This window comes from Hyaloscypha bicolor, assembly GCF_002865645.1.
Source record: "Hyaloscypha bicolor E unplaced genomic scaffold K444scaffold_206, whole genome shotgun sequence".
Lineage (NCBI taxonomy): Eukaryota > Fungi > Ascomycota > Leotiomycetes > Helotiales > Hyaloscyphaceae > Hyaloscypha > Hyaloscypha bicolor.
In genome coordinates this window covers 183,042-315,825 of record NW_020194708.1, presented here as the reverse complement: position 1 = coordinate 315,825, position 132,784 = coordinate 183,042, and the positions used below count along the sequence as shown (strand labels likewise).

Genomic DNA, 132,784 nt, shown 5'->3' with positions numbered 1-132,784 from the left:
ATAATAATAATAATAATAATAATAATAATAATAATAATAATAATAATAATAATAATAATAATAATAATAATAATAATAATAATAATAATAATAATTCTAGTAATAATTCTAGTAATAATTAAGATATTATAATTAAGATATTATAATTAATACTCAAATTATTATTATTTAAATTATAAAATAAAGCTTATATACTAAGATTAAAGCCTTTTAATAAAAGCAAGAATTAGTAAATATAATTAATTAATATATTTTATAATTAAAGTAATATAAAAATATTTTCCGAGATATTTTAAAGTTTATTATATTTTATAAAAACTTTATTTATAAATTTTCTTAAATTTTTTTAATAATTTCTATAAAAGAACTTTTTAAAATAAAATTAAAACTTACTTTTCTTTCTAATATAATAAGCTTTATAAATAATCTTAATTTTATTTATTAGAAGCTATTTTATAATATTTTGAAAATATATTTAAATTAAAAAAAAGAATTTAAAATTTAAATACTTGATTTATATTATAAATAATTTTATAAAAAATAAAGAAATTTTATTATAAATATCTTTAGAAATAAATCTTTTAATATTTAGAAAGTTATAATAAAATAATATCTATTAATATATAAGATTTATTTAGCTAATATATTTTGAATACTTTTAATATTTAGAAAGTTATAATAAAATAATAATAAAATAATTACTAGCTTATATATTTAAATAATTAGTTTCGAAATTAATAAAAATTTAGACTTTTAATAATACTTTATTTAACTTTAAAACTTAATAAATACTTATATATTTTCTTTTAGAAAGTAAATTAATATTTGTTTTTAAATAATTTAAGAAAGCTTAGAATGCGGAATATATTACTTATTATAAATTAAGAAAAATAAAATAAAAAAGTTTAATAAAAGTAACTTTATTTCTCAAAATATTAAATTAATAAATTCTAATTTATAAGGCTATTAAAAAAAGAAGAATAAGTTCCGAAAAATATATAAGAATCTTTTAGATAATTATTTAGTCTTTATAATATTAGTTCTAATTTAAATATAGTTTATTTAATTTATAATTAGAAGAAATATTTCTTGAGAAATATAAAGTATTTTGAATATAATAAATAGATTTACTAGAATTCTAATAAGGCCAAAATTATAAAAGAATTAAAGTATTTATAAAAGTAAATTAATATTAATATTATAAAGAAGTACTTTTAAAAAGCTTTTTTTAAGAAATAAAAAAATAAAAAAAACTAAATTTTAAATATTAATAATTTTAGCTATAATAAAAAAGATATATGATTTTAAATATTTATTTAAATAAGATTAATATAGCTAGAAATAAATGCCTTAAAATATATATTAGATTTAGTAATATTAAATTAAATTATAACTTCCTTAATAATAATTAGATTTAAAGCTAAGGATTTATTATTCTAACTAAATACAATTAAAAATCTATAATCTTTTATAAAAATAAATTTCAAATAAATTAAATTTATAACCTTAAAATATTTATTATAAATAATTATAATAAAATACATTTTTTTAATTTTTAGTTTTATAAATATAAGAATATTAGCTTTTGTAATACTTTTATTATTTAGTATTCTAATATGCCTTTTAGGGCCTATAAATTCAGAATTGTAAATTAGTTTTCTTTTGCTTTTTTCCGGCATTTTTTATTAATTATTTACTAACTAAAGGCTCTTTTTATAATTAAATTCATAGAAATAGCTCTTATTATAAAAATATATTATATATTATATATTAGCTTTATTTTCTTTATATTAAATTATATTAGGTTATTTATATTTATTTATATAAAGCCCTTTTCTAGTCTTATAATAAATAAAGCCGAGTCTAAAAAGCTATAAATAAGCTATATTATAAGTAATAGGTTTTTCTATTATTAATAATAAGTAAAGTAAAATCTCCTAATTAATAGTATTTAGGAAATCCTTTAGTAATATTATTTCAAGTTATTAATTAATTAATTAAGTATAATAAGCTAAAAAACATTTTTATTATTTAGGTAAAAGATATTATTTCTTTTATTATTTCTAGTTTCTTATAAAATATTATATTATTATTAATAATAATTAAATAGTTTCCTAATTTACTAAACTAGTATCTTTTTATTATTAAAGTAATAATTACTAAAAGTTACTAAAAATAATATATTAACTTTTTTAAATTAATATTATTCTAATTTTAAAAGCTATTAAATATATTATTAAAATAAATATAAATTAGTAATTATATATAAAGTATATAGCTCTTTAGTTTAAACTAGTTTAATATTAATATTTTTAAGAACTTTTTAGTAAATTATTTATATATTTAAAGCTTTACTAATTTATTTATTAATTTAAAGTTATATAAATCTTTAGAAGCTAAAAATAATCTTAATATATTTATATTATAATATAAAAATAAAAAAATAAAATAAAACTTACTAGTTTATTTTATAAGTTTCTAATCTTATTATATAATTATAAGCTTCTCTAAAATAATTGTTTTATTACTATTAATAAAAAGCTTTTACTAAACTTAAAAGAATATTAAATCTTTAAGCTTTATTTTATTACTTAATTTAATATCTAAATTATTAGAATTATTCTTTATATTAAAGAGTTTCTTATATTATTTATTAATAATTATTTGAATTATAGCTTTTTTAACTAGAATAAGAACTATAATTAAATTAAAAGTTAAATTAGCTTACTTGTATTTCTAAAGGCTTATAAAAGTAGCTATTAAAAGTATTTAAAAAGAGTACTTAATTAGATTTATAATTATTAAAATATTAATATAATTATAGAGAAGTAATTAACTTAAAAGAGTAGTTATATAATAACTAAAATAAAAAAATTATTATATAAAACGCGAATATATTTACTTATTTAATTATATATATTATAATTTCCATAATAATAAAAACATTATAATTTTAAAAACATAGAATTAATTTCTAAAATATATAATATAATTTATATTAATTAGTATTATAATAGTTTTTCTTTCTTTTAAATCGAATTAATTATATAAATATACGGAATTAATTAGTTTATTCTTTTATAAAACTAGTTTTTTATATATTATTTCTATTTATAAAAGTACTTTCCTAGTTAAAGAATTATATAAGGAATTATATTAAAATCTTATTCTAATTATTAGAGCTTAAAAGTTTGCCTTAATTATTAAGGCTTAAAATCCGCTTTAATTTTTAATAAAATATTTATTAATTTACTTTTTTATTTAAGGATTTCTTTATTTAATTCTAGTAAAATATTTCTTAGCTTATAATTTTTTAAGAACTTATTTACCAAATTCTAATATAAATAATTATTAGCTTATTTTTTTAAAGAATTTCTTTACTAGATTTGAGTAAAAAAGAATTAAAAATTTCTTATAAAGTTCTTATTATTAGCTTAATTCTTATAAGGCCAGGTTTATATATAAGAATCTAGCTTTTTAAAGCTATTTATTAATAAAGTATATATATTAATAACAATTAAAAATAATAGTAAGCTTATATATATAACTTATCTAATTTAGGAATTACTAAATCTAAGAAAGCTAATATTATATTACAAATTATAATTCTTTAAATATAAAAGGCTTTAATATATTTTTAATTAGAGTAATTTTAATATTATAAGAAAATATATATTTAATAATTTTCTTTTTATAAATCTTAATTATATTAATTTTATATAAAGTTATTTATTTAATTACTTAATAAGAGAACTAAAATAAAAAATTATTATATTATTATATTTATTAAAGATTTAAAACTAGTATTTAAATATTTAAATATAATTTTAAAAAGCTATTATTTATAACTTCTAGTTTTTTATTAGTTTTATTTTATTTTAATTATATAAAACAAATTCCTTATATATTTAATTATTATTTTATAATAATAATTTCTTTTATTAAAATTAATAAATTAGTAATATAAAAATACTTAAATATTAAAATAATATAATTAAAAAAAAATTTATATTATAATTAAATATTAATTATTAATTTATTAATTTTTAAATAAATTATAATTATTATTAGTAATTACTTATATTTAATATTTTTAAAGCTTTTCTTTTAATATATTATAATATAATATAATATTAAAAATTTATTAGTTTTTTTAAGTAATAATAGCTTTATTTTTTAAGACTTATTATTATATAAAAGTAAAAAAAAAAATCTTATTTTAAATCTTTATATATTTTATTAATTAATTGAAATTTCGAAATATTTATTTTTAAATATTTACTTTTAAATATTTACTTTTAAATATTTACTTTTAAATATTTATTTTTAAATATTTACTTTTAAATATTTACTTTTAAATATTTACTTTTAAATATTTACTTTTAAATATTTACTTTTAAATATTTCTTTTTAAATATATATTTTATTATTATTATTATTTACTTGTTTTCCTTTATTATATATACTATTAAAACTTTGTTTTTTCTTTTACTTAAAAAATTAATATAACTTAAATTATTATATAAATTAATAGTCTTAATTACAAATATATTAATAAGCTTTCTCGCTTTTATAAGCAAGTAAATAATTAATTAAAATGCAATAAAATAATTAATTATTATATAAAGAAGTTAAAGGCTATATATAAGGTGTATTCTATTATATTATACTTATATTCTAGTTAGTGATTTTGAGAAGGGTAGCATTCTACTATCACGCGCTCTGTTGAAATGGCTGGTTTGCACGTAATGGCGCTAAGGATAAAACTCTGATTTTTGGGCACGAGTAAACCTTACGATTTATATCAATTATATGCTCTTTGCAGGACCTCAAAATTACCCTCTCAACATGCTCAGCGAATTGAGCTCCCTTGTTTCGATCCCATTGTGTTTCATGCCTCAAATCATATCAGAGTTGAGAATTTGAAGCTACTATCGCCTCTAGAAATTGTTGGTTTGATAAATTATGGGCGGAAACCCAATATTTGGTGAAGGGTTTGCTTGGATCTCTCGAACCCTTCGGCTTTTGCTTCTACCTGCCAAACACTTAAGAATTCTCATATTAGGTATTTATGTTACAGTTACACTGGCTCTGGGGTAGAGAGTCAAGCTAGGCAGACTATCCTTCGCTTTAGGTGTCGAATCCTGGTTTGTTTATCAGTAGGTTTCTGTCGGCACTCTGGGCTAAAAATATCACAACTCCAAAATATAAGGAATTCTCGATTTTCTAATAACTTAATACCTACTTATATAAAAATAATAAGACTTATAACATAGACTAACTAGAGTGTGCGCTTTCGCTTTATAATGACAAATATATATGTGGACGCGTGTTTATTTAATAAATAAAGGAAGTAAGGAGAGTGAAGCATGCGGGCAGGATTTGATGTGAACGGCGCTAAATTAGCGTTTTAAAGCGGGTTTTCACGGCACTGTGGGCTCGCGTCAAGCATCCCCACATCCCCGCTTTTGTCCCCCGCGTCTTCCCAACGTCACTTCTTCAGCATGTTCGCTGTATGCACCGTCGCTGCCTGGTAAACACCTTACATGCACAGCTCTGTACTATAGGTCTCAAAATGAGAGTGTCTACTGCCTGCCAAGCATGCAGGTAAGCAATCCTTCCGTTCCCCCAGCTTTCGGCGCTTTGCAGAATCATTGAGCTTTCTGTCCATACCTTTCATGCCGTTGATTGCTTGTAGGCACTTCCTTTTGTTTGCATAGCATAGTTACTGACAGTGTCCGATTAGAGATAGACGCCGAAAGTGCGACGCCTCTCAGTTTGGCGTGTCGTGCACTTATTGCTCAGAACGTGGTATCCAGTGCACACGAGACAGCTCCTCCAACTTGCAAGCCGCAGAACCTGCATCTAATGCCTCCGTCTCAAATATTCTACTGCCTCGAGTGATGTCGCCTCAGGCAGCGGCACCGTCTTCAGATACGTTACCTCCTCCATCAATTTGCCTTGAGCTCGTGAATTTATATTTCGATTTCATCCACGACCAGTTTCATTCTCTTTTCCATAAACCAACTGTACTTGAAGATGTCAAACAAAGACGTGCTTCACCCGTTCTTCTTTTGGCTATGATGGCCCTGTCGGCGAGGTTGGTCTTCCCCCTTCTATCACACAAAAGGCGCTGTTGCTAACGTGGCCCAGATTTTCAAGCAACCCATTCTTCGCAGATATAAATCCCAGAGAAAGGGGGGATCGTTATGCAGAAGAGAGCAGTCGACTTCTCAATCTCAGAGACGTATCCTTGACCACTGCGCAGGCCTGCGTCTTGCTTGGTGCGTTTAGCATTACTCATGGGGAGGCACAGGCAGAGGCAGTCTATTACTCCGTTGCGTGCCGTATCGCAAATCTTCTAAATCTTGCAAGCAAACCCACCTCGGACCCAGTAGAGCGTGAAGTGAACATACGAGGTGAGTCGCAAGATTACGTAGTCCTTGAGATCGCATGGTAACAGACAAAGTTTGGTGGTCGCTCTGCATGATCGATGTCTGGTCTTCAACAGGCGTTGGGCTTGCAAGACAGATGCCGGTCCTCGATACCTTACCCCTCCCAATGGACGACGTTGGATTTCTTGCTCCCAGGCAAGCAGAAGCTATTCCCTGGACCGTAGATCATGGCTCCTCGTTACTGGCCCACATGATCAAGCTCAACCGTATCCTCCTTGAAATAAACTTGCTGAATGAACGAACTGTCTCAGGGGCTACCTCGGGTGTTGTACTTGAGAATGAAGTAATGGGTTTGTCAAACGCACTTGACGAATGGCATAACAGTCTCCCACCCTCCATGCACAATACGCCTACCAACCTGCAACGTTACGCTTCGCGAGGGCTTGGAAGGATGTTTGTTGCGGTATATCTTGGATATTATCATTTTGGGCAACTCCTCTTTTATCAATTCCTCCACGGTGATTGCACCGGTACGGTGTTGAGTGCGCGATTCTACGCGGATCGCTGCAAATCATACGCCGAATCACTTTGCGAGATCATATATGCCGCAAATTCGATACCGAGCTGTGATGTGCGGTATACAATGGTCGGTCATATTATGGTGATTGCATCCACTGTACAAATCCACACCTTATTATTCAGCGACAATGCAGCGCAGATTATGACAGCGAGGAGAAGGCTTGAGCGAAATTTTGAAATCCTGAGTCAGTTGAGGGCGTATTGGCCAACTCTCGATATCTGCTTTACAAGATTGCAGGCATTTCACAAGGCTTGTAGGAGCTCGATGGATGACTCTTTCAGACTTGATCAGTGGATGCTGAGATTCTTGTCCGAATTTGCGGAGCCTGTGGATGATCGGATAATGGACCGATCTGCTACGGAAGTTTGGTCGTTGGAGAACATTGGATGCAGTCCCGAGACTTAATTACTTCCTTCTTGGTCAGATAGTTCTTGGCTGTGCTGGCTCTCAACTGGCAACATTTGATGTTCATCCAGGCAATAGTCGATTCGGTCTTCCACTTCGCAGTCGATCACAACCAGCGAGACCCACCCTTCCCCCCTACCCACTCGGACTTGGTAGTTTATTCGCCGAAAATTTAAAGGTTCGGACAACATCATCTTCTACATCTTCATGACGAATACTGGAGTTGCACAACGTCTCTTCCACGGCTCCGCGCTTCCGTGATGTCTCACGTGGTGGTACAATAGTCACCAATGACGTTAATTGTTTGCTCAAGCTTCGTCTATCGTTGAAGCAAACATATCGCGAAATCATGACTATTCATTCATTTGTCGCCCTTCAATTACCAATTGATCGCTGAAAACAATGGCCAACAACGGAAGAACACTCCCCAAAGGCGAGGTGAGTGATTTCTCAGACACATCCACAGCAAATACCTCTCCAGTCTTTGCTCAGCCTCGCCATGGCTCTCGCAGAATGTACTCGCAGGTCCCCATCGACGATTCAGATCCTACGCCGCGATTCTCGTCTTCAATTCCATTAATAGCGGCATCCGAAACCCCTGATAGTGAACTGCAAGGCCTTGGAATCGGCCGGGCCGGCACATCGGGTTCAATCGCTCCTCCCAACAGTCAAGGGCCTCCTTTTCATCGGCTATCTCTGAATCAAAATTTCACCCCCTCCAGTATACCAAGTTCCCCCCCACACACCAGGATCATCGAGGCCTTTCTTGTTGCCAGATTTCGTGAGATCCATCTCTGGGCGCAACAAATATGATGGAAGCGACCGGGGACGTCTGAGAGAGGAAACCGAGGGCGGGCAAGAAACTTCGAAAACTGGGCACATATCTGAAGACGGGTTGAGTTTTGCATTAGGGCAAATGGGCGGCAGTGGAAGAGCAGTCGGAAACGATGTGGATATTATCAGTATGTAACTTTCCTGTCCTCTGGTGGAGGTGCTGACTAGGAGGCCTCTGACAGAGCTTTTGGATTCCTGCCCGCCAACTCGAGACCTACACGTCGAGCGAACAAATTGGCTCTCGATTTCTATATTACTTCTATCAGTATACTCAACAGTGTTCTCCGGCATATGGCTTGCGATTGCAATGACGCAGCCTAGATGGGGACGAACCATCCGATCTGGCGGCTCTCTCACTCCTGCAACAGCGTCCATCATCTTCACACTCCTTGCAAAGACAATTGAACTGTCCTTTGTCACCGTCTTCGTCGCCTTCCTAGGTCAAGTACTGAGCCGGCGATCTCTTGTTAAGGCATCTCGCGGAGTTACGATTGCAGAACGTACTCTACGAACTTGGGTCATCCCGCCAGGATTTATGATCACGCATTTTCAATACCTTCGCCATGTTGCGCTTTCTTTTCTAGGAGTCGCTACTCTTATTGCGGCCCTGATATCGATGTTCTATACTACAACATCCGATGCTCTCGTATCTCCACACCTACGTTTCGGTTATTGGGATAATATTCTCATGGAAGGTGTAGTGAAGACCATTTACGCCAACCCATTATATATGAAAAAGAACTGCCAAACTCCCATCACTGCCGATGTCGATTCCGACTTTTCGGAGATTACTTGTTTAGACATAGAGAACGCTGGCTAATGTAAGCTCGATCCTTGCTTGAGTGAAGGATGCCTAACAGTATTACAGCGTATCACAATGCTGCAAGCTCCCTTGGGACCTGGGCCCACGTTCACGAAGGAGGTGAAGGTGCCTCTTCTGATCTTGCATTTCGCCCCAATGCTACGGGCATGCTATTCGACAACACCACGGCGATCGGTAGCTGGATTGCGACAAACTCGAGCAACATGACGGCATCATACGAACAATACAACAGAATTGTAAATAATGTGACCCTCGCAATGCCTCACGCTGGCATTACTGCTGCCGCCAAAGACCCAAAGAATGGGATCGTTCAACCTGCTGAGTTGGGAGGCGTGGGAGAATATTCGCTGAAGGCTTCAGTAGTTAGTTCAGCGGTCAATGTTCTCTGTGCGAATGTCAATGAGACCGAGATTGCTCCTCTGATCTGTGTCACATGGCCAAATGCGACTATTCTGACATCGAAGGACAACCCAACTCAAAAGCTTGCATCAGCAGATTATGCGAATGATGTCCAACTGTTACCCGGAGAATCGTACTTGAACAGCACAGTGGTCGACGATATCTTTGAGTGGGGCTCAAAGTACCACCGTCAACCTCCAGTGTTTCCAATGGTCAGTCATATCCTCTTGTCCAGTGTTCCATCTAAAACTTGTCAGTTACCGATCGAATACAACTCTATCGCAAATGTTACGATGTCGAACAGCGATGCAATATACCTACTTATCAAAACTTCGGATGCTCTCACCTCTGATTATACTCTCTGCGAATTAAAGTCTTTTCTATACCCCGCTTGCAGCACCTCCTTCAACATATCTGGTCTTAGTGGAGCAACTCTTCAATCGCTCTGCGACGACCCAAACGATAAGATGAGGCATGATAGCTCTGTTCCTGATCCGCCAATATCCAGAAACTTTGATTGGAAGAACATCGGCTGGGACTGGATGATCTCGCTATCTTTGAACACTGGGATCACTAACGCCAACTCGTCTACGTCCAGAATGCTGGCCAACTTAATTTCTGTCGACACCGGTCCTGGCAGCTCCGCTTTGAACCCCTTGATGCCGAGTATTTCAGAGGCACTCACAGTCATGGCTGGTGATACCTTGCTTCTGAGCACAGTCGACGCAGGGTTCTATCATTTCTGGCCTTTCCAAAACACCTCACTCGAGCCTGGTTCATACCAGCGGTTCAACGCCTCCATCACCTCACAACAATACACTTCAGGCATAATTCCAAACCAGCGATGGCAAGGTATATTCTACCTCGTCCTGTTCTTGGTCTTCGTTACCAATGTTTTCTGCCTAGTCTATCTATTTCTTCGCGCTGGGCTTGTTACAGATTACAGCGAGCCGCAGAATCTGTTTGCATTGGCTGTTAACAGCCCTCCTTCGGGCAGCATGAGCGGTAGTTGTGGTGCTGGACCTGAGGACGGACAGTTGAATGTTGATTGGCATGTGAAGCAAGACGTTTCGGGCCATTTTTACATTCAGGAGGGACGAGGAGCGGAGTTGCAAATGCAAGGGGAGCGATTTGAGATGAGAAACAGGTCTCGGACCTTGAATTCTAAGTCTAGCTATAGTGTACTGAGCAGCAAACGGAGCAGTGTTGTAGAAAGATAGAAAATATATGCGTTGGGCCGAGAGGTTCTGCGTACTCTTTGTCCAACTCTGTTGCCAAAGGTACATAATTTTATGCCCCGCCAGCCAGGCGAGACGCCCCTGTTTAGTGCCAGGCACCCCCTGCCCACGCTAGTAATGTCTCACCGGACGAAGGGATGTTGTGGTATGGCAAGTCGTACTCCATAAAAATCATGCTGTTTTGGCAGTTTTGGTGTTGTGATCACATGACAAAGGCCAGGGCCGTCGTTATGTGACTTGAGGGAATCATATAAGAAAGCTGGCCTTTTCCGTACGTCTAGATAAACAACCTTCTTTCATATCAATCAATTAACGTCTTTACTATTGTGCACTGTTTTTTGCTTTACTGCATATGTCCCTGTTCTTGTTGTTTTGCTATTTAGTCACGTTTTGCACTCCGGTATCCTCTATATAATTTTTTGTCTTATTGCAGTTTCCCTCTCACAATAGTAATATTAAGGGTAAGGTCGTTAATTCTATTAAAGTTAGGGGCTCAAGAGAGGGTAATTATAAAAGAGAATAATAAGCTATTAAATTCTCGGAAATTTATATAAAGGTATTTAATAAATATAATTAATAGCAAATTAAGAATATTACTAAAGAACTAAGATTTATAAAGCTAGTAAAGAATTCCTTATATTTAATTATTTTTACGAATGCTTTATTTATAAATAATAAAGATTTCTTTTCTTAAATCGAATATATTCTAGATTTAGTTAATAAAACTAAATATACTAATATTATTTACTAGTTTTTTATTAAATATAAAAGAGTTACTAGAAGTATTATAGTTTTAGAATTATATAATATAGCTTATAGCTTTATATAAATACTTTAGTTAAATTTATAATTAATAAAGTATTAGAAATAGAACTATTATTAGTTATTTATATAAATTTGAAGTTATTATATAAATACTTTATTAAATTAAATACTTAATAATTAATATAATACACTTTTATTAAATATATAAATAACGAGGGATTATAGAAATCAAATGAATTAAAAGAGAATTAAATCTTATTAACTTTATAATAAAATTAAAGCTATTAAGTACTTTTAAATATCTAATTAATATAAATATAAAATAAAATAAAATATATAAATATATAAATATATAAAGTATTTAGGAAGCTTAGTATTAGGCCGAATTAGAAAATTAGTATATAATTAAAGAAAAATATTCTAGTATTAGTATAATTATAATTATTAATAATTATATAATATAATTATATAACTTAAAAGTAATAAGAAATAATAATTATATAAATAATTTAATTAGTAGCTAGTTCTTATTAGGCTTAATAGATTTAGAAATTATATATTAATATTATAATATTATAATTCTCATTTTAAAATTAAACTACTATTAGTTTACTAATAATATATATAAAATACTAGTATATTAAAGTTAGTAAAGTAATTAATATTTAGAAATAAGAATTATAAATTATAGTATTAATATATAATTCCTAAATCTACTAAATCTAATAGAAACTAGTCTATTAGTCGAGTTATATATATAATACAAGCTTATATAACTAGTTATATAACTAGAATATTTATAATATAGCTATTTTAATAATTTCTTTAATAACTTATATATTATATTATATATTATATTATATATTTATAATAAACTAATACTTATATTATTTAAAGCCCTTAATTAATATTATAAATATTTTATTAATTTTTTTTAAATAAATTTATAAAAGAATTTTCTTTTTTATAATATTATTTTTTAAAATTAATAAAATTAAGTTTTTATATATAATTTAAGAAATTTAAAATTATATAAAAATAATAATTAAAAGAATTTCTTAAATAAAAACTATTATAATTAAGAGAAATAATATTTTTAATTAATTATTAATATTATAAATAATAAGAGAAAAGTTGATCTTTTTTAAGTAATTGGCTAGTTTAGGCGATTGGCCCGTAAACCCTTCTAGCTAACCCAATGCTACCGGCTAAGCGAGCCCCTAATTCTGTAACCTCTATCTTGTTTTACCCTAAATTATACTATATTCACTTTATTTTAAGTTGCCGTTTATGATATAATTTCACGTGTTATCCTTATTTTATTATATATCTATATTTCGAATATTGCCGAACTGAGGCCAGATCTGACCTCAATTCCTTAAATCGATTTGAAAGAATTAATTAAATAATTTCACTCAACTGCCGCCCTTAATTCCATTACAGAATCCCGATTTCTGATATATCTCACTTAATAATATATAATCTCACTTATTCTTGATCTTGTGCTATATACTGCAATTCAAAGCTGTACGGAATTTTGAGAGCATCCTCCTTGCCTAGGTGTGGAGTGAAGCGAGTTGGCTGCAACTTGATATTTTGAACTCACCTTAATATGAATCACAGCTATTGACTGGCCGCGTTACATAATTTCACGTGCTATCACTCTTCTGTTGCACATCTATTTTTCAACAAGTGCCGAACTTCAGGATCTGAAGGCTTGAGCCCGATTTTTAAAGAACCGACCCAACAACGTTCCTTAATAAAATAACTCAATACTCATGCCCAGTTCTGTACAAATTTCAGCTTCTAACTTACTACTCATTACCTCATCTCACGTGTTCTAATAGTTTTGTTACAGATCGTTTTTCTCGCTCGAAGAAATTCCTTCGAATTTGAAGTAATCGAGTTCAACAGATTGGACAATACTCGATTTAAGTCCCTACAACTCACCCTCCAGAATTCTAACTATTGAATAACTGTTTGTTACCTAATCTCACGTGTTTTGATAGTTTTGTTGCACATCGAGTTTCTCTACCAAAGAAAGCCTTTCGAATTTGAGGCAATTGAGTTGACCAAGTCGATCAATCGGACAGGATTTTGTTTTATGAGAATACTTGTTTCTTAAAGGGACGTCCTCTGAGAGTCGTAATGATGGATTCTTGTTGTCTGGAAATCAGAGTTGGTGGCAGTGTGCGAATAAATAAATAATAGGAGAGCATTTGTTCCTCAGCCTCCCTATTTGATTTGTTCTGCTCACGCTTCGGTTATACAACCCCTCACTTTTCTGAGAACTACCTCGGCAACGAGTGCAAGCCACATGACTACAACAATTCATATTTTTATAGGGGTCGTATTTTGGCCTTTTCATCATCACCTTGAATTCGACTCAATCTGTTATCGCCGCCATGGCTACTCTGACAAGGTAGCTTCCTTGAGCACTGTTGAAGAAGTGTCAGACGACTTCTCATGAGGCACAAATGTTGGAACAATTCCACAAAGTTGATGCTGTGAAACGCGGGATGTATAGCAAGGAATTTAGCTTCTTACTTATGCGATGTGGGGAGATATTTTCTTTCGCCATGACTCCCCAGGCTGATCCGTCCAGGAAATAGGTAGCCAGAGTTTTCAGGAGCTTTGCAAAAGGTACAAGCTCTGCGGCGCAGATCTGACTATGATGGGGCTAGGAGGCTGTTGTGACGTCAGCGTCACATGACCTGGCCCTAGCGTGGCACCCTGTACTTAGCTTGAGCTCCCTGCTCCTCTCTTCTCTCTTTAGACGTTTTACATACACACCCAATACAGCTGATTCTGCTTCCAGAACACCAGCCACGGGTCGTGATAGAGGCTCTAAAATTCGCTGCCGGTTGCTAAAATAGAGTTTGATATTCTCTCATTTGCTCACTCACGCCAATTAAAATAGGTGACACTCCATCTTCTTTTTCTCAACCTTAGCCTTCTCCTATACCTTTTTTTCATTTAAGGCTAAAAATAATCTCATTGCCAACTACGCGCGTCACCACTCCTTTATATATAATGGCTTTCCTCGCTTCTATGCCTTTACTTTCTTATATTTAGTTATTATATACTTTAAAGAGAAAATAAGTAAGCTATGGTTTACTTTTAATATAAATTATAAACTTATAACCTTTCTTAAAGGAAATTTTTATTTCTATGTTTTCCTTCTTTTAATATAAAAGGTCATTACTAACTATCACTATCACTATCACTATCGTTACCGTCCCCTTCAGCAGAAGAAGATGTCTCACTCGGGCTATATATAGGCGCGAGCTCCGGGCCGATTCCCTCAAACGAGTGCCTTTCAACATGGAGTTTACGCCGCGAGTTATAGCACTTATAGCAGAAGTTGGTATCGGCACAATCTCTGCACTGGTACCTGACGCCCCTGATCTCCTGGTGCGCACTGTTAGCTGCAGATCACAGAGACGGGGTGCACTTACTGCGAGACAAAACATGCAATAAGAGTTGATGTGGAGGAACGCCTTTGTGGCACTCGTCACGACTTTCTGTCTTGCTTCTTCGTGGTCAGCGTCCCCTGCCTGCTTCTCCTTCACAGTCGCCGAGTCGAGGAGTGTGAGGACATCATCTGGGGAGCAGCTATACCGCGCAATCTTTGGCGGTATCCAGTACTCTCTCTGAGAGAAGCGGGCTTGTACGCCTGGATCCGCACCCCGGTCTAGCAGCAGTTTGACGACTTCGAATTGCGCGCCCGGCGTGGCGCCTCTGAACTCGGAACCACAGCCGCGAGCAGCCCAGCACAAAGCTGTCCATCCATCATTGTCTCTATCATCGACGTCGAACTCTTCATTGTCACCAAGCAGCTGCAGGACGTAGTCTACCAGCTCCGCAGACCCGCCCTGCGCCGCCCAATGGAGCACGCTGCGGCCAGTCTTATCTCGAGCGCCGAGGTCGGCCCCGGCATCGTGGATCAACTTGAAATGCTCAAGCCCATGCAGCATAGCCATGTGTAGCGGCACTCGACCCATTCCATCCGCAAGTCCTGGGGCGGCATTCTTTTCCAACAAGAACGACACGAGCGTTGGCGAGCCTTGCAGTGTGGCGGCTGCGAGTACGGTCCCGTAAGTGCCTCCTCTGCGATTGACAACTGCTCCAGCCTCGTCGATTAGGTACTGGATGAGAGCCTTCGATCCTTCCTCGAAGTAGCCGCGCCGGAGCACGGCCGCCTGCAGAGGTGTACCCAGGGTGCCTGGGAGTGCCTGGTCGACATCAGCGCCAGCTTTCACGAGCTGCCGTACCATGGTGACCGTGGAGTCCCGACACGCTAGGTGCAGGGGGGCGCCGTACAGGTGGGAAGCCAGATTGACGTTCGCTTGCCGCTCGATCAGATACGAAGCTGCGGCGTCGTTGGAGTAGAGCAAAGCGATGCTCAAGGGGGTGTAGCCATCCTTATTTTGCGCATCCAGCAAGGCCCCGGCACGCACCAGAAGCTTTATATGATCAAGTGGCGTCCCGGTGCGAATACGGTGTAGCGGCGTGTTTTGGTCGTTATCCTGAACAGAGACGTCAGGTCTAAATTCCATCAAAGTACGCATCGCGCCGCCGCCAGTGGCAAGGTGTAGCACCGTGGACCCGTCATCTACCCTGTGGTTGACATTGGCGCCCGCTTCTGCAAGGAGAAGCACGACTTCGCTATTTCCTCTTTCTGCTGCAAAGGCAAGAGCTGTCCATCCACTCTTCGCACCGCCATTTGAGTGCCACAACTCCAGGTCTACAGTTGCTTCGCGCTCAAGCAGGACCTTGACCGTCGGGACATGGTTGTCATCCGCAGCAAGCATTAGAGGGGTGAATCCGTCTGGAGATCGAGCATCTGGGTCAAATTCACGATCCAGCAAGAGCCGCACCATCTCTAGCTTCTTCACCGCATTAAATAGTGGTGATTGTTCTTGGTGTGCGGCAGCGTGCATATCTCCGTCTTTGTCTAGTAACAGGCGAACCACTTCAACGTAGTCGCGCTCTACGGCGCTATCGAACGCTGTCCGACCTTTAGCGTCTGCGAGTTTGGCATCCGCCCCATGGTCCAGCAGGTATTTGACACAAGGCACGTCGCCGAGTAAAGCAGCATGCAAGAGCGCTGACATTCCAGAGGCGTCGATTTCGTCAACGTGTGCACCCTTTTGATGGAGTAGTTTCAGCAGTTTGAATCTCAAGTCAGCATCCGTCACATTACTAAAGATCTGGGTAATTATTGGCGGGTCCAGCTTAGGGTGATTTGGATCTGCGCCATGTTCGAGCAGAAGGTCGCATAGATCTATGTGCCCCTCGCTAACAGCGTAATGAAGAGGTGTGCCATGGGGCCCAGGAAGATTCGCGTCGGCTCCGGCTTCGAGTAGGATTCTCAGACATCGTACGTATCCTTCCTCGGAAGAGACGATCAAAGGCGTCCAACCTGAGGAGTCCTGCTCGACCGATGTTCCAAGACTTGTGTCCGAGCCGTGGGTAACTAGCACTTTGACCGACATGTAGTTACCCCAGAGGGACGCTTCATAGAGGGGTGTAAAATTGTTTTCATCCCTGGCATCCAGATCCGCGCCAGCTTCTTCTGCTAGAATACGTGCTGCTTCTGCATGACCGTTGGCGCAGGCTATGTGCAGCACTGTTTGTCCATAGGGCCCACGGTAGTTGACGTCTGCCCCACCCTTGAGCAACACTTTCAGAACCTCGACATGACCATTGCGGGCTGCAATGTGGAGAGGTGTGGATTGCCGTGTTGGGTCATTTGGGCGCACGGGGATTCCTAGGTCTAGAAGAGCTGACACAACTTGATCCATACCCAGCCACGCAGCCCGGTATAGGAGAGAGACTGGCCAGTTGAAGTTCTTGTAATCCTTTTCAATGTGTCTGATCAAATACATTAGGGTGTCTTCATCGCCATTCGAGCCCGCAGTGACAAGAGTTTCCTGCAAAGCTGCCTCAGAATGCTTCATTTGTGATAGAAGCTTTCGGACCTCAGCAGGAAAGCCGTTCATTGCTGCCTCGGCAAGCGCAAGTGAGAGATCGGTGTCCCCGTTACGCCATGGTTCAGCATCCTCAGCCAGACCCAAAGCAGTGAAGAGAGGGTATAAGGATTGGAAGCGAGCACTTCTCAATATAGGTTGTGCTAGGACCCAGTGGCCCTGCGACCAGCAGTACACCGACTTGGATTCGACAAACTGGCGGAGTAGATTTCGAGGTCTAAGGCGAGGAGGAATGAGCGCAAAATGATCTGTCCAATACTTGATGGCATACGAATAGAGACTGGTGCGGTCTGGGAAAGTGGGGGCATCCATTGAAGACGGGTCAACATCTGTCGGGATAAATGGTTGTATATACTTCGTCTCAATAATCTCCTTGACGCTATCCCGCTGTAGGTACTGGAGACAAGTCTCGACAATGGTTTGGTGCACACCTGGGACTTCGTCTTTCGTCAGCTCCAGGAGTGCTTGTCGTATTTGCACATTTACCACCATAATTTCGTTTTCCGTAATCTTGAGAATGCCTGCGAACCAGATGTGGATTTTATCCACGATGTCTGCAATGAAATCCGCACTTGCCGTGTGTTCGGTTTCGCGACCTTTCGAGAAGCTAATGAAGATGGCAGTTCCCAGCTCCCATATTGTCAGTGGCAGGACGGAATATATAGCCCAAATGAGAATACGGCGCGCCAGAAGAGGGTCAGGTACACCTCCAAGAATAAGTTTCAGAATCGAATTGAGCGTTGGATCTTCAGCTGAGCCGAGTTGAAACTGAAGCGAGGTGGTGTACGCTGACCATTCATCGCGTACACGCGCTTGCTGCAGAATCACTTGCCGCACCACGGGGTCCACTTTATCAAGTTTCGACATCTTCTTATCGATAGAGTCTGTCTCTGACCCGATTCGCGGTGTGAGCTGAAGTAAGCGTAATGAGTCCGGATGCGTAGTCGCGGCTGCATCAACCAAAAGACTGTCGAGATCTAGAGTTTGGCAGCCAGAAAGCTCATCCAACAAGGCACCTGGCTCGCGAGAGGTCACAACAATCTTCCACGGGCGTTCTTGACGTTCTGAAATGTATGCGAATCGACGAATGAATCGTTTCCGTGAAGCGTCGTCACAATCGTCGAAGTGGTTGATGACACAAGTCACGCCATCAATCTGGCCTCTGATGCGAAAATACTCAAACCAGCAGAGGAGGTCAACCTTATTCATGCTACGATCGAGTCTGAGATTGTTGAATTGGAGGAGAACAAACTCTGCAAGACTTGGGTGGTGATTAATTATCTGAGCTAAAAATGTGCTTAGCATATCGTTGGTGGATCTGTAGCGGACATCATATGCGTCGAAAGTGAAAAGAACAACGACTTCGTTCTTCTCACTCGCTTGGCGAGTCTCGTCAAGGCTATAAAAGATGTACTCTGAAGCTTCCTGTGCTCCTTTCCCGTATATGTAGAGCAGTTGCGGATCTGGCCAGTTTAGCCATGTTTGATATGTCTTATCCGAAGTGATCCAACTAAACGGGTGGTCAGGATTGTGGGCAGTGAGGAGAGCAAAGAATGGGGATGCCAAGTTCAATAGCGTGCGCTCGTGGCTTAATGTTCTAGAATCCGGGGCGAGTTCTATGATGTCTTGTCAGTTACAAGGCCTAGACCATTCAGACTCTAGCGAGTTTCCGTACGTAATTGCATCTTCTGTGGGTTTTGGAAGATTTCATCGTGGTCTGCGCTGCTGGACTTTATTTGTCTCTCGAACGGGGCGCCAAGGGTACCGCAAAATATGTCAAATACCTAGACCAGTTAGTCATGTGGTCTCATGAGCAGAACCTATGGAACAAGGGGAGGGGAAGCTCGACTCCTACTACCTACCGGATCGATATCAATGTCTTTTTCATCTCCGCCCGCGTAGATGCTGACGGCGTGGGTTCGCAAAATGCTCTTGGACTGCAGGAAAAGACCATTGATCTCCACTGCGGCGGTCGCAAGGCTCCCTGTTGATTTCATGGTGACCGCGTCACCAAACTTGCTGTTCACAGAACGTCCGAAAAGGAACCGAGCTATCCTATTCTCCATATCGGAGATGCCATCGCTTCTATGTGGACATCCGTAGAAGATCTTCCGCGGTCAGAGAAAAAGGCAATTGCATGGTGAAGAGAGCAGTAGCAACACGTACGAGAAGGCGAGTGTAGTCAAAAATGTCACCGTAGATGTTGGCATGGAGGCTCGCAGCCACCAGCACCTAGATAGTCAATCATTGCTTAGCTAATTGAGGCTCAAGATCGTCGAACTCTTTACAACATACGTCCTTCACGATGATTCCTCCAATATCATGCGCAAGAAAGGCGATTGGACGTCGCTACCGACATATCGTCAGCCATCCCTCCCACTCAGGGAGATTTCAATCTGCTTCATACCTTGATATCATTCTTTCTCTCCAACATGAGATCGTCTAAGAGCTGCAAAGCCTGCTTGCGGATGACCTCGCGCGTCTGGCGTCCTGCTAGAATTCGGCGCACGTCGTAGCCGAATGACATAACACGCTTGCCTTCCCAATTGCGGTAACGCATCCAGGAACTATCACCGGACCCTTGGTTTGTCCATGGCATGTCTCGTTCTCCATGGATTCCGTGGACAGCGACAATGCTGCGATGGGTGACATGAATCAGTAGACCCCCAGCCGGTGAGTAATACAAGACTTACTCATAGTCACTCAAGACACTCACGACATCGCCGGAATCTTCATGCCACAGCAGAACCAGACCGTCAGGACGCGTTGGTGCCATGACGATGGGGTCACAATCGACCTCTCCACTGGGAACTCTGTGCTGGTCCTCTGTTGGGGAAGCATTGCTGCTGCGGGCAGACGCCTCAGACATCGTTTCGTCAGCGAGGAATCTCGTATCTTAGAGGCTCTAGCCTCCAAGCCAACTTGCAAACTCTGAAGATAGATGGAAATGGGCGAAAGCGGATTTATAAAATTGCCATCGGGAAGGGATCAGGACGTCCTCCTGCTGCTGCTGCTGCTGCTGCTGCTGCTGCTGCTTCTTCTTCCCTTCGAATTGAGGTACCATCCACACAGCTCTGCCGTGCCACACACGATCAGGGCGAGTGGCCTCGGTTTCATAATGGCCCCCAACAAGCCCAACAGGCCGCTTTACGACAGCCGTGTGACAGGCTGACAGGAGGCTTGCAGAGAGTTGTTCGCAAGCGCCACGGCCTCCAGGATCTACCGCCATCTCACGTCATCTGTCCTTCTAGGCGTCCTGTTTTGGAAAGAGCTGGAAGATTGCCACGATCTGGTTGGCTCCGTCAACTCACGAATCCCATCAACTATTACTAACATACGCAGATGTTACACTGCGTTTCAAATACTGCATGAGGAATGCAGGAATACGTGGCAGCTCAAGAAACACTTACAACAGGACGGGGGCAGAAATCTTGCAAGCGACAGGTCTGGCGGAGCCTCAGAATAGCTCTCTAGCTCCTTGGTGCCAATCATCGATTCGTCGGAAGTCAGGAAATCAGATAGGAGAGCGGCTTGAAAGACGGGACGGCCAGCCTTCCTCGGATCCTGCAGCAAGCCCCTCCAGTTCTGGGGCAATCCAGGCCCTTGCAGACCTCCAAACGCGTTTGACCCTTGACTCGTTCGGCATCCATCGTTTTCGTTCGTTCTATTTCTTCTTGGCTCTTCAGGCTCGATCCTCAATTGCAGACCAGCACCGACATCCGCAAAATCGAACACAGCCATTCATGGCTGAGAACAGCAATCTCGTTGACGATGCCACTGCGATCGAGATCGAACTAGGTTCCGGCGACGAGGGCGACGAAGCAAGCACCTACCGGACGCAGAATGACCCCTCACAGCCATACCAGCGAAGCAACGTGATTGAGCGCAAGGGCTCAGTGAGCATCCACTGCGTGGCAGTCGACGTGGTCCACGGAACCCTGGAGCCGGAGGGCGAGCTCGCCACGCTGCTGGTCTTTGATTTCCAGTTCGACCCCAACAAGCGCGCTCGCCGCATCGTCGAGGCAAAAATGAGCTTCGTCTTCGCCAGCACTGGCGGCGACCCAGCCCCTGCGGTACTAAAGATAGCACCCCGGGGTCGCATGACGGTCGTGCCGACGCCGCAGACCGAGAGCACGACGCGGGGCGCGAAGGCGGAGGCGGGGGGTGGGGCGCTGGGCATTTCCCTGGGCGCGGGCCTGACGTGGGAGAAGAGCGTGAGCCGCGAGACCAGCGATGCCACCACCGTGGTGGGCTCCATCGATCTGGTGGGCCGCAACTACGGGGCCTCGAACGGCGTCAGTTGGGCCCTGATCGAGAACCGCAGCGTGGAGACGGGCGTGCCTGCACATGTGCGGACGGCGGTCCTGCTGCAGCGGGCAGCCCCTGCGTCGTCGTCGTCGTCGTCGTCCGCGTTCCAGGCCATCGTCACGATCCGTGCCCAGGCAGATCTGCGCAGCTCGGTGTCCTGGCTGTTTGGGAAGACGCCCAAGGACGACCCGATCCTCTATGACCCATCGCTGCCGCCCACGCATAAACTGCAGCACTATGAAGTCGACCAGCTGGGCAAGGTCGATCTCCAGGCCCTCAGCGCCATTGCATTCACCAACGACGGCGCCAGCGGGTGACGAAGATGAGGGTGGGTCGGGCTGGGGCTGGGGTTGTGCTCGTGCTTGTGCTTGTGCTTGTGGTTGTGGTTGTGCTTGAAGTTGGATTGAGGCTGGGGTTGAGCTTTGGGGGCGGATCGAGCCGTGTTTAATGGGGCTCGACAGAGCTACAACGTATCTAGGGAAAATAATGTAGCGAGACAGGGGTGTTCCGCACTGGCACGGACCAGAAAGCAAACAATACGAACTTTTAATTGGCTTTTAGCCCTTGTCTGTGGCTCTCTCGCTACATTATTTTCCCTAGATACGTTGTACTGTACTGTAGGAACGGGCGCTAGCACTAGCACTAGCACCAACGATCACTAAGACGACCTTAACCACCTTGCTGTGCCGTGCTTCCTTTGTACTTCCTTCGTACTTACATCGTACTTACACTTCTGGTGTTTGTGCAGGCGCAACCTGCATCTCTCTCTGAACTTGGAGCAATCCAGCTGATTTGCATTTTCGCTCTCCCGAGGCTTGAGCGTCCACCTTTCATTCCCTCCCCCGTGAAACCCGTGAGGCCCGTGATAGATAAGGTAAGATACCGCAACGATTGTGCAATGCCAGGAGCGAGCGAAGCTTTTTTGCGGACCACGCGTGACACAACGGCATCATGGCACCGCATGCGGATCTAGATGATGAGCCAGAATCCATCGATGTGGAGAACGACGAAGAACTAGCCAGTGAAGGAAGTGATGAGGATAACGATGAGGACTACGGAGAGGACTACGGAGAGGAGGAGGAGATCGACGTGAAGAAGCGATTAGACGAAATCATTCTTGACCTCAAGTCTGGCGCGTTGGACCTGACAAACTCCTCACAGCGCGATTCCTTCATCGCGCGGAACAACGATGTTTTTAGAGCGAAGACCCTCGACGAGGACCAGTCTAACATGCTACACCTGTTGGCGCTGGGCGACAAGGAAACCTTGCCCCCAATAGAACAGCTCGACTCGCTCGTGAAGATTCTAGTGCGACTGCCCGAGAATCTGCTTGCTGAGAAGGATGGAGACCGCAAGACACCTCTCTATATCGCAGCCACGCGTGCGAAGAAGGTCCAACGGTTGCTTCGCACCATGTGTGAAGCCCACGAGACCATCGACGACGTTCTCGCCATCCAATGCTCGGAGAAACAGACCTGCCTCCACAGCGTGATTTGCAAGAGGATCCCGCAGGTCCATATCTTGTTCCTCATCGGCTTGGCTGGAAAGAAGACATTATGTGTTCAGGATAATCAGGGTAACACCCCACTTCATTATGCCGTCAAGTACGAGTTCTGTTCCGAGGAGCAGATCAAAATCGTCAAAGCTCTTGTGGCAAAGTCCGACGCGGGAATGGATATTGTGAACAGCAAGGGCTTGTCGCCATACCGCTTCCACGAAGAGACCCACACAGAGGCAATCAACCAGGCTAAGAAGGCCCAAGATATCGCCCTTCAGAGAGAAGGTGGAGGAAAAGAGCCTGACCGAGGTGGTGGTAGTAGCCAAGGTAAACCAGAGGGTTCAGTGATGGATGGCTTGGGGAAGCAAGACCGGCCGGATCATAGACAATACAGGCCGCATCGTCCACCGTCAACCCACAGCTTCCGAATGGTGCAAAGAGTAAACACTATGTCAAACGCGCCCCCCGGGAAGTATGGTGTTGGCGCTTCAAGAGCGGCGGCAGCACAGGTGGTGGATTTGCCAAAGAACAAGTCGACTATAGGGATAAATGAAGACCCTGGCGCGGATGGTAGTGTAGTTGGGAAGGATCGTGCGAAGAGACCAAGCGCCGGTCTCAAGAACAGAAAGCCATCAAAAGGGCAGACGAAGTCCAAAAAGGACTCGAAAGAGTGCACCAAGCCGTCACTTGACGCCGCCAATGCAATCAAGAGCTTCCTCAAACTGCATTATCTGAGGACAAGGAAGCACGATGAGGCTGTCGAGTTCCTGTATGGCCCTTCACAAGGTATGTCTCCTATTTAATCCGCGCCTGCTTTTTTCCGTATCTCAAAACACGTCTGACTTATCGTCGCTGCCGCCCAGAACGCCAGATCTATTTTGATCTGTACGGTTGCGGCCCGACCATCAGCCAGAGCTGGATTAAGAGCGGCGTCGAGTATCTCAAGTTTGAGGATGTTCTCCAATATGTAGCGGTACCACAAGTTCGAGTTGAAGGCCCGCAGGGTCCACAAAGTTCTAACAAGGGACATTCCAGGGCTGATGGTCCGGGCCGCACCGATCTGGACTTCCTTTTCAGGTGGCTCAAGGAGCAGAGGAACGTCAAGACCATTCTCAGGGTTATTGTAGACGATCTTAAGGAGCCAGCGCACAGCGACGACGCCATTGAGAAGGCGCTCAAAGGGATGAGTGTGGAGGACTGGGATTGGCGCAAGATTGATTTGTGCAGCGAGGTCATTCACACGGTAGCGCCAATGGTGCGGACTGTGCATCTCTATTGGGGCGGCAACAATACGATTCTGAGAGGGTGGAGTGAGCCAGAGGGCCTGGCAAAGCTGGAGAAACTGGAAAAGGTGCATTTGCATGAGCGACAGGTGAGTTTGGCTATTAAATAATCGCACCCTACAGCACCACTACCACCACCACCATTTCCTCCCTGGCATCGAAGTAGACCACGAGCAACAGAAATATCTGACACGTTAGCCAGGGACTTGAAACCTTGGAGCGTTCAAAGCAATACGTGCAGGCATTCAAAGACCGCATGAAGAAGCACTGCCCCAAAGTCGTGGTAGAATCGATCTCTAAGCAGCACTCTACCGTCGAAGGGAGTGCAGCAGCACAGGTAGACGCTCAGCAGGCAGAGCAAGAGGTGCAGCATCGATGGTTAGCGACCATGGACGCTTACGCCGACGTGCTGCAGAACATGGCACAAAACATCGAACCACCGCTAGTGCTCGAGGAGCCTATCACAGTAGCATTGATTGACGACGGCATCGACATCAAAGACATCTCACTGCAGAGCAGAATTGTGGGAGGCCGAAGCTTCTGTCACCGAAGCATGGAGCAGAACCTCAACCAGCCGTATTATGTGTCGAGCGGCGGTCATGGAACCGCAATGGCGGGCTTGATCTGTCGAGTGTGCCCTGGCGTGAGGCTTTATGTGCTGAAACTAGATGAATATGTGATCGAGGCTGGGAAGAGGCAGATCACCGCCGAGAGTGCAGCAAAGGTATGTAGCCTCATCATCTAAAAGGGGACCTTTCGGTCTGCACCAACACCCAAAATTGCACCGACTAACCGTGAACTCATTTCCTTCCTAGGCTATTCAAGCCGCCGTGGACAAAGGTGTGCAAATAATCTCCATGTCATGGACCATCGAACGGACAGAAATGAACACCAAAGGCATCGGCCGGCTCGAGAAGGCCATCGAGCTTGCAGCCAACGAAGGCATCCTGATGTTCTGCGCGGCGACCGACCAAGGCGTGTACCGGGACCGCAGCTTCCCAGCCGCGTCATCCACCAAGAGACTCTTCAAGATCGGCGCGGCCGAGGCATCCGGCACCGCGTCCAAGTGGATCGGCGACCAGAGCGCCATCGACTTCATCTTCCCCGGGCAGAACGTCGAGCCGCGGACCGGCGATGGGCCCCTCGACAAGCACACCTCCTTGACCGGGTCGTCGGTGGCGACGGCGCTGGCTGCCGGCCTGGCAGCCGTCATCCTGTACTCTGTGCAGGTTGGTGCCCTTAATCCGACGGAGAGAGCGAAGCATAAAGGCCTTACGATGGAAGACTTCCGCACCCTAAGGAAGCATGAGCGCATGAAAGAGGCGTTTCTGGAGATCGGCACTACGGGCGAAAGCGATAAGAAGTACATCGCGGTCTGGGAACGGTTCGACGAGGTGGTGAAGAAGGCGAAAAGCCAGGAGCCGGACACGGTCATCGACGTTGTGTCTGGGTTGGCTAATTTGCTGAAGAAGAGACAGTTATAATATTCTCGCGATTACTTTTCAGGGCGGGGGTCTTCAACGATCACAAATATTCACTTTGTTTCTTGGGTGCGTGAATCTGCTTTCTACTCGAAGGGAATATAACAATTTCCACGACTTCGCACTCCAAAGTCTCGTCACACCTTCTACAAACAAATCGAGTATACCATATTCCAATTCCTCACTTGCGGAGCGTGACCACCTTAGTATCGTCTCTACCTTTATTGCAAATTTCGGGAGTGTTTTTTCAGGACATTTCCCAATACCACCCTACTCTGCAACCCGAAGGATAAGGTGAGACAGAGATACGCTGAAAGTATCCTTGTATCTTACCTTGCTGCTATGTAACCTCACGTGCATAGGCTACTAGCTCGCATTATGACTTGCTTGCTTCGTCAAGGATGTCTAGAAGTGGCGCCAAAAAAATAATAAGATTCGAACGTTCGAGCTAAATATGCAAACCCACAGGCAACATCGCAGTTTCCGCTTATCTCGAATTCTTTTATGGCGTGGGAGTCTGGGTCGCTAAAAATGTGCCGGCTCGCTTAATAATAGGGGGCGAATCACTAAAGCTAGGGAAACAACTAGTTTAATATAGGAATGTTTTCAAGACATTCTCTATTTCTGTCTTTGGGCTTGAGCTGCTATTGCTTTAGCCTAAGCTGCGGGTAAGCAAACTTAATCCGCGAATAAATATTCTTAAATATTATTTAAATATTATTTAAATATATATTAAATAAATATAAATATTTATTAAAAATTAATTAAATATTTATAAAGGCTTATTTTAATATTCTTAAAACTTAATTATATTATTTTTATTTTTATTAATAAAAATAAATCTTATTTTAATTTTAATAAAACTAAATAAAAAATATAATATAATATATAAATTAAGCTTATTATTATTATATTATTAGCTAAGCTAAAAGATTATAATATTTATAAAATTAGCTAAAATATAATATATTTAAAAGTAGTTATAAAAGAAAATAAAGAAAAAGGTTTAAACTAAATAAAAGAAATTATTATTATTATATAAATTAATAATATAATTAAAGCTTAAAAATAATTTTATATTATAAGAAAAGTATATAAGAATAAAGTTTTAAAATATAATCTTTTCTAGATTATTAATATAATAAAAATATAAAACAAGTAATAATATATAAAGAAAAATAGGCTCTTATAATATAAAATTATAATATATAAGTGAGATATAAAATTAGAGAATAAAGGTTAATTAATTTCTAAGAACTAAGAAAAGCGAGAAATATATATATAAAGCCAGATATATAAATATTTAGAGGTTATTTAATTATATTATATAATTAATAAGAATAAAATTTCTATTATAATATTAAATTATATTTTAAAAAATCTTTTTATTATAAATTAAGAAATATATAATTATAATATAAAAGTTATAATATATTAGCTTATACTTATATTAAAATATTATAACTTAAGATTTTTAAAGAGCTCAAAAAGCTAATTACAAGTTATTAATACCCTTGCCTTAATTAATACCCCAAATCAATATCAGGGGAGGGAAGAGGGGTCGTTTTACTTTTTCTCATATAATTGAATTAAATCAAAGAAAAAAGCCAGATTTTCGGTGTTCCTGTCCGAGCGCCTCTACTTTGGGTTGGTGGCTGGTCTGGTCCCCCAATCGACACCCGGGGGCGGCAGGGAGGGGGTCGTTTTACATTTTCGCCTTATTTTATTACAGAAAAACGTAACATGGCGCATTTCTCAGCTATTTTGATTAGATCCATGACTTACGTGAGATGCACAGCTTACGTGAGATTGCAGCTCCATTAAGCAAGTGCCTCTCTTCACATTGTTCCATCTTCACCGCCGTCAATCTTTAAATTTCGGCGACGATTAATTCTAGGCGCTCGGCATTCAAAACCAAAACTGGGGTAAGAATGGCTTCATTGGTAGACGTACCAATTACTTTTGGGCTGGTCGCGAGGACAATCGGCATTCTCGTCCTCTTCGCGGTCTTAAAGTTCTTCCACCGTCTCTATCAAGTTCGCTCATTGGTTCGGAAGGCTGCAAAGGAGGATGGAGTTGTGAGTCCATTCTCTTCTCGTTCCATATACGCAAGCTTACGCGGGCGCATTCAGAAATTCTTGCCCCATTCATTCCTCCTTGGGCATCTGCCAGTCGTAGCTCGGCTTATGGCCAAGTATCCGCTCGACACAAGTGGCCAATATGTTCCGCTCCTGCTGGCCAAAGAGTACCCGGAAATCTGCAATTGCGGGCTTGTCTACGTTGATACCTGGCCTTTTGCTCCACCAATGCTGGCCGTATTCCACCCAGACATGATGTCCCAGTTCACGCAGGAGACGTCCTTACCAAAGCACGACATGATGCGCAAGGAATTTATGCCGTTCACCCAGTGTAAGGACCTGGTGAACCTGGAGGGCCAAGAGTGGAAGGCCTGGAGAAGCATTTTCAATCCTGGATTCTCGGCTAAGAACCTCCTTTCGTTTGTCCCAGCTATTCTCGAGGAGGTTCACGTATTCAGAGCCTGGCTGAAGAGTGTCGCTAAATCGGGAGAGGTGGTGAAATTGGAAGAACAGGCAATGAAGGTGACGATAGATGTTATCGGCCGAGCTGTACTGTAAGTTCAATCCCCTACGGCAAGCGTGTCGTTCTCTCTGGACCAAATCAACTGAGCCGAGCGCACATAGGGACACACGACTCCATTGCCAAACCCGGACAAACCGATTCTACAACGTGATGAAGAATCAAATCAGCTGGCTCCTTGTCGACAACTCACCTTCTACCCTCCGTAAAGCAATGAATCCTTCCCGACCGCTGATGACATGGAACAACAACCGCATCATAAAGAACTTTCTCCAGCCGCACATCGAGCGTAGCATCGCCCGACACGGCACACCCATCAAAGGCCCGCAGACTATCACGGACCTCGCCATCAAATCATATGTGACTGAAGTCCAACCCGTCTCCCAATCTAGCAATGCAAACGCTCGCTTCATCAACCAGACCATCGAGAACCTGAAAATCTTCATCTTTGCAGGCCACGACACGACCGCTAGCACACTTAGCTTTGCCTTCCACCTCCTGCACACCAACCCCGCCACCCTCGCAACCCTGCGTGCCGAGCACGACGCTGTCTTCGGTACAAACCCCAGTACCGCATCTGCCACTATCACCGCGTCGCCCCAGCTCCTGAACCAGCTCCCATACACGTCAGCCGTCATCAAAGAGACTCTGCGCCTGTTCCCACCCGTCGGCACTGTGCGTCGCGGCAGCGCAAGCTTCTACCTCACTCATCCGGAGACTGGTACCCGTTATGCCACGGACGGCTTAATGTTGTACGGCTGTTCGATGGCTGAGCACCGCCTTAATGCCTTCTGGCCACGGGCCGCTGAGTTCGTGCCGGAGCGCTGGTTGGCCCGCGAGGGCGACCCGCTGCATGTGCGCAAGAACGCTTTTCGTCCGTTTGAGCTTGGCCCACGGAATTGCATCGGCCAGGAGCTAGCGCAGCTGGAGCTAAGAGTCATTTTGGCCATGACGATCCGTGAGGTGGACGTGCGTAGTGTTTATCCTGCAGACGGCACGATGGTACTGGGCGAGCTAGCATATCAGTGTATGTTGCCTGGTGCGTTGACAGGGCATCCAAAGGGGATGATGCCAGTGACGGTTCAGCTTAGGGAGTAGCGGGGCCGAGACTGATCAGATCTGAGGTCCGCCTTGTTTGCTGTTGTGTCTCGTAATGCCGCTAGAGTGTTAATTTTATCAAAGTAATTTTATTTTAATAAGATTTATATAAATCTTTTAATCTTATATATAATGTAAGAATATTAATAATTTAAAGAGTCTTTATAATGGAAGCTAGCTAGCTTATACCTTCTTATACTATATAGCAAATAAAGTATGGGATAATATATTATATTAGCTCTAGGAATTACATCCGTCGGGGTTCAAATCTCTGTTATAAATGTACCCCCTTCGAGTGCCGAAGTTAACCCTGTGAAGTGAAGGGCGCGACCCACCTTTGATCGCGCCACTGACCGCCCATACAAACACTATCCCGCCACTATCTCCGTCCCTTTAACTTTTCTTGTAAAGTTTCAAGGTCGATATATCGCTCTCTACACCAACTCCAAAGTCTCTTAGCGTTGGAGAGCATCGACAATGGCCCAAGTCGACGCCTCTCTCACAGCAGTGGAATCCCATACGGCTCCACATCCCGGCACGGAGGAGGGGGCAAATTCAGGACGACGACCAGAGTGCTTCAATTCAACATTGCAAGAGTGTCTCTTCGTGCTAACAGCAACGATGTCTATCGGCATGAGCTCATTTCTATATGGTATCACCACGGTAATTACGGCGCCCATTGGAAGGGATTTGCATATGACCAGCGCGCAGCTCACGTGGATCAATGCCTCCGGGGCGTGAGTTCTGCTTTTCGCTCCATATCCCACCCTCGAAGTTGCTAACAATGTCTAGACTGAGCTCGGGTTCTTTCCTGCTTTTCTTTGCCAAGGTAGCTGATACATTTGGTCGGCGCTCTCTCCTTATCTTCGCCATGGCCGCCTTTGCCATATCAAGTCTTATTGCTGGATTCGCTACCAACGCGATGTATCTGGATGTTTTTGGAGGTCTTCTCGGTCTCTGGCCTGCCGCTGCTGTTCCTCCTGCTGTTGGCATTCTTGGCGCAGCATACGGTGTCCCTTCGAAGAGAAAGAACAAAGCATTCGCCTGCTTCAGTGCAGGAAATCCTGTTGGGTTCGTGATGGGGTCAATATTTTCAGGGGTGGCAGCGAATTTGTTTAATTGGAGAGCATCCCTGTGGCTGCTGGCCATCATCTACGTATGCTTCTTCGTGGCTGCCATTTGGACTGTGCCGAAAACTCAGGCTGAGACAGAGAGGTTGAGCTGGGATGTTTTGAAGAGGCTTGATTTGTTTGGAATCTTGTTGAGTATTGCGGGTATTGCGTTATTCTGCTCCTCGTTGACGTAAGTTGCTTCTCATCAATGTTCAACCGTGGTGACTAACACCTAGAATAGCATTGCAGGTGGAGCTGCTCATGGTTGGCGAACAAGCTATGTGTTGGTGCTACTTGTGCTTGGTATTGCTCTCATGGTGAGCTTTATCGGATGGGAAGGGTATTGTAAATACCCATTAATGCCTCTTCAAATCTGGCGGGACAGAAACTTCTCTCTCGTTTGTCATCCCACTCCACTCTCTCCAACAATCATTGACTCGTGTAGATCAGCGTCGTCGTTTTACTGGGCTTCATGTCGTTCACTACATCGGCATTCTGGCTGTCTCTATACATGCAAAATGTTCTGAAATTTTCAGCCCTCAAAGTTGCCATTCATCTGCTACCACAAGCCATCGGTGGTATTTTGGTCAATGTTTTCGCTGGACTGGTCTTGCATCGTGTCAACAACAAACTTTTGACCGGAATTGGCGCTCTGGCTTATCTCGGCTCTGCCATCTTGCTTGCAACAATGAAAGAAGAGAGCTCATACTGGGCGTTTATTTTCCCTTCCCTACTGCTATCGGTCATCGGTGCCGACCTGCAGTTTAATGTCGCCAACGTGAGTCTGCCGGGTTCCCGACCTCCGTCCCAGAACTGACCAAAGCAGATGTACGTCATGTCCTCACTCCCACCAAACCAACAATCCCTTGCCGGCGGGATCTTCAACACCGTGACCAAGATCTGCTCTGCAATCGGTCTCGGCATCTCAGCTAGCCTATACAACGCGGAGTCCTCTGGAACTGCAGCTCTTCAAACGGCGACCAAGCCGTACCATGGTGTATTTTGGTTTTGTGTTGCGAGTGCGGCGTTGGGTTTGTGCTTTGTCCCGTTTCTGACGATTGGGACCCAGGGCCAGGAGAGTAAGGCATCGAGTGTGACGAACTATGTTGATGAAAAGAGTGTAAGTAATGAGAACGGGAAGAAGCCCTAAGATCTTGCGGTTCAGGATGTTCGGGCTGGGGAGAAGCAGCAGTAACAAAATCTGGGTCGCCTGGTGAAAGGATTAGGATTAAGTTATAGCCAGTAAATAACTCGTATACACACAGGTATACCAAGAGTAAATAGTACTATACTGAAACTTGGCAGTTTAACGAGAAAGTGGTCCAACCGAGGAAGCGAGGGACGGCAAAAGGAGGCCTGACAAGGATTGCGGTGACCACTTTTGGATCAGTGATTCCAAAGGGTGGCGAGTGGGAGTAAAGGGTGGAGAGTGGGAGTAAGTTGCGAGCTGAGCTTCACGGTATCCCGTGGCAGTGAGGGCCATGAGCGCCCGGGACAGTTGGTGTTATATGATTGGCTATGCCGAGCAACCATCCAGCACCAATCATATGCAGTAAGTTCATACCGAAAACTCCCCGTTAGGCTCTGTGGAGCCAACGTCTCGTTGCGAAGAAAGCCTTAAGCTGCTGAGTTCATCCTCGTGCATATAAGACTAGGCAGTACAGGGTGGGATTAAATTGTCATTGGCAAGGACTTTTTGCTTTTTGTCGCCCAACTGGCAGTCAGCCTCCAACAAGGCTCCGCGTTACCCCCAACGGAGCTGAACGAGCCAGCTGGGATAAAAAAAACAGACTACCTCAGCTTCTTGCGGAAGACGAGGAACGAGAAACGTCGACAGCTTTGCCACATCACAGTTATATAATCGAATAAATTCTCAATCAATCTAATCGTACATCTGTATTACTCCGTCAAGATGTTTTGGAAGGTTTTTACATGCTTATTTTTGCTCCTCGAGCTTATCGCCGCGAAATCGAAATTCACAATGTCACCTGGGTTCTTTGTCAGCCCGTATGCAGCTGGCCATGACACTATGAACCTCACTTGGGTCAATGCTTCTGGCCCAATAACGCTATGGTTAGAAAATGGCCCGGTTGAGAACCTTGTGCAAGTGGAGAGAATTGCTGAACTTCCGCCATCGACAACTTCCTACCTCTACACCCCACCCGTAAGCCTTGCGAATGGAAACTACACTTTCCAAATCCAGGACGCAGATGGTTCAAACTGGTCAAAGTGGTTTACCCTCACTAACGGAATTGGGGCAACTTCGAGCTCCCTGTCCCAATCCGCTTCAAATGCGCCTGTTGTATGCTACCCCCGCTTATTTCCAAAGTTTCTTACTGACCTTAAATGGAGCCAACATCCACATTGAGCCCTAGTGCATCAAACTCACCCACCTCACAACCATCCACGTTGAGCCCTAGTGCATCAAACTCATCCACCTCACAACCTCTACAAAAGCTTTCAACAGGTGACAAAGTAGCAATAGGCGAGGGGGCTGTACTAGGGGTTGTCTTAGTCGCAGTTGCTATCTGGTTCACCTGGGGGCATAGGAGACCCTCCGCCACGAATCTCCAAATTCTCCGTTCAGAGGCGTCATTCCCCCTTTCTTATTTACCGAATGCCGCTAAGTAAAGGGATTTCTAGCTAGGGGCAGGAGAGGCTAGACGAGAGGGAGATCTTCAGACGATTGCGAGTACGGTTACGATTAGGGTTGGCACTTTATTGTAAAAGAAAAGTGTTTTACTATTACTACCGTAATTTATTGAGTAAAGCATTTTACACCTTATATTACAGTCATGTGACGTACTAGCCTAATCGAGCGAGCGGTAAGCAAGCGGCAGGGAAAAATCTCCCTCCTGAATGCTCCATTATTCCTAATTATTAATTATTAATACTATAAGAATTAATAAAATAGGAGGCAATAACGTTTAGCATGCTCTTAAACATAATTGGGTTTACGATACCTTTAATAAGAAGCCCTCAAAACCTGGATAATCTAGCTATTTGCCCATTGCCGCTACTATAAAGACAGTAAAGACCCTCTACTATTTGCCCGGATATGGAATACTATAATTATGGAAAATCACCTTAAAACATATACTTTATATCTCCAAATAGAAAAGTATTAAAAAGAATAACAGGTAAATGGTCTTCCTAATAATAAGAAGCAAAAGAAGCTTACTTTCCATTCTTACGGTATTCCAGCCTCCTCAAAACACAAGCTTAATACCTTATTTAATATAGCTATCTTTATATCCTATTCGTCTTTCTATTAATTTGAGACTCCCAAATAGCAAGAGTTTTTTAAAGCTTTAGGCTATACCTCTTCTAATTACTATACTCTTGGTTCTATAATTCTCGATTAGTACTATAATTCTATAAAGATATAAGTTACCGAAATTATTAATACCTCAAGTAATATCGGTATTGTTATAGATAAATCTATAAATATTAGTACTATATAAATCGAAAATATATTAGTAATTATAAAGGAAATATTATACTTTTGAAGTAATAAGAGCTTAGAAAACAAGAATATAACTACAAATATAACTATTTAGTCTATAAAGCAGAAGGCTCTGAATATTATATAAGAAGATCTCAAGAGGCTAGGGTCTTTATTAATAGATACCTGTTCTATATAGCAAGCTAGTTAGGCGAAGCTTAAATTAGATCCTGATTTAGTATATGTCTTTAGTATTAGATATAATTCTTATAAAATTCAATTAATTATTAAGGATATTATAGAACCTGGGAAGGAGGCTAAGGTATAGATATTATCTAAACTTTATAACTTCTGGCTTAATTTCTAATTAATTATTTCATACTTTGAATATAAATTAATACTCTAATTAGCTATCTTATAATAAAAGCAAATAGTAATACTTAATAAAATAATTACTTTAATTATTACCGGGAATACTAAATAGGATATATAGTGTAATGGGCACACGTGATGGCGCATGGACAGGTGTCAGATGTCGTGGATCTAGTTTCCTATTTTAGGTAAAGCTTGCGATCGGAATCGTACGGATCGCATGGGATCGTGTTTCCTAGTTAAGTAAAGTGCTTCGCAGGCTTGGCTAAGCACTAGGGAACATATAGGGAGACGCTCCTAGCTTTGGAAAGGGGCATCAATTAGTCTTTTGTTGGAATCAACTCTTGGAATCAGTTACACTTGCAAGCGTCACTCCGCAGCTTACTTACCTTGACTACTTGTGCATCACCCTGCTATTACGTGCCTCACATATAGATAGGTTTAGAGAATCGGCCCTAATTAAATAATATCCCTAACTAATTAGCTATAGTTTTATTTAATTTAGTCTATCTTATAAAATAAGAGAGCTTTAAAGCTTTATATAAATAATTCATAAGTTAATAAATTAAAGGCTACTATAAAGAAAGTTATAGCCTTAATATAAAGCGAGAACTTCTGGTTCAAATTAAGGCAAATAAGAGACCTTTTTGAGGTTATTTATAAAAAGTAAAAGATATCTAAATTAACCTATAGTATAATTAGTATAGTATATCCTTATTAGATAGAAATTTGAGTATATTTTGAAAAATTTGCTAATCTTATATACTTTGCCTTTATATATAATATTCGAAAGTATCTCGATTATAAGACCTATAATTAGAATAGTCGATTTAAGAGGCAAGTACAAGTTTACTATTTCCTGGTATACTTACTTAGTCCCAAAAATCATACTAGATTTAATTAGTTTCTATAATTAAGCTAGTAAAAGGTTTCCGAGTTTCTAGACAAATATAGTAGTTTAGAAATAGTAAATGCCTTTATTAATTATATCTATCAAGATAGCGATTTTTACCCTGTAAATTATTATTAGAAGTATATAGAAAATAAGAAGATATTCTAGTACCTTTATATAAGTAATATATTTTTTAATTCTCAGGCTTTACTAAAATTTACTAGTAATTCATTAATAAAAGCCTAGCCACAATTGCCCTTTAATTCCTTAATACTACTGCGAATTCTATAGCCTCCGAATAAGCCTTCTTAGTTATGAACCTCCTTTATACGAAATCACAAAATCAATTATTAATTAAAGTACTTAATAAGCTCTCCTTTATATATATTAATATTCGGGTATTATAAAAGAATATGAGAATTATACTTGATAAAGATACTATATAAGATATTATGCTTAATTTAGAGGATAATTTAATAATAGCAGAGTACTTTCAAGGCTTATTTCAATCTATAATTCCTATATTGGTATTAGGGAAGAGAAGACAGGAGGAAATTAATATTACTAAAGCCCAGCAAGTAATTAATAAGGATATAATTACAAGGCAGGAGCAGGAGGGCCCTGTATAGGTAAACGATTTCCTGAATAGCTTCGATTTTGACGCCCTGGAATGGGCTAATTAAACCTTCTAATCTATATATATATAGATGTACGTGCTATAATAATAAAAGCTTCTTACATACCGTAAAGGTAAAGCTTTTTACATTATTACGGGTAATAATACAACCAGCCAACCCTAGTTACGATGGAACAGGCTTGGCAAAAATTCCTTAATTTCCGGTATCAATGCCAGAATGGTCAGGTATCGATAGTATCAATACCAGTATCGATTCCCGGAACCCAATTCCCCCCTTTGATTACAATTAATTTTAGAACCACTTCTCTTATAAGAAAACTTTTAGTAGCGCAAATATTCTACATAATTTAGGCTTTCTATTTAGCTACTTATCTTATATTTTAGACTAAAACTCATCTCAATGCGGCTATTTTAAGTAAAAATGAGCTTTTGAGATTTTCGTGAGGCTTGCTTATATATTTAGCGTCTTGATAAGAAATACGAATACGGGACTTAATTCTCCAAATACGAGGGCTATTTTAAATTTAAGATTTTATTAACTTTTATTAATAATAGTAAGTAATTATTTTCATAGAAAGACTAGAAATGAATGGAGTTATATACAAATAATAAAAGAAAGAGTTAATTTTTGGGGTAAGAATCGATTCTGGTCTCGATACTATCGATTCCTTGCGATACCTGACTAATACCATCCAGTATCGATACCGGTATAGATGCCTCAGGTATTTTTGACAAGCCTGCGATGGAAGGGTAGTTGAATGGCGACGAGAAAATGGACGTGCAGAGGCGGAGGAGAGCGGCTGAGCTGGAGGGGAGTATGCGTACGGTTGTCCCTGCGGTTGCGAGTGAGAGGGCTGAGCTGGAAGCTAGGAGGAAGGGACGAATTCGGAGACAAGTGTGCTTAGTTTGTGACTTTCTGTTGGCACCATCGCCTTTCGTAACCCTTACGCAGCGCCATATGCCCGTGTCCATGTCACTCCTCTCCTGCTCAGCTTCCTCTAAGTAGACTCACAGAAGTAAAGGAAGAATCCATGTTGCCGTAAAGAATGGACGCCGAAGAATAGAGTGGAAGCTAAGCGAAGCTGGCCCCCTGATCCCGCTTTCCGAGGCAGTCTCACTTACAGGGATGATAACACTTGACAACCTTGAACCCGCAACTTTTCGGATTCATGAAGTGAACTGAAGAGCCGAAGTCGGATATGTAAAATACTGAAATAGTTTAATTCTTTCATGGATTTTCCTTGCGTAAACAATGAAAACTTGAAGTGTTCAGCTCCTTGGCGCATCATCTTCGCGTCACTCGCCCAAAAGTTAGAACCCAGCCTCCGATACTTTCCTCGCAACCTCACTGACATCTGCACCCTCAATACCACTAACATCGTAGTCCGCAAACTTCCTAGCTGGCACCCTCTTGGCAAACAGAATATCCAGCTCCCCAAATGTGCGTCCTCTCGTCTCCGGCAAGCGGAAGTATGCCCACACGAAGGTCAAGAATGCAGTCGCGCCCCAGATGAACCCCGTATAACCCTTCAAATTCCACTCTGTCGGGTTCATAAAGTACGGTTCAAGGACTCCCGAGATGACGGAGATGACGTAGTACGCGTTTCGAGCCAGACAGACGGTCTTTTGTCTCAAGCGGGTGGAGCCCATTTCAGCGGGAAGAGCCCAGCCTAGTTGCCCGACGGAAAGTTGGAAAGTGAATGTCCAGCCAAGCGTGAGTACTGCCTGCGTCATGCCAATGCCATGCTCTTGTGTCTTGACGTTCAGGATACCGATCACGAAGAGGATCGTGGCCATGGTGAACATGCCCCAGAGGTAGATCGTTCGTCGACCGAGATACGGCATGAGCGCGAACCAAGCGACAAGGGTTCCGAAGAGCGCCATTCCGGTTCCACCAGTGTTGAGCTTGTAGGTCAAGTCTGAGGAGAGCCCGACTTGCTGGAAGAAGTAGGTGGAGTTGTAGGCGAAGGTGCTGCCGGAAAGGACCTGGCCAGCGAAGGTAACGCAGGCAATTTCTGTGCGACGGAGCTCGGGGCCTTTGAAGCAGTCCATATAGGATGTGCCGGTTGAGAGCTCTTGTTCGAGGTTGTTGGTGTGCACGATTATGGCGAGAGTCTCTTTGGTGTCGATGCCGGCGGAGGAGCGGACGAGACGTTTCAGAGAATGTTCCGCTTCTTCGAGGCGGCCTTTGCGGACAAGATGCCATGGCGGCTCGGGAGCGAAGAGGAGGATGGGGAAGAGGAACGCTGGCCATGTCCATTGAATTGCTCGGATGAAGTCAGCTTGTGAGAATAAAAAAGAGAAATGTAGGCGAAACTTACCGAATGGAATTCTGTAGGCCCACTGACTTGTGATCTTAAGGCAGCCATCGAGAACACCAGCCGCGATGAGCTGACCAATGATGAAACACTGTGGGATTGTTAGAACCATGGCTTGGACGGGAGAATGTTCTCAGACATACCATATTTGTGTAGGAAGTCAGGTAAACCCTCAGAGAAAGCGGCAAGACCTCCGAAGCATAGGCAGGAGCAATGGTAGCGAAGACACCCCAAGGCAGACCGCAAAGGACTTCGCCTGCTGTCAAAACCTGGATGTTCGGGGCGAAGAATGTCAAAAATATAAATGCCGACAGGACGATGAGAGAGCCGAGGAGCACACGCTTCTGTCCGAAGATGCCAACCAAGTAACCATTCAGGAGAACACCGAAAAAGGCACCAACCCCAGAAGCGTTTCCAAGACCAGCTTGCCACGCAGCAGTCAACTGGTATCCATCATTCGTGGTAACATTCGGGAAGTACGTCCCATACTTCTTGGCGAAGGAGGGGTATGCGAAGAAGTTGCCGATGAGAATTGTGTCGTAGCCTTCCATGACGACGCACATGGATACAAGAACGGCCCAGAAGATTGCCATTGGGTATGCCTTCATTGCCTGCCAAGGCGAGAGGTGATGCTCAAGCTCAGCACCCTCCCTGGCGGCATTGTTGAGGTTGGATCCGCGCATCTTGAGGTCGAGATTGACATCTTCGAGTTCGAGGCGATTGGGAGTCACCTCCTTGGATAAGTTGTTGAAGTTTTTCTCCTCCATTGTGCAGGCTTTGAAGCGAAGTGAAGAGCCGATGCTCGAAGAATGGCGGTGGAGAAAAGATCTTGACTCAGTATCAAGATGATGATGCTGCGATGGGGAGTTAGAGTCATGGAATGGGGGACGAGCAGCATAGTTATATAGTCAGTCGTCCATCGTTGCTCTATATAGCTTCACGTTGAAGTTGGCTTGGCTGGAGGCGCGGGACACAAACTCTAAGTGGCACCGGCCACATTCTCGCCCTCACTTCCCCGCCTCTTCCCTTGCTAAAAAAATAAATAAAAAAGTCCGGGGGATTCAGGGGCAGGGTTGAGCCGGCTCGAGTGGAATGACAAGCTTCCTCAACGCCGGGAATTGCCCCAGAATCTGGGGAGCTTTCCTATCGAGGCATGGCGGCATGGCAAGCATCCGAGAGATTGCACTTGGATGTTCAGGATTTCAGGATTTCAGGCTTGGGTGAGTTGCGATGAAAGTAGTGGCGCTGCCCGTGTGAAGCGAGGAGCCAATAATAGGGGCTCAATTCCGCTTCAAACCCGCCACTAACCTTACTTAATCCCGTCAATTGCCGCTCGGAACGAACCTTCTCCTCCCAGCCATTTCTAGAAGACGCGAGCAAGAGGCGGTTATGACGACGAATGAAAAATCGTCAATTCCACCACAAGGGTGGGGACCGCATGCATCAATTCATCGGCACGTAGGACCTGGTGGACCGAACCTACGCAGCAGCCTCTGATGCATCTGGGAAGGCTTTTGTGATAGTTCTATACTGTACCGAAGCATGCCAAGTGGCACAACTCTTCGGTGCCTCCCGCGATGCTGCCAGTGTCGGGATTGAGGTCCAATGAGAGATGCTCAAGTCCGCTGCCCTTCAGTGGGAACCTGCTGCTATCTCCTCTTGGGGTTAAGAAACGCGGGGTGGGTGGACTTGCGAGACGCGAGACCCCACCAAAGCTCTGCTCATCTCCATTTTTCTCGCTGTTTCTGCACGCCTTCCAACCTCGAATGTGATCGACGATCGCCTCGAGCATACAATCAAGAGTACTTCAACTCTATTCCCCTCACCCATAGCTGCAGCCACTTCTCTCACCATCCTTTTCCTCGTTGCTAGCCGCTGAATTTTCAAATCCTCGAAGTTCACAAGCTCAAACCCCTCGCTTCTCGTTGTCGCCATGGCAGCTCTGCACCTTGCATTTGCACTTGCCCTTTTCACCGGTCATGCAGCGGGCGTAAATAATGGTTTAGCAAGAACCCCTCAGATGGGATGGGTAAGTCGATCATGCTCTCCCACTTTTCCATCTTCATATCTAATATCACTAGAATAACTGGAACGCCCTGGGCTGTGACGTCTCTGAATCCCTCCTCCTCGACACATCAAAGAAGCTCGTCGACTCAGGTCTACGAGATGTCGGGTATAACTACGTTGTGCTAGATGACTGCTGGTCTCGTGGGCGAGACGAAGAAGGCTTCCTCGAGGAGGATCTAGAGAAATTTCCCAGTGGGATGTCTGCTGTGGCTGAAGAGCTACATCGACAAGGACTTCTTTTTGGCATGTATTCTAGCGCCGGGGAGATGACATGTGCGAGATATGGCAGGTCCCCTAGCTCATTCAAAGCAAGGATATGTTGACTAATATATAATTCAGCTGGATCCCTGGACTGGGAAGAAAATGACGCGAAGAGCTTTGCGGGCTGGGGTGTTGACTATCTGAAATATGACAATTGCTACCATATGGGGCGATTTGGTACTCCCAAACTGTCATTCGATAGGTACAAAGTCATGTGGGACGCGTTAAATTCCACTGGACGACCAATACTGTACAGTCTTTGCAACTGGGGCGAGGATTACAGCCATACCGTGCGTTGAACCGCTTTTTATAGATTGCCTGAGTCTGTCTGTTAACTTTTCCAAGTGGGGGATGTCGATCGCCAACTCCTGGAGAATGTCAGGCGATATCTATGACTCCTTTTCCCGCCCAGACGATCTGTGCTCTTGCATCGATGCATCAAGCCCTTTTTGTATCGCACCAGGCACGCACTGCTCCGTCTTGAACATCATCAACAAAGTAGCCCCATACGTTGACCGCGGACAGCCAGGCGGATGGAACGACCTGGATATGCTAGAAGTAGGAAATGGAGGGATGACCGACGAAGAGGTATTTCCCCCAAAACTTGCCTTTGATTCCTTCTGAAAAACTCGGTTTATAGTACAAAGCCCACTTCTCCCTCTGGGCAGCCCTCAAGTCGCCCCTGCTCATGGGCAATGACCTCCGATCTTTGTCTGCGGCATCCCTCACCATCCTCAACAACCCCGCAGTGATAGCCATCTCACAAGATCCAGTCGGCCACTCGGTGTACCGCGTCCGCCGTGAGTTGAACGTCGCAAAAGATAAATACGGTGTTGGAGAGATCCAAGTCTGGAGTGGAGGACTTTCTGGAGGAGACCAAGTTGTCCTCCTTCTAAATGCCGCTGGCGAAGACGCCCGCATTAGTGCCAGTCTCGAGGAAATCTTCCTACATGATGGACCGGAAGGGTCGGCACCCCAGATCAACGAGGAATGGGAAGTCTTTGATTTGTGGGGGAACCGTATGGATAATGCTCTTGCGCAGAAGATTTTGGATGCGGATGAGAAGGATGTGGAGAAGTTGTGGAAGCAGGCGAACTGGTACAATTCGACAGAGATAAGTTACAAGGAGGGATTGAAAAAGAGGGACGAGCGACTGATGGGAAAGAAAGTTGGCAAGATCAATGCAGGGGGTAGTCTGACGGCCAAGGTTAAGAGGCATTCGGTGGAGATGTTTAGGTTGAGGAGTGTCGGGCATGGAGGGAAGAGGAAGGTTCACGCGAAAGAGGAGTTGTGATTGGCTCAAGTGGCATTCTCTGTTCCCGAGACAACTCCCAGGGCAACACCCTCCAACTGTCACACCAAAATGGTTACATGAATGCACCCCTCAAGTTCCTGCCAAATCCTAGACCAAAGTCTGCCTCACCATCCCCATTGTCCGCATTCTTGTTTCCGTCTTCGGCCCGAGAGCCTAGTTTGCTGTCAGAACAGTCAGATCAAGGGAGTCGACGACGCGGGTAGTTAGGGTGATTGAGGAGGCGAAGTTTTTTGCCACACGAGCCCACCGGGCGTAACTAAAACTTTGCTTTGACAGGTCAAAATCTTACTTTTAGTTATAACTCATCTTAGATTCAACCCATGGTTCCGAACAAAATCAGGGAAGTGATATTTTCTCCAAGAAACCCAATTTGTAAATAATTAAACACTATTGAGAAGACCCAAGGAAGAGGCCTTAAATTGTCAACGAAGTGAACCCAAGGAAATGGCGAGAACATACCCAACGAAGAGAAGAAACTCCACACCGCAGTCATTTTCCAAATAGCGGGCGGGCAATACCTTGAGCACTCAGGTCAGTTAAGTCAATTTACTTACAGGAATGAATTGACTTCAATGTACAAAGGGACTCACCAATCCGCATAAAACTTAACAAATCCTGCCCAGAAAAGCCACTGCCCTATCCAGGGTAGAAACAGGAAGGCAAAAGATCCAGAAATGAGGGTTAGAATATCAGGTTTAAGGCCCATGTTCTCCAAAGCCTCTATCCAATCCATATCACCTGCTCTTGAAACACCATCGGGCTCAACAAGTGTCGTTCCCCCTATCTCCACGAGTCAGTTCTTAGATTCTACTTGCTCGTCTTCTTGCACAAGAGAGGTAGCTTTCCGGCGTCGCTTCAAGGCTAGAGTGACCCTTTTCGTAGCTGAAATGAAAGTCTTGTGTACTCTCTCAAGTTTTGCGAAGAGCCATTTCAAGCTTCTCTTCAAGGCCGAAACTAAAACATTTCCCACCCCCAAAACAAGTAAGACATAAACATAAAATATACCCACACTTGCCATCCATAAAACAGCACCCCCATAAAACAATCTGGCAGCACCTTTATATGACGTCTCGTCAAGAGTCTGAGAACGTATCTTGTACATACCATTGACGGAGCCAAAATACACAGCCTGACCAATATACGCAGCGCCAATTGTTTGGAGTATAATTTCTGTCAGGAAAGCCGAAGCAGCAGCCGAGAAATACATGCCCTTCTCTCTCTCGAAATTCGCCAAGCATGTAGCCAACCAAGCCAGACGAGGCCGAGAAACCCAGAAGATGATCAAGGAAGTGATTGGGACGTTCGAGAATCCCGGTACACGGCGTAGAAGAAGCGCGTTGACAACGTTGGCGATCAGATTTAGGGTCACAATCAGGATGGACATGAAAACCCAGTGTGGCGACCCCAGCTTGCCAAGGAAGCCGAATGTGAATTTTTGCACGATGGTCCGTCGGCCAAGCACCAAGCTTGAACATCCTACTAATATGTTGATCAGAGCAAAGGAGCCGAGCTTCGCAGTAGTGGAAGGACATATCATTTCTGACGATCGGGTTGAGTCCGGGACAACCTGCCAACTCCACGGAACCAAGTACGCACGTAACGGAGGCCAGGACTTCTTAAAGCGTGCAGTGTTGCAAAGTTCCAAGATGAGATTTCGGTAGGAGTTGCTATCGCCAGCTGCTCTGCAAACGTCGGAGCAAGAGTTAGTGATCATTTCAGAACGGAAACATTCAACAGGTCCAGGTAGAAAGGGATGAGACCAGCAATATGCGGCGGCTGAATTGACTTCGGGACAGGCTGAAGTCAAGGAATTAACACACCCCGGAGCATCAACAGTCTTTGGCCAGAGCATCAAAGCCATGTGGGCGTTGAAATCGCTGCTGTACCCATATGGAGGGAGCTTCGAGCTATACACTGTAGGCCCGCCATCGAGATCTATAGTAGACCCCGAGTATTCGCTTTTGAGGTCATTGAAGTCTTTGAGAATGCTGCCGGTCGTCGTGAATATTGTTCCACCACCCCATGCAAGTCCTGGCGTGGGTCCACTCGAAGGCAGAAGTGTACAATGGTATGCCGTGATGCTTGAATGGAGATAGAAGGTCATGCAACCACCACCAGGAGCCTCGCTGCATATAGTCAGCGAAAGTAAACTGAAAAGCCTTCAGCTTGATTTGGTTTGCAGTTACCAGGTCAGTATGTTCGGATCAGGAGATGAGGTATCGAGAGAAGTCCATGGAACAACTTCAGTAGTGGTGTAGAGGATATTAAAGTCGTAATCCCAGCTGTCGGTTGCCAATACAGTTCTCGTACTCGAATATACAGTAACCTCTTTACAACCAGTGAAAACCACTGGGCAAGTTGCGGCACTCGCACAACAAAGATAGAAGCCCTGACTCGTACAGCTGTTACCAGGGGTTCGGGGGTAACCGTCAGCAGTGAATGGGTAGTTGTTGGCATCAGGAACCCAAGTGCTCTGGCACTGAAGAATTTCTAGCCACAGCATAGAGGATCAGCCCTGTTTGGCAAATGTTAACAATGATCTGCCTGCATTTATTTCTCACCATATACATTCGTGGGCCAACTCGTGCCCGGAACAGAAATTTCAAAGAATCCACAAACTTGTGAATCAAATGTACTGATTATACTTGAGCTTAGGATAAAGGTTGCTGTTTTCATTGTCTGCTGTGAGGTTGTGGGTACTGGGCTTGGCGCATTTGTTCGAGGAGCAACCTTGGTACGTGTGAGGGAAGCGAAGCTAACTTGATATCTGGTCGCAGCTGCCTTGGTGTTCCATTTTGGACGGATCAACAAAGCTGATTGAGTCAATATAGCTGGACTAGCAAAAACCAACGCGCCAACTGTCGAGAATACTGAAATTATCAAGTGAAAAGGAAATGGCGAATGTAACATGATGGTTGATAATCAGCAATTTACAGTGTTGTGATAACGAGAGCTTGAAAGGATTTGTTTTGCGGAGTTCATCAGCCCTGCATTTTCCTCCGGGGACTTTCGTTGTTAAGTCGAGAAAAGCAAGAAGCAAGGCTTCCTCGTTGGAGACAGGCGCCCGAGTGGCTTCCGCCACTTCAAGCACAGCCGCACAGCCCACCGAGCACGCCGTTCATATTTTGGTGTCTCCAGTTGTAAAAAATCTCAGAAGTACCTCAATCCTCCGGTTTCTCACTCTCTACGATCACAGTCAATGGCATAGCTGCAATATCCACCTTAGATGCCTACATGTCCAGGCTACAACGCCTCTGCAATCTCTCTTAGCGAGATGCACCTGAATCAGGAGGCCCGCACGGCCGCGAACCACGGTATTCATGGAATACGTAGTCAACGGTGCTTCGTCCAGCGCCTCTCTCGACTCCAATGAATACAAGGTTCCTGGATTGTCTCACATGTATAACCAAGTTACGTATCAGTTAATTCCTGATTTGAAGTGGGTTGAAATGGAAAGATTTCTGAGCGACTTGTGATGCTCTAATTCTAAGCATCGAGAAATCTTCAAACGAATGATAACAAACACCTTTGATCTGGGAAAAGTAGAGATCAACTCCCTAAGACTTACCACTTAATTGGATTTACCCACTGGTCCCGTTCACGAATCTAATCACAGGCCCCAACCAAGTATCATAATCCTCCTGTCTCCCACTCGTCCCGCCCCACCTCAATACTGCAGCAAACCACCTATAATCCCCATTTCCCACCTTCCAACGCACCCCATTACCCCCCTTAACACTCGTATCCGAGTCAAACGGGGCATTATTCTCTGGCCACATCAACCCCGTGTCATTAATCAGCGTCCCAAAATTCGGATGCCTGAACACTGTCGAATTCGGTGCAAAGGCTGAAGGAATATACGGATACTGGATTGACTGGTTAAATCCATAGTGATCAGGCTTTATATTGGTGTTGGCGGGCAGGATGGAGATAGAAAATTCCGTCGTCCATTGAAGTGTTGGGACTGCGCCGCCGAAGCCGTAGGAAACGACGACTTCGAGGAGACCTATGTCGTATGTAATGTTACTTTGATCAGCGTTGTAGCCATATAAGCTGGGCAACTGGACGCCGAAACTTGTGGGTGAGGTGTAGATATAAGGTGTGTTGAACAACGAGTAGGGTGGGCCCACATAAGGGATCGAGAAGGCTGACTGGTCGGAGTCCGTGACGGTGATGAACCCGTCAAAAACGGGAAGGCTAGATGGTCTTACGCCTGAGGGTGGAGAGATAGAGAAAGACACTTTAGTTGATTGCCCGGCTCTAATTTTTACTGTCGGTGTTGGGAAGGTGGCGGTTCCGTAGAGGGGCTGTTGACTTGGCTCGGCATATTGAAGATAGTAGTCTGAGTAGCCTGCACCGATGTGAGAGAGTGTATATGTCTTTGACTTTGTTGATTTGTTTTCGATAGTGATGCTCGCAGCCCCGTAACTTGTTTTGCTGTTGTCAGAAATCTTCAACTGTCCCGGAGATACAAAAGCGCGCGGCATTGAAATCCGTCCAACTCGATAAGCGAGGACGGGCGCAATTTTAACGCTCGCATTTCAAAAATTCTCATAATTCCGCATTATATTCTATTATTATAAAAATTTCGCCAAAGTTAGATCTGCTTCTTTTCTATTACATAAAGCACTTTTGAAGAGTGTCGGGCGTTCCATTGAGATTTGGTGTAATTTTCTGAACGTAGCGATTTTGGTGTTCCTCGCATTTTGGCAGATGGACGGTTTTCAACGCCGCGCGCTTTTGTATTGTACTGTCTGAGTAAATTGCGTTGAAAACATCCACCAATCCAGCTCCTTGTTGATACGTGGCCGAGAGCATGTTGCTATTCCAGATCCACGGAAGAGGTTTGGCATTAATCTGTAATCGAGTAGTGATTTCCGCTATGCTGGCTTTAGGAAACTGAGTCTTGACGAGTGCGTATGAAGCGGCAAGATAAGGCGTTGCCATGGATATTCCAGAGAGAATTGCATATCCACCAAGTGGACCCAGAGGCCAGGTTGAGAGAATATGGCCTTCTGGTGCAGAGACCTGGGGCTTCAAGTTGTAGTCATGCCATGTCGGCCCAAAGCTCGAGTAGTAATCCATCAATCCACCACCTGGCTGTTGGCTACTACTGAAGCTGGAGCTGCTGAACTTTAATTTGTAGTGTGAATATCCACCGCCGGCTCCATAGTTCTCTGAGAAGATTTGCAGTTGTCGTAAACTTGGAAAGCAATGATCGTTTCGCTGATGTTTGTGATCACTTGAAGGGCGTCGTTCCACGATTCCGAATCGCACCCATCGCTAATAAGCAGAACATCTGCACCATTGGAGAAATCGAGAGGATACACACTGGCGTATCGCAGAGTTGCGCCAGATAAATCAACTGCTGGGTACACAACCGGAAAATATGTGTTTGAAATCGCACCAACAGCAAGCGCCGTAGATTCCGTACTTGGCCACTCTTCCGTGTACAGATCATTCTTGGCCCTTCCAATCTCGTTGGCAGCATTTGACTGCGCGACGATGACAGCAATAACGGCGTTTGTTAGAGTTTTGGTGATGGCAGCCAAAGGATCCACCGCTCCACTGAAAGAAGCTGGACCGATTCCAAGTGACATGCTGACAATGTCCACGCCGTCTTCCTGAGCTTTTGACATAGCGGCCACGATTGTATCGCTTCCAGCGCGACCATTACAATCAAAGGCCCTGTACATGTAGATAGATGCTTCAGGGGCAACTCCAGTAATATCAAAGCTGCTAGGAACGCTGTCCATTCCAATGATTCCTGAAAGATCAGTCGAATTCTGAGAAAAGGAGAAAACCACAAACTGGCTACATGAGTGCCATGACCTCCTCCGTAGCAAGATATAAATGTATCAGGCCCTTCGCCAAGCGTTCCATTGTCGTAGACAAAAGAATGGCCTCCAGCAATTTTATGACCTGGTCCAAAGCCTGCCCCAAGATCAGGATGTCGGTAGTCAGCGCCCGTATCGATAATCCCTATCTTGATGCCTTTGCCTTTGATACCACGTCGGTGGAGTTTATCCACACCGCCCATCTCAAGAGCAGATTCGAGTTTCGCTTTGCTGCTGTCAGCCACAGACGGTAGTGATGGCGGATATGAGTGTGAAAGATAGGGTCGACTTTGGAAGATGCTTGTTGAGCGGGGATTCGGACTGCTGATACGCTCGACACTCCAACAACGCCTCCAATACCATGGAGCAGTCGATAGACCTCTCCCTGCGTTTGATTTCCATTCATCTGAATCGACAGGCCCAGGAATATGTCTGAATTATGAAACTCATGTCGGATGAAATAGTCTATTGAGGTTGCACGTTTCTGAAAAGTTGCCACATGATTTCTCGCATCTCGTGGCAAGTCCTTCAATTCTGGTGCAGATTCAAGCTGGATAAGGAACGCATTTTCAAACGTTGACCTTGTCTGGCCAGGAACTACAGCTGATACGACCGTAGCCAATGTGAAAGAAAGCAAGATCAACATGGTTCGCAAAACAGAAATTGTGAACAACAGTAACGATTTCAGGCGACCGAAAAGCACGGACATGATCCGTGGCCTACTAGGTAGTCTTGTGTATAAGCCTGAACTGCCTCAATGGATCGAGGGCGACTCTCTTCTGTGAAGCGTTTGCTCTTATAACTCGCAGCTAAATTCCCTGACTGTAGTCGTTTTGAATGGCCGCTGTCAGTAATCCGATAACCTTCTGCCTTCCCGTCCAAGAGACGAGGAAAGTAAACGATGACACTGCTGCATATACTTGGCATGGAATAGCATCCAGAGCGCACCGTAAAGAGGGTTGACTGAGAGGACCTGAGTGGCGATGTTTGTGGAAATTGTGGAAAGGCCCCAAATAGGACGGCGACTTTGTGCGACGACTATCCATTGTCATTCAATAGCTGAGAGACAATAAGGAAGACCGTTGATGCGTTGTTAGTCGCTGAGATGCATGGGATTCCCAGACAGGAAGGTAGTGATACGAGATGGGGGCAGACTTGTGCAGAAGCGAGATTCACGACGCAAATACTCACAGACGGAGAGCACGATTCAAGGCCTAGCAATATGCATTATTTATTATGCATGGAAATTCCATATGTCCTCATGTGAAGATGCAAGATGGAAGTATAAAGCAGAAGACTTGATGCGCATATGGGTGCTCCCGCTTGGAAACCCTGATGTCAAAACCGAACCCCTGCCGTCTGAGAAACTGGCAATATACGAAGAAGGGATATTATGTACACCTACTTATACGAGTACCCTGGCATCTATCCCTTGATAGTATTTCGGCCGCCGAGTAGCGTTAACTCATACATTGTTCTGTCCACATCGGCGCCGTGGGGGAGGCGCCAGGTGGTTTTTTAAGGTTGTCGGCATTACTATTGCGGCATTACTACAGGGGTATAAGGCGAAACTTCGCCCTTTCGGGACGCTGGATAATGGAAGGAGCTAGATATGATTTACTGGCAATTTGGAGAAGCCTGAGTGGCTGCAGGCTTAAAGTATAAATCAGGCAATCTGACTACAAACTCTCGTGTTGGAAGAACAGTCCTGTCCTTTGCGAAGGTCGAGAAGAATGGCGCATGCATCCAGCTCACGATACATACAAGTCACACCGCATGTGTAACTATGATAAGCATGGGACTTCTGCATTGGTGTTCAACTTGGTAAGTGAAAGTGGTGGGAAAAGTTGGGGGCAGATATCGAGAAATCTCACTGTTGCCACCATCCCACTTCGGAATCGCTGGCAGGGTTCTGTACCATCCCTGCTGGATGTGTGGACCATCGCTTCAGGGACTCCTCCCCAACTTCACCGATTTCAGCCTCTTACTCTCCTTCTTGCAATTCCAGGATTGATGTGCATTGGGTTGCTTAAATGTCTCCGGTTTCTTGACTCTAATCGTAAGACCGTCGCCCCATGACCTGTTCTATCACTCATAGCTTCCTGAATAAATGCACTTGGAACTTGATATTCTCAAGACCGATGGAATACTTGAGTTGCCCCGCTACCCTGAACAACCTGCTCTGGTCTTCAAGCAGCTTTTCCCAAGCCGGCTTGTTATCCATTAAACTTAGAAGCTGCTTCTCCAGTAAGACCATGTCTAGCAGGTAATGCATCGGATATGCCTTCCTCTCTTTGCCTTGATCATCCTTCTCCAGTGTAATTTCTGCAGATGAATCGAGCCCATCTATTATCAAGAGCAAGGAGTCCTTTGGGGTTGCAAGTGTCAATTTGAGGAGGAACGCCGTGAATTTCACAACAGATAAGGCCCAAAGGTCGCTGATTGAGAAGAAGACTGTGATGAGCACCGCTTTTCCACCGACCATACAGTCAAGATCTTCCTGGCTTGCTTCAAGGAGGCTGCACCGTTGCAAGGAAATATTGAGAACGTCAGGGGAGAGGAAGGGCGCGTTGTTTGCTTGAGCGCTCGCACTTGCGTATTTGGAGAGTGTAGGTGGTGTCGTGAGTCCGGACCGTAACGAGTTTATTATGGGTGTCCAATTTGCTGAATTGACGACTTGGAGCTGTAGTACCGGGCGGTGAAACTCCGATCTCGAGAGAGAATTCGTACCGTTTGAGCCTGAGGCTGATTCCGTGGTCAAGATATGTCGTAGGATAGCCCCGAAAGCCATAATTTCAGCAGCTCCGCCTCCAAAGCAAACAGCTTTCAAGGGACGTGGAGTCGGCCCAGGAGATTTGGAAGGCCTTTGAATGTCGCTTTCTGGACCTTGAAACATACTCTGGACCCACAGTTCTTCCCCGAACTCTTCAAACACCCCCAAAAGAACAGCCGCATAACACAGCGCCCGACTCGGACTCCATCTCACGACGTACGCTTCCATCCAGTCCAGACGTCCCAATGCTCGCTCAAAGTCTCTTTCAAAGAGCGCTTCCTTAATTTCCCGCAATGTCGGTTTCAACGCGCTGTAGTCTTGACAAATTGGAAATGCTGTCCGGAATATGTTTAGAAGCAATTGTTGGAGCTCGATTGGGAGGTCATTGTGCTGAAAATTTAGAACTGTGGATGTTGACGGGGTTGGGGCAGGAGGAGGTTGTTTCCGTGCCTTCTTGGTGAAGCCAGGTCCCTTCCATCCTGGACGCTCCTTTGGAGCTGTCGGAACCACAGGGGCTTTTATGATGGAGGTGGAGCTTGAGATGATAGGGTGCTTTCGCTGAGATTTCTCTTGCCGGACGTATTTGCTCATGGTGGAGCTAAGTCAAAAAAACGTTGTATCGCTAATGGCTTTTCTGGCTTCTTGTGACTTCGGCTTCTGTTGTTGGATGCAGGTGTTTTCAATACTTTCTGTTGGTATATTTGGGAGGAGGAGAAAATCTAGGATGTCCACCACCGCGCTAGCCCGTAACAGGCCTAGCAGCGGCCGCTTACAGCCCCTGTGTCAGGCTCCACCTCACTCCCTCTCGATTGATTCCTTCATTGATTAAACACTTTTCCAAGATCATAGATTCAGTCCTAAACCCAAAACTTAAAACAAACTGCTCTCACGTATTTCTTCCAGGCCGTCACGAAGCAATCTTGTGTGAGTCTCCTGACTCTTAATTCTCCGAGAATGACGGAAGAGGACGGGGACGAAAACAAAGTGACAGTTCATGTAACTGGCTTTGGGGTCAGTATCTTGTACTTTTCATCTTACCAAAGGTTGCGAGGTTAATGAACGTAAGGCATTTCAAGACATCAAAATCAACCCATCGTGGGAGATTGTCTCCCACTTGCCCTCTACCCTTAACCACAATTGGCTGAATATCCAAATCATTACGCCACCAGAAGCGCCAAAAGCGTCGTATCACTACTTGTATGACGTCGCTCCAAAGCTTCTCGAGGAACATAAACCAGATGTCGTGGTCCACATCGGCCTTGCAGTTGAGAGAACATATTTCGCAATCGAGAAAGGAGCTGAGAGAGATGGATATAATCAATATCCAGACAACGATCGAAAGGTGTTCAACAAAAGCGAGACTAAGAAAGCGTGGGGAATGAGTCCTCCACATTTAGAATCATCGTTTGATCTTGAAGATGTTTTAGTGAAGTGGCGTGCCCAGGTTGGAAAGGATGTAAACTTGAGGACTTCCGATGATGTTGGGAATTATGTGTGTGGCTTTGTGTACTATACCAGCTTAGAGTACTCTTGGAAGAGGAGGATAGACGCGCCTGTGGTGTTCATGCATGTCCCGCCGTTGCCAGAAAAAGGCGATATTGAGGAAGGAGTAAAGGCTACACTGGGACTCATTCAGGTGCTAGCTGAGAGTTTGCTCAGGTGAAAAAGACGTGTCGGTTTGTGAGAGTTTGAGGGGTGGTTCTCGTATGAATAAGTATTGCTGGCCCACTCTGACTGAGACGTTGACGAGTTGCTCCGACCAATGTCAAGCTCGCTTTTCCTCGAAGACAATAGAAGTGGAGGACGCTCTCCGCACAATTGATTTAAAAGTAGATATGCTCTGCTTGGGTCCGGAGCTTAAACCTCTTGTTTCGAGGGTGAGGCAGAACTGCATCCTCAGATCTTTATTGATCAATCAACGCCGGACAAGGTCGACTAATGGTACGCAAACTCGAACACCCTCACATTTCCACCCAGGTGAATTCACAATTTCTAGTACGCGCCCGTTTCGGCCCGTTCCCTCAAACCCAAGACTCCACTTGACTTTCGCTTCTCTTCCTTTCAACAACAATTTCAAAACTATAACTACTCAACTAAAACGAGCCCCCTGCTCTCATCGGTTATTCTAGCGTAAGTTTCATCAAAGCCCTCTTTCTATTCCGAATATTTCTCTGCTACATCTATCTGACGTTAACTCAGAATCAATGCAGGCTGCCAGCATGGCATTCGAAAAGAACAAGTACCTCGAGGGGTTGCGAGATTCGATGTTGACCGGTATCCACAAGCTCTCGTACAAGGACGGTGCTTTCAAAGAGAAGATTTCCCAGAACACTCCCTTCGTCGAAGCACTTGATATCTTGATCGGCTCAACTTTACCAACCGACGACGAGAAGTGCAAATTGTCCACCCTCCGAAAATACTACGTTGAATCGGAGGAACCAGGACTGAAGGAATCAAGCGGCGAGAACTTTCTGTATTTTCTACAAAGCGGCATGAAGTTCGAGGAGGTCTTTGCCAAAGATGCAAATGCTCGTGGCCAATACGTCCCTCCGCTCCTCGTCGAGACAGTCAAGACAGACGGTACAGTCTGGTACACCGAAAACCTCGATGACGGCGATGATATGGGCACTTGGAAGGCGGAATATTACCTCAGGCCCCAGGCAAGACTGACACAGAGATTCACCCACGCGGCGAAAAACGGCGACACGAAGTACATTGTTGGCCAATTCTCGCTCTCTCCCGACAGCTCTGAGCTTCCAAAGTACACGGCAATGATGACCAACAACGGTTCGAGCTTCTTCTAGCATTTGTCACGAAGAATAACTGACGTGGGATTTGCAGCTTCCACAGTCAAGACCAAGAAGCCGACGCAGAACAATAAGGGCGCTGGAGATGGCTCGAGCAAAGCTATGGGAGGTGGCTTGATGTGAAAAAGTCTCGAAGGAAAGGCACGGGCAATTTCCTTTGGCAACAGATGTGGGTTTAAGAATTTTCGAGTTCCGGCTGGGTAGGGTGCCCCGGGGATTGAGAACAAGTGGATTTTGTATCAGGCACTTGCTGGTAATAGAATCAAGGTAACAACTCTTACTATGCAAAATGCTTCCTTTATATTGAAGTGAATCTGCGGGATCTTGAGACGTTCCCAACCGCATGTTTAAACCAGTCCTTTTAAATCTCAGTCCTTTTAAATCTCAGTCCTTTTAAATCTCAGTCCTTTTAAATCTCAGTCCTTTTAAATCTCAGTCCTTTTAAATCTCAGTCCTAAATTTCAATCCCTCACTCTGGCCAAACGGTTTGTATTTTCAGCCAGAGGGACCCAGCCCAACCCCTTCTACAACTTACAACATTCCATCAAAGCACAACTCTGCTCCTATTTCAAGATAACCATTCGACTTCATCTCAAGGCCGAAGCTTCGTGAATCCCAACACCCCACAAGATGTCAACCCCAACTCACAAACCATCCCCTTACAAAGCCTCCTCCATCTTCTCCTCCCTCCAAAACGCCATCGCAAAAGGCATCCACGACCAGAACTTCAAGAACGGAGCCTTCAGGACCTCGATCCCACACAACACCATCTCCAATACTAAAACTTCTGTCGTGGATGCCTTCAATATCCTGCTCGCTTCTCCTGAGCTGTCAACCGAGGAGAAAGAGACTGTAAAGTACTGCCGCATCCAGTTCATCCACCTCCGCAACTGCTTCCCAGGAGCCACCCAGCCAAAGGCAGGAGAGGCTGGTGCTCTCGAGGAGAAATTGAAGGGGTTGAAGGAGATGTTTGAGGAAGATGCTGCGAGAAGGGAGCCGGAGAACGCAGCGCTGGATTTTGAGGGTAAGTTCTCCTTACGGATGTAGAGATAGCGATACATGAGCTGATTTCTGTTACAGCAACTCCGGCGAAGACAAAGAAGAGGAGCGCGAGTGCGGTGGATGATAACGCTGTCTCTGGCAAGAGATTGCGGAAGACGTTGAGTTCTGTACCTCAGTAGACTGTTGACGAGCTTTGGCAAGTGGAATTTCAGTGCGGTCGGAGCAGAATAATCCTGGTTGGGATTTTGGAAACTGGGAGCTTTCTTCTTATGTGCCGGCGGACAGGGTAAAGCATGCGTGAACATAGAATTTGGGCAGAATAGGGATTCACACACACCAGGAGACTTCGCCCCCTTGAAGTGAACACAAAGATATTGAATCAATCTTGCTCCTCGTTGCTCTACTAGCATTACTGGGAATATGACACTGAAAATATCAAACTTACAGTGCGGAACAGTCCATAAAATTTAAAATAATTCAGAGTACCAATTCTTTATTCCTGTATTATCCCAACAATACTTACTATACCCTGTAAACTTTTCTCCTACCCTGATTCCAAGAGCCCCAGCGCCGAACCTATTCCCATTTCTTCCACTCCTCCGCGATCCGCCTCATCTCATTCTCAATAATCGGACCCCCCCTACTCCTCCTCAACTCCGCAACGTTCGCCTTGTAAGCCAACTCAAGTGTTTTTCGCTCCCTCGCCTTCGCCGCCAACAACTTGTAATCATCACTATCAACTGCCAACCTAAAGATCCCCCTCATCTTCGTACTATACAATTGACAGCTCGCCTTCGGGATCCGCTGTAACGTCTGCTTGAACAAGAGAGGAATTGCTTTCCGCTCTTCCAGTTCCGGCTCCACGACATCGTCGAAACATTCTTCGCAGACGGTGAACTCAGGTAGCTGGGTGATGATATGCCATTTGCGGTCGATGAGCTCTTTGTCGTGTTGGCATTCGGGCATGCTTGCCATTCTGCGAGCGAGGCTTGCAACGTCTCGCATATCGGGATCGCGGTCGTCGTAGTCTGCTCTGTCTGCTGTCGTTTCGAGAGCGTCGAAATACTCGATGAAGCGCTTGCTGTCGAATCTCAAGCTGCAGACGCGAGGGCCTGTTGTCGATCTGTGGGAATCTACTTGGACGAAAATTTTTCGAAGTGCTGGAAGAAGTGTCTCGACGCTCTTGACGCAGCTGTAGCAGACACTGAAGCCCGGAACAGGTGCCCGTGTCTTAGGATCAATGATGGAATGCCATTGCCGGACTGCTTCGTGTTTACCAAGACAGGGCTGGACTTTCGTAGCGATGTCAGCGAGTCCGTAGAATAGCTTCAGATCTCTACGTTTCTCCTTTAGTGTCAGCAGCCACGCGATTCGATACCACGGCGAGCTCCCAAAGTCGCAGAGGACTTCGGTATCTGGAGAGCGACGAGGTGATGGGATAAAGAGATGCCGGAATTCTGTCGGAGCTATGATTGAGTTGAAGCAAGAAGGACAGATGTCGAAGCGTGGACAGTGAGGCAAGGTAAGCCAGTCAGTTCGTCCTTGACTGGGGGCTATTCTAGGACAAGAAGGCAATGGTGCAACGCTGCCTCTCTCAATATCTTCTGAGAATCGGCGATAAGAGCCAACCGGCTTTTCAAGGTTGCCTGGTTGGAATGGTGGCGGCTGCCAGTACGGCGCTGTCGGCGGAGGCATAGACGCAGCAGGTGTCTTATCGTCAAAAGATGCATATGTGGGTGTCTTTCTCGTATCACCAGGTGATTGAAGACCGATATTGGAAGGTATTGGAATCGGAACTAAGTGCGGAGGCGGCGCCGGTGCCTTTGTAGAAGGGCCTGCACTTGGCTGGCGAGACTTGGAAGGTCGAGGATCAATGGGGTTCAGTCGGTCTGCACGTGGAGCATCCTCTGCAGGAGAGAAGGGAGACACATCTCGCGAATCGTTCTGATCTTTCCTTCTGTTTCGTGGATCCCTTGGAAATATTTCACTCCTCTCAAATGGGTCTCCTCTTTGTATCTGGCTTGGTGAGACTTTCGGTGAAGGTAGTAGTGGGGATGTCACAGACAGAGGTTTGACCTCAATTGACGACCTATTAGATCTGGACGGAGATCGACGGCGTCTGTCATGCCCATTGCCGGTGTCCCCACGCCGTCTGCGTTCTCTGTCCGAGCCACTATCAGCGATATCATCTTCACTACTGCTGTAGTACCGCCTCGCGGACTGGTTTGAAGACCTTGATGAGCGAGCCGAATTCGGCGAATGTTGTCTCTCCGATCTTTTGTCACTAAACTCTGCCGACAACTGCTGGGGCCTCGTCATCTTTTCCCCTGTATTTCTCCTTGATCGAGTGCCAGACTCGCCATGGGGGCGTTTCTCGGATGTGGGTGTTACGGGACGGGCCGAGTAACTCCCCCCGCTGGCCCGCTTGTCTGCAACATGAGTGGGAGTTCGCGCACCATGGCTGTCATGGCGCGAGAGAGGTTGTCCGAAATAATCCTTGCTCCCCCTGGCAATCTCTGGTGACAGCAGTAGAGATTCTGACTTCCGAAAGGGGCTAGGTTGGGGAATCCGATCATTATCTCTGGGACTCGAAGCGTAAGCAGAGGTGCTTCGGCGGTATTGTGGCGGTATTTCTCTGGGGATTTTTGTCTCGAGAGATGGCAGGTCTTGCCGGCTTCTTCGTCTCTCGATAGGTGGGCGTCCTGTATCCCTTCTTTCCTCCTGCCTTGGAGGCTCTGGGCGTAAATGACTGATCGGATTGCCTTTTGTCACACTCTCCCTTTCCCTCCGCATCGGTTCATCTTCTTCTGCTTCGTTCGGAGAGTATGTATCGGACTTGGGGATCAATACGAATCGTCTTTCCGGGTTTGTGTCCTTCTCCACAGGGCAGGGTTGTGTTTGTAATCTGGCAGCCTCGTCCTTGGTGACACCAGCCTCGAGTATAATCGGATTTTGCTCGATGATACCCCGCAGCGGGGGGTCGTACGAGGGAATTATAGAAGCAGAGGACTCTCTGGCCAGAGATTTCAGCTCGTCTTCTACGAAAGGCTGAGGAGGCGGAGGCAGTCGTCTGCGAGGGCTTCGGTTTCGACTTTGACTGCGCTGGCGGGGGGCATCGTGAGAGGCTGCGAGGAATGAGTGCGCGTTGCTCGAGGTAGGAGCTCTGCAAAGGAAATATTAGCCAAGCGCGATAAAGAAGAAGCAAGCACAAACCCCGACGGGCTCTTGCCCCTCGTTGTCTTGAAGTATCCCGTGGTCAGGAGCTCATTGATGTCCCGTTTCTGGGAAGGAGCCTCCATGGTCGATCCTGAGGGCTAGTGAGGCTGGCAGAGCTCGAGCAGCTCGCGGTCCATGGATGGGTAGGAGGATAGAGAAGTACAAATGTAGAGATCAAGTCGTCAAAGTTGTCAAAGTTGTCAAACACATTATCGTAGTCGATCGTTCGGTGGCCTTTCTGGTGGGATGTTGGCGTTTGAAGATGCAGCCTTGACTGTTGGAGCGGGCTTGGGCTGTGCGAGAAACGAGGCGTCTAGCATGTCGCAAAGGTGCATCGAGCCCCCCACTACTAAGCTTAGAGCACGATGTCACTTTTCTTCACCAAAACACTACGACTGGGACCATGTACCACAGCAGCATCGAATCGATCGAGGCCGCGGAAGATCCGCAAAAAGGCGGTGGGAACATCTTTGGAATCTCAGCTCACATCATTCGCGGCATGCTCAGATGCTTTGCATGCAATCATCCGCAGCTGCTGGATTCCCATTTGTTGCTCGTGCGGTTGCAGCGCCCATTCGCCCCCGCATTCCAGCGAATTGAGGCCCGGAGGTCCCTGAAAAACTCTGATGATCTGCACCGCCTTCAACGTTTTCGGGCTTCTATCTTCGCCCCACTACCAAGAGAGAGGCTATTCGGCAATGTTGCAGGTGAGGGGGGTGAGGGGCAAGAGAGTGGGAGCCAGTTGGGAGAAAATGTATCATTCTCGTATTGTGGAACTCGGGTTGAGCTTCAAACGCGCCTCCCAATGATAACCAAGACCGCTGTTGCCGCCCGGGATGCTAAGCAGCAAGAGAACTCTTCTCTGGCTGCCTTGGTCTGGCCAAACTCCACGAGCATCCCCCCTCTCTGCCATGAGAAGGCCATCTCCATGTCAAAGCGACTCTCTGGAGATTCCGTCGGTTCTCAGGGCCGCCCCGAAGCTTCCGTATGCCTCCATAATCGTAGCGGATGCTAAAGGAAACCTTGTCTCCCAATTCCCATCCCATTTGTACAATACACGCCTCCCAATATACACACAACCCTCCACCCTTCAGGTCCCTACCACCCATCCTCGCCAGGCGTATAATCCACAAGATACTCCTGGATATCCTTATCCTCATCATCCTCCTGCAACTGCCTCCTCACCTCCTCCTCATCCGCCAAAATCTTCTTAACCACAGCCCTCTGCCTCTTCCTCGCTTTCTTCCCCCACTTAACATCTGCCGCCGTGCCCTCCCCCTCCTCCTCACTATCGCTCACCTCCAACTCGACCACTTTGCCTCCTGCTCCTCTCAACTGATTCGGACTAATTTTCCCCTTCCCATCCTTACCATCCGCAGTAGCCATCTCGTATGGATCGAGTTCTTTCTCGTGCTCTTTAGCTTGTAGTTTTTCGCCCCATTTCATGAGATAGGGACGCAACAGAGCATAGGCACCCACGATGGCGACGAGTCGGATGTATTTTAGTAGCGTCATGTCGTCCCACATGTGGATTGCGTTGCGGGTGAAGTTGTTGTACCAAGTGTTCAGTTGGGCGACGATCATTTGGGCAAGCTCTATGATTTGATCCATGATGGGCTATCGGAAACGTAATTGCGCTGCGTAGATGCGGAAGAGGTCGGTTTCGAGGTCGAGGTTGTTCGGACGGCTCGGGGTTCTCCTTCGCGGAGCGTCGATCGGAGTGCGGATGACGAAGAAATTGGTGGGAGAATGGAGAGGACAAAAGAATGGGAGACGTGGATTTAAATGCGAGCCCTGAAAATGGTGAGCCAGAAAGGTTGCGGGAATTCCCTCTTCTGCCTCATAAAAAGAAATATTTCGGTCCCGGGAACTGGCACTCTCGGCTCGGCAAAACATCGGCAAGCGCGTCTCCCCGACGCGACTTCCTCCACTCCCACTTCCATCTCCGATCCTACTTTCAACGTCAACCCAACACCTCTGTTCACAAATACTGGTTTGAGCAGAGCAGGAAAGATGTCACAAGACGAAGCCCTAATGGAGCGCCTAAAGGCCTCCCTCTGGTTCAGCATCGGAAAGATCGTCGACGAGGAGACCGCGAGACTCAATACAACAGCAACTCCGCAGTTCATCGGTGCAATGACTGAGATGGCTTGGGCGCAGATTGGTATTCCCTCTCCTCCCTCCTCCCTTGCGAGCCTGCGAGCATCTTCTCTTCAATCCAGCTTCCCCTCCCTGTTCCCCCGTCGGATTCTGGCTAACAGCGGTCATAGAGAACGTAGCACAAGACCTCGAGTCCTTTTCTCGCCATGCAGGCCGCACAACAGTGACGACAGATGATGTGATGCTTATCACACGGAGGAATGAGGCTCTTGGAGAGATCATGAGGGATTTTGTGGACAGGGAGAAGGCGGAGAAGGAGGTCGACAAGGGAGCTAAGGCGAAGGTGAAAAGGACGGCTGTGAAGGGGAGAGGGAAGTAGGATATGGGTCTGGTGGAAAGCACTGGCATGGGATTTGAGAGGAGGAAGGGAGGGATGATACCCGGGTTGCTGGCGTTTTGGAGTTTGGCTGTATGCTTTGAGGAATTGCAGAGGTGATTGACGGGTAGGGACGGAAGGCCACCCACCCAAGTCTTCTACCTCGGGTAAGAGATACGGCGAAGATCCGAGGAAGTACTACTGTATCAATGGATGATTGTAACGAGCATTAAATGTATTGCAGCTTTTTACAGAACGAATTGGACGTCGCTCTTATCCCCAATGGGTATACGCAGGACCCAGAAGCCAAATCTTATCTATGCCATATTCATCCATCATTACGCCATATCCTACAACCGACCGAAACCAATCTAGGCAATCCCTTCCACCTCTACCGACTGCGCAAACAGATCTCTCTCAGGACTATTCAACCTACTCCACCCCGGCGCCTGATCCATCCAATTCAAGTCCAAGAACCCCCCACTCTCACCGTGCGCCCCCTCCTCTAATGGAACATTCCACATCTCATTCCCATTATCGAAATTCAAGAAATCATTCAAATCGACAATTTCTGTGTTATAGACGGTATTCAGATCCAAAGGTTGGTTCAACTGATGATAGTCATTCATCCCTTCGTGCGTCGACATCGTAGTGTCGCTGTCAGGAGGAGTGTGAGCCGAGATAGCGTTGTGGTGAGGGTCAATGGGCCGTCCGATCGGGATCCCGATGTCCATCATACCGCTTCCATGCAAGTCAGGTCTGAAGTCCTGTTCACTGCTCAGAGGAGGTGTCCTTCTCATAGCAGCCATCTTAGCATGTTCTCTCAGCTCTCTCACTTTATCACTCGACAGCGCGGCCTGGATATCCTCTTGCCGGAAGAGATTCTTCGAAGTCGACATCACGACATCGATATCCGCCTTCCGGATTGCAGCTTCCAAAAACTGCGTCGCGAAGTCCGCAGATGCGTAGTTATCGCGCAGCTTCTCGAGGACGAGCATGCATTGGCAGAAGCCGTCCATGGCTGCCTGCCGTGCTTCGTCGTTGCAGGACTTGATGTCGAGCAGGTGGATGATGATTGCGGGGAGCAGGACGGTGACGCCTGTGGTTGGGAGATACTTTTCCAGAGCTCGGGTGTGCAGATCTTGGGATATGCGGGTTATCTCGCGGGAGGCTTCGCGTACCTTCTTGCGTGACAGGTCTTGCAGCTCTCGAGATGAGTCGGGCTGCGAGGTTGCTGCTGAGGGGAGAACTTGGGGTCTGTGTAGTGCAGAGAGAGTCGTGAAGTACACCATGTGAAGCAGTGATCTCTGCACAAAGAGCGGAGCTCCACTGTTTCCATCTTGAAGGTCGTTGGAATAGGCGCAAGAAGAAGGGAGTTCGGAAATCCAATCACTCAGCTCAACATCACAGCGCTGAACCTCGTCTGTCTGATCCAATTTCTTGGGAAACAACATGACGCTCGATCTCGTGCTGCCTTCCTGGCCTTGCATCCCCTGACACTTCACCAGGACCGAGTATTGCGCGCTCAGCACGTGGCTGATGCAGAGACAGAGCTTCGCTTTCGCGATGCACATCTGCGCCAGCTGCCGCTGAGCCTCCGCGTCTCGGACTAAGGTGCAGTCCATGGGGATGATGGCGATGTCTTCAGAGAGTGGCTGGATCTCGAAATCGTCTTCGGTGAGCATGGGGACGTCGTAGTCTTCGTCCTTGACGCGGGTTGGGCGGCGCATTCCAAGCGCTACAAGGCGGTCGCGCATGAAGCAGGACCACCATATTCTCTTCCATAGCTTCTTCTTGTGAGGCTCCATGTTCGATTTCTCAGGGTTTCGGTGCAGGCCGATTGTGTGTGCTAGGGAAATTGCCACGCCCATCCAGTGCCATGTGTCTTTTTGGTCATCGGGAGTTTCGTACCAATAGGTCATAAGGAGGAGAGATTGCACGAGAGAAACGCGGTCTATTTCGTAGTCGAAATCGTACAAAACCTACAAATGTTAGCACAAACCTCAATCTCAAACCATAAAATGCTTACCCTAGCTTTCTGGAAGAATGCCTTTCTCGCTGCCTTCCGATTTGAGTACCCCGCTGCCCTCAAATATTCCATATCTACAAATGCAGTCCCAGCGAACATAATTGCCTGGAAAAGCAACAAGCTGATCCGTCCAGTTTCTCCTGTTCCATCGTTTATGATCTGCAGGAGTTCGTGGACCTCAATCAATGGCATATAAGGATGTACGTATTCCAAATAGCTTCGTAAGAGTGCATTTCGTACGGAATCTTCGGGGAGCGACAATGCGCCTTTCGCGAACAGGTAGTCGATGTCAACAGAGGTCATACGCTGAGGGAGTGGTTTTAAGTATTCCGGAAGCTTGTGTTTGAGCATTGGTGCAGGAAGTAGTGGCGGCGTACCCAGTCGGGTGGCCATTCTGTCTCCATGGATGGAGGCGGATGTCAGGAGTGCGTAGGTGGGGTCGGCGTCGAAAGGAGCGGGAATATAGCTTTGTTTCCTCAAGATCTCACGGCTATTGATCTGGTTCGTTACGTTTTGGTCTTTCTCGTCATGTTAGCTCTACAAGCAATGCCAGCTCTCCCAAACTTACATATTGGATGAGGAACATGGGAATCGGTAAACTGGTCGCCTCCTAAATCGTTTGACATGGCAGTTGATCCGCTCCACCTTCTAGCTTCTGGATTGGTGATGTCTGAAGGGTTTACAATCCCATTTCCCCAATTGCGAAGGGCTCCATTGTTTGGGAGCGTTGTTGGGACCGGAGTCGCGCTTTCGCCGTTCAAATGCTTCCTATTTCCAATCAGCCCCACCTCTCTCCAGACTCTTCAAAATACATACTTCCGGCGTTTGCTTTCCTCGATCACACACTTAATGCCATCCATCGTGCAATTAGAGCACGTGACTTCTCCGTCTGCTGTGATGTGGTATCTCTGCATCACATCGCATCGAACCTTTCTTGCCCTGCACGCAGCGCAAGCTTTCGCCGCCCTCCTCTTGACCGGCTTTGGGTTTCCATTGCTGTCAACGCCCGCAGTCGCCTGCCCGCGCTTTTTCGAGCCAGAATCGGTCGAGCTTGGCGAATGCGAGGCATTGGAGCCGTTGGGCTCTATTGAGGTTGCCTCTGCAGGACTCATGATGTCGACGGCGCTTTGGTGAGGCGAGAGCAAGGTCAAGCATGTGATTCGGTCGAGGCACACGCGCAACAAATATATTCAACTTCGAAGAACAGAGTTATGGAGGAAAGCCACACAATGCAGAAACTGACATCGAGGAGCCAAAATTTAGGATCGGCCGCAAAACCGGAGGGTGACCTCATGTTTAAGTAGAAAGGCGGGCGGAGAGCAAGCAGGTCAGGTAGCTCGGAAAGTATGGAGAAAACCGCCATCGAGTCACAGAAAGGTTAGTCACAGTGTGGAGAAAAAGGACTAAGGGACTAGTCGACTAAGAACTAAGAACAGCTCAATTCCAAACAAGTTAACAACAGCGGCAACGTTCTGGGGCATGTGGATTATGGAAGCTGCATGGTGCCACCTACGGTGCAAGGCTAGTTTGCATGAGGCTCGAAGGAATAAATGGCGGCCGGGCAGGGGGGGCAGGATGGGGAGGGAGTTACGAGCGTAGGACGGTAGGACGGATGAGGGCAAGACCGGGATCCCTTCTCAGCTTTGAGTTTTTGTTTCTCTAATTTTTTTCTGTGCTCAGTGCTCACTGCTCACTGCTCAGCGCTCAGCAGACGCAGGCATGTGCCGCGGCCACTGCAGTACCGCCGCCAGGATGACGAGCGCTTGTCTGCCCTGACGGCCCTAGGGTGTCAGATTCGATTCTGACAACAATTCATCCGCGCATGTGAGAGAGCGTGCATGTGGATACGGCCGTCACTCGAAGTCCCGGCGTTCAAATACTGTAAGTCTGTAGAGTTGCAGACCTGCAGTCCTTTCATGAAAATGGCCCGAGTCTTTTTAAAATATTAATACAAACCACTTTGGGAACCACTTTGGGAACCAATTTGGCTCGACGGTCCCATACCCGCTAGTTCGCCTTCTCCGCACTCTCCGGCGTTGGAGTGCCAATGATATATGTTGCTTCGAATTCCAAGCCCCGCGATGGCATCGATGGCTTCGACGGTTTGTAACATTCCACCCCTAGACCCCCTCCAAGGCGCGCCTCGTTGCGCGGAGAGGGCCTGGAGCAACGGATGCAGCCCACTTCTCCAGAGGGCGGGCCTCAGATGAAATCCCGCTGGTGTTGCGAGAGGGGCATGGCCGATATTTCGAAACGCCCCGCCGGGAGAAACCGTAACAAAGACGGCTGTTTGCTAATTTCCGTGCTCGCGTAAGAGCACGAGTACGCAGTGTACAGGCAAAGTAGGCCAACTTACTATCAGAGATCGGCTGCAAACGGAATAAATTGCACTTCCAGGCTCCAGTGCAGAATTATTCCCGTCCTAGTTTTCCGATACGCGACTGACGAGGGGGTGCGGATGAGGGACAGTTGGGGTTGGGGCCTTGGGGGGGGGGGGGGGGGGGGGGGGGGGGGGGGGGGGGGGGGGGGGGGGGGGGGGGGGGGGGTGCGGGCAATGCGGGTCAGAATTTTGCCCCTCCAGATTGGCGATATTTTGGGGTGGTACAGAAACGTCGTCATGCCTGCACGCATTTCGAGCGTCCAGAGTCGAGAGTCGAGATTCGAGATTCGAGAATCGTGTCAGCAGCTGCGAGTCAGCTTCAAACAGCATCCCCTGCTTCACTCTTCCATAAGAATTACACCTGACCACGGCTTGTATTCTTCACGTGAAGTGCGTCTCCTTTACTCCCCCCACCCCCAAAAACTCGGCATTTCTCCACCCCTCTCACTCCCACAACCCACACAGCTCATCGCCTCCAGATCTCCTCCTTCTCAACCCCCCATCGGACCCGACAATGCCCTCGCGATCCTGCACGCGAGTCGTGCACTTGCAGTGCAGCGCTGCAGGGGCCTCTCGGCGCAGTGGGGCCAGCGTAGCTCGGCTTGGACGACGGCATTCCAATTACGGAGGAGAGGGAGTGCAATATCCGAACATAGCCGGACAAAAGGGACGTGCGTCGCTGATTCATGAGAGGGCACGTGAAGAGGACGACATGTGATTGCGGCCGTTACGAAGTAAGGTATTTGAAGACTGCGGCGTCGCCGATGAGACAGTTGACATTTGAAGATGGAGAGCACGGCGGTGTAGGAGACCGATCTCCCGTCCACGGCCAGCCACCACGGGGGGTTATGGTTCCGCCGGCGACAGAAAGACGGACACGGGGTCGTCCCGGGGTGTCAACCCCCAACCCTGTCACGGGAGTTATCACGGGAGACGTGGGTGAGGTGAGCCCCTCCGGGCGCGCCATCAAGGTCCTCACGAGCCGAGAAGTATATACAACTAACTAACTCACTCGCCTCCTCTCTAGATCACCCCTACGTTCTCAACCTCCCATCAGCCGACCAGACCATCGGTAGCTTTCTTTTTTTCACAATCCACTTGGTGGCGTTGATAGCTTGAATGGAATAAGAATCATGTCAGGACCTGGCGTGATCTCCTTTGCTACAATAAGGAATAAACGATCGACGGAAAGTACCATGTTTCAATAAGAAGATGGTATGGTCTACGAAACCTGGGGAGTTTCAACGGAAGCTGCACTTTCCCCGCTGCCCCGCACTTATTAGGCTGAGGTAGACTGCGGTTCTCTCAGACTACAAGAGGTCACCTGATTTATTCGAATCGAGGCCCCTTTCCACGTTATCTCGTTGTTTCAACATCACGTGTTTTTATTTTTATTTTATTCTTTTTTTCCCCCTAGCTTAGGTTTCATTTTCATCTCGTACAGTACAGCATCGTCTCATGCACTCCCACATCGTTGATTCTATATTGCTTAGCGAGGCATCTTTTGACGTCACTCTTCAACGCATCAACGCACATGTGTTGTTGATGTCATGAGTCTGAAGTCCAGACGGATATTTGCCCCTTTGAAAATCCCATCGGCGTTTATTCCGACCCCTCCATGGTCACAATTTCGGGGTTAAGACGCGTCTCCACTGTTTGTTGGAAGGGTTTGGAGGGATTTGGAGGGGCACTCGCCTCGAAAATGGCAGGTGCATGTGAGAAGAACACTGAGGTCACCAAATATACGAAGACTCGTCTAGACCTTCCGTTCGAAAGTGCAACGGACTTTCTGACATCAAGAAATGCTATTAATGGCCTCCCACTGCAAAACAAAACCCCATCCCATCCAACATGACCAGCGAACGCTCTCCTACCAAGAAACAGAAAACTGAACAATCAACCACAATGGCATCAGCACCAGAGCAATTCGAGGGTTTCGTGATCCACTCCAAGGACAAATGGAGCGACTTCACCAAGGAGAAGGTACGACGAATTCCCGATCATTGCATGTCTATCCATTCAGCAATCATCCCGGAACTTTCGCGCTCAATGTCTTAGGGGACAAGAAGAGTTCTTCAAAGTTCCAACTACTGCTGAGACTACGAATCTCTATGTCCCAATTCAATGTTGTCAATCGACGAATAACTGACAATCCTGTAGTTCACCCCCAAGGTATTCGAAGATAATGATGTCGATATCGAAAGTGAATGTTGTGGCGTTTGCGGCTCTGATGTTCACACAATTACAGGAGGCTGGGGGGATTTGGCCGTCTCTCCCATCTGCGTGGGTCACGAGATCATCGGCAAGGTTCTGCGTGTTGGGCCAAAGGTCAAGGGAATCAAGCCTGGAGACCGTGTTGGCGTCGGTGCTCAGGTACAATCTTGCATGAAATGTCCCCAATGCAAGTCGGACAATGAGAACTACTGCCCTCACATGGTTGGTGAGTGTACTATGGTCCCGTGGTCGAATCATTGTTAACTTTGCAGATACCTATGGCGCGCCATACAATATCGGCGGAGCGGACAGCGGCAAGGCGATGAAGGATAAGGATGGCAACCAAATTTGGTCTCAAGGAGGATACTCTTCGCACGCTCGAGTTCACCAACAATTCGTCTTTCCAATCCCCGACAATATGCCCTCTCACGAGGCTGGCCCCATGATGTGTGCTGGCCTCACCACGTACTCTCCACTTAAACGTGCCGGCACACGCCCAGGCAAGAAGGTTGCAATCGTTGGCATTGGTGGTCTTGGGCATTTTGCTCTCTTATGGGCCAAGGGTTTGGGTGCGGAAGTCTGGGCTCTATCCCACACTCCTGGCAAGAAGGAAGAAGCTCTCAAACTTGGTGCGGACCACTTTGTGTCCACCAAAGACAAGGACTGGGCCAAGCCTCTCGCTTTCACGTTCAACTTCATCCTCAATTGCGCCGATATGACCAACGAATTCGACCTGAAAACCTACATGAGCACGCTTGCCGTCAACGGTGCCTTCCACAATGTTGGTCTCCCAGACAAACCGTTGCCCGAGATGATGGCCCAGGATTTCACTTCCAATGGCAGCTCCATCGGTGGTTCCCACATCGGAAGCAAGAAGGAGGCTTTGGAGATGTTGAAGCTTGCCAGCGAGAAGAATCTCCACCCGATGATCGAGCAGATTGATATCTCGGAGGCTGGTTGCAAAAAGGCTGTTGAGAAGGTTAAGGTCAATGATGTTCGGTATCGTGTTACGTTGGTTGGCTTCAAGAAGGCTTTCCATACGAAGTAGAGGACGCCATTTTGGAGGAAGAGGACCAAAGGAGGCATGCACTGCGTCGACGGCAAGAGGTGGGGGGGCATTATAACTGTACGATTAATGATAAAGACATCAGTTTTGTCACCTAGATCCATAGATTCAGAGTTGTTCGATACAATGTAGTACGGATAGACGATCAAGCCTCGAGCGCCTGCTCGTCCGTTCCTTGACCATCGACGATGTGGAGAAAGGTGTTGAGCTGGAAGTCCTGTCTCAAATGCCATCTAAAGCAGAACCTGATTTTTCACAGGTTTCTGAAAGCTTGTAACACTATTTAAACCAAAAGGCCAATCTAGAACTCCCTTCATCGTGAAGTTATCGCTACCCTGCAGCCCCCAACTGCCGTTGCACGTGTCGGTGGCTGATCCAGGCCACAGCCACACCGTTGATCTCTTCGCAACCCCTGCATCCATGACGTATTTCCACGGAACGAGATCGTTCCCCGCCGACCCAGCTTCAAAACTTCAACGACCAGTCCCTGCTAAGAGCTGCTAACTCTCGAAACAGCGAATAATCATTTAAGCAAAACATCTCAAGAGCCAAAGAACTCGGGAATGGCATCTTTCTAGACTGCCAGGCACCTCCGTAGTTCCACGCCGTCGTTTTTCAGTTCAGGGTTTTCGCCATGCCGCGCCACGAGTCCACGACCGCGATCAGATCGGGATCGAGGCGTTGACCCTGAATCCAAGCCCCAATCGAACCGAACGTTCCAATGAGGTACCAATACGTTGTAAAGTACCGAGAACGGGCACCTGACGCAAACTAGGCAACTCCGCGAGAGGCATCTGCAGCTAAATTCCCTGCTCTGAGTGGTTGGTATGTGATGTGATGCCATGCCCTGGCCCGCTTGCTGCTCTGCGCTGTGTGATCACTGCCGAGCTCGTATCTCAACCTGCTTCATAAACCCTTACTGTCTCCCCTCGCTTCTCGCCATCTACGGTAAGCTCTCTGTCAAGCGTCAGCGAAGACAATCAACACCACTCTCCACACCAAATAAACATAACGACAGCCAAAATGGCATTTGGAGGCGTCGCCCTGAAGTCTCTCTCCCTCGTCCTCCGCTTCATCCAATTCGGCTGTGCCGCTGTAATCCTTGCGATCTTCTCTTACTTCCTCGCAACACTGCATAACCACGACCTGCACATCGACACATACATCCGTGCCGTTGAAGGTATCTCCGGTGCCGCCGTCCTTTACACAATCTTCGCCCTGCTCCTGGTGTGCTGTCTCGGCGGCATCGCATTCTTCAGCCTTCTGGGAATGCTCCTTGACTTGTCCTTCTGCGGAGCGTTCATCTATGTGGCGTATGCGACACGCGGTGGTGATGGAAGCTGCAGGGGATTTGTCAACACTCCGTTCGGAAGTGGAAACACCAACGACAACACGGTTCCTCAAGGAAACGGCGGATTCACAAGACTTCCGAGCTTGCACACAGCCTGTCGACTGGAGACTGCTTGCTTTGCGGTGGCTATCGTTGCTGTGTAAGTTCTCGCCGCTCCTCGTAGAAAGACGACTCGAGCAAATGCTGATATCATACAGAGTTTTCTTCCTGCTCTCTATCCCAGTCGAACTCGGCCTCATCAAGCACCGCCGCAAGGAGAAGGCCTTCGGCCCCTCCCCCAACAACGGGTACACAGCTGGCTCTCCCAAGCGCAAGTTCTGGCAACGCAAGCAGAAGCGCAACAGCATGTACGAAAAGAATGCCGATGCCCTGCCCACCCACGCTACACCTGCGGATTTCAGAACTTCATATACTACGGATACCACGGCCGTGGGTGCGGGTGAAGCTCCATTAAACAAGTATGGCAATGTCACTTCGTATGGAAACCAGGCTGGTGGCGTGCCGGCTCATGGGTACCAGATCACGGCTACTACTCACACTCCAGGGGCGGCAAATGATGGATATGTGAGGACTCATCAGCCTTACAATAACAATCCTACTGGGACATTTTAAGTTTTCACTAAATGGAAGATGATAGTGGCTTGGTCTACGATGTGAAAATAGGAACGCGTTGATTTGACAGAGGCAAAATGGAAAGCGGATTTGTATATATAATGATACCACGATGATTTTGGAAGTACTCAATAATTAATACACTTGTACATTATGTCAGCCAAATATTCCTTGCTCCTCTGCTCCTCTTCCCCTCCTCTGCCATGAAGTGGAGAAGCAAGTCGACAAAATCCCAGCCAAGATTCGAAGACCCGCTCCCCAAACCCACATGCACGACGTCAAAAAAATTGGAAAAAAGAGAAATTGGAAGTTTGATACTTGGTCACTACGAGGGTCGAACTCGCGACCTTGGCGTTATTAGCACCCTATTTATCTATTAGTGGTGCGTCGGACTTGCAGTGTGAAGTCAAACATACACGCTCTAACCAACTGAGCTAACTGTTTGATGTTAGAATCTGCTTTTGATGCGGTGGTTGAGGGAACTTACGCGACCGTTGAATCGATTGGATGGCAGGAAATAGGCTTATTCAAACATATGTATTGGCGAGTGGTACGGAATGGGAGGCGAGATAAAAATGTGAAAGCGGTGTGGGGAGAGGTGGGTTTCGTCCGGTGCCAATCAGAAGCCATGTCAAAAGGAGACCTCGCTTCCTGTCCCTCCGCGAATAGAAGATGACTCACAGATGCGGAGTTGACTTCCAAGTCCGAGCAAAGAAGGAGGGCCTTTGACGTCTATTTTCGAAAGGAGAATCTGGGTATAGTTACACTTGTGTTTTACACAACAAAATTTACGGTCTTCCCACCCTTTACAACAATCACCTTGGTCGCTTTCCTGATATCAGACATCGACTGCCCACCCTGCAGCCTCTCCTTCCCCTCTTTCGTGTCCAAGATCTCCTTCACGATCCACTCCTCCAGCTCCTTACCCGTCAAATTCGCTGGGAGGGCAGGAATTTCAACCACAAGCCGCAACCGCCCATTGACTTGCACAGCACACGACTGTGTTCCAGGAGCTAGCATTTCGAAAGTGCCATCCGTGGTAGGGAACGGCTCGTCAAAGATCGACTTTCCGGACCCATCTGATTTGGGGTATATAATTGTGCGTGGTCTGAGGCGATTCGCAAGTTTTGCAAGCGTGATTACCCAAGCAGAGGGCAGGCGTTCGTGAAGGATGGCCCAGCATTCCTCCGCAAAGGCAGGGGTGATAGGAGCCATCATCTTGAGCAGCTCTAGGGTTGCGTGATAAGTGATAAACTTGTCGGTGCCCCAGTCCTTGACCTCCTCGTCCTTGATGGCAAAGTTCCCATGGTCTATGATGGTGTTGGTGAGCGCCATCAGGTCGGAAACAACCGTGTTTAGAGAATGTGTTTTCTCGTACGACTCAGTCACGTTGCTGATTGTCAATTGGACTGCTCGCCACAGCTTCTTGTCTTCGTTGAAAAGCTTGGGGCTATTGGTCTTCAACCTCTCCGTGACATCGACCAGCTTCCTGCGATTGTGGCGGCTGAAACTCATGCTCCTTGCGTTTGGATTCTTCAGCATCGCTCCCACTGTCTCCTGCATCTCGTGCCGTTTCATAAAGTAACTTTTGGGTAGATCTTCTTCCAAAGCTGCAACTACCATCGCCCAATCCACCGAATTCTGGCTGATGAATTCATAGAGTCGACGCAGCCATCGAGTTATCCCGGATATTTTCTCCTCGTCCCACTCCAGGACCTCGCTAACAGGAGCTTGGAAAAGAATATGAGCCCTGGTTGCATCAGCTCCATATTTTGCCATGCATGTACCGGGATCCACTCCATTGTACTTCGATTTCGACATCTTCTCAAACGTGACATTGGGTTTTTCTCCGGAGGCAATAATTAAAGGACTGGAAGCATCTGTCAGGTCAACTTCATCCGGCTTGAGGAACCGTCCAGTTTTGGGGTCAGTGTACGTCTTTCCGTGAACCATACCCTGGGTCAAGACCTCCTTAAACGGTTCTCCCGCAAACTTCCAACCGTCGGGCCAGAGTGGTGTCGTAGCCACAAATTTGGAGATGAAGCGCGCATAAAGCAGATGCAGGATGGCATGTTCCACGCCGCCGATGTAAAGATCAACGGGGAGGTTGGCATTTGCAGCTTCGGGCGAAAAGGGTGCTTCCTGATTTTTTGGGTTTGGAAATCTCATGAAGTACCAACTCGAATCAACAAAAGTATCCATCGTGTCAGTGTCTCGCTTCGCAGCTCCTCCACATGACGGACAGGTAGTGTTGGCCCAGTCATGAGCATGGTCCAAGGGATTGCCAGCTCTCCCCTCGCCCCAATGCCCCTTTACAGGAGGGAGTTCCACTGGAAGCTGGTCTTTAGGAACAGGCACAGTGCCACACGCGTCACAATGTATCATAGGAATCGGAGTCCCCCAGTAGCGCTGACGGCTGATCAGCCAGTCTCGAAGACGCCAGGTTTCTGCTTTGGAGCCAAGGCCTTTAGACTCCAGCAGAGCGATGATATTCTTGGTGGCATCCGAAGTGGTCTGCCCAGCGTACGGGCCGTTGTGTTTTGTGAGGTACCCATGATGCACAAAGGGCTCATTGTTCAGCGCGATGGTTGCCTCATCTGGTGATTGAGATATGACCATCCTGACAGGGTCGTCGTAACGATTATGCTTCCAGAAGGTATGGTCTCTGGTATCATGTCCTGGAACTCCCATAACGGCTCCGTCTCCATAGTCACCCAGAACGTATGGCGCCACGTAAATTGGTAACGAAGCTTTAGCAGCATCTGGTGTTGATTCCTCGTACGCCAAGGGGTTCAGTGCTCGGACGTGGGGTAGAAGATACCCAATTTTTGAATCTAAGGGCAGTGCAGGAATTGTATCCAAGAAAGCTTGCAGCTCAACATCTGTCTTTGCCAAACTATGAACAATAGGATGAGTTGATGCAAGAGCAACATATTGAACACCGAATATTGTGTCCGGCCGAGTTGTGAATACCTCAATGTCCGAATGGGTCTGCTGGCCGTATGCCACAACAGGGAATTTTATTCGAGCTCCTGTCGATTTTCCAATCCAGTTCTTCTGCATTGCCAGAACTCTCTCGGGCCAGCCCCCCTTTTTTGCCAGGTTCTCCAGGCCGTCCAACAACTCCTGTCTAAACTCCGATATATCGAAGAACCACTGCTTCAGCATCCGTTGCTCGACTTTGGCTCCAGATCTCCATGAGAATCCATTAGCGTCCACTTGCTCGTTTGCTAACACTGTCTTGTCTACGGGGTCGTAGTTGACGAGTGACTCCGCTTGATATGCAAAGCCAGCTTCGTGTAGGAGGTGGAAGAGATGTTGAGTATGCTTGTAGAATCTGGGATCGCAGGTCGCAAACTCCTGCTTCCAAGTCAGAGGTATACTATCCAGAGTGGTAGCATACGCACTCTATCCCAGTCCCAGTGGCCATTCATGGCCTGCAGTTGTGATTTCATCCTCTTGATATTCTGTTTGGTCCAGGAGGCTGGTTCAATGCCCCGTTCAATGGCAGCATTCTCTGCCGGAAGTCCAAATGCGTCCCAACCAATTGGATGCATAACATCGTAGCCTTGCATACGCCGAAATCGTGCCAGAACATCAGATATTGTGTAGACTCGTAGATGGCCAAGGTGAAGGTCCCCTGATGGGTAAGGAAACATTGGTAAGATGTACATCTTCCTCTTGCTCTCCTCTGGCTCTACCTCTTTTGCGCCAGGAAAGAGGGTCCACTTCCCCCAGCGCTTCTGCGTCCTTCGGCTCTGCCATTCCAGCTGCCATTTTCGATCGAGAGCCGGGAGGTTGAGGTTGGGGTTGGATTTATACCATCTACCGACGAACATCGAAAAAAGGCGTTGACTACAGCCGAGAGTTCTTCCGCACCCAGGCCGAGCCCACGCCTGACCTGCATGCGTGCCAATTGTCCTCTTCATGATCTCGTTGCAACATTGTGTGCTATGGGAGTAGCTTCATTGTCGACGTTGATGTTGGTGTTTGCTGTCACGCGAGGCTGTTGAAGGTGCAAATTCCTTGACCAATCAGACGAATTTCCACGCCAACACAACTAAAGGAAAAGAAGCCAACCCAAGACACGACAACAACCTGCCCTGTCTGTGAGCATCTTTCTACCGTTTCATTTTTCGCTACGCCGAGTCTTCAAGTACACAGTTTGGCCCATTCCATTCCGCGCCCACGACCGTATAATTGTATATTTTCTTACGACCGCCATGCTGATACCACAATAGCTACGTCAGCCTCACGAATCGCTCCTCTCCCCTGCCAAAGAGAATGCACATGCAATAGCAAGAAAAAAAAGAATACCATGTCGCGGCCCTACTCAAACCTTCAACCGCATGCGCGCGACTCTCTTGAACTGGCCAGCCTGGCTTCCAGCTCTCCCGGTCCAAGGACATCCTCCTCCTCAACCTCCTCTCGACCCGGCATATCTTCATCCCGAAAGCTGTCCCTAGAAGAAGACGACCCCCTCGATGATCGAAATCCTGCTGCGGGTGGAAGACCAGGACCTCACAATCGATCCTTCTCCGTTTCCTCCACATTCGACTTTGCCTCGAATCTCTTCCCCCTATCCTCCACCACCGGAAATGGCTATGCTCCAATAGGGCCCCCCATATCTGCATCGAATGACCAGACCGCGTTGGGAGGTGTTTCGCTAGAGAAGCACAAGACATTGACATACTTGAACGGGTTGTCGCTCATCGTTGGGTTGATAATTGGGTCCGGAATCTTCTCTTCGCCGAGCCAGGTCAACGTCAATGCTGGATCGCCAGGGGCATCATTGATTGTATGGGCAATTGCTGGACTGCTGGCATGGACGGGGGCGTCTAGTTTTGCGGAGCTGGGAGGGGCAATACCGCTGAATGGAGGCGCGCAGGTCTACCTGTCCAAGATATTCGGGGAGCTCTTTGGTTTTCTCTTCACGTGGTGTGCGGTGATGGTCTTGAAGCCTGGATCTTCAGCCATCATATCCATCATCATGGGGGAATACCTCGTCCGAGCAGCGATCGGTGCAGAAGCAGAGAGTGTCAGCTCTTGGATCAACAAGTCAGTGGCGTTGGTTGGGCTATTTGCGGTCACATTGTTGAATTGTATATCTACGAAATTGGGAACTAGGATGGGAGACATGTTTATGTTCTTCAAGTTTGTTGCACTGCTCGGCGTTACGGTCATTGGCATTGTGGTTGCGGTTACAGGGTTTTCAGCATCGGGTCAGGCGAATCAAGACTGGAAGACAATTGGTTGGTTTGAAGGGACGTCAACAAATGCATCTTCTTGGGCAGTGGCCCTTTATGCTGGGCTCTGGGCCTTTGATGGCTGGGATAATGTGAGTACGAGACCACTAGTTCTTCTCCTTAACTAATAGCTGCAGACAAATTATGTGGTGGGAGAGTTCCGGAACCCATCGCGAGACCTTCCGCGAGTTATCCATACAGCCATGCCCCTCGTAATTCTCTCATACATCCTCGCGAATGTGGCCTACTTCTTCGTCTTGCCGATCAAGGCAATCAATGGTTCCAATACCGTTGCGGTCATGTTCGGCAGCAAAGTCTTTGGCCCAATCGGTTCCCTGATATTGGCTCTCATCGTGTCAGCATCCTGCTTTGGTGCTTTGAATGCTACAACCTTCACTTCCGGACGATTGGTCTACGTTGCAGGCAAGGAGGGCTATCTCCCCGAGATATTTGGAAAGATCGGCGCCTGGAGGAGTGAGGAAAGGGGATTAAATACAATACGGACTCGCAACTGGGCCTCGAAGAAACTTGCCAAGATGTTTGGCGATGAGGAAACCGGCCTCTTCTTCACACCCATAAACGCCATGGTTCTCAACGCTGTATTGACAACATGCTACATTTTTGTCGGTGAATTCGGAACCCTGCTCACCTTTTACGGAGTCGCTGGCTACACCTTCTACTTCCTTACTGTTCTTGGACTCATCGTGTTGAGAGTCAGAGAGCCGAATTTGGAAAGGCCGTACAGAGCTTGGATCACAACGCCAATAATCTTCTGCTGCGTGAGCTTGTTCCTGCTCAGCAGAGCTGTATTCGCGGAACCATTACAGACAGTTGTGGTCGTCGCCTTCATTGGAATCGGTGTCCCGATATATTACTGGAGGGTACGTGGTCGAGACAAGAGCACAAAAAGAGAAAGAAGTGATAGCGTTGGGGAGGGGCATGGGTGGCAATTCTGGAAACGATTCCAGAGGTAATGTTGTATTGAATAATAGATGTTGTATCTTCATGCTCGGCGGGCTTTTGCGTACCCTTCAATGTTTCCCGCTTCAAACCTGCAATGTTCCTAGGGGTTCAGTAAGCCTAGTATCTTGCTGTGCGTTCTGGGTCCAGAAGGAGCCTTAAGCAAGCGGGGAACTTTTTTTTCATCGAGCATAAAACTTCCCAAAATAGGGGGGCCTAGACGGCCCCTGCATTACTGCGTATCGCGTATCCAACAGTTGATATCGAGGGGATTTCACAAAATTCGAGGTACCCCCTGAGCTTTACTTGGGTTGATGTACCCCTTCGGGTCGTGGCTGAAATCACTTCTCCCCATTGGTCATGGCCGTTACTGCACCCCAGCTGAGCTGAACATGGCCAACCTCGGCGCCAAAAAGCAGTTCAGGCTCTTGAATACATATCCTTTTCGAGATTCCCTTCGCTAGGAGAATGTCAACGACCGTTCTCCTACTGTATCAAGATGCAAACATGAGAGGTTCCCGCGACATATCGCCGCCAAGGGCGCGCACAGAAGTCGTGCACTGAATGCAGAAAGCGGAAACGGAAGGCGTGTGATCACTCCCAGTTGGTCTGAGCGGTTGCTGATTGCACCCAAAGTGCTGCCCAAGGGAAGAGGGGCCATGTAAACGTTGCTTCAAGCGGTATCCGCCGGTACCATGTATATTTCTGCCAAAGCCAACCCGAAAAGACTGCGAGCAACGTGGCCAAAACCTTCAGGATGCTCGAAGTAGCACCAGTCGAGCTTCAAGCTCAAGCCTTTCAGGCCCCACAGGCGACTCAACACCGTCGAGCCCTGTGCGAGATTCCTCCTCAGCCCTTGATCAAGATCTACTGGATCCAGCCCTAGGACTAGATCTTGGCATCGGTGTCAGGCGTACTGTCACTCCATGTCCACGTCCAGACTGCAATTCTGGTTTGACGGAGCATGAGGTGATCAAAGTGTGTGACAAACTGGACCCAGCACTGCAACGACGGGACGTCACTCTGGCAGTGCAATTTCAATGACTACTAGTACTGATCAGCAAGTTTCTACTCGCATGAGACCAGTCCGGTGTTTCGGGTCTTTTGTAGAGGTTGCCTGCGGAGGAAATTGCATCAATTCTCCTGCCCGGAACGCTGAGCGCTTAAACTTCTGTACGTCACTCACTCTGCCTACACGCTCTTGCACGATGCTGACCAACACCCAAGTTCATCATGTCGTGGTGCCTAACATGTGTTCACTGGATGGGAGTACGACCCCTCCTTCATTTGTGGAGAACATCGTACCATGGATTCTATCAAACATGGCTATCTTCATGGCTTGTTGCACCCAATCCGCGGAGTCAGGCCTCCAACCACACGTCTCCTCTGAGACCCTTAGTATCAAAGCCAGTGTTCTCCCACACATGAACAAACGCCTAGAGGACGAGTTCAGCGTAGTAGCCGTAGAAATACTACCAGCTGTAATGCATCTCGTCCTCGTTGAAGTAAGTTCTTTCAGTATATTTTCCTACATTTGAATCGCATCTAACACGGATGCTCAGTGGTGGCGGGGAAACACAAACAGCCTCTGGGCCCACCTGCAAGGAGCACAGCAAATGCTCACATTGTCTGGTGGGCTCGACGCCCTGAAAGACACTACGCTGCAGCAAATTTTAATCTTGTAACATCATCGCCCTCCCCCACTCTTCAAAGACTGACCTCGCGAAGCACAGATTTTGAAATAGCCTGCTGTTTCGACCGCGATTTGTGCTTTCAGGATTCAGATGTCGCCAAAGACATGGATATCCCGCTACCTCTCGAATACGAAGTTTGTTTGAGAAGCTCACTCCTAGAGTACACCACCACGTTCTGGGATGACCGAGAAACCTGGAGATATTAGATGCTGCAGCCCGGATTTTGGATGATGTGCGTTGTTTGGTTATCTCAGTAACTCCCTCATCGGCAGGATCTAACACTTCCACGATATAAACTTCAGCGGCCTGTAAGTATTCTCTTTCCCTGCGCCTCAAAAGTTTCGTGCTCCGAATATGCCCGTCCGTGTTTAGGTGCAATAGATTTCGTAGCCAGCTGACAAATGTTCAGGGCTTCATAAGCAAACTGTAACCACTTTTCTTGACGCAATAGCTTTTACCAACCCCTCCGCTGATCCGGTAACTTCCATGATCCGTCGTGCAGCGCACTTATATGCCCAGGCCATCGCAACTCACACCCAACTCTCTGAACTCTGGGCTCTACCTCTCCTATATGAATTCTATTTCCTAATGTCAGTCGTGCCTCTGCAGAAATGGAAGCAGATGCCCGGTATCTTTCTCTGGATCCTGTTGGTGGCTTGTCCGGGATGTGGTAAGGATTGATGGGGAAAGTGGGTCAAGAGGAAGATGGCTGTTTGTGGGGCAGGCTTGGGGTTGATAGACCCGGGCTTGGCGGTTGGTTGTTTGAGGGAGTTTTGGAGAATTGGGAGGTGGGTGAGGATGGAGGGCATGAAGGTGGGCAATTTCGAGCGTTGTGGCGACAGCGTTGAAAATTATATCGATTATGGTATGCAAAGTGCTGTATGAGTTTCCATGTCAGGACAACACAATTGTTAGAAAGCCAAGGCCAACAGTAAGAGATTGTTCCTGCTGCTGTTTTTGAAGTGTCTTCCAATAATCTATATGACTACACCTACATCTATTCCTTGGCCGCGGAAAATTCCATCTCCCTTCATTTAGCTTCGTACCTGATGTTGCTGGTAAGCCCGCTTCCTTCGGGAGTGAACATGGGGCGCCATTACTATTCCGGGCGCTGAGGCGCTTTCTACCACACCCGACAGCCTTCAATATCACCGGATCCTCTCAAATCTGCGTTTTTATTAACTTCAAACAACCTGAACATTTACCACACGCCCAGAAATAGCAATAACTTCCCGCATGGTGTCAAGTTCGAGCACCACAAGGCCACCCACTCAATCCTGATCATGGAGCAACTTCAAGCAACAGCTCAGTATGCCCAACGGATTTTCATTCGACCACCTAGACCCAGGTCTGCGAACGATCCTACAGCGCCTCTCTTATTTTCTCCCGCCCAACGTGAAGATGCCACAGGAGCGCAGCAGAAGGCTCAGGGAACGTCGCTAGCGATGGCCCATGTGAAACCCTCAATCGTCATGGCTCCGTTATGCACGGCCTTCTTCTCATGGGCTATTCTCCTTAGTGCGGGCCTCGACCCTTTGGCGTTTGGGATGCTGTCATTCCATTGGGTGTTGGCTTTGCTATGTTTCTCCTGGCGGTATGGCAAACCCCAAATTCCTTTCTCGTCACTTTTATCTACCCCTTCAAAGCCTGCAACTAGACAAACACTAAGTCTCCTTATCTAGGTTGCACACATTCAAATTTGGTTGGGAAGCAGTCAGAGTACTAATATTAGCAAGACCGGCACTACCAACGAAAGCAGGTTTTAACCTCGGGTTGCAAAAGGCTGAAAACATATCCTGTACTTTACACTCGGGATTCTTGGCACCCTCTTTCTTTTTTATGGAATAATTTGGATTCGGGCAACCGTAACAGACGACGGCAACGATTGTGGGCTCCCTTCAGAATAGCATATCTTTATCGTCTCGCGTGATCTGCAGACGAAGATTGGTGAACCTTCTGCGATAGAGAAATTGGGCACTTGCATATAGAAGGGTATTCTTCATCGCAATGCTACCATCGAGGATGGTTTACAGTGCTTGAGGAGTATAGAGACGAATGAATCTTGCATAGAGTAGGCCTAATGAGAATGTTGCTTGTATATTTACAGATTGACTTGAGAGTACCTAGTCCTGTCAGAAAATTCAAATCTCTCCCAAAGGCTTTGAATCTATAGAGTCTCCGGCGGCTGAGTGATCTTTATTAGGTGGTCTCCATTCAATGTCTAGAACACCTTTCCCAGCCCCTCGTGGCTGCAATCTTTCTCATTCCACATATCTTTGTGATAAACCACTTGTTCCTCCCCGCCCACCTTTTCCAGTGCCGAGCTCACCAGGCTGTTGGCTATTTTTTCAGTTGGAATGAGTTTGGGTCTTTGTCCTTGCCGTAACTTGAAAATGATCTCTTTGTTTGTGGGGGACACAACTTCGGTGGCAAGTGTTCGGGACGCGGCTATGATTTTGGGGATTCCTCTTATATCAATATCTCTAATAACTCCCATTTTCCAGCTCCGAGGGGAACAATCCAAACTTACAATACCACTGCCCAGCAATTTTATATCTCGTATCGCAGTAACTCCGCGGATCATCATAAATCGCCTTCTCGGCATAGACCTGCATATCCTCATCACTGACGCTCCCAGAACAAAGTCTGCACGTGAATCCATGATCTTCTGTCTTGGTGGTGAGCGAAGTTTTGACCAAGAGGGATGTGGCTTGCGGATCTGGGTGTGGTTGACTCGTTTCGAGCAAAGTCATGTTTTAACGGGCTGAACCTAAAAAAACAAACAGGTGTTTGACAGTTGCCTTGAAAGAAAGATGTAATTCAGGTTTGATCTAGAGTTGTTTGATTTGGAAAGGTATACTCCGACCGACTCGTGGAACTCGTAATGTCATTATATAATGAAAAGCAATCAATTAGCGAAGTTCCAATTTGTTCAAGTGAATGTCACCTTTTTGTAGCTGTGGAAGGGTGAAGATGGCCGCTGAGATCGTTGTTAATCTAGCTCACTATGAAACAGAATACAGATAGGTTGCTAAAGGTTAGAGAATGAAGAAAAGGGGGGGGGTATCACGTGAACGAGGCTTGAGCATTCGAGAATGAATCAAACAATTATGAAGACCTCTAAAATATGCCAGTTTCTCACTAGAAGCTCTCGATATTATCTTGGCGGTATATGCCCAGATCTGGAATCAAAACGCCCTCGCTATGCAAATTCCTGTCCACCAACTCCGAAATGACAACATTCGCACGATCCTCTTCATCATCTAACGGGAATTTCCCACGCTGCTCCATCATCATCTTCGTCATCACTATCCAACTGATCTTCCTCATCATTCAATGCCATCCGTACGAACATCTGCACCCAAGCTTGCTGTGCTGCTTCTTGATTTGCTGCAGCTCTTTGTCTTCCCAAATCCTCTCGGTCTCGTTGCCGGTTGTGTGGACGACCCGCTCGACGTCCCCCGATCGGTATACCTGGCTGTCTGCGGACGTTTTGTGCTGCTTGGCGTTGGGGGCCGCGATTTTGCTGGTTGGCCGCTGGGGGATCTCGAATCGCTGGGGCGACGGGAACAGGTTGGGGAACTTGGTTGATTCTGAGGACGAGAGGACCTTCGCGTTCGAGTTCGTCTCGGGGGGCTGGCGGAGGCTCTTGCACAACAATTTCAGGAAACTCGACAGCAGGGGCAGCTGCTGCTTCGTTGACGACCTCGACTGGAGCCTCCTCAAGTTCCTCCTCTTCGTCAGGGATTTCGACAGGCCGACCGCCACCTGGAACAACATCATCTCCATCACCTTCCTCAAGCTCCCACAGACGCATGTAGCACCAGGTTTTCTCTTCGTTGTAATGTTGGTAAGGATTTGTCTGGGAAAGCCATGCCGAGCATAAGTAGCAAAAGTGTGAACGACACTTGAAGCAAATCATGTGATTGCAACCATGAGTCTTTTGGCAAGGAGCCGCACAGGTGGGGCAGGGTGTCGAGTGGGCCTTCAGATATTCAAGAGACTTCTTGTCCTCTTCGGTGAGTTCTCCAGTATTGGTTTTCGGTGTGCAAGTTGTGAATTCACCGTGCCAGCCCTGGTAACATCTGCTGCAAAATGCGAATGAGCAGTCTTCGCACACAGCGAGAAGATCCTTTCCGGCCGCAAACTTCCCGGGGCCGCTTGTCTCATCGTCTGATTCATCGCTCGAGCTCTCTGTATCTTCAAAGCCGTCGGGCTTGCGGTGTTTCTTCGACCTAGCAGCTCCTTGGCACCACTTTCTCGGACAGTAAATGGTGTTCTTGTCCGACTCCAACTCCGCCTTGTACTTCAACTTCACGTACCGGGAGACAACATCGTGCTCGAGGGGTATTTGGAGCAATTCGCTAGGGCTGAGCTGTATCTTGAGTCTTCGATTTTTCATCGTGGATGTCTGTGCCTCTGCACGCTTCTTCGCACAATCTGGCGCCAAGCAACGAACTGGAGCAAGATCGCCCTCCTTGATCGCATTGTTGTAGAAGTCTTGTAGACATTCAACACAGAACACATGGCCACAATCGATCATCCGGTGGCAAACAGAACCTTTCTTGGGATCTGATAGAAGTTAGTAGATTCCAACGGCCCCGAGAAGAGGAGTACTACCAAGACAGACCCCGCAGTCAAAAGTCTCCTTGGAGAAGGCAGCCTGGGTGGCCTTGATGTCGTAGTCCAGCAAAGAGATCTTGAAATCTTGAGAAATTTCCAGTATCTTGCCACTCTCCGCAAACCCAAAGGCGTTCTCGGCTTCTTGTTGCAGAAAGTCGATATATCCATAGATAACAGAACTGCGTCCACTATCTTCCCACATGCTCTCCCCATTCTCCTGTAGCTTGTCAAGATATGAACGGCTGAGCCATGCTGGCGTTGTCGAAAGTTCGAATTTGGCAGGTTGTTCCTCCGGATAACCCTCTGGTAGAGTAACACGCAGCTGAAGTGGTGGTAAATATGCTAGATTATGCGATTCGACATTGTTTGCTGGCGCAACTTCGTCCTCTTGACTAGAGTTGGTAGAGAGTGGAGGGGTGATGAGATGGCCGTCGGAGGACGCTGGGAAGACGACCGTGACTAGATTTGTCGGGTTGACTGGAAGTTCGATAGAGGCAGAGAAGGGGTCTTCTGGGTCGAACCGAATCTCGGGGTAGATGGCGGCTATACAGTCCAACTCGACTCGGCGTTCATCGTCCATCGCGGGGCAGGAGGTCCCCGGATGATCCTTGAGAGACGAACGACGTCTGCTGTGGGAAGGAGTAGAATGGTGAATTTCATAAGTATGATGGAATGCGCGTTTGCAAACGAGCGAACGGGCGGAAGGCGGAGGGATAGGAGGAGGGGAGGAGGGGAGGAGGAGGAGGAGGAGTGGCGGGGGAGTCAGTAGAAATAAATGTTCGGCGATGTCGATTTGGACTCGAATAATCTGGGGGCGGCCATATCAAAGATACTCGTCGCTCTAAGAAATATCCGCACCAGCAACCAGCAACTTTCTCGACTCCCCTCGCAGCAACTTTGTGCTTTGTATCAACGACGACCTGGAAGGGACGAGGTGAATCTCGCAAGACCGGGAAAGTGCGCAAGATAAAGGGCCGTTTCTCAGCCAGAGGCGCAGCGTCCAGCATTCGGCGATTTGAGTCATGGCCGACACAACTCCTCTTGCGTCCCTCTCCTTGACGCATGTGCATTACGTGAGGGCTTCAACTCACCCTCTCCGTTCCTCTGGATTTGCTGACCTCTCTAGGATCCAAATGATCCGCTTTCCTACTTCTGCGCTTGGCTGGCGCTCGTCCCCCAAGGGCTCTGCGTCGTGTACGCAACCCTGATCTGGTCGACCCGCGAAATCGAAATCCTCATGATGTTCGGCGGACAAATGGCATGCGAGGCCCTCAATTTTGCCCTGAAGCGTATATTGAAAGAAGAGAGACCGAAACAAATGCACGGGAAGGGATACGGGATGCCATCGTCTCATGCCCAATTCGTGGCATTCTTCTCCCTGAGCTTGACGCTGTTCTTGCTCTTTCGACACGTACCCAAGAAGCCCACACCGTCCCATACACCACTGAGTGTGCCTGCAAGAGTTGGGTTGTCAGGACTGGCATTGGCAAATGCGGGCTTGGTTTCGTGGAGTAGGATATACCTGAGTTATCACACGCCGAAGCAGGTTTTGGTTGGAGTTGCGGCGGGGACTTTCAGTGCCGTATCTTGGTTCCTGCTTACGGCCGTGGTGAGACAGATTGGGTTGCTAGAGTGGATACTAGACCAGTATCCAACCAGGTTATTTCGGATGCGAGATCTGGTTGTCGAGGAGGATTTATGTCAAGCTGGTTGGGAAAAGTGGGAAAGCAAGAGGATATCCAAATACACGAACGGCAAGAAGCATAGATGATACGAATACGACGATCCCTGTGTAAACACCTAGAGGGGATAGATTGTACCAGCTTACGCACAATTGCAACTTTCTGTGAAGCTCCACCCTCTTGTCCAGTTTCCGCATTCCCCACAAACTCCGCGCTTAAGTTAAGCGCCGCAACGTTTTGAGGCTGTCAGGAAGTCCTCCTCCAACAGCGTTTTTAGTAGACCTAATATCACTTTTACGTGTAGCAGAGTTGCAGTTTTGTCCCATTTTTTATCTCGAGATGAAGCTTCTGGCTAGAATGTTTGCTATTATGAACGAGGGATTTGGTTGCTCCAACACAGACTGCTCCAACACAGGCATGAGTTTAACTTGTAACTGGACCAAGTGAAGGTACATTCAGCAGCTCTTCCATTGCAAAGTCAAATCCAGAATTCCGCTGTCATAAAGCACTCCATTTCCTGCCGAGTTTGAATCCCCAGTTAGTCTAACCCGGTTGTTGATGTTTAGGGGTATCGGGCTGTTGCAAGGCGACCAAACAACAGCGCCTGTGGGATCGATGGCTTCCTCGAAGCTGTATGCCGCCGAAGTCGGGCCCGCGAAAGCTGTGATTGGCGGAGACTTGATCGCTACCTGTTTGAAGGTTAATGGCGGAATTCCTCGGACCACTCCAGAGTTTCAATGCTTACATCCAGAGAAATAGTAACTCGTTTGATGCAGGCCTTGCACACCATCTTCGAAATTTGCGTAACCGCTGTAGCCCACGCTCATCGGACTGTACTGTATCCCGGTTGGATATAGTATGTTAAGATTGATCCGGCAGTGTTTGCGATTCTCGCGGGCTGAGATGTTAGTACCCATGGAAGAAGTATATCCATTGAATACTGCAACTCCCTTAAATTATTCGTCAGCTTTCTGCAAACCTGATGTCGAACATGAATCCAAACCTTGTGTCACTTATGGTATAAATAAACGATAGCGAGCTTTGTGGGCATCCACTCCCTCCATAAGATATTTCGCCCATCGTGATTCCAGTGCTGTTGAAGCCACCCAATGTCTGAGCGAGAACTGAGAGAGACAAGATCTCCTTCACTGCGAGAAGGATGAGTTGATTCGAGATGAGGTGGAATATGGCTTTATCAGACTGGAAGGTTTCCTTATGCGCTCTGCAGCTCTACAGGTTACTTGGCAAACGAGAATCGGAATAGCAGGAGAAAGTTTGAGGGGAGGCCAGTGCTCATATACTTTTGGAACAACTACCCCTCGACGACAGAACACTAGATCAGACCAGGACTCGTGCTCCTCAGCTGTGGCCACCGCGTGGCGACGCGAGTAAACAAGGTCAATTTGACGTTCCTGGCTTTTTAATCAAACAAGTGGACGAACTTAGCCTGAGTAACTTCAACTTTATTCAGATTAAGATCGAGATTTTAAGGGCCAAATCGGCTCAAACTGCGGAGAAAATGATATAAAAATAGAAATTCGGTGCTCGCTTCCGACGGTATACTTTGGTCCGGAACACTTTGTCTCTCAAACCAGCTCCTTCCGCTCCTGTCGTTTTGACTCCCCGAACCGGAGTATAATTGTGTGATTTGGAGTGGAGGATGGTTATATGACACTGTTAGACACGTGTTTAATCAATTCTGGATATCTATCTTATGGTTTTAATGGGATGAATCGATGTGAACTATGCGAGAGCTTTGCTTGAACAAGGTGCCCGCAAAGAGGGAGATCATCACGTGACCATGACTGATGCGCTTCAGGATTGATAGCCAGATCCAGACGGCCCTTATCCTATACTTATTTATCCTAATACAGCAGAAACTCGATATAACGATCCTCGATTTAGTGATATCCTTGACAGTACGATACAGCCGTAAGGTCCCAGTGGTTTTTTGGCCCTAGGCTTACGATATACCCCCCACAACGATTATCGTAAGGATTTATGGTCCGGAGATTATTTTTTTGGTGTAATATCGTTCTAATCGTCGAACCCAATGGATTAATTCCTCTCTTCCATGGGCCTTCTATCCCCCAAACCCGGTAATTCGGAGTCGCAGACCATCGATCTCACTGTTTTACAGCCTGCAGTGTTTACCACTGATTCTACAGGCTATCAGCAACCTAAAATGGGTTGAGGAGCTATTACTGAAGAGATTCTTTATATATCTTTAATTTTTACTGTCTTTATGTGGGTGCACGTGATTCTTGATACAACGATATTTCGGTGTATCGTTAGAAAAAGACGCTAAAATCGTTATCGTTATATCGAGTTTCTGTTGTATGGCTAAGTAGGCTAGTAAGTGTATGTCGAATGCCGGCTAGGTTGTTGGACTGGTGATGGATTCAATATCTATGAATTGACTATCGGACGATGAGACATTTCGTTCACTTCACGGAGACTTTTCAAAAGTTTCCACGAGGAGGCAAGGTCTCAGCACATCTATGTAGTAATGCACGCCAGTACATTTGGTCTCTCAAGAGTTGTGATGTTTACTTTTCCCGCTGTCCCGTCCAGTTTCTTGCCTTTCTTGGCCTTTAATTCTCAATCAACTAGATCCGCCTTGAAAACGGAGCTCGAGGTTTACATCATTCCACGTGGCCTCTACCCGAGACCCGTGCTCATTTACCTTGCCGAAAGTATCTACTCGACTCCCCTTTTATCACACTCACGCCAGTCACGACAACAATATCTCTCAAAATGGCTGATCCTAGCAAGCCACCAGGCAATCTGGGAAAGCTACTCAAGCTACTCAAGTTACTCTAGAGTAGTCTTGAGTAGAGTAGAGTATTACTCTAGAGTAACTAAAGTAGTCACGTGCAAACCGCGTGAACCTAAAAATCGGTGTTTATTTAATTATTAAGAAATAAATAAGGTACCTATTACGCAGCACAATATAAGTAAAGCTAGTACCTATTCGAGGCTACTTAAAAACTGATTTTCTGTATGAAAAAACTGATTATCCTCCTCGAAATCATGATTTTTCTTACGGAGGTAGTTCTGGAAGTGTGTTATTCGATTCGCTTACCAAGCGTTACTACTGCCTGATTGGGTGGCGAGGCGACGCTAGGCGCGACTGCCTCCTGGGCCTTACCAGATTAGGCTAGCTTACTCACGTGTACGAATCACGTGCAAACTGCTCAGGTTAATCATGAATATTCATGAATTCATGAATAACTTAATTAACATATGAATGAAATAAGAGTAACAGGGACATGCTTGAATGGGATATGAGTAAGAGCCGTTATTCTATTCTATCCTATTTATTTGACACACTGTCTTGCAAAATGGGTCGTGGCGAAGGGGCCAAAACGATCGAAAAAGGGAAGTTTGTTCATTAAGCAGAGCGGAGTACTGATTGAGAGTAAGAGTTGGGAGATCCTGCTTATAATCACGTTCTTAATGGTCCTGGAGATTTTCGTGAGAATGGGTGGCGGGTAATGAGAGTTTGTTATTACATACATTAAACGATGACCTGCCTACCTGTATTTCAGACCTCGGAATTCCTCTGCCTATCTTTGCTGGTTCCGAGAATTCCCCGCGAAAATGAAATCTATTTCATGGTCTTCATTCAAAGTTGGACAATGATCTTGATTTTGAGCAGACAAACAAGACTGCCATATTCTAATGATACTGAGATTTTCGAATTATTATCGGATAAATGTACCAGGGCTCTGAGAAAATTGGGAGGGCGAGCAAGGGAATTGCCCCTACTGGACTTTAGTACATTTAGTCCCGCTTCCTATATTCACCTCGAGAATGCTTTCGAAATTTGTGGATGGGCCAGCTCGCTTGAAAAGGAGTAAGCGCGCTTAAGTCATAAGTTGTGCCGAATGGATCAATTGTAGCTTCCTGATTGGAGGAAGCATTGTATATTTCCCAGACGCTGGAATGTGGGTACGATGAACATACAGAGTATCGAGTGGGAAGCCTCATGCGTTCTTCGACGAGGGACCTAAACTTCGATTGAGAAGACGTAAACCAACTATAGAACGCTAGAGAAATGGTAGATACTTCAGGCCAGTTGCAATGCTATGAAAGGCCGGGAAAGCGCCTCACAAATCCTTCCGCGCGAACATCATCCCAGTACATCCCGCGAGCATAGGGTAAATTTACTTCCTCTAGTTGCGGTGCATGCGTGGACTCCGCGACAGGAGTCGTGAAACGAAGCTTCAATCTTCAACATAATATTCTTCGGACCGTAGCGGCTCGGAAACTTCAACTCGGCCCTATCAAGATTTTCGGCGGATACACCCAGATACACTCGGGCACGTGCACAGCTCCCCCAGACACTCAGACTGCGTTTCGCAGAAACCAATGCGAACGGATGGAAGACTAGCTTCCCCTGCATTAGGGTGCAGAGCGCGAGGACTCGGTCTGTGCGAGCCCTGTGCCTATGTCGCCTCCGGAGCTGCTACTCCACCCTTAAATAAAAAGCAGCGTGACAAGGCTGGCACGGCCGTTTTGACGTTCACCGTACCCTGGCCGCGCTACGTTTTATTTAAGGGGGGAGAGTATGTAACACAGAGAAACGGATATCCCTAGCCGATACAGTAGCCCCCGAAGCCCACCAAACCATACTTGTTTCATGCGTGCGCTTGTAGCGAGGCAACTCCCTAGCGCTGATTCCCTACCCCGTAGCCTAACACATGAACCTTCACCAACCCCGGTCATTTCACTCGGCAAAACATTAACCATTTCCTACGAGAAGGTAATCGGACTTCCAAATTACGTTTCACAAACGAATGAAGTTAATTTAGTGTTTTTTACAACATATCATAGGAAAATAATGGAGAGAGGCAGGCACAGGCTGGGTGTGAAAGTCTAATAGAAAGTTTATCTTGCTTACTTCCTGGTCTGTGAAGCTTGGAACAGACCAGCCTTGCTATTATTTCCCGTTCATAATGCTGTAACCACTAGCATGAGGACCTGCATAGAGTTTTGTTCCGCTGAACGGGATAGGTACTCATGAAACAAAACCTTCTTGAACACGTACCCCGCCTACTTAGAAGTAGCCAGCCGTGGCCGATTCATATAAGACCAATCTAGAGAATCATCGTTCTTACCCACAATTTTCTGTGCGGAGAAACCAGGAAAGACCATGGCCGCTACCGCCTTATCTAAGCATGCCTCCTCTACCCTCTCGGGCAGCGTCTTCCTCATCACCTCTGACGGGCGGATTTTGAACCTTCCGATCCCTTCCAGATCTTCTCGAGACCCGCTGAACTGGGGTGCATGGAAACGGGCCTACGCATTCCTTGCGCTGATCGTCTTCTGGGTTGTCGCGTTCGTGATCATACAGGCTCCAAGCTTAATGTTCACCGAGTTATCAGAGGAATTTACAGCAGAAGTATGGACCTGACTTTCCAACCAACCCTATAAAAGGGCAATGAGCAAATTTTCACTAACGAGGTTTTAGGATATAAAACCATTTCGGCTTGACGTTCTAGTGTCAGCTCCTACGCTGCTTCTAGGGATTGGAGCTTTTATATGGATTCCACTGTCGCTGGCAGTAGGGAGAAGACCGGTATTCTTACTCTGCACTGGGATACTGACCGTGGCGACTATATGGGCTGGGGCTACCAAAAATTTCTACCAACTTTTGGTAGCAGTATGTCTACAGGGACTCGCGGCGGGGATTGTTACTAGTACAGTGAGTCGCTCATTCAGACCGATTAGCTGAATTATTCTAACGGGATGCAAGATATTTCTGATGGTTATTGACATCACCTTTATTCACCAGCGTCCTCAAGGCATCTCTGCCTTTTGGTCTCTCGGCGGCGGCGTATCCCTCGCCTGTCTCTCGTTAATCCCAGAAGTTGTCAGATTTGGTTCTACATGGCGTACTTTCTATAGACTTTGGACAATACCCTCTCTCGCCGCCTTCCTTCTGGCATTCTTCTTTTACCCGGAGACATATTTTCATCGCCCTGCTGTTGCATTCGATGGACATGTACTCATGCAGAGCGCAACGGAGAGAGTCGAGATCTATGAAGATTGGGAGGAGGTGCCTGGAGGAAAGGCTCTGCCGCAACTACCGGAAAATTCGAAATTGGCGGCGTCAATTAAGGAGCTGAGAGTCTGGGGGACTATCAACGGAGGGTGGAAGTCGATGTTGGCGTGTTATTCCCAGATTTTGATGTGTGTCTTTAATCCTCTGATCTTTTGGGTGACAATTGTCAATGCGGTTGCTTTCGGAGGCATGCTCTCAATAGGCATGACATATGCCACGCTTTTGGCCGCCCCTCCTTACTCTCTCCCCGTGGATGCTATCGCCCTCGTCAACATGAGCGCAGCTGTTGGCGCCCTTCTCGCCTGGCCAGCCTCAGGGATCATGATTTCGCGAATCTCTCGTCGACTCTCAATGCAAAGCGGAGGAGTCCGCCACGCAGAATATTATCTCCCAGCATTCGTTCTCCCGATTATTTGCGCGGCTGCAAGCGTCATACTCTATGGCTTGGCAGGGGAGCGTAGATGGCATTGGATCTGGATCTACATTGCCTATATGCTGAACGCTTTCAGCTTCGTTGGCCTAGGCACCGCTAATACGCTTTGGGTTACTGAAGCCTTTCCCCGCTGGGCGGCTGCTGCTCTAGCTATTGTTGGAGGTGGGAGCTATGTGATAAGTTTTGGCATTAGTTTTGCTATTCTACCATGGATTAAATCTCAGGGGTTTGCCCGTGCAAATATTGAGATTGGAGTGTTGACTTTAGTAGTTGGGCTTGTTTTGATTCCGGTAGCCTTTTGGGGGAAGAGTTTAAGGCAGTACATTCACGGACGATGGGCTATGAACGAAGGTGGTGCTTTAAGGCCGCAGTAGAGACAAAATTACATGCTTCAAGTAGCTAGATTCTCAGATCGAGTCTATCTCCAATCATCCTTTCGTAAAGGCGCGTTAATTCAATTATTTACAGATAAAAGAGAATTCAGGCACGTAGCTTGCTTAACCCTTGCCTGACCCAGGACAGAAGGGGGCCTCGGAGGCTGTCCCTAGATTTCTGCCGGCCCAGCAACCCTTCGTAGTTCTTGCAATACCAGTCCAGTGGCGTCGCTCTAGTTCATGCTGGCTACTGGCCTGCCTAATAGTTTTTCCCATTACACATTCATAACACGAACCTGGTAAGAAATAAGGCATAGGGTATAAATAATAAAAGGAATAAAATAAAGGAATTATAAGAGCTATTAATAACTTTATATTAAATTATTAAACTTAGGCTATATTATAAAACTAAATTATAACTTAATATTATAGTAATATAATATATAAGAAAAGGAAAAAGAAAAATATAATATAAATAATAAGAAATAAATATAATTAATATAATTATATAAGGCTAACTTATATATATAGTTTATAATTACTTTATAATAATTAATAAAAGATTTTATAAATAATAATAAAAGAACTTAATTAATAATAATTATATTAAATTTTATTTTATTTTATTTAATTTAATTTTAATTAATTTAATTTAAGTTTATTTAATTTTATTTAATTTTATAAAATAATAAATATTTTAATTTTATAAAATAATAAATATTTTAGTTTTTAATTAATATAATAAATATTACTATTAGTTTATTAATAGTATATAATATTATTATATAATATATATAAAATATAAATATATTAAGTTAATAAAGTAATTATTATTTAAAAGTAAGAATTATAAATTATAATATTAATATATAATTCCTAAATTTATTAAGCCTAATAGAAACTAGTTTACTTATTAAATTATATAATTAGTTATATAACTAGAAGTTCATAATATAGCTATTTAGATAATTATAATAGGTTTTAATATAAAATTAGTTAAAAGGCCTTTAAAGGCCTTATTTTAAATATTATTTAATATTATATTAAAGAAATTAATATTTTAAAATAAAAATTAATATATAATTTTAATAATAATTTATATATAATAAATACTAATTAATAATTAATTTAGTAAGAATAATATATTTAAAGAATAAAAAAATATTTTATATTATTAAAACTTTAAATTACAAGTTTTTTTTAAAAATAAAATAAAATAATTTATTCTAATAAAAGATTATATTTTTAAAAATATAAACTTTAAACCTATAGATATTTTTATTTATAAATCTAATAATATATATAAGAAAATAATAATATTTTATTAATATAAAAAAAAGAAATACTATTTTAATATTACTAATAATTCAAATATATTTAAACTTAAATAAGAATATTTAAATATAATAGTTTATAATATAATTCCTAAATCGGAAAATAATTATTCTTTATTAGTTTTTCTTATTATATTTTCTAAAGCTATTATAAATATAAATAAAAAAAGAATCTAGCTTATAATTAATTATATAAAACTTATTAAAAATAGTAAATCTAAGGAAAATAATATTAACTAGCTCATAAAAAGTTTAGAAAAATAATTTATTACTATTATAATTTAAAAGAACCTATAAAAATAACTTAATATAACTATTATTATAATTCGAGAAAATATTCGTAATTTATTTATATAATCTAGCTAACTATAATAGAAGTAATAATATTAATAGTCTAGTAAATATAATTCGGGTTTTTAGAGAAAATATACTAGAAGTTATAATAAAGATTATAGAAAATATTATAGTAGCTATAATAATTAAATTAGAATAAATAAAGAATTTAGATAATTATATTTTAAAAAAAGTTAATCTTAAATATAATTAGAGAATATTATTTAAGTTAATATAGTCTATAATATAAATCCAGAATTAAAAGAACGAATTTATTATAAATATTATAATAGAAATAAAAATAATAATATTAATTTAGAATATATTTATATTTTTTAATTTTATTATTTATTAATAAAAGAACTTATAAATTATAGATATATTTACTAGTTTAATAAAAGATAATATAAAGAGCTATTTAAGCCTAGATAAGAAAGTATTTCCTTTTTTCTTATTAGTAAATACTAGTAATTTAACTAAATTATTTCCCAAATCCGAGAAAAAGAATCTAATTATAATTTAAAAATATAATTTAAGAATATTTAGAAAATAATAAGAAATATTTAGTTTATTAAGTAGGAAAGAGATAAGAGAACTAGCTAACCGGAATTTGTATATAGAAATAAATAAGTTATATTTAGGGAATCTAAATAGCTATTTTGCTTTAAAGGAAATTATATTAAAATTACTAATATTTCAGGTTCTAGAATTAATAAATAATATTAAAATTTGATTATAAATAATATTTCTATTAATACTATAACGGGTTTTTTATTAAAGAAAAAAAAAGAAATAAAAATAACTAAAACGGTTTTCTAAAAGCAAACTAAAATAAAAGAAAAGCTATTTTATATAAGAAACCAGAAAAATACTACTTTAAGAAATAATAAATAAAGAAATAGCCTAGCTAAAGAAACAAATATTAATATATCCGGAAATAAATAGAATAAATTAGAAATTTAATATATTTTTAATTATAATAAATATAAGACTTTTAAAATTCATAATATTCTAATAAAATTATTAAAAAAAGTAATTATTTTATTTCTAAAAACTTAAAAAGAAATAAAAATACTTATTAATACTTTAAAAATACTAGATTTAGTTATTATATTTTAAAACTAGTAAATTAAAAATAATACTTTTTATTTTATTATTTTATAAATAGAAAATATTATTATATTAAATATAGTTAGATATATAAAGAAATCTATAGAGCTAATAGCTATAGCTTATATAATAAATAGAATATTTAAAGAATTAGAAATACTAGCTTAGATATTTAATACTAATAGAATTATTTAATTTAAAAATAATAGTATTAATATTTGAATATTACTAGCTTATAAATATATTATTATTAGTTTACTAGTAATATATAATACTATTATATAAGCGTGAAATACTAGTTATATTAAATTAATAAAGTTATTATTATTTAGAAATAAGAAATATAATATTATAATATTAATATATAATTTTTAAATTTATTAAATCTAATAAAATCTAGTCTACTTATTAAGTTATTTATATAATATAAGATTATATAACTATTATTTATATTCTATTACTTCTAGTTATTTCTAGGTTATATAACTATAATTATACTAATACTAGAATTTTTCTTTTAATTATATATAAATTTCCTAATTCGGTCTAGTATTAGATTTCCTAAATATTCTATATATTTATATTATTTTTAAGATTTTAATTATATACTAAAGGCTATAGCCTTTTATATATAACTTCTTTTCTTATAATATTTTCTTATTTTATATATTTATTTTCTATTTTATTTATATTTAATTTATTTCTTTATATCTAATTATATTATATTTATATTAATTAGATATTTAAAGGCATTTATTAACTTTAATTTTATTATAGAATTAATAGAATTTAATTCTTTTTTAATTTATTTAATTTCTATAATCTTTTATTATTTATATATCTAATAAAATATATTATATTAATTATTAGATATTTCTTTTAAATAATACCTAATTTAATAATGCATTTATATAATAATTTTGAATTCGTATAAATTACTAATAATAGTTTTATTTCTAGTATTCTATTAATTATAGATTTAATTAAAGCGCCTATATTAAAGCTATAAACTATATTATAAAGTTCTAAAACTAGAATACTTCTAGTAATTCTCTTATATTTAATAGAGAACTAGTAAATAATATTAATATATCTAGTTCTATTTACTAGAACTAGAATATATCTAATTTAGAAAAAGAGATTTCTATTATTTATAAATAAAGTATTTATAAAAATAATTAAATATAAAAACTCTTTTATTAGCTTTATAAATCTTAGTTCTCTAATAATATTCTTAATATACTATTAAATATATTTATTTAATGCTTTTATATTAGTTTTCGAGAATTTAATAGCTTAAATAATAATTAATAAATTATATAAAGCTTCTAATTAATAAACTAATATAATATATATTTCTCTAATATATTAGATAATATATTAATTCTTAATAGAAAGATCTTAATAAATAGTACTTCTATTATTTATAATAGTAGTATTTTTTATAGAAATAGTTTAAAGATTTTTATATTAGTATTTCTATATAAAAGTAATTCTAGTAATATTTATATAAATAATATTTTTCTTAAACTTGAGATTATAATTAAAAGAAAAGTATTTATATTTCTTAGCTAAGAACTTAGCCTTTTAAAGCTTTAATTACTTTGTCTTTATAAAATTATTAGTTCTAATAAATAAGATATTATTAGTTTAAAGGCTAATAATTCCAAAGAATTATTTATTATAAAAAAAATAAAAGTTATAAATTAATTATTTTATAGAAAGCTTATTAATATAATAAGAATAGTAAATCTTAAACTAGTTGTTTTTAGCTTCTAGTATATTATATAATAGTTTTATAACTTTTAGAATAGAATTATTTTTTAGATTTAGCTTTTTAATAAGCTTATAAAATAACTTAATATATAAATTATAATTAAATAAAATAATTAATTAGATATAAGCTTATAAGATATTATATAAATATAATTCTATAGTATTTATTATTATAGTAATAATATTAAGGATAATTCTTTAGCTAATATATTAATATTATATATTTCTTACTATTATTATAAGTTTAGATAACTAGTCTTAACTTTTTAAACTCTTTTTCTATATTCTTATTCTTAATTTTATTAATAGAACTATTAATCTAATTCTTATAAAAAGTAGCTCTTTTAATAGCCCTTATTTTATATTATATAAAATTAGTTTAATAGTTTTAGCTTATATATTTATATTAGGTTATTAAATACCTTTAGCCTTTATTTAAATAAAATTCCTTTTAAAGAATATATTTTTAATAAGTTATCTCTTAGACTGCTTTCTTTTAGTAAGCTTAGCTAGTATTATATATAACCGGCCCTTTAAAGTATAATTAATTCTCCTAGTAAAATTCAAGAATTTAGAAATTCTTACTTTAAATCTATATAATATTAGAATATAACTATTAAATTTAAAAAGGAAAAGAAGATTTAAAGCCCTTACTAAATCTCTATAAATTCCTTTTATTAGATTTCTTAATAAAGGGCTAATACTAAAAATCAGAGTTATATATTATTTGAATATTAAAAATCGACTTTTTAGTATATTTTAATAATAATTCTATTAAAACTTATATTTACTTTAATACTATATAACTTTATAATACCTTAATTAAATCTTAAGAAAAGAACTAGATCTAATACTCCTGCTATTTTTCTATTAATTCCCCTTATTAGCTTTCTTAATAAAGTACTATTATAAAAAAACAGAGTTATATACTATTTAAGTCTCAAAATTATACTAGCGGCCGCATTTATAGCCCGTATAAGAATTAGTATATAACTCATATACTAGTAAAAAATTATTCGGAATATTTATTAGCCTTGGAAATAGATTCTAGATATATAATTATAGAACTATAGCCCTAAAATAATAGTTTATTTCTTAAATAAGATATCGGGAATTTTTATTTTTTATAGAATTTAGTAAAAATAAAAAATAAAAAGTAAAAATTCTTTTTAATTAAATATAATAGTATATTTCTATTAGTATTCTCGATTTCGAAAAGTTTTCTAAAAACAGATATATATAATATTAGATAAAATATAAATTATAAAAATAATTATTTATATTAAAGTTTATATATTATTATTTCTTATAGATTTTAATAGAAATAAAAAGTAAAGATTTTTCTTACTTTCTTTAATTAAAAGTAATACTATATTTCTAATTATTTATTTTATAATAGTTTCTAAAAATAAATATATAAATAATATAAGTTATTTATTAATATAAGTTTAAATATTCTTAGTTATTTATATTTAAAATAACTAGCTATTTGGATTAGCTTATAATTCTAGTACCTATAATTATTAGGCCTTAATAAGCTATTATATTATTATTTTTTATTAAGGCTAGTACTTTTTTAATTAATAAAATAATAGAATTAATATATTATTCTGGATTCTAATTAAGCTTTAGACTAAAGAAATAGTCTGGCCTTAAGCCTATATATATATTTATATATAAATACTTTATTATTTTATTAAATATAGAGAAGTTCGGATTAGTTATTATATTCGAGAATAAAGAATTATTTATAGTTTAATTTATTTTTTAAAAAAAGAGTTTTATATTTATTATAATAAAAGATTTATATATAACGGGTTTTAATATTAGTTTAACTAATATTTCCTTTAGTAAATAAGGTTTATAATTTTATATAAATTTATTATAACTAGAAGACTTAAGTTTCTGGCTTATAATACCTAAATAGAAGTTAGTTATAATCTAATAATAATATTTCAAGAAATAGGTCTGTTTTTATTTATTTTATTAGAATACTTTAAAGTATTATATATTAGTTATATATTGCTTTTACTTATTAAGCTTGTTTTATTTATCTAAAGATATAATCTTTTTAAATAATATATTAAATAATTATAGATAATACTTTATTCTAGAGAATTAATAATATATTTAATTAGATAAAGAACTATTATTTAAAAACTATTACTATTATATCTATTTCTAGCTTAGTAATATATATATATATATAAATAGCTTAAAGTACCTTAATTTAATTTATTACTAATTGCTTTTCCGGAAAAGTCTTATAATATAAATAAAGCTAGGTTTTTATTAATAGATATTAATAAGAGTCTTTATTTGAAGTATTTTATATAGTAGAATTACGGGCTTATAACTATTTGTTTTTCTGAATAATAATTATAAATAAAATAAAACTAGATATTTATTTATAAATATTAATAAAGGTTTATTCTATAAGTATTCTAGATATTATTATTTATAATACTTGAATATAATTCTAATATTACTAATTCTATAATATAGTATTTACGGCTTTAGGTATTCTAATAATAAATCCTATATATTAGTTATTAGATAAAAATTCATTTTAATAAGAATTAATAGAATTAATAATTAGCCGGAATTATTATTAATAATTTTATTAGCCAGAATTATTAATAAGAATTCTAATAAAAGTATTAATAACTTTCTTATTAGTCAAATTTATTAATAAGCTATTAATAAAACATTTAATAATATAGCTAAGATTTATTAGTTATTCTTATATCTATAATTCTAATTAGTTATAAAATTAGGAATCTAAATAAATGCCTTTTTATAATATTTACTTATCCTAAATATTTTATAAAGCCGCGAGTTATTTAGAATAAATATTATAAAATAGTATTTATTTAAATTTAAAAAAAAGACTTCCTTAGATTCTTTTTTATAGAAATATAGTTTGAGAATAAAATAGACTATAATAAGAAAAAGTATAGCTTATAGCTTATTTATATTCTTATAGAAGTAAAGTACTAATTTATAAAATAAGTAAAGCCTTAAAAGTTTATAATTAGTAAATTATTATATAATATTTAAAAATTAAAATAAGTAAATAATAACTTAAATTTAGGCTAGACTTATTACTAAAAAGGAATATTTAATATATATTTGAATTCTGTTTTATTTAATTAGAATCTTAATTATAATTAACTAAAGAAATAATAAAAATAATTAAAAAAATAATAAAGGTAAAAAAAAAGTAAATATAAAGAATAAGAAATTTTAATAGAATAAACTCGCTTAAATTATAATAACTATTTCTAAGTTTATTAGCCAAAATTATTTATATAAGCCTTTTTATTAAAAACTTATTAAAAATCCTAACTTTAATATAATATTTACTTTTCTAATTTTATTTCTATATTATTTTAATACTTTTTAGCTTTATATTTGAAATAGGCAAGATAACTAAATCAGGTAATAGTTATATTTAAACCCGTTTATAATCTCAATTACTAGTTATAATACTAATTTATTTACTAGTAAATTAATTATGAAATAATTATATTAATATAAGAACTCTTTAATATACTAATTTATCTATTTATAGAGCTTAAGCCGGACCTAATATTACTTATATAAATAGTTAAATATAGCTGCCGGATATATAATATAATAATATTTCATATATAAATAAAGTAGTATACTATAATACTTATTCAATATAATTAAATAATTTAATATTTGGGGAATAGAATCTATCTAAATGAGTTATTTATTTATTATATTAGTTATATATATATTAATGGGTTTAGTATGATTTTATAAGAATTGTAATTAATAGAAGTAGTAATTAATACTAAAGTTCTATACTTGCAGATTTTATAATTACTGTATTATATAAAAAAAAAGGAATTAAAAGTCAGTTCTATAATTTTTACAAGGAATAATATTAGGCCGCCTCGGCTTTACTAGTACTAGGCAGCAGATCCAGGCTCGGTAAAAATATCTAAATTTCCGGTATTAATATATATTAATGCCAGAATTATAAGGTATTAATAGTATTAATAGTAGTATTAATTCCCTGAACCTAATTTTCCCCTTTAATTATAATTAACTTTCGAACTACTAGTCTTATAAGAAAACTTTTAGTAATATAAATATTCTTCTTAATTTAGGCTTTCTATCTAACTATTTATCTTATACTTTAGACTAAAACTAATCTCAATGCAGCTATTTTAAGTAAAAATGAGCTTTTGGGATTTTCGTAAGGCTCGCTTATATATTTAGTGCCTTGATAAGAAATATGAATACGGGGCTTAATTCTTCAAATATGAGAAGTATTTTAAATTTTAAATATTATTAAATCTTATTAATAATAGTAAATAAATTTTTTAATAGAAAGACTAGAAATAAAAGGAATTATATATGAATATATTCTTATATAAATAAAATAATAAAATAAAGAGATAATTTTTTAGGGGTAAGAATTAATAAGGTATTAATACGTATCGATTCTTATGATACCTGAAAAATACCTAATACTATCAATACCGGTATCGATGCCTCAGGTATTTTTGCCGAGCCTGAGCAGACCCGACTAGTATTAGCGTTTTGTATTTTTAGTTAACTGACTCTTTGTTCAGGCATCCTAATTTATAAACCTTGGTAATATGCAAGCCACAACCCGGACAAGGTAATCGATTTTTATGCAACGCCTGCCCTGGGTTAGCCTCACCCCTTAATATTAATCTAATTTAAACCAGCTATGTAGCCTGTCGTCTACTCCTTTCTTTTCTATAATTCGCTCTTCGATCTCGGCGTATTAAGCAATCCTACAATCCATCTATCCTGACAACAGGAAGTAAATGCATCGCGATGTCGGAATATAATGAAGAAGCTGCCCATTTTCGATCTTTTGCCTCGGCATTCGAGGCTGCGATCATGAAGAAACGAAAGGCCGAAGTTGAGGAAGAAGGAGCGGGAGAAGAAGAAATAGAAGAGAAAGGTCCACCGCTATGCAGATTTTGCGCAGGATTTGACTATGACATGTTAGTTTCTAAGAAAGGCTACGTTCACCATGCAACCTTCGCAGCTCTCGAGTTTTCAGCAGCCCAAAATTGTCAAATCTGCTCTCTCGTAGTAGATTCAACAAAGAACCGGAGACTTGATAGCAAAGGATTTCAAGATCATCTCATACGATGTATCTACACCCCGTCTCTGCAGAGTTTCGAATGGTTTGGAATTGCGCCTTCTCGCTCTCAGGATTGGGAATATGTTCCATTCAGTACACCGACTTCCGATATTATTAAATTTGCTGAGTTCGTCATTTGTACGACTTCTGGTATTTTCTCTCTTTACTTTGTTAGCATCTATTGCTAATAGAAAACTTAGATGACCCTCTTGGCAACATAATTACCCCGCGCCGAAAGAGGCAAAAGGTGTTCTCCAAGAAAAGCCTCCAAGAAATGAAAAACTGGCTAGATATATGCAAACGAAATCACAAACGCTGTCCTACCATTCAAATTCATCCCTTACCCACTCGAGTCATTGATGTTGGATCGGCGTCAAAGGCTCCTCGTCTGGTGGTGGAAAATGGAAAACCTGCGATGTGGGTTGCTTTGAGTCACTGCTGGGGGACTGCCCAGCCGCTCATAACAGAAACGAGCAATGTAGAGAACCATTGCCGAGAAATCGCACTCTCGAAAATGCCACGGACATTCAGGGACGCAATTTTTGTTACCCGAGCCTTGGGCATACGATATATCTGGATTGACTCCCTCTGCATTCTGCAAGACTCCAAGAAAGATTGGTTGAGCGAGTCTGCTAGGATGGAAGATGTATACCGGAATGCTGTTCTGACCATTTCTGCCGATGCTGCACCCAATAGCTCCACTGGTTTGGTTCACTTCTCACCGAAAGACGAATATCCTGACCATATTATTGCAACCACTACTTGCTACAGTTCTCGTCATGGGGTTTGCGGCAAAATATATTTTAGAGGCATTCAACATAAGCTGCCTGAACAAGCTCGAGGTCCGCTAAGTAGCCGGGGCTGGACGTTGCAAGAGGAAATTCTGAGCCCTAGGATATTGCACTTCACCCAGCAGTCTACTTTCTGGAGATGTGTTGAAGGGCGGACCGATGAGGGGTGTCTGCTCTCTGAAAGCCCGCACTTTGAAAACTGGTTCAACGCGATCTACCCCGACAACGGACTGGACTCTTACCATAGAGCAACTAACCCCCTACCTAGGGGTTGTTGGTTCCAGCGATCATATTCCTACAACAATATCATGGAATACTGGTATTTTTCGGTTCTAGATCCTTATATCTCTCGAAGGCTGACATATGAGACCGACAAGTTTATTGCAATTGGGGGCATCGCGAGGGTCCTGCAGCCTCATATTGACAGCAAGTATAAGGCGGGACTGTGGGTAGACGACATACATAGAGGACTTCTCTGGATCCCAAACGAGGAAGGGCACACGCAAGGTGCTACAAGATACGAGCATTTCGTGGCTCCATCTTGGAGTTGGGCGAGTCTCGGTTTCGAAAAGTCCCAGAGCCAGACTACAAAGAAATTCCTCTACGAAGACCTCCGGGACTGGAGTATTACACCACTTGGTCACATTAAGGAGGTCAGTGTCGACAATGTAAACGAGGACCCTTTCGGTCAAGTTGTATCTGGGAAAATCGTCATTCAGGGCCAATGTTGTGCAGTTTGTACCTGCACTGTTCAAGTAGCCTTTTTCGACGAGCGCATTTCCCAGTACGAAGATGATTCGGCAGAATACGAAGAATACGAAGAGTACGACCGCAGTATCGGATGGGGCATTGACGAGAGTCTCGAACATAGAGATTCTCCACACTGGAGAGATTATTTCTGGAACTATTCCACAGTCAATAATGCCTCAGCTAATGGATTTAACCAGCTGAGAATAGAGAAGGTCGGAGAAGAACTGTGCAAGAATGATACTGGGGTTGAACATTCAGAGGTGCTCTATCTGAAAATTGCGAGGTTAACATATCCAAGATGCAATACGATTATTGCCGGCTTGATCCTTAAGGAGACCAGAAATGAGAAAGATGATGTTCTTTATACAAGGGTAGGGCGTGTGTTGATGACGGAGAAAAGTATAGCAGTAATAGACGCTGGAATAGATGTATATAAAGACACAACATCCTGGCCGGAGCGGATAGTAACTATTATTTAAAGCTTCATGCAGCCATCGCACTTACAAGAATCGCGTCCATCAGTGAGAATGTGCTGGCTAAGTTGACAAGATGAGGTGACTCGTGTGTCACCTAGAAGCAGTTTGCGCTGTGATCGACATGATTAGCAATCAAAATTTGCTTTCAAAGGTACCGTTTCGCCCTCGCGTTGACGGTGAAGTGTGGAGAATCGGCGACATATTCTGTGGGATGTGGTAAAGCGAACACCAGTTTTGTGGCTGGCTGGCATGCAGACCGTGTTGCTACTTCTCAACACTAGTGGGGTTCTAGATCGTATCACGAATGCAGGCCAACGAACATCAAGATCAGCCAGCCATGGAGCGTTTAACAATCGATAATTTGCAAATATGCGTCTAGTAGTCTGAGCTAGGCGGACTAGAGCCATGAAAGCATAGCGTGGCATAGAGCTCCAAAGAGTCGTCGGAAGCCGCGGCTCTTGCCGACTAAATGGGGGCTAGCTGAACCTTATTAGGAACTCAGCTAATGCAAGCCGCCTCGTGAATCCGGAAGGGTACGTAGGGTCTCGAGTCAATGTGGATGATGTGGGGTATGATGGACAGCTGACATGCAATTAAGGTTTGGTTGTAGACAATGGTGCAACCCACTCGTTCTTTTTACTGCAGTACATATTTCAAGACAGCGACACACGCTTTTGACGAATCCGTTGGGTTACTTTCCATGCTTCTGACCCTCGACCTATACGATTCATTATCATATTTACATTGACATCTGCAACTAGAGTCTCGAACTGTTGATACAATCCATCTTTTCCTTCAGAGCTTGATCAAACGAAACACAGCCTGCCTACAAACATTCCGCCCCCGCTTTGAAATAGACGGCATTCCGATCGCAGAGCACTTTCCTTCATCAGAAAGTCAAGGGGTAACGGAGACGACAACCCTCGTACAACTACTGGCAGCAAGCAAGTTTCCAGACCAGGTCCAAGCATGGGCAACCAAGACTGGAGCGGGTACCCCGGATTATGTAACGGGACTTGCCAAAGACAACCCCCTTTCTAAGAACGCCAAGGGTAAGTGAGAATGTTTGAACACGTGCCCAACTCTCGATTGTGAAGGCTAAAGTCAGACTTGCTAGGGGTGCCAATCGTCATAATCAGTTGCGACAAGACTCCAAAGTCAATTGAAATTGCCGGTTGGAAGGCTCTGAATCCCTTAAAATGGCAGTACACAATCCCGGCTTCAAATCCCACCAAAGTGGTTAACGTTCGTGTCATGCCTCGCGATCAACTGGAGTTTCAAGCCATGATTGGCTCATGCATCCAATGTATAACTATATACAATGCTGACGAACAGGAGGCCAATCTAGCGGGCCGATTTCGTATAGACGCTGGCCGCCTCACACTGGGCCTGCTTTTCCGTCATAAGAGTATAGGGTTGTGGGCCGTACTGGTTGCACATGCCTTCACATATGATATGGTGAAGGTGTAAGACTTCACCTCCTATCCATTGCCGCCTGGTCGGTGAACTGGAACCTGCTAGGGCTGCTGCTAACTTGATTCAGTGCCGTAAATGACAGCCTCAAGAACGCAGTCCTAGCTTGCAAACCCCAGGGCATGAGCAGTCAATGCGCTGCGTGTCTGGGCTCTAATTGCGCCCAGTGCGACATGAGGCTCTTCAAAATTTTGGCAAAGGGGAAGGATTCGATATATCGTGCAGTTTCCATCCGCTGCATGATTTAGGCATTGCCAAAATCTCCGATGTTGTGGGTTTGAACTCGCAGGTGGGACATCTGAACGTCCTGGGATTTGCTCACTCCTTGGTTCAGGCCCTTACGATGCCATACAGAAATAATGAAACGAGCAACGCTGACCAGAGTAGGAGATGTCGATGCGGATAGTCCGAAGTATGTCAATCTAAAAGCCATGAAATTGAAGGGCGTGGGTAAAAAGTGCGCTACATTTCGATTCATGCAGCAGCTGATGCTCCGCGAAACGCCCGCCATTATGTTTAAAAAGGGATTTAAGAGTGATTGGACATGGGGGTTCCTGTGGGGGGTCAGCGAGAGGCAGGTCCAAATCATATCTCCGTATACTGGTACGGCCTTGTTGAGTGAACCTGGTGACTGCGGGGCTACGTGGTTTGGTAAGTAGCACACCTTGAACGCTTAAAGACGAACAAGCTGTACTGACACGGGGCCCGAATAGTGATCGATCCCGATGAGTGTACAGGCCAAAACGGCGAAAAGTATCTGGCGGCTTTACCTGTTGGCTGTCACTTTGGTAAGCCAGACGCCGGGTACACAGATAATAACGGCAGAACCTACGACCTCGCGCTGGGTGAACCACACTGGAGAGCATTTGGCGATGTTTACTACAAGATAAACGAGACCGTTCAGAAAATTAGCGGAATGAAGAAAGAGGACATAAGAATCAATATGGCTGACTCGTTCAGCCCTATCGTATAGTTATTAAGATATGGCGGTTGGAGAGATAGGGGGGTATTTGTTGTATGTGCAAAACTTTAAAACCCTGAGCCCCAAAGGCTCTGACGGTTATTCCTAAATTAAATAAACTACTTTCAGATTTCTCTAGCGTCCGAGCGCTTCGAAGGATAGGGGCATTATGGATTTAAAACTATGTTCAAATACACAAAGGGTGTGTAGGCGGCTTATTAGGTTACCGAAGCGACTGCAACCCCCAAACTAAGCACAGGGAATTGATTGTCGCTCTTAGTGTTTATCTACCAGAAGCGGATAGCACAGAAGTCGCGTCCGTATCGTCGTTAACAGAGTTTCTGGTGAGGCAGGCCCATGCAAGTAACGAACGTCGCTATTACCACCCTGTCACGTTACACACCCATTTAGAGGACATAGGGATATCGGCGCAAAATTGCAGAATGAGTATGACGATAAACGGCGAGGGCATTTAAGGGGAAGGTAATGGGTACGAATCGTTTCAATGAGTAAAGGCCCGGTTTGTAGCGCAAGGAATAACAAACCAATTCTATACTATCTTTGCCATCGTCTCACGGTGCCGTATCGTTGTCTGCAAGGAATACGGCATAGACGTAGTAGAAGCCCAAATAACAGTTGAGCTGAAGAAAAGGCTATAGAGGTAGGTTGTTCCGCTGTTCCATCCAAGGGTAAACTTGCACTTTGCTGATACCATAATGGTTGTAGTATTGACAGCAATGGGTACAATTGGAATTAGTTTCTCCCACGATAGAGTGTGAAATCGTCAATTCAGCGACTGTTAAGAGCATGTACGTAAGATTAGTGGAAGTTGGGCTGTTTAGATTTAAGCCTTGTGTTGAGGAGTATATCGACGTGTAATAAATATGTTTAAGAGGGATATTTCGATGTGAATGCTCTAGAAAGCGAATAATAGAGAGATCGAGTTCTTGAGTTTGTTCTGGCCAACGATATTCAAAATTTGAACCCCCAAATCAATCAATTTCCATTATAACCATATCCATATATACACCTTTCCTTTCCCCCCTCTCGTCTCACAGCAATCTGCACGTCTAAACATCACCTTACCCAATACATATTATACACCTTTCCTTCCCCCTCCCCCTTATTCGACGACCAACAGCACACCATACGCCTTCCCCAACTATCCACCAGCATCCCATCTCTGCCTCCGTTCTGTCCAGCCCTTGATCTTCTTCGCGTCCAGCTTCATTGTGAACTTCTGGGAACGGCAGCCACCGCTCATGAGATATGCTTCCAATTATTGGTCCCAAGCCCTGTAAATCCACCCATTTGTGATTTTTATAAAGACCAAGCTTCAGAGAAAGGTGTTGTTGACTCAATGTAATTGGGGTTGGTCGCTCTTCGCGATTTCGAGAGCTAGGAGGAGGAAAGCCACGAAGATTGGGAGCAGTTGAAAGAGGTTCTGGATTCTTGTAGGTTTCGACTCTTTCGAGGAGTTGCGCGATGATATGGCAGATTTTGACTCGCGTTCAAAGTGTCAATTCGCAATCAACGGTTATCCCTTTTGTCCAACAGCGCACAAACGACCTCGCAGATGCGTCCTAAAGTGTTCCGCTATTTCCTCTCAAGACCCCGGTTCTCGTGTGAACCTCTAACCCTCCTCAACTTACCAGCCTAATGCTTCGCTGCTGTCTAGCGTTTCACCCCAGAAAAGCGGCTTTATCAGCCGCCGCTCGGCCAATTCGTGTGCGTCTTTTAGTGTTTCGGCGAAGCACTACTATAAAATAAATGATAGGGATTATCCCGCTAATAGCAGCCTCAATCTAGATCATGTCTATGCAGAATCCGTGTGTTTTAAGTCGCGTGGTGTCTTTTCTTAGTCAAACTTTCTGAGAGAGAGACATATTACGAAGTACGAGGTGTGGAAATTCGGATGGCATGACTTGGACATACTATGTTTGAGTACGAGTACCCCGCCAAAAGACGAGGTACAGCAACCTCTAATTAAAGAAACTTGTTCTACTTCAAATTAGATATTCGCTTGTCATTCAGTCATCTTTTCGTTTCAAGGGTATCTCTACACTCAATTGGGAAGTAACTTCTGCGTTCTCGTGATCGGGTAATGCGGCTCTGGTTGAGTTGACTTCCGGATCTGGAACAGGAGCAACAAGCTCCTCAATTGGAGCGTCCCTCTCCTCAGTATAATTATCCTCCTCTTCAGCTTCTTCAGAAACCTCACAAAATCCCTCCGTTCTATCACAGCACTCGGTATAAGCAGGAGCAGCTTCTCCAAACCCAGCCACTCTTTCGAAAATACTCTTTCTAAACTGCTCCAACTCTTGTCTTGAATCTTCCACCTGCCTCGCAGTTCCCTTAATATTCTCAAGCGACTTCTCTTCCCTTTGCTTCGTCAGGGTAGCAAGTCTCTCAAGCGCCTCCTCGGCTTTCGACAAGCTCGCCAGAGCAGATGCAACTGCTGCCACGATCTTCTCGCGAGTGAACGCCGTATCGACGACTGACTTCGAAGCCTTGAGATAAGAATACGCCTCCACCTTCACAGCGACCATCTCCAAGAAAGGAGCAAGATATTCTTCAATTCGACCCGTCGAGTTGATCGCATCTATGATCAGTTCGTTTCCCCGGCGCAGGCGAGCAAAAGCATCATCCAAGAAGAAGACACTATCCACAGCCTTCTGATCCGCATTCCTCAAAGCAATCTTAGCTTGCTTGACATGTCCCTGTGAAACTGCCAAAATCCTCCTAACCTGTCTTGCTGATCGAATCGCTTCTTTGATGGTCTCATTCTTCCTCCTCGCTGCGTAAAATCTATGCTCCCTCTCATCCTCTCTCGGAAATCCCGGCGTCGGGCCAGCAAATAACCGCTCATACAACTCATCAATCCTTGCATGTGTCTTCGCATGTTCTTGCACTTCCCTCTCCAGTAGTTCCTGTTTCTCAACAGCCTCGTTATAATCTCGCTGCAACAACAACCTTCTCTTCTCAGCTTTACTTTGCTCATTCAGCAGATCGAAGTATTCTCTCTCTTCTTTCATGGCCTTGGCGTCAAATTTCGCGAGCATGTTTGTTGCACGATAGATAAAGCGGCGAGTGGTGGAGTCGCGGAGTTTCCTGTGGCGTTTGAACTTGGAGTCGACATCGTCTTTGAGCTTTTGCAGGATCACGGTGTGCTCTGATAAGTTTGCTTTTAAGGCTGTGAGGTGTTTTTCGTGGCCGACGAGAAGACTGGGTGCTGTGCTTGTTGAGGAGAGTTTTACGAGGAGGGAGGAATTCTCGGAGGCGCAATCGAGGATTGCTGCTTTGATGTCGGCTTCGTTGGTCATTGTATGTACTTGGATAATATCGCGATTGAGGTGGGTATCAATACAAAAGTATGTATTTTCAAAATCAACTCAAGCTGATGGAGCAATTGAAGACATTAAAATACAAATAATAATAAAAATCTAATCGGAGGTCGCGGAACCAAGATGTATTCGTGTGTGTGTCACTTTGTGGCTATGCCCCTGATTTGGAATCATCCCGTCAGCTTATGTTACCTTACACGAAGCCCTACCTTGAACTCAATCACGTGCTGTGCTTTCCCCGAACTGGCGTTAGTCAGCCCAACACCCCTCCTTTCCACACTTGAACAATTACTGCAGCCAAGGAAATCTTCATCTATAGCCCTCTTCTTTATGTCCATGCTTCCTGGCGTTGCTTCGGTCCTGTGTCTCATGTAGGCTATGCTAGCAATTCTTGCACAGGAATCTATCCGCAACCTCAACCACTAGTTGTGGGGCAGATCCATCCAGCGGTAATAAGACTGTCGAATAATCGTACATATATAGGAACTCTTTAAACAATCTACCTACTTGCGAGGCTGAAGCTGAATCTCATGTTTTCCGTGCAAGTGGTTGGAAATGGCTGTTGGGCTCAAAGAGTAACAATGGGCGTGGTCGCTCGTGCAACTTAGCAAGCTATAACGCTCGTGAGCCAGATCAAATGCCTCAATATTTGGGGATAGCCTCTGCTGGGGTAGGTTATTCGTCTACTATGCTGGCTGGAAACAGTTGATTTATTGAGATATTTACACATCCTTTGTTCTCTGCTTCTTCTGCCTCTGTCGTCTCACCAAAATGCAATGCATCGAACCTCAAAGCTTTTTTTTATGCTCAATATTGCCTACTCTAATTAATTCAGGGCTTGCATGAAAAACTCCAAAGGGCCTGCCCTCCTGTTTTGCGTGGCTATCAAAAAACTGCAGAATCAATACCTCGTCAGGTTGCTGATCCTTGAGCCAATACCATTTTTGTCATTCGGATTGTTCTCTACTGAGGTTGTATGTGTTCGAAAGATACGGCCCGTTAATACCAGGCCGCTTCAAGCCATTCTCAAGAATACTTTGCTCGTTAATACTGCTTGGATCACATATGGCGAGTGGATCCCTAGCCACGGGCTTCAAAGGTCTCCAGATACTGTATATAGCGTAGCGCCGACCCTCGTATCTTCCATCCTCTGGAATTTGGTCCTCGGCAGTAATAATATCTTCGGCCTCGAACCTTATGTCGCGGCGGCCGTATTGCGTAACGACATTTCTGATTCAAACAAAGCAGCACATTATAACGCTCGTTTAACTAGATATAATGACTTAATTTTTGGGGAATGGGTTCTACCTGGATGGATTATTCGTCTGCTATACTGGTTATATGATTATTATTAGGTTTAATGAGGGTATATGGGGTTAGGGTTAATAGAAGCGACGGTCAATTCCAAAGATCTGCAGTCACGGATATCACGATTACCGTACCATATAAATAAAACGGAATTAACGGTCAGTTCCACGACTTTTACGAGAGTTAATATTAGGATATTGGCCCGTTACTATATTATTTTCCGGTCTAGCAAAATATTACTATATAACTAGTATATATCTCTCAAGATAGCTTTAGCTATAACTAAAATTCGGACGAGATCAGGATCCTTAGTATCCTCACTACTCGCATTAAGCTCTTTTTTTAGTGGCAGCTTATACGAGCTCCAGATCTTCTTATCCTTTAGTATTATTAAATAGTATGGAAATCCCGTTAAGTCATATAGCCATGGTACTTTTTCTGATCTCGAATCTCTAATATCCTGGACTATAGTTACTTGCTCCTCAAGATCATATTTCATATTCTTATAATTCTTCTCTAACTTCTCAAATAATTCCTTCTCGGGCTCTATTAATAATATAGAGCCCCGAACTATTCCCTTAACTCTGCCTTTCTCCTTATCCATAACTATAAAGTAATTAATATACTCCCTCGCAGTAAAGTATATCTATAGCTTATATTCGTTCTATAATAAACCGTTCTTCTATTCTATATCTTTTACCTTATAAGAGGCTATATGCTCTTTTATCCTAGGAAGATACCGGATATAATATGTATAATATAGGTAGAAAGAGCCATTATAGCTAGCTAGGTACTTGATTAGCTAATATTAATCTTCGGGTCGAGGCTTATACTTCTTGAGCTCCTTAACGGTCCTTAAGTTATAGTAGCTCAAGAGCTAAAGGGTTATTTTTAAGACATTCCCAAGTAGGCAGTAAGGGGTAGCCCTTAAATACCGCTTCTGGACTAAGTATCCAGGAATAATACAGGACTAGTAAGTACGATATACTACTATATAATATAGGGAATTATATAAAAACATAACGGGGCCTAGAAGAGGCCTCCCTATATAAATAGCAGTAATGGTATAGGGCCCGCCTTTCCTACTATATCTTCTAATTAAAAGGGCGGATTAGTTAGCCGGAAAGGCGGGCCAGTTACTGGCCCGTATATTCTGACCGGAAAAGGGGCCCCGTATAAGAAATATATTAATTCCTTTTACTTATTTCTAATAAACTTAGAATCTAAACTCTAATCTCATATCTTTTTCTAATATCTAATTAGATTAGGCTATTAGAAAGATAAAAAGTATTAATTCTTATAAATTACTTTAAAAATTTTAAATAATAAAGAAAAGTAAAAAGAATAAGAAAAATAAGAGTTCGATAAAGAAATAAACTTAAGATATTATAGATAAATATATAATATACTTATTTAGCTTATATTATATAATAAAATCTAGAAACTAATTTTTTATTTCCAAATAAAAAAGAGATTAAATAATATATAATTATATAATTTCTTTTTTTAAAGAAACTAGATTAATTTAAACTAGTCTATATATACTACTAGCTTATAATACTTATAATTAAATTAGCTAGTAGATTTTACTAGAATACTTAACTAGAATAGGATTTAAATTATATAATTCAAGTAAATATATAACTATATTTATTCTAGCTTTAGGTTATATATATTAAAATGAGCTTTTTTTTTATTAAAAGTCTAATACCAAGCCTTTATAATATAATTAGAACTAACTATATATATTCTTACTATTATAGTAATTTCTTAGCTATAATATAATAGAGGCTAGTAAAAGCTAGCTTTTTATTATTATTTTAGGTATTAATAGCCTTCTAAAAAAAGAAAATAAGGCAATTAGTTTATAAATAATCTCGAATATACTATACTAGTAAACTAATTATAGATTTAAAGCCCCGGCAAGTAATATAAGTAGTTTCTCTCTAAAGTAAATATTATAGAAAGGAAATTATAATAAAACAAAAACTCATAAAGTATACTAGAATATAAAACGTGATTTAATAATAAAATAATAGGATTAAAAATATAAATAGTAAAGTATAAATAGTATATAATATATAAAAGCTTAATTAATTAAATATAGAAAAACTAGTTTTTTTATATAATTCCTATAAGTTATATATAAAAAACCGCGGCTTTTATTATATAACTAAAACTTTAAAACTACTAAAATAATATAATTTTTAGAAAATATAGCCTATTATACTATATTCGATTTCTTATTTATTTATACTTGTTTTCTAAATACTAAAACTAATAGAAAAATCCTATTTAGAATTCGAAATAATAAAATAATTAGAATTCTCTTTTATTAGCTAATTCAATTTCTTTTTAATATACCTAAAATAAAATCTATTACTTTTAAATAATCTTATTTTATATTTCTAAACTTATTTAAAAATAATCCGAATTCGCTTAGCTATATTCTTATACTAAATCCGATATAATTCTCTATATTAATTAGTATTTGCCTTTAATTATTACTTAATTTCCGCCTTTATTACTAGATATTAAGGGAATTTATTATAGTGAATTATATTATAAATTATACTAATATATTTTAAATAAATAGCTTTTTCGAATTTCGGATTATTTATAATATTTTTAAATTAATTTTTAATAAAAAGAAAAAGCTTTAGATAAAAGAGATTCTATTTTTATATATTTTATTCTTAATAATAATTAGACTTATTAGAATTATAGTAAAAGGCCTATTAAATAATAAATTATTATTAAGCTATTTTTTAGTTTCTATATTATTTGAGAATTATTACTTACCTATAATTCCAGACTTATAAATTACCTAGCTAAAGGCATTTATTTATCTAGTTAAATAAACTATATTTGAAATCTTTTCTTCTATTACTTTTAATAAATACTTACCTATTTCTTTTATTATTTCTAGCTTAAAATTATTAGAAATAAAAAAGTAATTAATATTCTTAAAAAAACTTCTTATTAAAAATAATAGCTTTTTTATAGTTTATAAGAAAAATATAACTAATATTCTAATACTTTTTATTAAAATAGAATTCGCTATTTAAAGCTTTAGTAATAGCCAGATTTTTATTATTACCTTTATATTAATTATAATTAATATTTCCAGAAATATAGTATTTAGCTAGCTAAAAATAAATAATTAGATAAATAGAATACTTATTTAATACCTTATAAAATCCGAGCCATATTAATAAATGTATTATTAAGAATTAAAAAACTAAAATAAAATAGCTATTATTTAGATTTTTAGATTTTAATACTTTATTTTTTTAGAAATAGAATTATAATATCTTTATTTCCTATATTAAAAACTCTTAAATACTAAGCTTTTTAATTTATTTCAGGTAATTGTTTTTATAAATATAATTATTTATATCCAGATTACTAATATTAAATTCAGGAATAGGAATTATAATATTAAATTAGAGTTATAGATTTGGGCGAAATTAATTAGAAATATAATACTTATATTTATAATTTATAATTTCCTAGTTTTCTAAAAAGAAATCCCGTATTTGTTTATTTATTTAAATAATAGAAATATATTTCTTGCCTTTAGTAATTTTATAAATTAAAATAACTAGCTTTAAAATATTCTTATTAATATTAATATCTCTTATATTAATAAATAAAATATGAATAAGTTATTAAATCTATATTTTATAAAAAGCTTTAAAAAATCTATTATTAATTCTATAATATTCTTATTTATAAATAGATCTCAAAATACTATTATATATTTCTTTAAAGATATATTTACTTTATTAAGTAAATATTAGTTTCTATTTAGTTAATATCTTATAAATATATTTATTACTTTTAATTTTCCCGGATTTAATATCTTTAATCTTTTATTTCTTAGTTCTAGATATAATTATAAAAGTTTTTCTAAATAGTATCTTTTTTATTAAAATAAAGCATTTTTTTTATTTAATTCTTTCTTATTTTCCTTTATTTATTAGTCTTATATTTAGACTAATACTCGGATTTTTACTATTTATTAAAAGTTTTAGACTTAGCTTACTTTTTTTTTATTAGATTTTTCTTAACTAACTATACTAGTTTTATTAGTTTTATTAATAAAATTATTACTGGGTTATATTAAATTAATTCTATTCTTATTAGCTAAATCTAATTAAATTATAGCTAGGCTTATTTTAAAAAACAGGAAAAGGTTTATTATTATAAACTCTTTTAATTAAGGTTTCGGAAGCTTTAAAAATATTAGCTAATAATAGTTTAAAACCCAATTTTATAGATTTCGAAATAGCCTTAATATATTTAAGTATTTTAATAATATTTAATTTAATAAATATACTAGTATTCTAATATTTCTTATTTTTAATATATTCTAAAATAGCTTTATTAATTAACTAAATGGCTTTATATACTAAAGCTTTTATTTTAAAAAAGAAATATAACTTATAAATATTCTTATTAAAATTATTATAAATATTATTAATATATTAGCTAAAGGCTTCACTATATTATATAATCCTATTCTAATTCTTGGTTTTAAGACTATTTATTATAGTTTTAATTTTATTAAGCTTTTCTTATTTATCTTTAGTAATATTTTTAAAAATATTCTCGAATTTCTTATTATTAGTTTAGTAATTCTTTAGTTTTTCCTTAATTAATTCTAGTTTAATTCTATTTCTAATAAAGGTTTTTTATTTCAAGAGCTTATTATATATATTATTTAGCTTATCTAGAATATTTATATTAAATTTAGTACGTATAGCTATCTTTTCTAATATTAGTATACTTTCTATAATTATCTAAATTCCCTTAATATTTTAAACTTTAATACTATTAATTTATAGGCTTTTAATAATACTATAGCTTATAAGAACTAGTAATTATATTTTATTAACTTAAGAAATCTATTTTTTAGCTATTTTGTTATTTTTAAAAAAGTTATATAAATATTATTAGTATAATAATTATAAGTTATAGAATTAAAGATTCTCGAAATTATAAGAGTTTCTTTTAAATACTTTCTAAAATAAAGAATAAATTAAAATAAACTTAAATTATATAAAAATATTATATATATTCGAGTTTTTCTTTTTTTCTATTAAGAAAATAAAACGAAAATAGTAATATATATAATAGGAAAAATAAATATAATATAGTTATAAATTAGAAATAATTATAGAAAATAAAATATGAGATTAAGCTTTTATTATAAAAAAGAATACTAATATATATATTTAAAAGAATATAATTTAGGAAATAATTAAGGCAAGTTAAATTAAATAGTAATAATAAAGAAATAAAAAAGTAATATAATAAAAATATAAATATAGTAATAATATCTAAAATATTAAAATATAAAAGAAAATAATATAAATTTTATAATATAAATCTATTATAATTTTTTATTTATTTAAAAATATTTCTATTAATTCAAAAAATAGTATAAAAGAAAAGAAATAATATAAGAAATATTAGAAAAATAAAATATATAAATATATTAAAAAATATTAGAAAAATATAAAAAAAATATTAATAGAAAAAAAATTAGAATAATAGAATTAAGAAATAATTTAAAATAAGATATTATTTCTTTTAAAAGTTAATTATAATTATTTAATATTTATTAAAGTCGATTTTATATAATAGAAAGCTATTTAATTAATTAGAGCTTTAAAATAATACTTATATTTAAAAAAGTAATATTAAAGACTTTAGAAATTATAGAAAAAAAAACTATAAAATAATATAAATAGAATTTATAATACTATTATTAAATTTAGAATAATTAATATTAAAATTAATATAAAATATAAAAAAATCAAGGATTTTGAATTAGTATTAAAAATATAGAATTAAAAATATTTTTCTAATTATTTAAATAATATTTAATAATAAAAAATGAATTAATAATAAGAATTAATAAATTATATTAGCTTTTTTAAAAAAATTATCGGTTTCTAATAATAAAATAGTATTATAATCAGGAAATAAATTCTATATAAAAAAAGTTCTTTTTATATAAAAATAGAAATATATAATATATTAACTAAATCTTAATATAGGTTTTAAATATAGTTATAATTATATATAAAAGAAAATAGATTTCTTAATATGAAATAGGCTTTAAATAAATAGATCTAGTTTATTTAATATTTAAAAGATTTCTAGAATTATATATTATTAAATACTTTCGAAAATAACTATTAAATTTAATAAGGTTTTTTTTTCTTTTTATAAAACTTCTAATTTAACTATTTTATTTATATATAACCTTTTATTAAAAAGTTTATTTAAATATTGTAAATAAACTTATAATAATAGTTTAAATTAAAATCGAGATCTATAAGTATTATAATTAAGCTTTAGACTAATATAAGCTATAAGAATAGCTAATAAAAAAGCAAATAGAGCTTTTAAAAAACTTCTAGTTTAATATTTCCTTTTTCCTAAAAATATATAAAAGGTTTTTTTTTCTTTTTTTCTTTTATATATAGTAATTATTTATATTATAAGAACCTCCTAAGAAATATTATAGTTTAAAATTAAGAATTTATAAAATAACTTCTCGATTTCCTATTTATTTTTATATTAAAAAGAATATTTTATATTCGATTTCTAAAATCTAATAATAGAATCTTATATTAAGAATACTATCTAATAATAATAATTAAATAATAATAAAACTCGTTTAATTTTTAGAATAATAATTTAATAATAATATTTTCTAAAGGCTATAAATAATAATTAAAAGAAAAAGAAAAAGAAAAAAGATATATAAAGAATTAAAAATAATAAACTTTATTTTAGATTAAGAAAAGCTTTTATTATTAAATATTTTCTTCTAATTTTCTATAAAGGAAATATATTTTATTTTCTCTAATTCTAGTAATTCTATAATATATATAATAATATTAATAGCTTTCTTAATTTCCCAAATACTATTTTCTTTTCTAACTTAATATTTATTTTAAAATATTTATTATTACTTTTATTTTTAGAAAAGTACTAGAATTTATCTCTTTTAATAAACTATTTAAATTAATTCCCGGTATATATTTTTTAAAATGTAATATTATTAAGCTTTTCTAGTATATAGTATTTTTTTAATTAATTAATATATTTTATATTATATAGGCCAAGCTAATAGTATAATAGCTTTATATTTCTTGATTTGTTTTAATTTATTAATTTAATATTATATATAAAAACTGGATTCTTTTTAGAAATAGGCTTTAAATAAATCTAGTAAATAGTATTAAATTATTTCTTTCTTTTCTAGTATCTTTTATTTTTCTTTATTCTAGCTTCTTTAATATTTTTATTTCTTATTTCTATTTGCTTTATATATATTCCTGGAAATATTTCTTTATTATAAACTTTATTTTATTTAAATATTCTTTAGATTAGAAAATATATTTCTATAAATAATATAGCTTTTCTATTATAGGCTATATAAAAAGAAATAAATCTAATTAATTTATATATAATAACTCGATTAGTAAATAGAATATATAATAATAAATTTATTTAGGGCCTTTTTTAATTTATTATAAATATAATAAATACTTAAATAATTAGTTAATATTTTCTTTTAATTATATTATTTCGTTTAGAATTATAAGCCAAAATAATAATTCTATTAATTCCTAGTTTATTAAATTTCTAAATTATTACTTTTTTAAATTCTAATCTATTATCTATTTTAAATTATCTAAATAATTTATATTTATAAATAATTTCTTTCTAAATAAACTTAGTAATTCTTTAACTAATTAGATTTCTTAAAAGTCTAGCTTTAATTTATTTTAAAAAGTCGTTTCTAGTAATAACTAATAAGTTATATCCCTTATAGTCTAATAATTTAATTATATTAATTCTAAAATAATAGAAAAAAGATATAGCTTTTATTAGATATAAAGCTTTTTTTATTTTCTTTTATTTTTATACTAATAAACTTTATAAATACTAATATATTTTTATATATAATTATAATTGTTTTCTTAATAATAATAGCTAGCTATTAAATAAAAAATATTCTTTTTTCTAATATATTTAATCTTATTATATAATTCTTTAATAATAAGCTAAAGTAAATATATTTTAGATATAACTCTTTATAGTAATTAATCTTTTATATTATAATTTAAAGCTTTTTTATTTAATTTTCGAAACTTGGCTCCAGATATTTCTTCTAGTCTAAAAAGTATTATAAGATATTATATAATATTCTAATATTATTCAAAATAGCTATTATTTAAAAAATCTAATAAAAATATAAGAGTTAATATTATTATTTACTATTTTATTAGAGATTATATATAAAAGGCTATAGTTTTTATTATATAACTTTCGAATATTATTATTTTTTAATATTACTAATTTGCTTTTAAATATAATAAAACTTTAATTATTAATCTCTAATAACTAGATACTATTATTTAAATATTTAGTAAAGGTTTTAGGAGTCTAATTTCTTAAAACGATGTCACGTGACCGAACCGAAACCGTTTCCTTTAATTGAACTTTCTATTTAATAAATACTATTTTAATAATATTAAGCTCTATTACTAATTATTTATTAATATTCTTATTATTCTCGGTATTATCTTTTTATTATAAGTATCTCAATAATTATTAATAGTAATATACTTGATTTCTTTAATATATTTAATTTTAAAATTAAATAATTAAATTTATACTAATTAATAAATAACTAGAACTTTAGAAAAATTCGTAATTACTTTATTTAGCTATATAATAAGTGTATTAGTATCTAGTTTAAGAAAAAAATAAACTTTATATAGCCAAAATTATACTTTTTATAAATACTTTACTAGTTTTTAATATTTTCTTTTAGTAATATTATATTTCTATTTAATATTATTTCAGATTCTAGATTTATATTATATAATTCTTTTTTTTCTTTTATAATTACATTAATTAAGAGTTCCGTTCTATTTATCTAGGCTAGTATTTATTACTAATATAATTATTTTCTAATTTTCTAATAAATTATAATATAACTTATAGAATATTAAAATAGTAATAAGCTTTTTTTTAAAGAATTTATATAGTTTATATCTGCTTATTATTTTATATTTATATTATATCTTTTTTTATTAAATAGTAAATGAATTTAATAATAATTATAAAGCCTTTAATTTAAATATAATAATAAATAATAATTCTAATAAATACCTTATTTTTAATTATATTATTATAATATTTCTATTTTAAAATTTTAGTAATTCCTAAGCTTAAAAGGCTTTTTTTAAATATTTTATAAATAAAACTAATAATAATTATATTATTATAATAGAACTATAATTTTTTTCTAATACTAGTTTTAGTTCTTTTATTTAAGATTATATTTAGATTTCAAAAATATTCAAATATAAAATACTAAATATTAAATAAAATAAGCTATTTATTATAATTTATATAAGGTTTCTTAATTCTAATATAATAATTTTAAGTAATAGATTTTCTAGAATAATTATAATAATTTATATAAATTATATAACGGAATTAGTAGTTTCCTAAAATAATATAATTATTTTTAATAGTTCTAAAAGTATTATAAATATAGTTAAATCTTTATTATAAGTATCTAATATAAGTTAATTATATCTGGAAAAGAAATTAATTAAGAAAATATAAATATATCTAATAAATTTCTTTAAAATCTTATTAATAAATAGAAATAAATTAGTATTTTATAAAATAATTAAATATATTTTTATAATAGTATTAATTAGTTTATAAGTTCTAGTAATCTTTTTTATAACTAAGAATTATAAATTCTAATAAAGTTTATTATATTTCTTAAAAACTATCTAAATAGCTATAGCTATTTTATTATATATTATATAACCTCGCGTTATATACGTGACTTGACTAGTAGACTAGTTTCCTTTAGGCTTAGTAGATTTAGGGATTATATATTAATACTATAATACTATAATCCTTACTTCTAAATAATAATAACTTTACTAATCTTATATAAATAGTATTCTATAATTATATAATAATATTATATATTACTAGTAAACTAATAAAAACTTTATAATCTAGATATTCTAATAATATTTTTATTATTACTAGTACTAGAGTTTTAGAATATAAGAAATTCTTTTCTTATTAGGCCTTATATTTAATAGTTTTAATTAGAATAAATAAATTAATATTTTTATAAACTTTTTTTATTTTTTTCTAATTAGATATAATTATATCTTTTTAATTAATTATTAATTTTCGATATATAGCTAGTTTTTTTTAAAGCTAATTTCTAATATCTAATTATTTAAAATATTTCGAAATAAGTTATAAATCTTTTAGAATAGCTAATATCTTTAATAAAAAATAATTCTTATATTTTCTAATATATTTCTATAAGTATTTTCTAGTTTCAAATCTTTTAAACTAGTTTAAATATTTATTAAAACCTTTTCTAGTTCTATTATTAGTATTTATTAGTTAAATCTTTTTATTTTTTATTTTTTATATTTCTATAATTAGAAATAAACTATAATTATTATCTTTTTTTAAAAAAGCTATAGCTATTCTTTTTAATACTATTTTTATCTAATTTCCGGAATTTATAATCTTTCTATTTAGCTTCTTTTTATTTAAATATAAAAAATATCTTTTTATCTAATATTCTAAAATACTTTTTTTAAACTTTTATATATTTTAGAATTCTTTCTAATTTTGAATTCCAGGTTTTATAGTTTCGGAAATATATTTCTTTATTATTAGAAATCTTTTTTTTTTATAAAAATAATTTAATTCAATATTTTTTCTTCTTTTTTATTAAATCCGGAATTACTTTTAATAATATTCTAACTAAAGCCTTTTCTATTTTCATTTCTCTAAAAATATTATTAATTTCCTAAATTCCTAAACCCAAAATAAAAGAATTAATAATAAATACTAGTATTTTTCTATTTTCTCTAATATTACTATTAGTTATAATATTAGATTTTATTTTTTCTTTTTCTTTTTAGTTTTTTATTCTATATTATTTAATTATTTAATTTTAAAAGCTTAATATTTTTAAAATAATATTTTTTTCTATTTCTCGATATTTTTTAAAAATAAAATAATTATAATAATATAAGTGTTTTAATTATTTTTGGAATTAGTAAATCTTTTATTTTATAAATTATTACTTTTATATATAATATTTATTTTTATTTTTATTAAAAATAGTTAACTAAATAAGATCTTTAAAGCTTTTTTAATTAGGAAAAATATATCTTTATATTTTATTTTATTTATAATCTTAATTCTAAGTTTTATAATTTCTATAAATTCAAATTTAGTTCTAATAATAGTAAATATTTAATAATCTATAGTATTATATATTATTTTATTAATATTTCTAGAAATCTTTTTAGGAAAAATATTAATTATTTCTTTATATTTAATATTTCCTTAAAGTTCTCGAAATACGAATCAGAAATATAGAAATTATATAATATATTTATAAGATAATAATATTCGAATATTAATAGTATTACTTTTAAATTAAATATTTGAACTAATATTTCTAATTTCTTAAATATTTTATTTATTATATAACTCGCAGCTATTAGCTTTATAAATCTTCTAATATATTTAATTATATTTAATATAATAATATTTCCTATTTATAAAATAATAAAATAGAAAGCATTATTTTTAATTTATTAATTCTAAAATATAATAGCTAGATCTAGTATTTTTAAAGTATTAATAAGTATTCTTATTTCTTTTTAAGTTTTAAGAAATAGAATAATTATTTTCTTTAATAGCTTTATTAGAATATTATTAATTTTAGAAGTCCTATATTTATTATAATTAAGAATATATTAGATTCCTAATTTGTTTTATTTATTTCCGGAAGTATTAATATTTATATTCTTAACTAGACTATTTCCTTATTTATTATTTCTTAGAATAGTATTCTTCTAGTCTCTTATATAAAATAGCTTTTTTTCTATTCTAGCTCGTTTTTAGAAAATCTCTTTAGTTATTTTTATTTTTATTTTTTATTTTTAATAAAAAACCTATTATAGTATTAATAGAAATACTATTTATAATCAAATTTTAATATTATTTATTAATTCTAGAACCTGAAATATTAGTAATTCTAATATAATTTCCTTTAAAGTAAAGCGGCTATTTAGATTCCCTAAATATAACTTACTTATTTTTATATATTAATTCCGATTAGCTAGTTTTTTTATTTCTTTCTTATTTAGTAAACTAGATATCTTCTATTATTCTTTAAATATTCTTAGATTATATTTTTAAATTATAATTTAATTCTTTTTTTTTGAATTTAGAAAATAATTTAATTAAATTACTAGTATTTACTAGTAAAGAAGAAAAAAGCTTTCTTATTTAGATTTAAATAGTTCTTTATACTATTTGCTATTAAATTAGTAAATATATTTATAATTTATAAATTTCTCTATTAGTAAATAATAAAATCAAGAAATATAAATATATTCTAAATTAATATTAATATTATTATTTCTATTATAATATTTATGATTTATTTATTTCTTTGGTTCTAGGTCTATATTATAGGCTATATTAATTTAAGTAATATTCTCTAATTATATTTGAAACTAACCTTTTCTAGAATATAATTATTTAGATTTTCTATTTATTTTTATTTAATTACTATAGTTATTATAGGTATTTCTTATAACTTCTATTATAATTTCCTATATATCTTTTCGAAAAACCCGAATTATATTTACTAGGCTATTAATACTCTTATTTCTATTATAATTAGCTAGATTATATAAATAAACTACTAATACTTTCTCGAATTATAATAATAGCTATATTAAATTATTTTTATAAGTTCTTTTAAATTATAGTAATAATAAATAGTTTTTCTAAACTTTTTACTAGCTAGTTAATATTATTTCTTTTAGATTTATTACTTTTAGTAAATTTTATATAATTAGTTATAGACTAGATTCTCTTTTTATTTATATTTATAATAGTTTCAGGAAATATAATAGAAGAAATTAATAAAGAATAATTATTTTCTGGTTTAGGAACTATATTATAAATTACTATATTTAAGTATTTTTACCTAAATCTAGATATATCTGAATTATTAATAATATTAAAATAAATTTCTTTTTTTTATATTAATGGAATATTATTGCTTTTTTATATATTTTACTATATTTATAAATAGAAATAGAAATAGGCTCGAAATTTATATATTTAAAAATATAATCTTTTATTTAAATAGATAATTCCCTTATAAATTCTTAATATTAAATAATTTCTTTTATTTCTTTTCTTTTTAATAACTTTTTTAATACTTTATTAAATATATTAATATAAAACTTAAAAGAGATTCTTTTATTTTAGGGTTATATAATAATTTAATTAAGAAAGTTATAACTAATCTTAAGTATTTCCTAATTATACTTTCGGAATTTCTTTAATAAGGCTTTAAAGAACTTAATTTTCTAATAATCTCCCGGATTATTAATATAGTATTCTAGTATAGCCTTAATTTAATTCTTATTAATAAGAGAAATATAGTAAATAATTCTCTTTCTTTTAGTATTATTAGAAATATAATAGTTCTTATATATATTTATATATTATTCTAAGAATATAGAAATATTACTTTCTTAAAACTATAATATTTTAGAAGCTTTTATAAATAGTAGATTTAAATCCAATATTAGTATATATTTATTCTTAGCTATATTAATCTTAATAATATTTTTTATAATTAATTATAGAGTTTCTATATTTAAGACTTCTATTAATAAGATTTCTAAAAAACTAATTTCTTATTTAATATATCTTTTAATTTAAGAACAGGAATTTAAGAAAAACTAGTTAATAATAATAAATATAGTCTAGGTTTAAGTTTTAGTATTAGTAATAATAAAGTAATAGCTTTTCTAATTTTATTTTTATTACTTATATTTTCTTTTCTGTTTTATTAGTTTAATATTTATAATATCTTTTCTTCTTTTTACTAAATTAGATATATTTAATAATATTATTAAAAGTAATAATAAAAATAATAAAAATAATTTTACTAATTTTTCTGATTTTTCTAAATTCTTTTTCTTTTCTTTATTTAGTATTTTTTTTCTTTTTCTAGAAGCTTCTCTAGATTATTTATATAATTTCTTATTTCTAATTACTTTTTAATTCTTATTTCTAATTCTAGTTTATTATTTTACTTGAATTTAAGAATATTTCCTTTTTTAAATATTTTTCCCGAATTTAGAAATAAGCTTTTTTACTAAAACTAGTATTATTTTTATTCTAATCTTTATTCTAATTAAAAATAATATATAAATTAATAATATAATTTTATTTCTAAATACTAAAGTCTATTTCTAACTAAAGTCTAACTTATATTATTTTAGTATAATATTTCTTATTTTATTTCTTTTATTTCTTTTCTTTCTATAATTAGCCTCTATTTTTATTATTTCTATATATTATACTAGTAATTATATCTTATAGCTAACTCGTATTTAAGTTACTAGATATGTCGGAAATTAATATAAGATATTAAGATTAATATTTATATATTTTTAATATTTTAATTTTAGGCTTAAGGTATTATAATAGCCTTTTTCTTTTTAAATTTACTAAGCTAATAATTCGCTTTATAAAAACCCTTTAGAATTTTATAAAAGTATTATCTTAATTATAAAGTTTCGATTTTTCTTATATTATTTATTATAAAATATATAAAAGAGAAATTATAATAAAATAAAAACCTATATAAAGTATATAAGAATATAAAACGTAATCTAATAGTAAAATAATAAAATTAAAAGTATAAATAGTATATAATATATAAAAGCTTAATTAATTAAATATAAAAAAGGAATTATTATTTAGGATTATAGAAAAACCAGCTTTTTTATATAATTCTTATAAGTTATATATAAAAGGCTATAGCTTTTATTATATAACTAAAACCTTAAAACTATTAAAATAATATAATTTTTAGAAAGTATAGCCTGCTATACTATATTATCTAAGCCCTTGACTTTACTAATAGCCTAGCTATTAATAAGAATATAGTTCTTAAAGAGGTTTTTAAAGAAAGTTTTAAAGAAAATTTCGAAAGGAATTTTAAAAAGAACTTCGGAATCTATAATATTAATAACTACCTTTCTTTTAACTAAATAAAATCTTAAAAATATAATATTATATCTTTTTAATTAATTAATTTATTAAATTCTTTAAAAATAAAATATTAATTTTTTATTTCTATTTTATTTATTAATATTATATATATAAAAGGTATTTTTTAAGCTTATATATATAAGAGACTTATATTATTATAATTAGTATTAATAGAATTATATTTATTATTCTAATATATAGATTTTTTGATTTTCGAAATTCCTATTTAGTTTTCTCAAATATTACTTATAAATAAAACTAGCTAAGCTTATTTTAAGATTTTAAATAAGTCTCTTCTAACTTTTAGTTCTATTAACTTAATTCTAATAAAAAGATTATTTTGGAATTCTTAGATATACTATACTATATATAAGTCTTAGTTTTATTATATTTAATATTATAGCTAAGGTTTTATTAAAGAATCTAAGAATTGCTTTTATTTTAATTAAATTAAAATCAATAAAAAAGATATTACTAATTCGAATTTAATAAAAGGTTTATTTTTAGAATTCCTATATATAATACACTATATATAAGCTTTAGTCTTATTATATTCTATATTATAATTAAAATTCTATTAAAGAATCTAAGATTTCCTTTAGTTTTATTAAATTAAAATTAGTTAAAAAGATATTACTAATTCGAATTTAATAAAAAGCTTGTTTTTAGAATTCCTGAATATAATATATTATATACAGGCCTTAGTTTTATTATATTTAATATTATAATTATAATTTTATTAAAGAATCTAAGATTTTCTCTTATTTTAATTCTTTTAAAATTAATTATAAAAGAAGTAGTAGTCCGATTCTTATATAAAGTAGCTTCTTTAATAGCCATTATCCTATATTATATAGAAGTAGTACTTTTATTATAGCTTATTTAAAACTTCTAATATATAAATTAAGCTTTTAGTTTTAGCTTAAAATATAAGTATTTCTATTTAAATACTTAGACTTACTATTAATAGAATTAGCTAAAAATCTATATATGACTAGTTTTATATATAGTAAGCCTAAATACAATATAAAACTTACTTAGAAAAGTTTCAGTTATTAAACTATTAAGTCTAAGCTTAAAAATATTAGAAAAATTAAACTAAAATTACTTTTACTATATTATAGATCTATTTTTAGACTTATTAGCTACTATTCTAGCTTTATATTACTATAAGAGCTCATATATAAATTTTGGGCTTTTTATCTAAGAAATAGCCTAAGCTAAAAATCATTCGTGTTTTTTATTATTTTCTAGCTTTGCTTATTAATAACCTAGCTTATATAAGGCCGATTCTTATAAATAGTGAGTCTAAAAATCGGCCCAAATTAGGAGATTCAATACATAAAATTTCCTATTAAGTTTATTAATACTTTTAGAAGATACTATACGACTTTCGAATTCTTTAATATCTTTCTAATAAAAAGTTATAATACTTTTAAAGAATACTATAGCGGAATAGTATAGAAATTATATTTATAATACCTAATATTTATTTATATATTATTTCATATATTTATTATATATATTTTATTTTAAGTTTAAAATATTTTCAGAATTTCTTATATTTTAATTAATAAATTAATAGGCGTATTAATAATATAATTATAGAATTTAACTAAAGTTTAATAAGTGTCTTGAATTTTATATTAAATACTTTATTAGTTCTTAAGTTATTAAGCCGTGAAAAGCGAGTGTTTTAGTGCGGCACGTGTTTTGGTGCGGGGCGTCTTCACGGGCTGGGACAGTATGTAAGGAACTGGCCCTGTAAGGGGGTGAGCTGACTAATCCCGCATCCCTGTGGCGTACGAGGTACGATGGCGGCCAAGTATAAGGGTCAATATTCAATTTCACAATCATACCACGAGCAGTAAGCATTAGACAATTTCTCAAATTCAGACGTTTCTTTTGGACCGATGCCTCAGAAAAACCTTGTTCCTACCCTCTAAAGCATGGTTCTCAATCTCAATGTAAAGCTAAATCCACATAGAACCTTCTTCCTGATCTCTACTTTCAACTCTGTATGACATTTCTTTTTCTAGGGCGAGGTAAGAAATATAGCGGCCATTTTCTGGTATCCGCCGCTCTGCGATAAACTTAGCAATTTATTTTCCCATGTGTTGGATAATCTCGCGGAGGGCTGCACCGCTACTCTATGTCGTTGAAAGATCAACTGGAGGAAGAAAAGCATACTGTGTCTGGTTTGTTTGTGCCCGAACCTGAACCTGTACCTGAGCCTGAGCTCGAGGCTGAGCCTGAGCCGCCTGCACCAGATTCTGTTGCCTCGACAGAAAGCTTCACATAAAAGGGTTCAAGTGATACCTGGGTCGGTTAGCACAGATTTCACATCTCACTTATGAAGTCTCCGCCACTTCAAAATGTCAGACTCGAATTTACCCTCCCCGTCCACACAAAACCATATTTCTCTTTCTCGAAGACACAAGCGCCTCCGTGGTGGAGAGATAAAGCCATGACCATGACCTGCCATCCTAAATTGGAGACTCCTGAAAGGAGAAGATGAGAATTGAAGAAGTTCAGGAAATCTGCATAATGACGCCCTGCCACGGGACTTGAGGTGACTTTAGATTCCTAGTGAGCTAGGTTAGTTCACATTGAAAGTGTATAAGAGTAGATAGAGGAATTAAAACTCGAGGACGTCATGGATCATTAGACTCACAAGTACAAGTGACGCATTAACAACAGTGAGGTGCGCGATATTCATGCTTTTGTGAAACATTTTACAAAACGTAATGAGCTCGAGAGAAACAATTGCGTGGCAAGTTAGGGGTGAGATGTGTAAGTTGATGACGGGAAGCACTGTTGCGCTGGACTGGTGTTTCGAGAAATCGCAGAACAAGAAAAACGTTGCTGAAGGCAGGTAAATTTCTCCTTTATGATGCAGGAGACATAGACGCAGTAGACATAAATGAGCTCAGGACAGCGTATAACTCGAGGAAGTTGCATTTGGCCACCGGTTTCCCTCGGCTCCTCTCTTCTAATTCCGCATTCGATACTTCATCCTGGAGCGATAACGGCTGGTGAGTCAAGCTGCCGGTTTCCATCCACCTATAGTACGTTGTATTCAACATCGTAGTTCTTCTGAAGAGTAACCGGCAGGCAAGTTGATCTCACCTCAGCCGAAAGGATCATGCTGCCGACCGATAGTATTTCGACACCAACGCCGCGCCTTTACTTTCGTCTCTATGGCTATACTGAGCTTCACATTGAAACAGAAACTTAGACGCCATCCTTCCACCAATTCAAGTGACACGGGGAGCTGAAAGCAAGCGCTATCGCCTCGACGTCTGGTATACTCGACATGACGCTATCGTGCATTGCGAACCCCTTTCACGCTATTTAGAGCCATGTCCGGTTCCATCTCCGGTTTCGATGCCCCACCCTTCAAATCAAGCCGGATTCTTGTGGAGGATTGCCTCAGCATGTGACTAGATCACCATCGAAAAGAATCGTGGTAGCTGTGGCACAGGAAGGGACACCAGGCACGAATTGAAGGCTGGGAATGGGCCGAAAAAAAGAGGCACAGAATATGAAACATTGTGAGCTTTAACCGCCGATATTTCTGGGTAGGTATCTGTGGGGATAGGGGCAAACAGTTTCCCTTCTTTGTGGTGCCTCATGTTTGTGTTACTGACTCTCGGTCTGAGGACAATGCGTCTTGCCAAGACGGAGCGGAGCAGATGGCTCGTGGGAGCGGGAACACCAGACGCAAAGGATCTCATGGCAGTCGCTGACGAGTGGCGTCTTGCTTGCGCGAAGGTCTAGTACCGGTATACCAGGAGGAACGGGTCCACAATACTCTCTATGGCGAGCTCCAAACACAGACCCGTGGAGCTACCCTCATGGTGCCCCAATTTCAACTCGCCTCCTGGAGATGACTTCGTCTTTGCTGGTGTGATAGGCTATCAAGCAGGATTTGATTCCTGGGAGGAGCGGATACAGTCTCGCGTTCTGTCAGTCCCAGATTCAGACAACTTGAAGTTTTTCGGATTTCAGATCGATCATGTCCACACCGTCGTAAGCTCCCCCGAATATTGCTACGATGCCAAGAAATGGAAAGGACCTGGTGGCACTGTCGACCAATTACTGCAAGAGGAAGTGAAGTGCCTAGAGCTTTCGCAACAGACATACGATCTCCATGATCAAATTCCTGATGCTCATTGGCGGACGTTGGTGGCTGATTCGACGCTCCAAGGCAAAACCCCGCTGGAGCCAGTGGTCTTTGAAGACTATCTGCGACTCAAGGAGCAATGGACATGGCAGAGCGATACAACGTACATGGATTACGTCGGCACAGTGACTCCGTCTGAGCGACAAAGCGTTCTCTCCTACTACCAGTCCATCGAGGCGAAGAAAACCCGGACTTTCTTTAGCACTGATGGTAGACGAGTTGGTTTAGGACCGTTTGATTTGCGGGTTGGGGATGTCATTTGTGTTTTGTATGGAGGTGCTCCGCTGTTTGTGCTGCGGTTCGAAGATGGCGAGGAGGCAAAGGGAGATGGGAACGTTGCGACGTTGATTGGCGATGTGTATGTGCATGGTTTGATGGACCTCAAATCTATGCCTAGCGATACTCGTAGAGAGGATAGGTATTTTCTCGTTGGATAAGGAGTTGATAGCCCTTGCCTCAATAATTTGGTTTTGAATTTGGGCGCAAGTGAAGCCACTCGTTCTGAACAAAGTGCGTGAGAAGTCTACGTGTCTCAGTACTTTCAAAGCATCTACCTAGGTACGTTTCGGCGACAGTTGAAGGTGTGTTCATGACTGCCTGTGATGGGGCAGCTACCCCTTACGAGTTAGTAAGCGATGGGCTATTTCGTACACGACAGTTTATGCATGGTGAGTGCGAAGCGTTGCATCTTTGCAGCAGATCCCATTAGGCTTAGACTTGCTTCTTAGATAAGAGCACGACCATGTAAAGAGTCTCACCTTAAATCAGCAGAGGCCGTTCGGATGTGGTGGCGCCTCAACCCCTCTGGGCAGCGAATGCCTGCACGTTTCGCAGTCAAGGGCGGTCCTGTCAGAATAAATGGAGATACCGTTCAGCTGGGGCGTGGCATGAGCCTTTGTAATTGTTCGGCTGTCACCTATCCATAATTGCAAAATTTAGGGTTGGGGGCACAGATTTGCTATCTATATCGCCAATAACTGGCTATAATATTAAAGTTCACTATATTTGCATTACCGGCAGGACTCTGCTTTCTCCTCCAGGCAACAAGAGACACCTCATATAAGATTATCGCTTCCATAAATACTTCCCGGAGTTCACTTATAGCCTGGTATTATTTAATACAAGTGCGTTATTATTAGCCTGTAATTATTCAAGTTTATACTTTAGTAATAATAATAACTATTTCTTAATATATTGCTTTATATTTATAAAAGTATTATTTAATATTATTTATAAATTTGTTTATTATTATATTTAAAAGTCAATTAAAAAAGTAATATTTTTAATTAGTTAATAAAAGAAAAACTAGTAAATATAAAACTAAAATATTTATTTTAATTAAGGCTAGTATTTTACTTATTAATTCATTTTCTTTAAATATAAAGCCAAGTGCCCTTATATATATTAGAATTAATTAGAGTTTACTAACCGGAATTTCTAGCTTTATTATTCGAAATCTTATATAATAAAAGTTTTTTTATAATAATATTTTATTTATAGGTTTATATATAATAATTATTTCTTTAATTACTTCTAAAATATTATATTCTAATACTAGCTTAATTTAATAACTAAATGTAATTTTTTTAAGTTTATTTATTATATAAGTAATTAAAATATGAAATGAAATCTAAAATATAATTAATTTCGAGAACTGGTTTTAATAAATAAATTAATTAATACTTATTTTTAGAGCTTTAATTACTATTATATATATTATTTAATATTTTATTAAATATATAAAAGTACTAGTTCAAATTAGGAAATATAATCTTATATAAATACTAGCCTAATTAAATTATTAAATTTGGCCTAATATTTATTATTATATATATATATATTATATTTATTTATGTTTTCTTTCTTATAATTATTTACTCGAAAATATTTACTTTAAAATTGGTTAGTATATTATATTTAAGTATTATAACCGATTTAAAAATAATAAAAAGTTATATAAGTTTATAGTAATTATTTATTAATATTTAAAATATTCGAGATTTATATTATATAAATACTTTAATTACTAAACTAGTTTTAATTAGGCTTAATAGATTTAAGAAAAGTATATTAATATTATAATATTATACTTTTTTTTGAAAAAACAAATTATTTTACTAATTATATAATTATTATTTTATATATATTACTAATAAATTAATAATTATATATTAAGAAACACTAATTATTATTATTGAAATATAAACTTAAATAATTATAAGTTAATAATAATATATTTATATTAAATATAAATAAAAGTAATAAGTTTATATAAATTATTTCTTAATATTTAAAATAAAAAAAGAGTTTTATTAATAATATAAATAATAAATATAAGACTTTTCTTAAAGTTCTTTATATTTAATTTATATTACATTATATTTTAATTTTAATTACAGAATATATAATTATATAAATTAAATTTAATTCTTAAACTTTTATTAGTATTTTAAATATATTAAATTTATTATAAAACTCATAATTTCTCTTATATAAAAGCTATATATATATAATTCTTTTCTTATATAATATTTAACTAGTATTAAAATATAAATTAAATAAATATTTAATATTAATATTATATATAAATATATAAAGTATTATAATATATAAAATATAAATTATAATTTTAATATAGCTTTATAGCTTATATTTAGAATTATAAAAAGAAGTCTTATAATTCTAGGAAGTTCTTTTTATAATTTTTAAATATAATAATTAATAAGCAAATAAAGCCTTATAAGTTTATAATTAGTAAATTATTATATAATATTTAAAAAATTAAAACAAGTAACTAATAACTAAAAATAAGTTTATTATTAAAATATAATATTTAATATATATTCGGGTTTTACTTTATTTAATTATAATATTAATTATCTTTTAATAATAAGAATTAATTAAAGAAATAATAGAAGTAAAAAAAATATATATATAAGAGTTAAGATTTTTTAGAAAAGTAAACTTATTTAAATTATAAAAACTTTCTTTAAGCTTATTAGCCAAAATTTATATAGGCCTTTCCTATTAAAAACTTATTAAAAATCCTAACTCTAATATAATATTTGCTCTTCTATTTAATATAAAAATAAAACTATAATATTAAATTAAAAAAAATAAGTTTAAAATAAATAAATTTCGAATATTTTATTAAATTTAATAATTTAAAAATATTTATTTTATATTCTAATTAAGAAATTTAGTCTAGATTATTTAATATTATATATATATATATAATAATAATAATGAAAATATTAAAGTTATTATTATTTCTATTATTTTTTATATTTATTAAATTTAATATTATATAAATCTTTAAAATAATAAATATAATAAGTTCTATTATATAAGTTAAGAAAATAATTTAAAAATTATATTATATTTTATATTATTTAATATATTTAATAAATTAGAATTAATTATATTATTAAGAATTAAAAAATTTGAATTATATTAAAAACTTTATTAATTTTCAAATTTATTCTAGTACTTTAAATTAATTAAATATAAATATAAATAAATAAAATTCAATATTTTAATATTACTAATATTTAATTAATAATAATAATATTCTTATAAATAATTATAAAATATAAAATATTTTTTTTATTATATAAATTATAATTTTAGCTA

At 39.8% G+C, this 132,784-nt stretch overlaps 34 protein-coding genes and 1 pseudogene across 35 annotated transcripts; 22 read left to right on the top strand and 13 right to left on the bottom strand.

Moving 5' to 3' along the window:
* Positions 1–5,575: 5,575 nt before the first annotated feature.
* On the top strand, positions 5,576–7,380 carry K444DRAFT_649090 (uncharacterized protein; the record flags this gene model as incomplete). Its single annotated transcript, XM_024885541.1, has 4 exons — positions 5,576–5,607; positions 5,747–6,100; positions 6,154–6,419; positions 6,464–7,380. 4 exons carry the CDS (start codon positions 5,576–5,578, stop codon positions 7,378–7,380), a joined length of 1,569 nt encoding a protein of 522 aa, XP_024726066.1.
* Positions 7,381–8,410: 1,030 nt separating this feature from the next.
* Positions 8,411–10,712, top strand: K444DRAFT_578107 (uncharacterized protein). The gene is made up of 3 exons (XM_024877595.1): positions 8,411–9,008; positions 9,083–9,648; positions 9,694–10,712. Exons 1-3 carry the CDS (start codon positions 8,522–8,524, stop codon positions 10,654–10,656), a joined length of 2,016 nt encoding a protein of 671 aa, XP_024726065.1. The 5' UTR covers positions 8,411–8,521; the 3' UTR covers positions 10,657–10,712.
* Positions 10,713–21,128: 10,416 nt separating this feature from the next.
* K444DRAFT_623094 (uncharacterized protein) lies at positions 21,129–22,408 on the top strand. Its single transcript, XM_024882236.1, has one exon. It carries the CDS (start codon positions 21,176–21,178, stop codon positions 22,055–22,057), a length of 882 nt encoding a protein of 293 aa, XP_024726064.1. The 5' UTR covers positions 21,129–21,175; the 3' UTR covers positions 22,058–22,408.
* Positions 22,409–22,456: 48 nt separating this feature from the next.
* K444DRAFT_605812 (subtilisin-like protein) lies at positions 22,457–26,165 on the top strand. The gene is made up of 4 exons (XM_024878878.1): positions 22,457–24,024; positions 24,102–24,610; positions 24,724–25,245; positions 25,337–26,165. The coding sequence occupies exons 1-4, from the start codon at positions 22,692–22,694 to the stop codon at positions 26,003–26,005; spliced, it is 3,033 nt and encodes a 1,010-aa protein (XP_024726063.1). The 5' UTR covers positions 22,457–22,691; the 3' UTR covers positions 26,006–26,165.
* Positions 26,166–27,871: 1,706 nt separating this feature from the next.
* Positions 27,872–29,782, top strand: K444DRAFT_605811 (cytochrome P450). Its single transcript, XM_024878877.1, has 3 exons — positions 27,872–28,080; positions 28,135–28,634; positions 28,705–29,782. Exons 1-3 carry the CDS (start codon positions 27,934–27,936, stop codon positions 29,696–29,698), a joined length of 1,641 nt encoding a protein of 546 aa, XP_024726062.1. The 5' UTR covers positions 27,872–27,933; the 3' UTR covers positions 29,699–29,782.
* A 345-nt stretch (positions 29,783–30,127) lies between these two features.
* On the top strand, positions 30,128–32,164 carry K444DRAFT_605808 (membrane transporter). The gene is made up of 5 exons (XM_024878876.1): positions 30,128–30,435; positions 30,491–31,000; positions 31,052–31,208; positions 31,256–31,588; positions 31,637–32,164. The coding sequence occupies exons 1-5, from the start codon at positions 30,176–30,178 to the stop codon at positions 31,958–31,960; spliced, it is 1,584 nt and encodes a 527-aa protein (XP_024726061.1). The 5' UTR covers positions 30,128–30,175; the 3' UTR covers positions 31,961–32,164.
* A 560-nt stretch (positions 32,165–32,724) lies between these two features.
* Positions 32,725–33,513, top strand: K444DRAFT_301954 (uncharacterized protein). Its single transcript, XM_024871727.1, has 2 exons — positions 32,725–33,112; positions 33,163–33,513. Exons 1-2 carry the CDS (start codon positions 32,792–32,794, stop codon positions 33,439–33,441), a joined length of 600 nt encoding a protein of 199 aa, XP_024726060.1. The 5' UTR covers positions 32,725–32,791; the 3' UTR covers positions 33,442–33,513.
* A 3,954-nt stretch (positions 33,514–37,467) lies between these two features.
* K444DRAFT_649085 (general substrate transporter) lies at positions 37,468–39,157 on the bottom strand (the record flags this gene model as incomplete). Its single annotated transcript, XM_024885540.1, has 3 exons — positions 37,468–38,423; positions 38,478–38,565; positions 38,618–39,157. The coding sequence occupies 3 exons, from the start codon at positions 39,155–39,157 to the stop codon at positions 37,468–37,470; spliced, it is 1,584 nt and encodes a 527-aa protein (XP_024726059.1).
* Positions 39,158–39,992: 835 nt separating this feature from the next.
* Positions 39,993–42,391, top strand: K444DRAFT_658054 (glycoside hydrolase family 27 protein). The gene is made up of 5 exons (XM_024886215.1): positions 39,993–40,503; positions 40,556–40,826; positions 40,881–41,092; positions 41,148–41,390; positions 41,443–42,391. Exons 1-5 carry the CDS (start codon positions 40,408–40,410, stop codon positions 42,094–42,096), a joined length of 1,476 nt encoding a protein of 491 aa, XP_024726058.1. The 5' UTR covers positions 39,993–40,407; the 3' UTR covers positions 42,097–42,391.
* A 519-nt stretch (positions 42,392–42,910) lies between these two features.
* K444DRAFT_671137 (uncharacterized protein) lies at positions 42,911–44,620 on the bottom strand (the record flags this gene model as incomplete). Its single annotated transcript, XM_024887721.1, has 3 exons — positions 42,911–43,799; positions 43,938–44,243; positions 44,304–44,620. The coding sequence occupies 3 exons, from the start codon at positions 44,618–44,620 to the stop codon at positions 42,911–42,913; spliced, it is 1,512 nt and encodes a 503-aa protein (XP_024726057.1).
* Positions 44,621–45,560: 940 nt separating this feature from the next.
* K444DRAFT_671136 (subtilisin-like protein) lies at positions 45,561–48,157 on the bottom strand (the record flags this gene model as incomplete). The annotated part of the gene is made up of 4 exons (XM_024887720.1): positions 45,561–46,468; positions 46,869–47,294; positions 47,450–47,884; positions 47,929–48,157. The coding sequence occupies 4 exons, from the start codon at positions 48,155–48,157 to the stop codon at positions 45,699–45,701; spliced, it is 1,860 nt and encodes a 619-aa protein (XP_024726056.1). The 3' UTR covers positions 45,561–45,698.
* A 1,453-nt stretch (positions 48,158–49,610) lies between these two features.
* On the bottom strand, positions 49,611–51,401 carry K444DRAFT_623087 (uncharacterized protein). The gene has a single exon (XM_024882235.1). It carries the CDS (start codon positions 51,316–51,318, stop codon positions 50,047–50,049), a length of 1,272 nt encoding a protein of 423 aa, XP_024726055.1. The 5' UTR covers positions 51,319–51,401; the 3' UTR covers positions 49,611–50,046.
* A 280-nt stretch (positions 51,402–51,681) lies between these two features.
* Positions 51,682–52,390, top strand: K444DRAFT_549861 (peptidase C15, pyroglutamyl peptidase I-like protein; the record flags this gene model as incomplete). Its single annotated transcript, XM_024876486.1, has 2 exons — positions 51,682–51,738; positions 51,794–52,390. The coding sequence occupies 2 exons, from the start codon at positions 51,682–51,684 to the stop codon at positions 52,388–52,390; spliced, it is 654 nt and encodes a 217-aa protein (XP_024726054.1).
* Positions 52,391–52,946: 556 nt separating this feature from the next.
* On the top strand, positions 52,947–53,657 carry K444DRAFT_639027 (uncharacterized protein; the record flags this gene model as incomplete). Its single annotated transcript, XM_024884328.1, has 2 exons — positions 52,947–53,514; positions 53,569–53,657. 2 exons carry the CDS (start codon positions 52,947–52,949, stop codon positions 53,655–53,657), a joined length of 657 nt encoding a protein of 218 aa, XP_024726053.1.
* A 244-nt stretch (positions 53,658–53,901) lies between these two features.
* On the top strand, positions 53,902–54,715 carry K444DRAFT_713511 (uncharacterized protein; the record flags this gene model as incomplete). Its single annotated transcript, XM_024888298.1, has 2 exons — positions 53,902–54,558; positions 54,615–54,715. Exons 1-2 carry the CDS (start codon positions 54,165–54,167, stop codon positions 54,713–54,715), a joined length of 495 nt encoding a protein of 164 aa, XP_024726052.1. The 5' UTR covers positions 53,902–54,164.
* A 397-nt stretch (positions 54,716–55,112) lies between these two features.
* K444DRAFT_649082 (uncharacterized protein) lies at positions 55,113–57,835 on the bottom strand (the record flags this gene model as incomplete). Its single annotated transcript, XM_024885539.1, has 3 exons — positions 55,113–57,271; positions 57,311–57,699; positions 57,750–57,835. 3 exons carry the CDS (start codon positions 57,833–57,835, stop codon positions 55,113–55,115), a joined length of 2,634 nt encoding a protein of 877 aa, XP_024726051.1.
* A 160-nt stretch (positions 57,836–57,995) lies between these two features.
* Positions 57,996–59,152, top strand: K444DRAFT_301799 (uncharacterized protein). The gene has a single exon (XM_024871725.1). It carries the CDS (start codon positions 58,156–58,158, stop codon positions 58,765–58,767), a length of 612 nt encoding a protein of 203 aa, XP_024726050.1. The 5' UTR covers positions 57,996–58,155; the 3' UTR covers positions 58,768–59,152.
* On the bottom strand, positions 58,851–59,336 carry K444DRAFT_549791 (DUF1531-domain-containing protein; the record flags this gene model as incomplete). Its single annotated transcript, XM_024876482.1, has 1 exon — positions 58,851–59,336. The coding sequence occupies one exon, from the start codon at positions 59,334–59,336 to the stop codon at positions 58,851–58,853; it is 486 nt and encodes a 161-aa protein (XP_024726049.1).
* A 429-nt stretch (positions 59,337–59,765) lies between these two features.
* K444DRAFT_649081 (uncharacterized protein) lies at positions 59,766–60,231 on the top strand (the record flags this gene model as incomplete). Its single annotated transcript, XM_024885538.1, has 2 exons — positions 59,766–59,916; positions 60,023–60,231. The coding sequence occupies 2 exons, from the start codon at positions 59,766–59,768 to the stop codon at positions 60,229–60,231; spliced, it is 360 nt and encodes a 119-aa protein (XP_024726048.1).
* A 368-nt stretch (positions 60,232–60,599) lies between these two features.
* On the bottom strand, positions 60,600–63,369 carry K444DRAFT_639022 (uncharacterized protein; the record flags this gene model as incomplete). The annotated part of the gene is made up of 4 exons (XM_024884327.1): positions 60,600–62,210; positions 62,258–62,775; positions 62,826–63,025; positions 63,074–63,369. The coding sequence occupies 4 exons, from the start codon at positions 63,367–63,369 to the stop codon at positions 60,600–60,602; spliced, it is 2,625 nt and encodes an 874-aa protein (XP_024726047.1).
* A 2,703-nt stretch (positions 63,370–66,072) lies between these two features.
* On the top strand, positions 66,073–68,065 carry K444DRAFT_623081 (GroES-like protein). The gene is made up of 3 exons (XM_024882234.1): positions 66,073–66,620; positions 66,798–67,077; positions 67,124–68,065. The coding sequence occupies exons 1-3, from the start codon at positions 66,489–66,491 to the stop codon at positions 67,897–67,899; spliced, it is 1,188 nt and encodes a 395-aa protein (XP_024726046.1). The 5' UTR covers positions 66,073–66,488; the 3' UTR covers positions 67,900–68,065.
* A 382-nt stretch (positions 68,066–68,447) lies between these two features.
* Positions 68,448–69,880, top strand: K444DRAFT_658048 (uncharacterized protein; the record flags this gene model as incomplete). The annotated part of the gene is made up of 4 exons (XM_024886214.1): positions 68,448–68,643; positions 68,693–69,407; positions 69,466–69,697; positions 69,728–69,880. Exons 2-4 carry the CDS (start codon positions 68,941–68,943, stop codon positions 69,878–69,880), a joined length of 852 nt encoding a protein of 283 aa, XP_024726045.1. The 5' UTR covers positions 68,448–68,643; positions 68,693–68,940.
* A 319-nt stretch (positions 69,881–70,199) lies between these two features.
* Positions 70,200–70,324, bottom strand: K444DRAFT_t42 (annotated as a pseudogene). Its single transcript has one exon. The product of its transcript is annotated as a tRNA-OTHER (tRNA).
* Positions 70,325–70,583: 259 nt separating this feature from the next.
* K444DRAFT_623078 (leucyl-tRNA synthetase) lies at positions 70,584–73,848 on the bottom strand. Its single transcript, XM_024882233.1, has 3 exons — positions 73,264–73,848; positions 70,738–73,207; positions 70,584–70,707 (listed from the first exon to the last, which is right to left on the bottom strand). The coding sequence occupies exons 1-3, from the start codon at positions 73,717–73,719 to the stop codon at positions 70,655–70,657; spliced, it is 2,979 nt and encodes a 992-aa protein (XP_024726044.1). The 5' UTR covers positions 73,720–73,848; the 3' UTR covers positions 70,584–70,654.
* Positions 73,849–74,198: 350 nt separating this feature from the next.
* K444DRAFT_549882 (uncharacterized protein) lies at positions 74,199–76,100 on the top strand (the record flags this gene model as incomplete). Its single annotated transcript, XM_024876487.1, has 2 exons — positions 74,199–75,218; positions 75,264–76,100. 2 exons carry the CDS (start codon positions 74,199–74,201, stop codon positions 76,098–76,100), a joined length of 1,857 nt encoding a protein of 618 aa, XP_024726043.1.
* Positions 76,101–76,937: 837 nt separating this feature from the next.
* Positions 76,938–78,172, top strand: K444DRAFT_301726 (uncharacterized protein). The gene is made up of 4 exons (XM_024871724.1): positions 76,938–77,259; positions 77,314–77,591; positions 77,649–77,767; positions 77,815–78,172. The coding sequence occupies exons 1-4, from the start codon at positions 77,127–77,129 to the stop codon at positions 77,984–77,986; spliced, it is 702 nt and encodes a 233-aa protein (XP_024726042.1). The 5' UTR covers positions 76,938–77,126; the 3' UTR covers positions 77,987–78,172.
* A 1,784-nt stretch (positions 78,173–79,956) lies between these two features.
* Positions 79,957–80,533, bottom strand: K444DRAFT_671125 (uncharacterized protein; the record flags this gene model as incomplete). Its single annotated transcript, XM_024887719.1, has 2 exons — positions 79,957–80,228; positions 80,311–80,533. 2 exons carry the CDS (start codon positions 80,531–80,533, stop codon positions 80,002–80,004), a joined length of 450 nt encoding a protein of 149 aa, XP_024726041.1. The 3' UTR covers positions 79,957–80,001.
* A 337-nt stretch (positions 80,534–80,870) lies between these two features.
* Positions 80,871–83,164, bottom strand: K444DRAFT_578057 (RWD-domain-containing protein). The gene is made up of 2 exons (XM_024877594.1): positions 82,401–83,164; positions 80,871–82,352 (listed from the first exon to the last, which is right to left on the bottom strand). Exons 1-2 carry the CDS (start codon positions 82,981–82,983, stop codon positions 81,040–81,042), a joined length of 1,896 nt encoding a protein of 631 aa, XP_024726040.1. The 5' UTR covers positions 82,984–83,164; the 3' UTR covers positions 80,871–81,039.
* Positions 83,165–83,272: 108 nt separating this feature from the next.
* Positions 83,273–84,259, top strand: K444DRAFT_658044 (PAP2-domain-containing protein). Its single transcript, XM_024886213.1, has 2 exons — positions 83,273–83,476; positions 83,530–84,259. Exons 1-2 carry the CDS (start codon positions 83,426–83,428, stop codon positions 84,172–84,174), a joined length of 696 nt encoding a protein of 231 aa, XP_024726039.1. The 5' UTR covers positions 83,273–83,425; the 3' UTR covers positions 84,175–84,259.
* Positions 84,260–84,540: 281 nt separating this feature from the next.
* Positions 84,541–85,165, bottom strand: K444DRAFT_649072 (uncharacterized protein; the record flags this gene model as incomplete). Its single annotated transcript, XM_024885537.1, has 3 exons — positions 84,541–84,746; positions 84,831–85,025; positions 85,099–85,165. The coding sequence occupies 3 exons, from the start codon at positions 85,163–85,165 to the stop codon at positions 84,541–84,543; spliced, it is 468 nt and encodes a 155-aa protein (XP_024726038.1).
* Positions 85,166–89,243: 4,078 nt separating this feature from the next.
* Positions 89,244–91,037, top strand: K444DRAFT_605768 (MFS general substrate transporter; the record flags this gene model as incomplete). The annotated part of the gene is made up of 3 exons (XM_024878875.1): positions 89,244–89,492; positions 89,562–89,795; positions 89,847–91,037. 3 exons carry the CDS (start codon positions 89,244–89,246, stop codon positions 90,960–90,962), a joined length of 1,599 nt encoding a protein of 532 aa, XP_024726037.1. The 3' UTR covers positions 90,963–91,037.
* Positions 91,038–100,947: 9,910 nt separating this feature from the next.
* On the top strand, positions 100,948–102,024 carry K444DRAFT_605764 (HET-domain-containing protein; the record flags this gene model as incomplete). Its single annotated transcript, XM_024878874.1, has 1 exon — positions 100,948–102,024. A coding segment is annotated over one exon (1,077 nt), but the record flags the coding sequence as incomplete, so codon positions are not given.
* Positions 102,025–104,273: 2,249 nt separating this feature from the next.
* Positions 104,274–105,218, top strand: K444DRAFT_301395 (uncharacterized protein). The gene is made up of 2 exons (XM_024871723.1): positions 104,274–104,814; positions 104,877–105,218. The coding sequence occupies exons 1-2, from the start codon at positions 104,523–104,525 to the stop codon at positions 105,134–105,136; spliced, it is 552 nt and encodes a 183-aa protein (XP_024726035.1). The 5' UTR covers positions 104,274–104,522; the 3' UTR covers positions 105,137–105,218.
* Positions 105,219–107,098: 1,880 nt separating this feature from the next.
* On the bottom strand, positions 107,099–108,521 carry K444DRAFT_623073 (uncharacterized protein). Its single transcript, XM_024882232.1, has one exon. It carries the CDS (start codon positions 108,445–108,447, stop codon positions 107,155–107,157), a length of 1,293 nt encoding a protein of 430 aa, XP_024726034.1. The 5' UTR covers positions 108,448–108,521; the 3' UTR covers positions 107,099–107,154.
* Positions 108,522–128,784: 20,263 nt separating this feature from the next.
* K444DRAFT_671119 (uncharacterized protein) lies at positions 128,785–129,588 on the top strand (the record flags this gene model as incomplete). The annotated part of the gene is made up of 1 exon (XM_024887718.1): positions 128,785–129,588. The coding sequence occupies one exon, from the start codon at positions 128,785–128,787 to the stop codon at positions 129,586–129,588; it is 804 nt and encodes a 267-aa protein (XP_024726033.1).
* Positions 129,589–132,784: the final 3,196 nt, after the last annotated feature.

What these genes read in the sequence shown, in the direction of transcription:
- K444DRAFT_301954 (XM_024871727.1), top strand. Translation starts at nt 32,792, where the DNA reads ATGTCACCTGGGTTCTTTGTCAGCCCGTATGCAGCTGGCCATGACACT. An exon ending in CCGCTTCAAATGCGCCTGTT is followed by an intron (nt 33,113 to 33,162) that starts GTATGCTACCCC and finishes CCTTAAATGGAG; the next exon opens with CCAACATCCACATTGAGCCC.
- K444DRAFT_623094 (XM_024882236.1), top strand. Translation starts at nt 21,176, where the DNA reads ATGGCTGAGAACAGCAATCTCGTTGACGATGCCACTGCGATCGAGATC.
- K444DRAFT_623087 (XM_024882235.1), bottom strand. Translation starts at nt 51,318, where the DNA reads ATGAGCAAATACGTCCGGCAAGAGAAATCTCAGCGAAAGCACCCTATC.
- K444DRAFT_578107 (XM_024877595.1), top strand. Translation starts at nt 8,522, where the DNA reads ATGACGCAGCCTAGATGGGGACGAACCATCCGATCTGGCGGCTCTCTC. An exon ending in CGACTTTTCGGAGATTACTT is followed by an intron (nt 9,009 to 9,082) that starts GTTTAGACATAG and finishes ACAGTATTACAG; the next exon opens with CGTATCACAATGCTGCAAGC. An exon ending in AACCTCCAGTGTTTCCAATG is followed by an intron (nt 9,649 to 9,693) that starts GTCAGTCATATC and finishes AAAACTTGTCAG; the next exon opens with TTACCGATCGAATACAACTC.
- K444DRAFT_623081 (XM_024882234.1), top strand. Translation starts at nt 66,489, where the DNA reads ATGACCAGCGAACGCTCTCCTACCAAGAAACAGAAAACTGAACAATCA. An exon ending in GCGACTTCACCAAGGAGAAG is followed by an intron (nt 66,621 to 66,797) that starts GTACGACGAATT and finishes ACAATCCTGTAG; the next exon opens with TTCACCCCCAAGGTATTCGA. An exon ending in CTACTGCCCTCACATGGTTG is followed by an intron (nt 67,078 to 67,123) that starts GTGAGTGTACTA and finishes TTAACTTTGCAG; the next exon opens with ATACCTATGGCGCGCCATAC.
- K444DRAFT_605812 (XM_024878878.1), top strand. Translation starts at nt 22,692, where the DNA reads ATGGCACCGCATGCGGATCTAGATGATGAGCCAGAATCCATCGATGTG. An exon ending in CCTGTATGGCCCTTCACAAG is followed by an intron (nt 24,025 to 24,101) that starts GTATGTCTCCTA and finishes GCTGCCGCCCAG; the next exon opens with AACGCCAGATCTATTTTGAT. An exon ending in CCGCCGAGAGTGCAGCAAAG is followed by an intron (nt 25,246 to 25,336) that starts GTATGTAGCCTC and finishes TTTCCTTCCTAG; the next exon opens with GCTATTCAAGCCGCCGTGGA.
- K444DRAFT_301395 (XM_024871723.1), top strand. Translation starts at nt 104,523, where the DNA reads ATGAAACGAGCAACGCTGACCAGAGTAGGAGATGTCGATGCGGATAGT. An exon ending in CTGCGGGGCTACGTGGTTTG is followed by an intron (nt 104,815 to 104,876) that starts GTAAGTAGCACA and finishes GGGCCCGAATAG; the next exon opens with TGATCGATCCCGATGAGTGT.
- K444DRAFT_623078 (XM_024882233.1), bottom strand. Translation starts at nt 73,719, where the DNA reads ATGTTCGTCGGTAGATGGTATAAATCCAACCCCAACCTCAACCTCCCG. An exon ending in GTATGCTACCACTCTGGATA is followed by an intron (nt 73,208 to 73,263) that starts GTATACCTCTGA and finishes AGATTCTACAAG; the next exon opens with CATACTCAACATCTCTTCCA. An exon ending in GGGGAAGGAGAGGCTGCAGG is followed by an intron (nt 70,708 to 70,737) that starts GTGGGCAGTCGA and finishes ATATCAGGAAAG; the next exon opens with CGACCAAGGTGATTGTTGTA.
- K444DRAFT_605811 (XM_024878877.1), top strand. Translation starts at nt 27,934, where the DNA reads ATGGCTTCATTGGTAGACGTACCAATTACTTTTGGGCTGGTCGCGAGG. An exon ending in CTGCAAAGGAGGATGGAGTT is followed by an intron (nt 28,081 to 28,134) that starts GTGAGTCCATTC and finishes GGGCGCATTCAG; the next exon opens with AAATTCTTGCCCCATTCATT. An exon ending in GTTATCGGCCGAGCTGTACT is followed by an intron (nt 28,635 to 28,704) that starts GTAAGTTCAATC and finishes GAGCGCACATAG; the next exon opens with GGACACACGACTCCATTGCC.
- K444DRAFT_301799 (XM_024871725.1), top strand. Translation starts at nt 58,156, where the DNA reads ATGTACCACAGCAGCATCGAATCGATCGAGGCCGCGGAAGATCCGCAA.
- K444DRAFT_605808 (XM_024878876.1), top strand. Translation starts at nt 30,176, where the DNA reads ATGGCCCAAGTCGACGCCTCTCTCACAGCAGTGGAATCCCATACGGCT. An exon ending in GGGACAGAAACTTCTCTCTC is followed by an intron (nt 31,209 to 31,255) that starts GTTTGTCATCCC and finishes TGACTCGTGTAG; the next exon opens with ATCAGCGTCGTCGTTTTACT. An exon ending in TGCAGTTTAATGTCGCCAAC is followed by an intron (nt 31,589 to 31,636) that starts GTGAGTCTGCCG and finishes TGACCAAAGCAG; the next exon opens with ATGTACGTCATGTCCTCACT.
- K444DRAFT_658054 (XM_024886215.1), top strand. Translation starts at nt 40,408, where the DNA reads ATGGCAGCTCTGCACCTTGCATTTGCACTTGCCCTTTTCACCGGTCAT. An exon ending in GATGACATGTGCGAGATATG is followed by an intron (nt 40,827 to 40,880) that starts GCAGGTCCCCTA and finishes TATATAATTCAG; the next exon opens with CTGGATCCCTGGACTGGGAA. An exon ending in GCGAGGATTACAGCCATACC is followed by an intron (nt 41,093 to 41,147) that starts GTGCGTTGAACC and finishes AACTTTTCCAAG; the next exon opens with TGGGGGATGTCGATCGCCAA.
- K444DRAFT_578057 (XM_024877594.1), bottom strand. Translation starts at nt 82,983, where the DNA reads ATGGACGATGAACGCCGAGTCGAGTTGGACTGTATAGCCGCCATCTAC. An exon ending in TGACTGCGGGGTCTGTCTTG is followed by an intron (nt 82,353 to 82,400) that starts GTAGTACTCCTC and finishes AACTTCTATCAG; the next exon opens with ATCCCAAGAAAGGTTCTGTT.
- K444DRAFT_301726 (XM_024871724.1), top strand. Translation starts at nt 77,127, where the DNA reads ATGACTACTAGTACTGATCAGCAAGTTTCTACTCGCATGAGACCAGTC. An exon ending in TGCATCTCGTCCTCGTTGAA is followed by an intron (nt 77,592 to 77,648) that starts GTAAGTTCTTTC and finishes ACGGATGCTCAG; the next exon opens with TGGTGGCGGGGAAACACAAA. An exon ending in CTGCAGCAAATTTTAATCTT is followed by an intron (nt 77,768 to 77,814) that starts GTAACATCATCG and finishes GACCTCGCGAAG; the next exon opens with CACAGATTTTGAAATAGCCT.
- K444DRAFT_658044 (XM_024886213.1), top strand. Translation starts at nt 83,426, where the DNA reads ATGGCCGACACAACTCCTCTTGCGTCCCTCTCCTTGACGCATGTGCAT. An exon ending in CCTTGACGCATGTGCATTAC is followed by an intron (nt 83,477 to 83,529) that starts GTGAGGGCTTCA and finishes TGACCTCTCTAG; the next exon opens with GATCCAAATGATCCGCTTTC.
- K444DRAFT_623073 (XM_024882232.1), bottom strand. Translation starts at nt 108,447, where the DNA reads ATGACCAACGAAGCCGACATCAAAGCAGCAATCCTCGATTGCGCCTCC.